The 137,155-nt window shown below is 38.7% G+C and overlaps 7 protein-coding genes across 10 annotated transcripts; 5 read left to right on the top strand and 2 right to left on the bottom strand.

Moving 5' to 3' along the window:
* The first annotated feature begins 5,182 nt into the window (after positions 1-5,182).
* Positions 5,183-12,423, top strand: spata5l1 (spermatogenesis associated 5-like 1). The gene is made up of 9 exons (XM_052152694.1): positions 5,183-5,282; positions 7,274-8,357; positions 9,703-9,885; positions 9,998-10,156; positions 10,675-10,884; positions 11,011-11,241; positions 11,512-11,646; positions 12,051-12,176; positions 12,263-12,423. The coding sequence occupies exons 2-9, from the start codon at positions 7,284-7,286 to the stop codon at positions 12,401-12,403; spliced, it is 2,259 nt and encodes a 752-aa protein (XP_052008654.1). The 5' UTR covers positions 5,183-5,282; positions 7,274-7,283; the 3' UTR covers positions 12,404-12,423.
* Positions 12,424-20,256: 7,833 nt separating this feature from the next.
* On the bottom strand, positions 20,257-27,248 carry LOC127661649 (zinc transporter 4-like). The gene is made up of 8 exons (XM_052152459.1): positions 27,132-27,248; positions 25,899-26,414; positions 25,066-25,212; positions 24,799-24,952; positions 23,531-23,735; positions 23,212-23,317; positions 22,216-22,350; positions 20,257-21,964 (listed from the first exon to the last, which is right to left on the bottom strand). The coding sequence occupies exons 2-8, from the start codon at positions 26,287-26,289 to the stop codon at positions 21,810-21,812; spliced, it is 1,293 nt and encodes a 430-aa protein (XP_052008419.1). The 5' UTR covers positions 26,290-26,414; positions 27,132-27,248; the 3' UTR covers positions 20,257-21,809.
* A 1,388-nt stretch (positions 27,249-28,636) lies between these two features.
* bloc1s6 (biogenesis of lysosomal organelles complex-1, subunit 6, pallidin) lies at positions 28,637-31,233 on the top strand. The gene is made up of 6 exons (XM_052152686.1): positions 28,637-28,724; positions 28,845-28,932; positions 30,190-30,331; positions 30,448-30,535; positions 30,615-30,701; positions 30,816-31,233. Exons 2-6 carry the CDS (start codon positions 28,875-28,877, stop codon positions 30,939-30,941), a joined length of 501 nt encoding a protein of 166 aa, XP_052008646.1. The 5' UTR covers positions 28,637-28,724; positions 28,845-28,874; the 3' UTR covers positions 30,942-31,233.
* Positions 31,234-64,366: 33,133 nt separating this feature from the next.
* LOC127661529 (nicotinamide riboside kinase 2-like) lies at positions 64,367-66,695 on the bottom strand. Its single transcript, XM_052152271.1, has 8 exons — positions 66,461-66,695; positions 65,965-66,055; positions 65,712-65,760; positions 65,358-65,544; positions 65,108-65,179; positions 64,915-65,021; positions 64,739-64,833; positions 64,367-64,651 (listed from the first exon to the last, which is right to left on the bottom strand). The coding sequence occupies exons 1-7, from the start codon at positions 66,484-66,486 to the stop codon at positions 64,745-64,747; spliced, it is 621 nt and encodes a 206-aa protein (XP_052008231.1). The 5' UTR covers positions 66,487-66,695; the 3' UTR covers positions 64,367-64,651; positions 64,739-64,744.
* Positions 66,696-68,457: 1,762 nt separating this feature from the next.
* LOC127661801 (CDC42 small effector protein 2-like) lies at positions 68,458-72,533 on the top strand. 3 transcript variants are annotated; one of them, XM_052152697.1, is made up of 5 exons: positions 68,458-68,521; positions 69,437-69,660; positions 69,867-69,968; positions 70,321-70,399; positions 71,984-72,533. In XM_052152697.1, the coding sequence occupies exons 2-4, from the start codon at positions 69,607-69,609 to the stop codon at positions 70,393-70,395; spliced, it is 231 nt and encodes a 76-aa protein (XP_052008657.1). In that variant the 5' UTR covers positions 68,458-68,521; positions 69,437-69,606; the 3' UTR covers positions 70,396-70,399; positions 71,984-72,533. The 3 variants fall into 3 exon arrangements, with proteins under 3 accessions (XP_052008657.1, XP_052008658.1, XP_052008659.1); XM_052152698.1 differs by having other exon boundaries at positions 68,490-68,555; XM_052152699.1 differs by lacking the exon at positions 68,458-68,521 and adding an exon at positions 68,527-68,627.
* Positions 72,534-73,179: 646 nt separating this feature from the next.
* Positions 73,180-84,981, top strand: LOC127661625 (signal peptide peptidase-like 2A). Of its 2 annotated transcripts, XM_052152417.1 has the most exons (17): positions 73,180-73,354; positions 73,457-73,567; positions 74,881-75,063; positions 75,157-75,246; positions 75,617-75,750; positions 77,173-77,324; positions 78,187-78,283; positions 78,633-78,734; positions 79,013-79,094; positions 79,176-79,250; positions 79,602-79,658; positions 79,792-79,842; positions 82,079-82,178; positions 83,063-83,143; positions 83,225-83,385; positions 83,615-83,648; positions 84,545-84,981. In XM_052152417.1, the coding sequence occupies exons 1-17, from the start codon at positions 73,307-73,309 to the stop codon at positions 84,580-84,582; spliced, it is 1,596 nt and encodes a 531-aa protein (XP_052008377.1). In that variant the 5' UTR covers positions 73,180-73,306; the 3' UTR covers positions 84,583-84,981. The 2 variants fall into 2 exon arrangements, with proteins under 2 accessions (XP_052008377.1, XP_052008378.1); XM_052152418.1 differs by lacking the exon at positions 79,792-79,842.
* A 1,810-nt stretch (positions 84,982-86,791) lies between these two features.
* LOC127661350 (transient receptor potential cation channel subfamily M member 7-like) lies at positions 86,792-134,244 on the top strand. The gene is made up of 40 exons (XM_052151996.1): positions 86,792-86,954; positions 99,720-99,799; positions 99,918-99,956; positions 100,040-100,238; positions 100,692-100,905; positions 101,364-101,488; positions 101,603-101,774; positions 102,046-102,220; positions 104,147-104,270; positions 104,409-104,481; positions 105,130-105,230; positions 105,655-105,789; positions 105,867-105,920; positions 106,013-106,153; positions 106,252-106,368; positions 106,456-106,733; positions 106,907-107,135; positions 108,188-108,337; positions 108,590-108,733; positions 109,723-109,851; positions 110,391-110,642; positions 111,487-111,661; positions 117,762-117,888; positions 117,964-118,148; positions 118,233-118,365; positions 120,752-121,449; positions 122,440-122,534; positions 122,660-122,741; positions 125,205-125,284; positions 125,369-125,394; positions 125,486-125,511; positions 125,607-125,660; positions 129,567-129,611; positions 129,855-129,920; positions 130,862-131,145; positions 131,536-131,618; positions 131,782-131,987; positions 132,943-132,994; positions 133,110-133,216; positions 133,338-134,244. The coding sequence occupies exons 1-40, from the start codon at positions 86,952-86,954 to the stop codon at positions 133,466-133,468; spliced, it is 5,589 nt and encodes a 1,862-aa protein (XP_052007956.1). The 5' UTR covers positions 86,792-86,951; the 3' UTR covers positions 133,469-134,244.
* Positions 134,245-137,155: the final 2,911 nt, after the last annotated feature.

The raw sequence follows: 137,155 nt of genomic DNA, 5'->3' as shown, positions 1-137,155 counted from the left end.
ATATATATATATATATATATATATATATATATATATATATATATATATACATATATATATATATATTCACTATAGACATTTCTATTACTTCTGCATGACCTCGGCCTGGCAATCATCGTTTTACAAGTTCCTGATATATCCAGGTTTGCCATGACCGTTGGAACCTGAAAAAAATCCCTGCCACCCATCCACACAATTTACAACAGACCATAACTTGAATCCTTTAGGTGACCCTAATCATGATCCTGATTTTCTCAAAATACCTGACCATAACCTGGATCACTAATTTAAACACAATCTTTACCTGGCTTTTAACCCCAGTATCAAATCTGACTTCCTGTTTTTTTTAGTTCAAAGTACATGGAAATATACTTTGTCATGTAGCTAGTCCAAAACTTATATTTGTGACATATTTCAAATATAAAACAACAAGCTTAGTGGTCAGCTCATATAGGTTTTTTGTTTTGTTTACAGGTAATGGCAATATTAATATCTAGAGCAGGGTGACTGATGGCAGCTAAAAGACAGTTATTAATTAAAACTTTATGGAAGCCAATTTCTGCCACATTGAAAAGTGCTAATTCTTAAAAGATATAAAGACAAAATGATGAGATTCAAAGTGATTCATGGCAAAAAAAAGTCATAATTTAGATGCTAAGTCATAATTATGAGATAATAAGTCATAATTATTAGATTCAAAGTGGTTTATGACAACAACAACAAAGTAATAATTGAGATAATAGTTCATAATGATGATATAAAAAGTAATAATTATAAGATTCAAAGTTATAATTTATGAGAATAAATAGTCATAATTATCACATTCAAAGTACTAATTTTGAAATAAAAATTCATATTTGAGATACTTGTCAGGCCCTCATCAGTCACTTCCCCTCCAACTCTCCAACTCAAGACTTCCAATGCGTCCTTGGTTACAAACCCCCTCTGTTTCCCTGGTCCGGAGAGCCCTTGGAGGTCCCTGCTGTAGATCATTGGTTCTAAAACAGCGAAAATCTCTGGAACGCCGCCCACATCCACCTTCAACATGCGGTCCGGAACCAAAAGATCCAGGCTGCCACTAGGCATTGTTCCACCTCTCAGTTTCATCCCAGGCAGAAGGTGTGGCTATCCATCAGGGATATCCATCTCAAACTCCCGTGATTTATTGGCCCCTTCACTATCAATACAAAAAATCATACTGTCACATACCATTTAACACTCCCTGCACATTATCGTATTTCTCCATCATTTCATGTGACCCATTTGTAGTTTGTTTGACTTCGCCTTTGTTTTTGCATTCAGTTCAGTTTTCTGTGTATATCGTGCTTTCCTTGTATTTGTTAATAAATCTGCATTTGGGTGCACCACTTCTGTCATTCTCATCCTCTGAGCGTAACATTACTCAGTCATTTATGAGAATAAAAAGTCATAATTATCACCTTCAAAGTTCTAATTTTGAAATAAAAAGTCTTGGACTTGGAGGATCTTGCTGTGATACGTTGATCAATCACTACCATGGAGACAAAATTCAATGATGTGGTTACAAGAGTGGGGGATGTCGAGAAACGGACCAATTATCTGGAGTCACTAGAGAGGAAATTATCTGCTAATCCACTAGCAGCCAAGGTGGAAATGATGGAGAAGATGGAGAACCGTAGCCAGCGGAAAAATGTCTGTATCATCGGAATTCCTTAGGATGAAGAACAACAGGATATGATGAAATTCTTAGATGGGCTCTTTCCAAATCTGCTCGATACAGCAGGCCATAAGCTGGAAACCTACTGAGCTCACAGGGTTCCAGTTTGGAGATTCGTGGAGGGAGGCAGACCCCAATTAATTCTGGCCAAATTTCTGAGATCATCCGATAAAGATCTTGTGTTACTCGAGGCAAGGAGTAAAGAAAAGCTTTCTTGGAAAAAACACAGCATTTTCTTGTTCCCAGACTTGGCAAACTCAACAAGAGAGAAACATGATCAATTCAAGGAATGCAAGAAACTTTTGCATCAATGGAATGTCACTTTGACCGAATAATAAAGAAAAGCAGCCAATAAGTTCCAGGCATAGATGGGAACTCCTTCAATACGGTTTAAAAAGCATCCTAGGGTGATACCTCAAAAAGTTGTTTGAGAAAATGCCAAGAGTACATTTCTGCAAATTATGGGGTTAAAATTTGATTCTGTGTATATATGTTTTTTTTTACTGTTTCATGCCCCCCTCACTAGACCCACTGGAGTTTGTGTATCATCCAAACCGGTCAACGGACGACGCCATTGCCACAACCCTCCATCTGGCCCTCACCCACCTAGACAAAAAGGACTCATACGTTCGAATGCTGTTCATAGACTTCAGCTCAGCATTCAACACAATAATTCCTCAGAACCTGATTGGAAAGCTGAACCTGCTGGGCCTGGACACCTCCCTCTGCAACTGGATCCTGGACTTCCTGACTGGGAGACCTCAGTCAGTCCGGATCGGGAACAGAATCTCCAACACCACCATATTGAGCACTGGGCCCCCCCCCCAGGGCTGTGTGCTCCGTCCATTGCTGTTCACTGTGCAGCAATGCACAGCTCGAATCACATCATCAAGTTCGCCGATGACACGACCGTGGTGGGTCTCATCAGCTAAACGACGAGTCAGCATACAGAGAGGAGGTGCAGCGGCTAATGGACATACGTAGAGCCAACAACCTGTCCCTGAATGTGGACAAAACAAAAGAGATGGTTGTTGCCTTTAGGAGAGCACAAGGTGAACACTCTCCGCTGAACATCGACGGCTCCTCTGTGGAGATCGTCAAGAGCACCAAATTCCTTGGTGTTCACCTGGCAGAGAACCTCACCTGTCCCTCAACACCAGCTCTATCACCAAGAAAGCCCAACAGCATCTCACTACATTCTATAGAGGGACTATTGAGAGCATCCTGAGCAGCTGCATCACAGCCTGGTTTGGGACTTGTCCCGTTTCGGACCGCAAAGCCCTGCAGAGGATAGTGAGGACAGCTGAGAAGATCATCGGGGTCTCTCTTCCCTCCATCAAAGACATTTACAAAAAACACTGTATCCGCAAAGCAACCAGCATTGTGGACAACCCCACACACCCCTCACACAAACTCTTCATGTACCGAAGCATTCGGGCCCTCACAGCCAGACTGTGTAACAGCTTCTTCCCCCAAGCCATCAGACTCCTCAATACTCAGAGACTGGTTTGACACACACACACGTCCTGAGTTGCACTTTAATTACTGTCACTTTATAACTGTCTGCTACCTCAATAACTGCTATGTGCATAGAACACTATCTCATAGTATGATATGTTTAAGTTTTTAGAAACTGTCATCTTTTGCACTACTGTGTACTGGTCGGCGCTGCACTCTCTCTCTCTCTCTCTCACTGTGCCTATTGTCCTGTTCATTGTTAGAAATTCATTGTACTGTCCCGTACTTTTTGCACATGTTTGCACGTGCACTTTATATAGGTATATAGGTATTTTATATAGGTATTTTATTTAGTTGTGTAGTCTCATGTGGTCCTGTGTTTATCCTATGTTGTTTTTATGTAGCACCATGGTCCTGGAGGAACGTTGTCTTGTTTCGCTGTGTACTGTACTAACTGTATGGTTATTAAAGACAATAAAAACCACTTGACTTGATGTGTCTGAATCAGTAAAAGTATTAATCAGAAAGAAATAAAAAGTCAGAATTATGAGGTACTGAGTCATTTATGAGAATATAATTCAGAATTATTACATTCAAGTATCTAATTGAGATACTAAGTCAGAATTATGGGAAAGTTATAATTATTAGATTTGCAGTGATTCATGACATTAAAAGTCATAATTAAGATATACTAAGCCATTTTTATATATATAAATTAAAAAGTCAGCTGTGTCTCGTTTGGAAGGATGCGTCCTCCTGAGGTCTCATTTGTCGGCCGCATACGTCATCAAGGCTGTCTCGTTTCAGAAAAGAGAGTAGGACACTCTGAATGCAGCCTTCGAATGTGACCTTCTTTCATGGGAATTCAGAGGATGCATGAGGTGTATCCTTCGTGGGCACCCACAATTCTTTGCTTAAACGGAAATGTAAAAAAAATATATATATAATTTTGTCACACCGCAGGACCATTTAAAATGGACTAGCAAAGATGAGTATGTATTAAAATGGTAACCAGTTAGAGCAGTTAACATATCCACTGCTTTGTATGAAGAGTATCAGTTCTAAGTTTGGACACACATACTCATGCTTTATAGTTATTACTTTTAACATTTTAGAATAAGAACAAAGTCCTTAAAATTCAAATAACACAACTAAAAGTATCGGAATAATGCAATGACCAAAATGTTAAACAAATCAAAACAATATTACTAATATTGTCTAAATCACATCTCTACACACTCTAATCTGTCATATAATGCAGATCTACAGATGAGGCACTCAACTGGAGTATCCAAATTGTCTTCAAACATCTCCATGAGCAAACAGCAGCACAGACCTGAGGAGAATCAGTGTTTTTACCTATAAGCACCTCACAGCAGCACAAACACACAGATGGGATTCACATTCATTCATTGTAGCCTACTGTTATGTCATCCACACTTGCTCAAACTATAAATAGCAAAGCATGTGATTCAAATGGCAAATGGTGGCGTTACAAGTGGAGATTTAATCCAAACAACTGTATACACTTAAAACTCAGTTTAAGTTTATAAAGTTCAGGACTAACTTGTAAAAGTATAAATAAACAGGTATTTAACACCCCTGGACTGACCAAATTATCAGACAGAACCTCATTCAGTGTCGTTTTGCAGCTCATCAATTTCATGTTTGAATCTCTAAAATGAACAGTAGTTATTCTGAACTTCACCTTCACTAACGCCGTCAGCATTAGCTTTACATCTCAATTTCTCTATGGACGACAACATTTGTTGAGTCGTTGTAGGCCTACGGTGAATAAACCTGGTTTAATCTGAATACACCGCACGTGACGTGACTAAACTTGTTCATTCTTTCTTTGTTGAATGTTTATTTTATAGTTTCCATTTGTTTTATTGTATGCTTGATGTTCGTGTTTTTTTTTATTACCATTTACTTTTTTCCTGTCAGTTGTCTCGTTGTTTTGCTGCTTTGTCAATATTATTCCATTCCAGCAGGTGTCGCTGTGTGTCTTTCATCTGCAGACGCGGCAGTGAAGAAGACTGACTGCCCATGTGTTGATAATGCTGGTACAGTAAATTTACTGCAGCGCGGAATACACATTTAATCCCATAAATGTACTCGAGTGGTGGTAAGAAAATCCAGTGTTGGTTACTATATGATCTTATGTAAATGTTGTTAGTTAGGCTGTTCAAGTCAATCACCTACTGCTACTAACTACGCATCTAGTGATGTAGATTGTAATGGATTTCAAGTCTAGCGGAACATAAACAAAATGCGCTGAGGATTTACTGACATGATTAAGAATATGAATTGCATTAATAGTTACAAAGCATTCATAAATGTAGTAATAGCATTAATACATATATAAAATTATTAATACTGTATATTTACATGCACATATTTAGCATTTATGTGTACATATAGCCTTCATAAACACAAACTTAGGCTGTTTGGTGAGCTATGTACAGAAATGTTTATATACATACACACACACACTGGTGGCCAAAAGTTTGAAATAATGTACGGATTTTGCTCTTATGGAAAGAAATTGGTACTTTCATTCACCAAAGTGGAATTCATCTGATCACAATGTATAGTCAGGACATTAATAACGTGGAAAAAGTACTATTACAATTTGAAGAAAATGTTCAGTACTTCTTAAACTACTTCATCAAAAAAATCCTCCACCTGCAGCAATGACAGCTTTGGTGCTATTTGAACTTTAATAAAGCTATAACGCATTAAAACTGCATTTAAGACGTAACACCGGGGTGTTTCCTATAAAGAGCTCAGACTTATTCCACAACGAGAGTGCTTCTGTATTTACTTATTTGGTATTTTTGTATAATTCCCACATACTTTGTGATCTACATAAGATGAAGCTGTTTGAAAGTTTGGAGTGCATCTGGACTGTGATCTGTGTAATTCTTCCTCTCATCAGTCAGGTGCGAGCTGCAGTGCTGCTCTCACGAATCATCATTACAGTTTAATGTGATCTCATGTTACGTTAAATGACATCAAACGACTATTCGACAATAAAACATTTTGTCAACAATTTTTTTATTGTTGACGATGTCGATAATGTCGACTAATCATTTCGGCTCTATTCCACACACACACACACAATGCGGCGAGAACTTTTGGATTGGGACCAAACAGCTGAAAGCCACTTGTTAGTGAGGCTAATCAGAAAAATGACTTCAGTTTGCTAGAGAGCATAGAGCGCATAAAGATTGGACTGTGGAGCAATGGAAAAAGGTCTGACGATTCCAGATTTATCATATACCAAATCGATGGGCACATCAGGGTAAGAAGGGAAGCTCATGATGCAAGCCACCCATCATGCTTAGTACCCACTGTACAAGCCTCTGGAGGCAGTGTTATGATCTGGGGTTGCTTCAATTGGTCAGGTCTAGGCTCAGCAATGTTATGCTGCAATAAAATGAAGTCAGTTGACTGCCTGAATATACTAAATGAGCAGGTTATCCCATTAATGGATTTGTTTCTTCCCTGACGGAACGGGCATATACCAGGATGACAATGCTAAAATTCATTGAGCTCAAATTGTGAAAGAGTAGTTCAGGGAGCATGAGGGATCATTTTCACACATGTATTGGCCACCACAGAGACCTGACCTTAATTCCATTGAAAGTATTTGGGATGTGCTGTGATGGAGAAGACTTTACGGAGGGGTTCGGCTCTCCCGTCATCAATACAAGATCTTGGCCAAAAATTTATGCAACTCTGGATGGAAGTAAATGTTGCCATTGAATAAGGTTGTCAAAACAATGCCACGACAAATGCATGACGTAATCAAAGCTAAAGGTGGTCCAATTAAATATTTGATTGTGTAACTTTTTTTGTCCAGACGGTGTGTATATATAGGCTATATACGTGTATACAGATAGATGTATAGATATATAGGTATGTGTGTGCAGTTCACACCTCTATTTGTTACTCATTTATGTCTGTTTTGCGCCCCTGTGTTGTGCACGTGAGTAGCTGAAGTGTGTGTTTGACAGCTTTCTTAAAGTGTTGCAAGTTGCCACAGTTATAGTTTATTATAAATCTAGACTGGGATTTATAAATGTGAAATTTCAACTGCTGTTCATCTTTCAGGGTTTGTGAGATGACGATAATGGAGGGTGTAAGAGTTCTACCGTTGGACACCATGGACCTGGACACACAGCACTGTCGCATGGGCCCGTCTCTGATGACCAGGTTAAAACTACGGTTGGGCTCTCCGGTTCTGATCAGGGTACATCAGGGGACATGTCTCTGCACCGCATGGCCACGTCAAGACCTCATAGAGGGTTACCTGCAGTTTAGCACTCAGTGTGCAACACCAGACCTCAGTAAAATAACATTTAATGGAGTCATGGTTGATTCATCACAAATAAAACCTTTAACCTGCCCCAAACTCACCTGCCTCTGTGTGAAAGTGTTCGTGCAAAGTCTAGAATATAAGAGAGATGTTTCCGAGCGGAGTGTTCAGGAGCTACTGAATGAACTGCTAAATGGTCTTTATGTTCACGAGGGTCATTTAGTGGAACTTTATCATGCTAAAACTGAGATCAGGTTTGTGCTGGTTGAAAAGGTGAACTCGGGCTCACATACCGCTGGTCTGGTTACAGGTAAAACTCGTGTGGACATCAGTGTGGTACAGACTGTTAAACAATACCAGAGTCAGCCACAGATGTCATTGCTCACTTTGGGTGGCATGGAGGATGTTTGCGCGTCACTAAAGGAAATAATCACATTCCCTCTGCGTTACCCGCAGGCGCTGGGGCAGCTGGGACTGTCGTGCCCACGGGGGGTGCTGTTGATCGGACCACCCGGCGTTGGTAAGACCTTGCTGGTGCGCTATTTGGCTAAAGACGTTGGGGCCACATTAGTGACCATAAATGGGCCTGAAGTGTTGGGTTCAAGACCCGGTGAGAGTGAGGAGAACCTGCGGCGAATATTTGGTCAGGCGCGGGATGCAGCGGAGGAGTGTCCGTGCGTTCTGCTCATTGATGAGATCGATTCTTTGTGTCCGAGGCGAACAGGGAGCAGCAGTGCACCAGAGAACCGGCTAGTCGCTCAGCTGCTAACACTGATGGATGCCATCGGTAGCGATGAAGGTTTTGTCATTATTGGAGCTACAAACCAACCGGACACTCTTGACCCGGCCCTCAGGAGACCTGGGCGCTTCGACAGAGAGGTAATTCTGGGTGTAAATGGTCAGACTGCATTTTGATTGTTATCACCAAAAGTTGGAGGTCACCAAATCACTCTCTTAAGTGTGTCATTTCTGCACCACTAACATCACACAGAATGGAATTGCAAGCATAAGGGCATCTACACACTAGGAAAAGCTCAACAGAGCGTTTGGCAAAAGGACATTGTGTAACAGAGGGAAGAGGCATTTCAGTTTGAAAACAATTGACCTAGATAAAATATTACTTTTCAACAATGTACCAATAAAAACATCTCCCTCTATAAAAACCTGTCTTTGTAGCCTGGCAGAGAAACATAACAATTGATAGGGAAAGAATGCACCGCATGTATGAGTTTTTTTTTCAATTTCTCCACCTTTGTGAGATTCTCATTGGTCAACGCATGCCTACATCAGAGTGTATTGCAGTAAAAGTTGAAATGATCTCAACTCTAGGTCACATGATGGAGAGTCACTATCACAAACCCTCATGTTTCCCTCCAGAAATCCAACGCACCAACCTTGTTGAAATCTATGAATTTGCAGCATAAACTCTTGTGTGAAGGTGCCCTTATGATTGTGTTCAAACTGGTTTCCCGAACACTCATCTTTCATTGGTCGAAAAACAGATAGTCCCACCCCAAACTCAAGCCATTGGTTGAGGCAGTGTTGGGCTGGTTGTGATGCTCAAACACAACAAGCAATATTTTAATACCACCACATTGGTTTTCATTACAGCAGCACAATTAATCAAATAAATAATCGAGATGTATAAAACTGCATTACAGTCATTCAGAAACTCCGTTCTTGACTTGTTTTGAATGTGTAGCTGACATGCAGCATGCAGTTGATCCACCAAAATGAAGTATCTTTATGTAAATTCTATATTTAAATTAACTGGAATATCAAGGGAGATAATCATTGTGGCATGGGGGGCGTGGTCATGTGTTGGTCTGCGGGAGAGAGAGAGAGAGAGAGCAGTAAGGCTTGTCACCTGGTCCTGTGTCTTGTTATAGTGATTCGGAGAGAGAAATTTAAGGAACGCTAAGTGTCGAGAGAGAGAGTGTCCAGAAAGCACAACAGCCCGAGTGTGCTACTTTTATGTTAATGTTTCATTCTAACGGCGGTTACCGTCGTATGTACCGAAAACCCCAAATTAAAGTACTGACCTCAAAACCTGCTTCGCTGTCTCCTTAGTCCTCCATTGTTCAAACCAACCAGTTGACAATCATCAATTATGATTTTTGTCATAAGTTTGCAGCTTTAGTCTGCATGAAAGGCTAAGATATGAGAAAGTATTTTAACATTGAAAAAAATGTTTCACAGGTGATCAATCTCACTTGTTCTACAGGTGATCATGGGTGTTCCTTCGTTGCTGCAGAGGCGCAGTATTTTGCAGTGTGTATGTCAAGAAATGCCGCTCTCCTCTGATGTAGATCTGAGCGCTGTTGCTGAAATGACTTGTGGTTATGTTGGGGCAGATCTTAGTGCACTCAGCAGGGAGGCAGCGCTGCAGGCCATGCAACATTCACAGGTAAGTGACTTGAGTTTATCTTGCATTTTTACAACATTAATAAATACTTACAGTATAAAAAATTAACAAAGATCCATTTCCATCCAAATGTTTGGGCTGTGTTGTCGTTTAGGAAGGAGCAGTTGAGTTTGTAGAGATGCAGCATTTCACCGGAGCGCTGCGGCAGGTGCAGCCGTCATGTCTAAGGAGCAGTATTGGAGCGACTGACTTCAAACCCGTCAACTGGGAGCAGATCGGTGGACTAGAGGATGTCAAACTCAAACTCAAACAGGTACAACAGCTAGCCATGTTTTAAACAATTACTTGAGCTAAAAAGTGAAAATGCTGTAATTTAATAACATTCATGTCGTCCCAAACACGTATGACATTCTTTTTCTGTGGAACACAAAAGGAGATGTTTTGCAGAATGTTCACTCTTCTCTTTTTCATACAGTGAAAGCAGACAGTGACCAGGCTCCAATATGGACAAAAAGGATCATTAAAGTATCTTAAGCTGAAGTGTGTAATTTGTCATTTCTGTGACACTAGTGCCACCGAATGGATCTCAAAACCAACACAGGAATATTTATAGCGCCAAAGAGGCACATTGTTTACAGTTTTCGAGAAAATTAACCTATGAATGGCTTACTTGCGGTTGCCTCTGCATATTAAGCTAGGATAGAAGAACGTTTTTAAAAAACAAAAGCACCATAAAAGTAGTCCATACAACAATATTCCAAATCTTCTGAAGTCATATGATAGCTTTGAGTGAGGGACAGACACTAACCACTGTCTGGTGTGTGTGTTTAGAGTATCGAGTGGCCCATGAAGTTTCCAGAAGCTTTCATGCGGTTGGGTATTTCTCGTCCCAAAGGAGTGCTCTTGTATGGACCGCCAGGTTGCGCAAAGACCAAGTTGGTGAAAGCAGCCGCCTCTTCGTCGCATTGCACCTTCCTCTCCCTCAGTGGGGCAGAACTCTTCTCTCCATACGTGGGAGACTCTGAGAAAACACTAGCACAGGTCTGAAACACTTAAAGCTGCACTGACAGTAACTGATTTCATGCTTCTGTTATAAACGGCAATAATCACAGGTTTTCTGTGGGCTTTCAACTGCTCAATTGTTCTGTCTCTTTCTTTCTGTGTCAGTTGTTTGTTCAGGCACGTGCATGCGCTCCTTCTATCGTGTTTCTGGATGAGATTGACAGTATGGTGGGTTCTCGAGCAGACAGCGGTTCTTCTCACAGTGTACAGTCGCAGGTTCTGTCTGTTCTGTTGACTGAGCTGGATGGGGTGGGGTTTCGAACCCTTGAGAGACGGAGTAACAGAAAGGTTGTTCAATTCGAGGGAGGAAAACAGGAGGAAACCAGACTGCTTCAGGTCACTGATACAGACACTTTCCCTCATTATTTATTAATTTACAGATGAGTTACAATTTATATATTAGGTTGAATCTCACAAAACCTGTCCATGTCACATTTAATCCCATAATTAAAAGAAAGAAATAAGAAATGATGGGATGGGGAAATGAAAAATGCTTCTTTTTTTTCAGATATACTGTATACTAATTTATATATATTAGTGTGTAGAGCTAAAACTGAACCATCATTTTTCAATTGATATTAATGCTGTGTATGTGGTTTGTTTCAGATGGAACTCCAGGAATTGCGTAACAAGGATGTTTTGATTGTGGCTGCCACTAACAGACCGGATGTTCTGGATAGTGCATTGCTCAGACCCGGTCGACTCGACCAAATTATATATGTACCACCTCCGGATCTTGAGGTGAGTTTCAAAGAGTCTAAACCCGTAGAACCTATCAAGATCTAATAATGTTTTCATAAACCACAAACATAAGCCACACCTATGCAACCTTAGCCTCAAAAGTCCCTTGCCCAATTCACACCCCTCAATTCTTAACCTTAAGCCACACCCACTAGTCTCCTGCCAGACCATGCCATCCTCTAACAAACACAAAACCTCCCCTCAAATATAAGCCACGCCCACAAGTCTCCTCCTAGACCATGCCCATACTCTCAGAATCACAAAACCTAACCCCTCCTCTCAAACTTAAGCCACACCCACCGGTCTCCTCCCACAGCACACTCCCCACTGGTTTAAATGGTGTCAAAAATGTTCACTACATCATACAGCAGATTTTCACATGTTTTGATTCTCTCTTATCTCAGGGGCGTCTGGCTGTGCTGCGTATCTGCACTGAGCATATTCCTCTTCATCAGGATGTGTGTTTACAGGATCTGGCTACTCGAACGGATCTCTTCTCTGGAGCTGATCTAGAAAATCTGTGCAAAGAGGTAAAACATGAGAACTGACCATACCGATTTCATTTCTCTGCCGTTTTATATCAGGCTGGTAATATTTCTCTGTGTGTCTCTGTCAGGCTGCTCTTTTAGCCTTGTGTGAAGATGGTTTCAGTGTTTCCTGTGTGGAGCAGAAGTACTTCCTGAGAGCTCTTCAGAGTTTGACTCCTTCATTGAGTCCTGAACAACTGAAGCAAAACATTCATTCAACTCTCTATTAAAAATTATATATTATTAAATATTTATGGAATAAAAACTTTGTGTTTATAATTTGTGTTGTGCTTTTCTGTTTTCATTCTTAATATTACAGCAGATTTATTCCTTTTTAAAGGGTGTATGACTTCAAGATGTGTATGACTTTCTTTCTTCTGCTGAACACAAATTAAGATTTTTAGAAGAATATTTCAGCTCTAAGCTAGAAAAATCTTATGAAGGTAGCATAAAAGGAATCCATACGTGTATAACACCAGTGGTTTAATCAATGTCCTCTGAAATAACTAGAATATGACAAAGATCCATTATCCATTAGTTTTGGGTGAGAACAGACCAAAATGTAACTGCTTTTTCAGTATAAATATTTCAAGCTCGATTACACTTCCTAGTTCGCCATCAAGTCATCTGCGCATGTCAAGATTCCCCTCTCCTCTCTCATTAAAGGTTCCTTCCAGGTTCAATATGAGGTCAGTTCAATCGATAACTTCTGTGGCATAATGTTGATTACCACTAAAAACTATTTTGACTTGCCCCTCCTTTTCTTAAAAAATAAATAAATAAATTAAAAGTAAAATATATTACAGTGAGGCGCTTATTCGTAAAGTTCAAATACTCACTAGTTCAGAAGTAGTTACATAATGTAAACAAAATGTGAGTTAACTTGATTGTAGTGTAATAAAATCGCTTATTAACCACATGTGTAAATCAGTTTTACAACTGTTGCCATGACGATGTAATGGACAAACCCTAAAACAACTGTAAAACTGACGATTTAAAACAACAACAAAAGTAAAAAGTATGCTTTATAAAACTATATGCTTCACATTTCTGTCTTTAAACCTTCCAAAAATAGTCCCCATTCACTTTCATTGTAATTGCCTTCACTGTAACCTTGAATATTATTATTTTGTTGTGGTAGTCAATATACCACAATTGCTGTCGATTGAGCTTAACTCGTTTTGAAGATGACATATTCTTTTAAGTCAGCAGGTGGCACAGACAGTTCAGTGCTGTAGACACAGTTTCAGTTTCCAGGTGAAGTGTAAGTGTAAATATGTGGCGAAGTGATGCGCCTCTGTACGTGCCTTTGAACGCGTTTTGGATGCGTTTAGCGCAGTCATGATGCTGCATCTTCAACTTCATCACAGGTCACTTCACACTCATCATGTTTCATTTGATTATTATCTTTTGATTCTCAATACAGGCACTATATTACAGCTGAATATTAACAAATCATTGCAGATCTTGTTTTCTATATAGGATAGCTCATAGCATGTGAAAGATGTCTGGATTTCTACAAATGCTCAATAAGAGGAAGGAGGTGAAGATCATTTCAACAACAGTCTGCAGTGGATTATTATTGTATGTTTCATGTCCTTGTTAATAATGTATTATTAATGTATAATAATGCTGTCAAGGGGTACAGTGAAAATGTGTTATATTTTGGTCCATATTCACCCAAAACTGACTGGATCACTTCAGAAGACATGGATTAAACCACTGGATTCATATGGATTGCTTTTATGCCACCTTTATGTGCTATTTGGAGCTTCAAAGATTTGGTCACCATTCACTTGCATTGTACTGTCCTACCATATTCTTCTAAAAATCTTAATTTGTGTTCTGTAGAAGAAAGAAAGTCAAGCACATAATGGCATGAGAGTAAGTAAATTATAAGAGAATCTTCATTTTTGGGTGAACTATATCTTTAAACAGAAACACAGTTGGTTGAATCTCTCATCAAACACAAATAAAGCAGTTTAATTCACATGAATACAGTCTCTGTTCACTGTGCTTGAGTTTAAATGTTCACCTCCTGAAGAACCCAGTTTAACTCACTTTATCACATTAAATGAAATCAAGCTGATGATTAAATGTGATGTAACTATCTATGTAATTATAACTATCTACTGATACTGTAGATACATTCACACCTCTGAAACTTCCTCCTTCCCTCACACACATCCTCCAAAACAAACTCCCTTCATCATAATGTACTTTCCCATCTGCTCACATTCTATAAGTACACATGTTTGTGTTAATTATTAGATACACAAGAATAAGATGAGTTCAGGTTTGAAACTGCTGCTCATCTCCTCAGAGTGTCTTTGTGTGCTGTGTACGTGACTCAGTACTACATGAAATGCCGGCAGTCATGTGATTGAATGTGTGGCTCATTACAGTTCCTCATGAGACGACAACCAAAACAACTGAACACCGGAGATGCAACGGACCAAAACCACTTTTTATAAAACCTGCATTTAGAAACTAGTTTTGGACATTGTAATCATGCAACAAACGTTTTGTTAACAGGTTTACATGTTGAAACTTAAAAAACGTTCTAAGAATTTACTCACACTCATGTCATCCCAGATGTGTATGACTTTCTTTATTCAGCTGAACAAAAATGAAGATTTTTAGAAGAATATCTCAGCTCTGTAGGTCCATACAGTGTAAGTGAATGGTGGCCAGAACTTTGAAGGTCCAAAAATCACATAATGCAGGATAAAGGTAATTCATTTGACTCCAGTGGTTTAATCCATGTCTTCAGAAGCGATATGATATGGTGTGGATGATAAACAGATCAATCTTCACATTCTTCATGCACAACACCACCTACTGGGCAGGGAGGAGAATTTATAGTAAAAAAGCACTTTATATTGATCTGTTTCTCACCCACACCTATCATAAGATATGGATTTAACCACTGGAGTCTAATGGGTTACTTTTATGCTCCCTTTATGTGCTTTTTGGAGCTTCAAAGTACAAAGATGGCATGAGGGTGAGTAAATAATGAGAGAATTTAAATTTTTGAGTGAAATTTCCCTTTAAATAATTAGCCTTATTGGTTCCTGTCTCAGTTCTTGTGTGACATCATCACTTCCTGTTGACAGAGATACTAAGTGGCTAAAATCCCTCTCCAGCATCATCACTGTCCTTGAAACAGGACTGAACTCACAAATCATTAACTGTAATATAGTATCAGATTACAAAAAAAATTAATCAAGTATGAAAAATTAATAGTATTAGTGATGCTTGACTTGAACACCACCAATGATTGCAGTCTAGGAGGAATTTCTGGAAAAAATTCATTTTGCCATAGTTCTTGATGCAATTACAAAAACTGCACTACTACTTTTAAGAAATACATTTTCAGTGGAAGTCAACATCAGTGATATTTGTAAACATTTTTATATTAAAATGTTGATGTTTTAAAACATAAGTGTAGCAATAAGGTAATAAGGAACACTCTTAGCTCTGTTTCATTTCTTGCAGCAAGATTTTATGGTCTTCTTTATTAGGCAGTATGTACATCTAGGGACGAAGCATGTAAAATACAGAATCAGTTTTGTCTCAACAAAGTTAAAGAAATATCATACAAAATAATGCATAAGATTAATCCAGCCAAACCTATCTTGGAAAGATTTAAACTGAACATTTCATATACAGTGCATTCAGAAAGTATTCAGACCCCTTCATTTTTTCACATTTTGTTGTGTTTCAGCCTTATGTTAAAAGCGCTTTAAATTATTATTTATTTTTTCACATCAATCTACACTCCATAACCCATAATGATTAAGCTAAAACCAGTGTAAAATAATCGGGTTCTTGGGTTGAGAAACGAGGAATCGGTAACGGTAAACTTCAACTTAAATTGTATGTTTATTTACTAATCAGAACAAAAACACTCTGTCAAAGCCACAGAGGCACAGAGGGTGTGTGCGGCATCTGGCTCGCTTTTAACTCCGTCTCCACTCTCACTGCAATGACAAACAGCTGTTAGAAACAATCACTGACAGGTGATGATCCTTACCGTTTTCATCTCGCTCTCCATTAACAAGCTCAACCACACCCCCACTATGCAAATGTATACAAAAATAAAAAAGTGAAATATCACATTGACATAAGTATTCAGACCCTTTGCTAGGACACATGACATTTATCTCAGGTGCATACAATTTCTCTGGATCATCTTGGAGATGTTTCTACACTTTGATTAGTGTCCACCTGTGGCAAATTCAATTTGTTGGACATGATTTGGAAAAGCACACACCTGTTTATATAAGGTCTCACAGCTGAAAATGCATATCAGAGCAAAACCCAAGCCATGAGGTCAAAGGAACTGCCTGCAGAGCTCAGGGACAGGATTGTGTCGAGGTACAGATCTGGGGAAGGGTACACATTTTGTTTTGCTGCATTGAAGGTTCCCAAGAGCACAGTGGCCTCTATAATTCTTAAATGGAAGAAGTTTGGAACAACCAGGACTCTTCCTAGAGCTGGCCACCTGGCCAAACTAAGCAATTGGGGAGAAGGGCCTTCATAAGAGACGTGAACAAAAACCCGATGGTCACTCTGGTTGAGTACTAGAGATCATGTGTGGAGATGGGAGAAACTTGCAGAAGGACAACCATCACTGCAACACTCCACCAATCTGGGCTTTATAGTGGCGAGACGAAAGCCACTCCTCAGTACAAGACAGTACAAGCACCTAAAGGACTCTCAGACTCTGAGAAACAAGATTCTCTGGTCTGATGAAATGAAGAATGAACTGTTTGGCCTCAATTCTAGGCATCATGTCTGGAGGAAACAGACACTGCTCAGCACATGCGCAATATTATCCCAACAGTGAAGCATAGTGGTGGTAGCATCATGCTGTGGGGTGTTTTTCAGCGGAAGAGACTGGGGGACTGGTCAGGGTTGAAGGAAAGCTGAACACAGAAAAATACAGAGATATCCTTAATGAAAACCTGGTTCACTGCGCACAAGACCTCAGACTGGGCTGAAGTTTTAACCTCCAACAGGACTATGATACTAAGCACACAGCCAAGATAACACAAGAGGGGCTTGGGACAGCTTTGCAAATGTCCTTGAGTGGCCCAGCCAGAGACCGGACTTGAACACAATTGAACATCTTTGGAAAGATCTGAAAATGGCTGTCCACCAAGGGTCCCCATTTAACCTGACAAAACTTGAGAGGATCTGCTGAGAAGAATGGCAGAAAATCCCCAAATCCAGGTGCACAAAGCTTGTTGCATCATACCCAAAAAGACTTGTGTCTGTAATCGCTGCCAAAGGTGCTTCAACTAAGTACAGAGTTAAGGGTCTGAATACTTATGTCAATGTGATATTTCAGTTTTTTCTTTTTGAGAAATTTGCAAAGTTATCAAAAAAAAATCACATAATGCAGGATAAAGGTAATTCATTTGACTCCAGTGGTTTAATCCATGTCTTCAGAAGCGATATGATATGGTGTGGATGATAAACAGATCAATCTTCACATTCTTCATGCACAACACCACCTACTGGGCAGGGAGGAGAATTTATAGTAAAAAAGCACTTTATATTGATCTGTTTCTCACCCACACCTATCATAAGATATGGATTTAACCACTGGAGTCTAATGGGTTACTTTTATGCTCCCTTTATGTGCTTTTGGAGCTTCAAAGTACAAAGATGGCATGAGGGTGAGTAAATAATGAGAGAATTTAAATTTTTGAGTGAAATTTCCCTTTAAATAATTAGCCTTATTGGTTCCTGTCTCAGTTCTTGTGTGACATCATCACTTCCTGTTGACAGAGATACTAAGTGGCTAAAATCCCTCTCCAGCATCATCACTGTCCTTGAAACAGGACTGAACTCACAAATCATTAACTGTAATATAGTATCAGATTACAAAAAAAATTAATCAAGTATGAAAAATTAATAGTATTAGTGATGCTTGACTTGAACACCACCAATGATTGCAGTCTAGGAGGAATTTCTGGAAAAAATTCATTTTGCCATAGTTCTTGATGCAATTACAAAAACTGCACTACTACTTTTAAGAAATACATTTTCAGTGGAAGTCAACATCAGTGATATTTGTAAACATTTTTATATTAAAATGTTGATGTTTTAAAACATAAGTGTAGCAATAAGGTAATAAGGAACACTCTTAGCTCTGTTTCATTTCTTGCAGCAAGATTTTATGGTCTTCTTTATTAGGCAGTATGTACATCTAGGGACGAAGCATGTAAAATACAGAATCAGTTTTGTCTCAACAAAGTTAAAGAAATATCATACAAAATAATGCATAAGATTAATCCAGCCAAACCTATCTTGGAAAGATTTAAACTGAACATTTCATATACAGTGCATTCAGAAAGTATTCAGACCCCTTCATTTTTTCACATTTTGTTGTGTTTCAGCCTTATGTTAAAACGCTTTAAATTATTATTTATTTTTTTCACATCAATCTACACTCCATAACCCATAATGATTAAGCTAAAACCAGTGTAAAATAATCGGGTTCTTGGGTTGAGAAACGAGGAATCGGTAACGGTAAACTTCAACTTAAATTGTATGTTTATTTACTAATCAGAACAAAAACACTCTGTCAAAGCCACAGAGGCACAGAGGGTGTGTGCGGCATCTGGCTCGCTTTTAACTCCGTCTCCACTCTCACTGCAATGACAAACAGCTGTTAGAAACAATCACTGACAGGTGATGATCCTTACCGTTTTCATCTCGCTCTCCATTAACAAGCTCAACCACACCCCCACTATGCAAATGTATACAAAAATAAAAAAGTGAAATATCACATTGACATAAGTATTCAGACCCTTTGCTAGGACACATGACATTTATCTCAGGTGCATACAATTTCTCTGGATCATCTTGGAGATGTTTCTACACTTTGATTAGTGTCCACCTGTGGCAAATTCAATTTGTTGGACATGATTTGGAAAAGCACACACCTGTTTATATAAGGTCTCACAGCTGAAAATGCATATCAGAGCAAAACCCAAGCCATGAGGTCAAAGGAACTGCCTGCAGAGCTCAGGGACAGGATTGTGTCGAGGTACAGATCTGGGGAAGGGTACACATTTTGTTTTGCTGCATTGAAGGTTCCCAAGAGCACAGTGGCCTCTATAATTCTTAAATGGAAGAAGTTTGGAACAACCAGGACTCTTCCTAGAGCTGGCCACCTGGCCAAACTAAGCAATTGGGGGAGAAGGGCCTTCATAAGAGACGTGAACAAAAACCCGATGGTCACTCTGGTTGAGTACTAGAGATCATGTGTGGAGATGGGAGAAACTTGCAGAAGGACAACCATCACTGCAACACTCCACCAATCTGGGCTTTATAGTGGCGAGACGAAAGCCACTCCTCAGTACAAGACAGTACAAGCACCTAAAGGACTCTCAGACTCTGAGAAACAAGATTCTCTGGTCTGATGAAATGAAGAATGAACTGTTTGGCCTCAATTCTAGGCATCATGTCTGGAGGAAACAGACACTGCTCAGCACATGCGCAATATTATCCCAACAGTGAAGCATAGTGGTGGTAGCATCATGCTGTGGGGTGTTTTTCAGCGGAAGAGACTGGGGACTGGTCAGGGTTGAAGGAAAGCTGAACACAGAAAAATACAGAGATATCCTTAATGAAAACCTGGTTCACTGCGCACAAGACCTCAGACTGGGCTGAAGTTTTAACCTCCAACAGGACTATGATACTAAGCACACAGCCAAGATAACACAAGAGGGGCTTGGGACAGCTTTGCAAATGTCCTTGAGTGGCCCAGCCAGAGACCGGACTTGAACACAATTGAACATCTTTGGAAAGATCTGAAAATGGCTGTCCACCAAGGGTCCCCATTTAACCTGACAAAACTTGAGAGGATCTGCTGAGAAGAATGGCAGAAAATCCCCAAATCCAGGTGCACAAAGCTTGTTGCATCATACCCAAAAAGACTTGTGTCTGTAATCGCTGCCAAAGGTGCTTCAACTAAGTACAGAGTTAAGGGTCTGAATACTTATGTCAATGTGATATTTCAGTTTTTTCTTTTTGAGAAATTTGCAAAGTTATCAAAAAAAAAAAAAAAAGTTCCTCATCACAGGAGTGTAGATTGATGTGAAAAAGTAAATAATTTAAAGCATATTAGCATAAGGCTGCAACATAACAAAATGTGAAAAAATGAAGGGGTCTGAATACTTTCTGAATGCACTGTACCTGCAAATTCTGATAATTTGAGAAAGAAACAATTCTTCATATGTTTTATTGTATTTATTTAAGATTATTTGGGAAGGATTTAGATACATGTATTAAAAGAAAATCGGGATGTGTGATCAAAATTTGTTTATTTGACGTGTTTTATTTTGAAGGTAATGTAAAAAACAAAATATAAAGTACAGTTGATTGTTTTGTTTTATTGGAATTATACCACATACACAAGGAAAAATGCTTCATTTTTCATTGCTAACCAAATTTCTTTCATTTTATAAATGACTGTTTACAGTATACACCTTTTGAAAAAAGAAATAACAAAAAGTTCTGAAAACATGTAAAGTTATGTAAAAAAATATTGTCTGGCAATGTAAATTATGTAATTACAGTGACTATATCTAATACCTCTTATTCATTAGGCATAAACGAGAGAAGAAGAAAAAAAGATCGCTGTCCCACCTTCACTTTCAAACAATAAATGCACCATCTTGTGGTGTGGGTGTGCAATGACAGCTGTACCACACATGAATACAGAATGCAGGTGTTTAAAATCTATCAAGCGCTTCAACAGTCAGTGTAAATTAATCATTGTAAAAAACAATAACCAAAAGTCTACAAAAATAATAAAACGGCCAAACACTGATGAAAGTCACTATTGATATTTAAATAATGTTATATTCAATCTGTAGCTTTTGTTGTTGGCACTCAAATATATGAAGAAAATTATTCTAAATGTGTTAAACTCACAAAAAACAATATTTATCCTGTTGAAATGAAAAAGTAATTCAACTGCAGGCAGTACCAGTCCAGATATGAGAGGACCGCGAACACATACTCATGCACACATACACTCACAGGGAACACACATGCACATAGAGGGTTTGGATTATGTTCCCTGTCAAGGACATACCAGATCATATTTCATCCCAAATAAAAAATAAATAAAGTGCACACATACATACATATATATATGTATATATAGTTATAGTAATGGGAAATTGGAGTGGGGAGGTGGTGCTAAATTGTAATGAAAGTTATTTCAAAAAGTAAAAACACAAATGTTTCTCTGTGCAAAATATAATTTCTCATGTTGTCCTTTTCATTCTGAGGTTAAATGTGACCTGGAAATGTTCTTCATTAGATTCACCCAAAAGACATAAAACACACACTCAAGCTGTTAGAGTTCCTCACTGAAAGATAAATTCATAATACTAAACAAAAGCAAACTGGGTCTGTTTCTGTGTTATGGAGATTTATATTAAAGACATATAAAAAATGAGGTCAATATTCATAATAGAAAAAAGCTGCTAGACAATCATTTAAAACCCTGCCGGGTCAACATGTCAGTTTACCCATCTATCTCTCTCTCTCTCATCTTGTGTGGATGTGTCTGTGTGAGAGAGAGAGAGACAGACAACATTACTGTTTTCAGGCACGCTGTGTGAGACAGTGTGTGCAGGACCGTGGTGCCCCCTGCCTCTGCGTCTGCAGCTGCACCGTGCAATGCGTAACCCCGTGTGACTTTATCAGCAGGCGCCGCGCATTCGACTGCACATCCTCCCAGTTACCCGCACTCCCCGGCGCTGAACACACAACAGTGACAGACGTACAAGCAATCAGGCCAACGTCACATTTGTTCTTTTCATGAATACCTTGTTTGGTTTGTCATGTGCTTTTTGTTGTTACGTTTCATGCTGTCAGATCTCAGTAAAATGTAAGGTTTCATATGAACTCATAATTCTGATACATATTTCAGTGTATATGTGAGCTTATGAAGTTGATAATATTTATAAATGACAAAAGAGTGACCAGGTTTGAAGGTTTGGTGTCTCACCAAGCTGCAGGTGAACAATTGCTGAGGTTTTATCAGCTGTAAGGGCCCAGAGCTTGAGTTCCTCCACACGCTCCACATACTGCAGCTTCAGCAAGTCAGCTCTGATACATGACACATCCACATGACGCGGCACGCCTGAACACGCATTAACAAACACTGTTAGCATATGACTCTGGACCCATTCAGCATAGAGACTCACAGACTAGAGTCATTAAAGTCTAACAGACATAGAGACGCAGACAGGCAGACAGACAGACAAAGAGAGACTGACAGGGAGGCAGGCAGGCAGACAGTAGGGCTACATGATACGGAGGAAAATTGCGATATGCAATATGTTGTAGGATAGTGCGATATGTGATACGATAATTCTATGTGCAAAACATAGGATCTGAAGTTTACTAGAATAAAAAAAAATGACCACAAACATAGTTGTCTTTTGTTCCAAATTGCAAACAGATGGAGTATAAATTATACAGCTTTACCATGAGCTATATAGAAGATATTACAATTCCTCTTTAAATATTCGTACATTTTTTTTGTTGTAAAAATCATATGAATATAAAGTTAATTTCACCATATTGTGGTATATCCTTAAATAGTATGTGTTGTGAAATATTTGATTTTTACACTAAGTTAAATGTGGGAATTTTGAAAGGTGTTGCCCTGAAGCGCTTGCCGTAGACATTTAGACTGAGAGGAATGATTTCACGGGACAATCCATTCATTAAAACGCATCCTTTGATGCATCTACACAGATCCACAGCAGACATTAAACAAGCTAAGTTTGAGTTTTCATACTGGCATCTGGTCTCATTATTATCTGCACACACAATGTGGAAACACAGGACAATGCCGGTTACAGCAACAATGCACAAATGTGATACGCTCCATCATAAGCACAGACGGACAGATAGACAGACACACAAACAGAGGGCGACCGGCAGAGAGACAGACTAACAGACAGACAGACAGACATACACACACTCTGTTGCTCACCCTCCAGTAGAATGATTCCAGTGTCTCTGATGATTTGGAACGTGCTGAACAGCACTAGCACCGAGAACAGGTACGTACACAATGGATCTGCCAGCTTATACTCCGGCTGACACACAAATACACAGTATCAGCAACTCCATAGCTGTGTTATGCATGTGAGTGTTTATTCTTATTTTATAAAGTCAGTTTGATATCTGGAGCTTTTATAACTGACAGTCCTACAGAAAATCAAAAATCAGCTCAGCTTCTTGTTAAAAAGTCACACAACCTAAAGTGTTAAAGTGCACATGATCATGTGATCAGCTCTCCGCAGTCGTACCTTAAACCTGACGATGTACGCAGCAATGAGAACACCAACACTCTGAACGAGATCACCCAGAGCGTGTATGAAGGCCGCTCGCACTGCCAGGCTCCCATGACCCTGCTGACCCTGATCCTGGCCTCGGCCCGGTGACCCATGTGAGTGGGTGTGGCCATGTGAGTGAGAGTGAAGATGTCCTGTTTGGTTAAGGAGAAGCCCCATCCTAAACAACCACAAAACACACACTCACAGATGTGAGACCCTACATGAAGTGTTTATTCAGACTGCAGCATATATGTGCCTGTTATGAGATACACACTTGCTGTGTGTTTGTGTGTATGTGTATGAGAGATAGAGAGAGGAAACATGCAGGACACAAAGAGGGACAGAATCAAACATGACACTTAAAGACTTTCAACCTGTTTACGACCCATAAAATCTCTGGCCAAGTCAAAGCCATAAAAGCTTTAAAGAAATCAAACAAGCATCAAACAAGATTTTAGAAAATTATTTTAAACAAACTGTGTTTCTATGAACTGATATTAGCATCACTGCAGTGAGTTAATATACAGTGACATCCCAAAAAAACAACAATAACAGATCACAGAGATCCACAAAGATGAGAAAAACACCAGCAACTGAAAACTTCCGTGGCGGAGAGGACATTTAGAATGCTCCGGAACAGTTTTAGAGGGTTCTAGAATGATTACCAGCAGTCCTACAATGTCCTAGAGCAATTAACAGTGCTTCTGTTGCGATTAACAGCGGTTCTAGATAGTTATAGAGTAGATGTCAAATTTTAGTTAAGGAGAGTAGGGGCATTCACACAGGATGTGTTCTTGCATTTTGTCTGTGCTTTTTTTTAACTCTTGGTTCATCATCACAATGAGTCTTTGGCCTTGCATCACATCTCACTGTTTTTTTAGCATCTTGTGACATGAGCTCTGTGTTTTATAAATAGCGGGTCAAGTTAAAAAGTTCTATTTTTAAACTTTTAGAGCCCTGTGTTCTGTTCCATTTTGTTGCGCTTAATTTAGCCGTTTTAGAATTCAAGAGCATGTGCAGTGTAAACCACTTAGAGTGGTGTACAGACATTTGTTTAGCTTGCCAGATGCTTTCTAACTAAAGTGAAAGCTCATTTGTGGCAACAAGAACACAGTTGATCTAACTATCAATAGAAAAGAGGAAATTTCCAACTTTAAATTTAGCATGTTGTTTTCTCAGTATTAAGTTTAGTAAGCGTGTATTTGTGTGCTTGTTTAAGTTGATGAACATTTCAGACTCACACCAGGTTGACGGCAACGCCAACAGCAGCTGTGATCAACATCACGTCTCCATCTATCATGAAATCCTGATGAATGGTTCTCTGTGCAGCTTCATTCACTAACACACCCGTCAGAATATAGATCAACAACACACTGATACCTGCAGACAACACCTCTGAACACACACACACATACAGGTATGACACACTTGTAATTATCCTGTAACATATACAGTGTATGCCATTTCACAAGAAGTCAAGATGGGACAAGACAAGACGAGTTGATTACCAAGCCGATGGAGGCCGAATGTGAATCTGTATGTTGGTGGTTTTGCGGACAGCCAGAGTGCCAGCAGTGAAATTATAATCCCAATGAGATCTGTCAACATGTGCAGTGCATCCGTCATGATGGCCAGACTGTTCGCCATATACCCACCTAAAAGACACACCATAGTTAAAAAATGTCAAACTACAGACAAGTCATAGTTAAACAAAAGTAAAACAACAGCCAAACAAAAGTCAAACTACAGACAAACAAGTCAATCCAGTCAAATTAGTCGAAGTACAGATAAAAAAAAAAAACACCAAATGAAAGTCAAACCACAGTTAAACAAGTCAAATGGAAGACAAACAAGTCGATCCACAGTCAAATAAAAGTCAAAGTACAGACAAACAACCATAAAACGAAGGTCAAACCACAGTTAAATAAAATGCAAATGACAGACAAACAAGTCAAACCACAGTCAAACTAAAGTCAAACTACAGACACACAACTGTCAAACGAAAGTCAAACCACAGTTAAACAAGTGAAATGACAGACAAACATGTCAAAACAGTCAAATGAATGTCAAACTAGACAATCAACCGTCAAACAAAAGTTAAACCACAGTTAAACTTAAGTCATATGACAGACAAACAAGTCAATCCAGTCAAATAAAAGTGAAAGTACAGACAAACAAGCATAAAACAAAGGTCAAACCACAGTTAAATAAAATGCAAATGACAGACAAACAAGTCAAACCACAGTCAATGAAAGTCAAACACAGTTAAACAAAAATCAAATGACAAACAAACAAAAGTCAAATGAATGTCACACATTGTCTCTGAGGGGCATCTGCTTACCAATCAGCTCACCGACCATGAACAGGAAGTACAACAGTGCAGCAAAGCCCAGTTTCCTCATGACTCTTCTGCGTTTGTTGTGTTCTCTTGACGTCCTGCAGCTCTCGCAGGGGTCTGTTGTCACAGGAGGGCTCCCGAGACTCGATGACGAGCCCAGAAGCGAGTCATCATCATCCACCACAAGCGTGTTGACCGCCGAGCCATTGTGTGCAGCCACAGGGAACTCATCCACGTCTCCGGACACAACTACCTTTAGACGGTTGAACTTTGGCATGTCATCGTCATCCAGTTCATCAGAGAAATCAAATGCGGCCGTGTCACTGAGATGCCAGCTGTCCGGCTGCCGGCGGAACGCTGACCTCACACGTCCAATAAGATTTGAGCCAGACATCTCTGCGTATACACTCACTGACAGTAAAATATAAATATTCAGAATAACTGACTGAAGATCAATCTATGTGTGCGGCTGCAGGATATTTGACAGCCAGTCTCTTGAGCATCATCACTGTAGGTTACCTGTAACACAACAAACACACTTTACACACACATAAACAAGGATTGGAAGTATTTACTCTCTTTCAATTCATGAGAGTGAATTTGGTTTGAAAAGGCCACATCGCACAGGTTAAATTGGAATATGTTTTGTGACAAAACATATATAATTAATTTTGACTAGTTCTGCTTATTTATAACCTTATATGTACAATACATAAGCAAACTTAATTCATTAGGCACATTTCTCTAACACTCAACACTGTCAAAACAATGAGCCATCAAAACTTGAATACAGCAGCACAAAAGGTCCATAAAATTATATCTATTGAGACTCAATCTGTTGATTCATACAGTAAAATGTAATGTATTATTAAAATATACTTACAATAGTTATTTGAATTCCATTTTAATACTTCCTTAAAATTCCATAGAATTACAATTCTGCATCTTGTTTGCTACAAATTCAAGAACTGAACTGAACTGAAATTGAAAAGGCCTTTGACATTCAATTCTGAATTGCGCACAATCCTGACACTTTATTATATTAAATGAGTGTCATGTGCTCATTAACTTAATAACATCACAGCGTTTTCTCTGATAGAAATGAACATATGTGACGTATATGTGTGATTCTGGACAGACATGTCACTCTTGTTAGCAGCTAACAGCTATTCTATTAACAATAAACACCAAACAACTAAATAAATCACTTCTGTGTGTCATTAAATGAGCACAAACCTTCCTAAAGTTTGACGTTTGCTGATTCCGTCCATTGCGGTGTTCAAGCAGATTTTGGAGTCACAGTCCGGCTGTGTGTTGTGAATGTGTTTCGAGTTAGCGTGTCCACTCTGCGCGCGTCCCAACACTGCTGCAGTACCGCCTGACGGCCAGCAGATGGCCATCCATAGTGCATGAAGCTACACTCGCCAATCTACAAACGCGAAATGGCTTTACCGAGTAAATAAACCGTGTTTAGGTATTACTACTTAATTGAGGGTCTATATCTTAAAGAAATATTCCGGATTCACTACAAGTTAAGCTCAATCAACAGCATTTGTTGTCATTTTGATTACCACAAATATTTATTTAGACTCCTCCCCCCTTGTTTACGAAACAAAACGACAAACAAACATTTGGGTTACACTGAGGCACTTACATTGGAAGTGAATGGGGCCAGTCCGTAAACATTACAAAAATACTCACTCTTTCAAAAGCATAGCGTGTTAACATAATTTTAGTGTAATAAAATTGCTTACTAACCTTTTCTGTGTAAATTTATAGCCAATTTTAGAACTTGAAAATGTAATGCCAACAAACCTCTAAAACCCCCAAATTACTGTACAAATTACGATTTAAACAACTTTACAGCTCAACAATACATGCATTTTAACAGAAGAATTAATTTAAGAGCTTTTATAAAATTATAAGCTTCACATTCCTGCCTTTAAACCCTCAAATCACTTCCATTTTAAGTGCTTCACAGTAACCTCTATTTTTAAAGAAAGGACGCACAAGCCGAAACAATTTTTATGTAGTAATCAACATTATGCCACACATGCTGTTGAATGATCTTTTCTTGAATTGAACACAGAATATTCCTATAATGTCAGAAGGATGGTCTGGCCCTCCTCACTAACTATTCAAAGTCATACCGAGTCTACTAAAGAAAAGTGACCAAAAGTGACCAATTTTACCAGCAAAAGTTTATAGGAAGATATTTTTTTTTCTTTTATTGTTGTAACTCCATGTCGAAAACGTAGCAACAAAATGGGAGAAAAAAAATCTATCAAAATCACGATGGGTCTCGATGTTTTGTTGACAGGCATCTACGTTTCTCGATTCTCGTACCATTGGCCAAAAGGTTCATTTGTGCCATGTTTATCCTTTATTAAAAGTAATTAGAAAATAAAAACATTAATAATAATAATAACATTAGTTAACATGAACTAGCAATGAACAATACTTTTGGAGCATTTATTAAACTTCATTTCAACATATTTTAAAACACAAATTGTATATGTTAACATGAGTTAATGCACTATGTACTAACATGAACTTACAATGATCAATTGTATTTTTATTAACAAACATTAACAAAGATTATAAATGCTGTGAAAATATATTGTTCGTAGTTAGTTCATGATTCCTAATGCATTAACTAACGTTAACATGGAAGTGCAGTCAGAGTGGCCGCATGTCGTGTTTTTAAAGCATCTTTGTCGTGTTTCCATCTGCAGTCACATGAGCGGCGGTCACATGATGTTTGTGTGCTGCAGCACTGACGCATGGAAACATTTTCATTTATTATCACTTACTGATTCACTGAAGACGGTTTGTGTTCAATAAATCAATAGTGATGTGATACGCACGTGTGTTAATGCTCACACAGATGAATTACTGTAGTTTATGCAGAGCATTCAGAGAGAAACTGATTGACTTTGTGTTTTATAGTTGCTGGTAAAACTTTAAATAGCTGAAGTGATGATGGACAGACATGAAGAGGAAGAGGAGGAAGATGAAGCCGCGTGTCCAGATAAAGGTGATCGTAAATAAGCTGTTAAACACATCGACTTCCTGTATTGATCAATTCATGGCTATGTTTGAAATAGCATACTACTCATACTATTACTGCAGTATGCCTAATGTATACTGTGCACAGTATGTACATAACCTACTACTATATTCTGCAGTTTACAACAGTGCACACTGAGTGATATACTGTATCTCAAAATGCAATGTGCTCGACTTGACCATCCATTTTTGTGTGACGAATGAACAGGAAGTAATTTCAACCATGATTTTTAAATGAACATTCCGGGTTCAATACAAAATATGCTCAATCAGATGCATTTGTGGCATAATGTTGATTACCACCAAACACATTTTCGACTCATACCTCCTTTTCTTAAAAAAAAAAAGAGCTAAATCTGGGTTGCAGGCACTTACTCTGGAAGTGAATGAGGCTAATCTGTAAACGTTAAAATACTCTCCGTTTTAAAAGTATAGCCATAAGATGTTAACAATATGCCTGTAAAAATGATTTTAGTATCATAAAATCACTTGCTAACATTTTCTGTGTAAAATTATAGCCAATTTTATTACAATTAACAACCATTTTAATGTCAACAAACCCTAAAACGACTGTAAAAATGACGATTTTAACAACTTTACAGCTCAAATAATACTTGAGTTTTAACAGAAGAATTATTGTTTTTATAAAATTATAAACTTCAAGTTTCTGCCTTTTAAACCCTACAGACAGACCAGGTTATCTTGTATTGAAATAAACATTTCTCCTCGACTCATTATTTGGTCAGACTGACAAAAGTGAAGACATGTTTACGTCTTTATTTCTGAGATGATAACTGGACGGCACCTGCCAAATTAAATATGCAATGAATGAGGTCATGTGTATGGATGCCGGTTTCCGTCACATTAAAAAATGCTTTAGTAAGTTATAATTATGGAATAAAAAGTAAAAATTGTCAGATACATATCTCATAATCGTGACTTTTTCTCTAGATTTGGACTTTTAATCATTCTGTCATTATGATTTAACTATCTCATGATAATTATGACTTTTTATGTCATAAACATGACCTTGAATCTAATGACTTCCCAAAACACTATTTTTATTTTTTATTCAGTGTGGTGGAAATGGTCTTGCATACATGTGACAACAATGCAGCATAATACTGTTAGATCTGTATATGTGAAACTGTATACTACAGAGTATGCAGTAAGTACAGTATTAGGCTTGTATTCCAATTTAAATATAGTCTTTATGTTATTGCAGAGTCTGGTGTGATAGAAGAAACTGTAGAGCTGCAGGATATTCTGCATGTGAATGAACAGACAGTACAGAGACTGACAGATGGATTCATACAGCACTATCTGCCAGAATTACACACCTCCAAACGAGCCCTACAGGAGCTTACGTATGATCAACTTTATCTCTGGACAAGTATTCCATTCTGAACATGCCACATACTGTGAACGTGTTTTATGTGTGGTGGATATGTTCCATCTATTTTTCATCTTCTCTTCTTCCTAGACAAAATCAAGTTATTTTGCTCGATACTATGGAGCAAGAAGTGAACAAATTCCGCGAGTGCAACGCTATGATTGATCTGAATGCTCTGGTGGGTTTTTAATCCTATGGTTTCAAGCAGCTTTCAAACATCGATTCTTTTCTTTTTTCTCACTACTGATGTGTTTCAGTTTACAGAGGCGAAAGTGTATCACAGCAAACTAGTGAATATTCGCAAAGAAATGATCATTCTGCACGACAAGACGACCAAACTGAAGGTTTGAGCATTTCAACTAAACTACAGAATAATGTATTCCTGGGTTAACTTGTTCCATGTTTCACACGGTTTACATTTGACCTTTGACCTTATGTGTTTGTGTATGTGTGTATAGAAGCGCGCGCTGAAGCTGCAGCAGCACAAACAGCGGGAGGATCTAGAGAGAGAGCAGCAGAGAGAGAGAGAGATTGAGCGAGAGAAACACCTCACTGCCAAACCCGCCAAACGCACCGACACCTGAAACGCACAGACTGAGCATGCTCAGATACAGAGCTCCACGCACTTCTTTGAGACTCCACAATCAATTTTTTGCTCTTTTCCTGGATATATTTATTAATTAATCAGAAACAGTGTGCTGCCTGTGAATGACAGACAGGTAAAGATGTTTCTTATTTGTAATGTCAGTTTCTAATGTTGAAATGATGTGTAGATCCTGCAGTGTCCCCCTTCATCATCATCTTCATCATTTGTTTTCTTTATGATGTAAAATGTCCAGACATTAAATACACAATCCAATAAACATTCTTTCTATTGTGGAAGTGTTGTTGGTCTTTGTATCTGAAACTCATCATTATCATCATATAAACTGCAACTTTTTTTCTTTTTGTTGTATGAAAGTCAAATTTAAACTGACTTGGAAAATGTTTAATCAGGCCTTGATCATTTAGTTTTGGTACTTTTCCAATGCCTTTTATGTATAGCTTTGTCCCAGACCTAGACTTTCAATAAAAATACAAATTATCGCATGCTTAAAATTATGATAATCTAAACAAAGAGTAAAATAAACAACCATATATATATATATATAAGTATATATATATTTCCCTTTTCCATAAGTTAGTGTACTTGACAGAAGTGTCGGTAAAGTGTGCTTGAGATGAGGAAGCAGGAAAAATCAAGGTAAATGTCACTTGTGAGCAGAATATTTTATTGGTCGTCATTTAACAATTAAGCTGTAATTTTGCCAAATTATACAAAAGTATGAAAATATTATTAAACCCTTAATTGCATGGGTGTTTCACCAAACAATACACAATTGGGTCTTTAGAGACCGTCACATATTTCTATCACAAACTGATCAACACAATCTCCAGTTAGGGTCACACATTCCAAGACAATTAGAAAATAATAGAATAGAAACTGTTCTGATATATTTTGATGTTTTATTTTTCATACATCAAAGAGATGATGTTACAAATCTATAACGGGATTCATTACTTCCACACTGAACTTTCATAAGACACAATTGGCTGTCAAACACATACTGAGCTACACATAACACATAATCTAACCATAAGCACAAGACACACAGACACTACAGTTAAGCTACAAATATTTATTTTCTCTGGTATCCTATTCATGTGTTACACTTGCTATAGTTTACTTCCATGTTGCTTCTTCATCAAATAGCAATGTCAAATATAAATCAAGTCAATCACTGACACATCAGCACAACCTTGAGTAAGAAATAGCATGTATATATGTATGTGTACTCACCAGCGTCTCACACAGAAAATCAACATCATATAATAGTCATTTATAGTACTAATTTATTTTGTAATAAACAAAAAAAAAAAAATTGATATCCTGTGAATGTACACTAATATAGATGTGAAATCTTCATACAAATATGATTTATTGAAGTCCCAAAAAATAAATGAATACACTTACATTTATTTATTTATTATTTAGGTTGAGGAATACATGTAGACATACATGTAAATGTTAGATATGAATACATAATGTTAGCTATTAAATTAGCTTTAGCAAGACAAAACGAAGTCTGCCATTTCTTTCTAAAACATAAAAAAAAAAAAAATAAATAATAAAAAAAAATAATAATTAAATCCATCACTGTCATCACTGACACTATACAGAATTTGAGATGTGGTGAAAATGATACTGTAATGTACATACACTGTTGGACATTGTTAGTAGGCTATAGACTTTACTTCCTAAAGATAGACGGTGCTAAAAGTGCCACAGTTGAAGAAACACCCATATATATTCACATATGAATGTGTATGAATTACCGATATTTTAAGCATTATTAAATGTTCGTGAATGATTTATTAATTGAAAATCTTGTTAAGGCATTATATCCACAGTGTGCAAGTTAGTAGAATCATGTAATGGCGGGAGTGTGAACTACAGTTTGAGTGTTGAGCTCCAGGTGGCAGCAACGCATCATGACAGTGGATCTAATTTTAATGTTTCTGCAGACATGCAGTAAGTAAATATGCAAGAATAGTATGGGAGAATACTTTCATCTTAGTGAAACAGACTGTCAATAGTGTTTCCTGAGGAATGGTGTTTGATAAAATTATTGAACAAATCTTAAACCCACGTTTTTAAACTTCAGTTTGTGCTACAGACTTGAATGATACCTCAAATCGTTTGGCTTGTTGGAAAAGTATTCAGAATTTTTTCCTTCAGAATTTATTGTACAGATGTACAATAAAATAGTTTTTATTAAAAAAAAATAAAAAATAAAAATCCCATAGACTTACATTAAAATAGGGGCCGGAGGAAATATCTTGAGTTTTAAGTATCATAGAGATTTGGGGTGGGCTCTGCAACACCTTAGCAACCACATAGCAACACCCTGGCAACCACCCAAAACACTCAAGCATTGTGTCAGTGAGATGTGCACAGGCAAACACCAGTCATATTCTTCATAATCTGTACATAATTAGCTTAATTTAGAAGGACATTAAAGACAATAGACAGTGTTGTGTTGAGTTCTGCACAGTCTGCAGGTTAATGAAGCGAAGCTGATATTCTTCACTGCTGCTGTAAACATAACTGCAGGTTTGAGTTGCAGCCACAATCCACAACTTTTTAACACCTCCACGCTGGTTTGTGTATGTGTGTTTTTCAGACAGTACTCCTCTGAGGCCGCTGGGACAGACAGACAGTCCTGGTTTCCTGGTGGTTTAGAGGGTGACGCACCCCTCCTTTACGCAGGGGCGTTTCAATTTGCCTCTGGATTTAGATGTTTCGGCCTGAATGAGCAAAAACAAACCCACAGCTGAACCACAGATGCTCCGACAGACATGCAGCACATGTGGAGGTGAAAACTCAATAAACACACCACCGCTCTGTTTCTGTCTGTCTCTTTCACTCACCTTCACTCATATCATGGTAATGTCATGGTGCATGTCCAAAAATATGTCCACTCCCAGCAAAACAACATGGTACAGATGGTATCAGATAAAGAACTTTCTATATATACGAATGAAACTGAATGATTACATATTCATGTATAATATATTTACATGTTACCTGTTCTTAAAAAAGAATGGAACATAACTGAAAAACCATGATTTTACCATGTTACACATGCAAAAATATATTATATATACATGGTACATGTAAATAAACAATCGCTAGCACCCCTCTTTATGTTTCTCTGCTCGAATCCACCCCCACAAACACTTGCTACAAGTGTCCACTCATAACAGAAAGTGCTTGTTCTGACCAGTGTGTTTGTTGTTGTCTGCTTATCATGACTGTAGTGTGTCTGGAAAAGCTCTGCAGTTTGTTGCTGTTGAGGTTGAGTGACTTTTAAAAGATGGTTATATAATGTTACGGGTGGAAAGTTGAGGTGAGGGGTAATTGGTATGGAATTGGGTGGAGCAGCAGAAGCTTTTGCGTATTAGAAACCAAAATCCAAATATAGAACTGAACATGTTTCTCCTCAACCAACTGTAACATCTGCTACGGCTTTAAATGAATATTACTGGTTAAGTTCAAGTTGAGCTCAGTCGAGAGAATTTGTGGCATAATGTTGATTACCACAAACATAATTTTGACTCATCCCTCCTTTTCTTTAAAAAAGCCTAAATTGAGGTTACAATAAGACCCTTACAATGTAAGTGAATGGGGCCAATTTTTGGAGGGTTTAAAGCAGGTGCGGTTCGTCTATATGGGCAGGTAGGGCAGACACCGCCTAAATATTCTTCCACTTGAAAACATAGCTCCAAACACTAAACAACCAATACTATAATTAGTTTGTCCATAAATGTGTTCAAGATGCTGACATATGTATTTAAAGCAGGTCTATAAGTTTTGATCCTATTTTTAAGTCATAAAGTAGCTAAAAGCTCAGTTACACAGAGTTTGATATAGATATACAAGCATGTGGGGCAGAGAATCTGTTAAAACTCTGATTTAATGTCATCTAAGTTAGGTTAGGGTTAACTTGGTGTGTCTTTCTCTCTATTCTTCATTCTTTATATATGAGAGTCAAAATTAAACTTTCACTATAAACCAAACAGATGCATCAATACTGCTGAAAAATGCAGCGGTTTCAGTGGTAAGCAGATGTATAAATTCAGATTTTGAAGTGGAAACAACAGAAACATTAAAGCAAGAGTTGATTAAACCAGAGAAAACCGACCCTGTTATTTCAGTCTACAGAAAAACAGTCTAAAGAGAGAGAGAGAGAGAGAGAGAGAGAGAGAGAGAGAGAGAGAGAGAGAGAGAGCGATCAGCATCTTGGAGCATACAAGGTTTTTGGGGTTATCTTCTTGGCATAAACCTTTCAAAACAAACAGCAGACGTAAAGAAATTGTCCTATACAAGGATTTATTGACTTGTTTATTCTGTGTGCACGTGTTTATGTGAGTTAACCACAGGAGCTGTACGTTAAAAAAAAAAAAAAAAACTGAATTACTGCCAGACCTTTAGTAGTAGACGTGTTGAGTACGTGTGTCATTTTTTTCTTTCTTTTTCATTCAGCAAACACGTTTCTTCCAGTGGGTCATTTTCAAGAAACTGTGACATTTGTGCTAGAATATTTCAGAGAAAAAAAGTTTAATACATTTTTATCATTATATTTGAAAAAGTTACTGTTGAACTTTCAAAAAAATCATAATTCCTTTTGGGGAATACAGCTTAACCAAGCAAAGAGAACCATTTGAAAAAAGACCTCGAGTCAAAGTTGCAATTAATTGAGTTGCAGTAATTACGTTTTTTTCCATTCTCTACGATTCCATAGGCAACAATCAGCATGACAGCTTAAACAGATGAGTTCAGGGAGCAAACAAACTTAAAATACAGAACTATAGCCACATATGCAAAATCAGTTTACATGACATATTTTCAACATTCTGATTGGTCAAAATAGATTCCAGATATTACTCCAAATATAGAATATATCTGATTATGTGACAGCTGTAATTATTTAGGCACAACATTATCACAACCATAAGTACTTCCAGCACCTCGGTTGAAATCATGAGTTGCAAGGCCTCTTTACTTGTAATATCCATAAAATATCCATTCTGTGGAAGTTAATTAGCTATATGGCACCCATTAAACAATTCGCTGTTTTCTGGAGATATTAAATACACACTTTGCTTGTGAAATTAATACATGATTAAGTATTAAATAAGTATTATAATACATATATAGCCTAAAACCCACTGAAAAAGGTTTATATATATATATATATTAAAAACCTGAAGTAAAGTTTACTTCGCAGTACTGTTCAATTGTGCTCTTTTTTTGTGTGTTATTTACTCAAACTAAGTCTCACTGAAGCCCATGTTTTAAAAACTGTTCTAGCAAATCGATTCTTTTTAATGTGTTCCACACGACACACGGAAGTCTTCCACAATAAAGCTAATGCATGCAATGTACTCTAATAGACAGCATTACCTTGGCAATAGAAACAAGCAAATACATATGACAAGGTTTTCTGCTTTAGGTTTGAAACATAAGGCACTGTAAAAATTACAATCATAATTATTTACTTAAGCTAGAGAATTCGGTTTTACATGTTTGAATAGCGTACTGTAATGTTGGTGTCTATGAGTGGAAGAGACGCAGGAGTGGAATCTTTAAATCCTTTAATTATAAACGCTGGAGTAGAACACACTAATAAACTAATCAATAGTAAATGCTGGAGTGAAACAACTGCAAAGCTCAAAATGCAAACTTAACCCTACGTAACACTTCAAGGACTGACAAATGTTGAAGAAATCTAGACAGTATGTATACGTGCTAATATGACAGGTGGAAGATATTAGGGGAGTGAACTATGGGAAACGTAGTGCAGGGGCAAACTTCAAAATAAGAGTCCTTTAAGAAAACGAGGGAGACAGACTGTGAGAAGTACAAATGTAGAATTTACTTAATATTTTCAAGTTCACACTTATTCAATGTAGAAAGTTCTTTATCTTTTCTGATATGTTTACTTCACCAAAAAAAAAAATTATTCAGTGCATAAAGACAATCATTAAAGGAAAATTCAAAAAGAAGAGAAAGTGGCCAATTTTTGGAGGGTTTAAAGGCAGAAATGTGAAGCTTGTAATTTTATAAAAGCATTTATAAAACTTGTGTATTATTTGAGGTGTAAAGTTTAAATAGTCCTTTTTGTGGGATTGCATGGTTTTTGGCAGTACATCGTCATGGCAACGAAAAGCATAATAAAATAATTGTTTTATTCTATGTAACCTGTTTCAATGTAATGATGATGAATGATTAACATACAGATTGGCTTACATACATTGTGATGAAACAAAATTAACGTTTTATTTGAAAATGTATTTTGCATTACACAATAAATGTAGGCAAATGTATCCAACATAGAAAACTTGTAATAATTTGTATGGGATTGTGAAACATAAGGTATTGTAATAAAAGATACAGCTTTTAGACAAACCGATCAAATGCCAGAATTTCAAATCAACATAATACATGCATAAAATTTTAGCTACTTTTCAATCCAATACTTTATTTTAAGAAGGGTAACTTCAGTAATCAAATTGTTTTACTCATTCCACATATTTATGCAATCCAAATGACTGATTTATGTCAGTATGTCAACACCCTGTAATGCGCTTCCCTCGTCTCATTCCAAACCTCTTCAGTGGCACAAAAAACCTGAACCAGCCTGGCCATTCTCTGTTGACCTCTCTCATCAACAAGGCATTTCTGGTCGTATGGCGCCATGCGAGTGTCGTACGTGTGAACGACGAGCTCTGTTCACTTTGCTAGTTTTTAAACTTTTTGTGTTGTGAACCGGTGAGATTCGATACACACTGTTCTATAACTGTTTTATGAAGACAATATGTCAAAGAATTCTAAATCCTCGGGCTCTGGAGACATTAAAAGACACGTAGATGCTCAAGCTGATACCCCTGACAGGGCCACAGACCGGGAACTCAGTTTGGATGGTGCGGTGGGAGAGATTCAGCAATCAACTGTTGAGCATGTCGGCAATGCTGGCGAAGGTCGTTGCTGACTTGGAGGATCTTGCTGTATTATGTAGATTGATCACTGTCATGGAGACTAAATTCTATGAGTTGGTTACAAGAGTGGGGGATGTTGAGAAACGGATCGATTATCTGGAGTCATCGGATCGGGACTTAGCTGCTAACCCACTAGCGGCCAAGATGGACTTGGAGTGCATTTGGGAAAAGTTGGAAGACCGTAACCGTCGAACCAACGTCTGAATTGTTGGAATTCCTGAGAATGAAGAAGGCTGAGATATGGTAAAATTCCTAGACGAGCTCTTCCTGAGTCTGCTTGACATAACAGGCCATAAGCTGGAAATCGAGAGAGCTCACAGAGTTCCGGCTCGGCCATCCGCTGAGGGAGACAGGGCCGATCAATTCTGTTTTGTGGAATAACATTTCTTCGGGACAGTTTGTGGATGTATCTGCACGTTCTTTGTGCTTATATCTCCTAATCGATGGAGCTTGTTTTGTGGAATATTTCTTGCAAATCATTAGAGTAATTAGGGCATGTGTTACACTCATGTAACAGCCGAATGGGCCGGCTCACTGAAAATTAGTTTGACTGCCCGAGGAAGCTGAACTGCCATTTTATTTTGTTGTTGTTGTGCTGGTTCCGCTTGCAGTTGGAGCTTGTTTTGTGGAGGAACACACCTTCGGGACAGTTTGTGGATGAATCTACATGGTCTTTGTGCTTATGCCTCATATGGGCTGGAGTTTGTTTTATAGATTATTTTCTGTTGTGTAATTCTGTCTCACAAAGTTTGTATAGAAGCACAAGTTTGACTTGAGGAATCCGATGGCAAAGTTGACGCGGGGGCTCTTGTGGGCGTACATGGACTGTTTGAGTTTAGAGGGATGGACGCCAGTTGGAGCTCTCCTGCGGGAGGTTAATGCACACATTTTCCTTTTTTCTGTTTTTTTTTTTTTTGTTCTGGGAATATTTTGGGGTTTGTTTGTTGCTCTAATGTTGGAATGTGGTTTTTATAATTTTGTTTTTGACACATAATGTATTTTTTCTAATATGTCAAAAGTTAATATGAGTGGATTGTCTCTCTCCACAGGGAATGGTAATGGGTTGGGGCAAGGTTATTGGGTGGGGTGAGGTTATTTTTTATTTATTTTCTTAAATCTAAGAAATATGATATTGTGTTTCTTCAAGAAATGCATCCCGCAGGAAACTGAACAATTTGGGAAGATATGGGGGTGGGCATTTTTTATTTAGTGCTGGCTCAAGTAAGAGCAGGGGAGTCATTATAATGATAAACATCTACAATTCAAAAGTCTCAAACAGATTAAAGATAAATTAGGAAGAGTCATTATTATTTTAACAGAAATTCAGGGGCAAAGGTTGATTTTGTCTAACATTTATGCACCTAACGATGACGATCAGGACTTTTTTATAGATCTTGAAGGGATGTTGCAAGCCGCTGGCACCCCTCATGATATAATATTGGGAGGAAACTTTAATCTATTGATGGACTCAGTCCTTGATCATAGTGAAGCAAATGTGTGTAAGCGCTCTAGGGCAACACTGACACTTCTCAAGATGTGTAAAAATATTGGTCTTACAGATATTTGGAAACTTTTGAGCCCATCTGGTGGGGACTATACATTTTTTCTGTTGTTGATTATTCAATTGGAAATATTTTGGTCTCAGATCACGCCCTGGTGTGTTTAGAGTTGTTGCCAAATATGGAGAAAATGAAATCATATAGTTGGTGCTTTAATGTATCCCTTTTGTAAAATCCTGAATTCCTGCAAATGCTTAAGGCTGAAATCAATGTCTATATGGAGACCAATTTGTCCTCAGTATCCTTTGTGGGTATTCCTCATTTACCCAAAAATCCAAAGCACGAGAACTCGTGGAGTTGGAAGAGAATATTAAACGTGCCGAGGCAGAACTGAAGCGCCAATTGTCATCTGGTGGTCTCAGAGAATTGACCCGATTGAAATACAAATATTAGAGATGCACCGATTGCAATTTTCTTGGCTGACCTGCCGATACCGATTTTTTCCGATTCCAATTTTCTTTCTAAGAATTATTATTGACCGCATATACAAACAAAATCTACCTTTCTTCAATGCAACATTTTATTTTCATAATAAAATAAATTATTAAACATTACAATTTCCCCCAAACTGCACTAAGTTACAGGATCTTCTCTCACTTAAACAACTCTCAAAATAAAGTGCTCTGTGTCTAGAAAGAGGTAGAAATAACAATTAACTGCAAATGAGTTGCTTTATATAACAGATGTAATTTTCCACTATTTTTATAAATGGACCTTTTTCTCTTTATTACTCGTCTAACAAAACAATTCCAAAGATCTGAAAAACTGAAGTGTCCAATACGCTCAACTTACGATAGATGTCCAAATATAAGTTGAGAAACTGAGCACTGCTTCGGGATCGGCTTGTACCTGTCAACACTCCCGTTTTTTCCGGGAGTCTCCCGTTTTGTTATTTCTCCCAAAAAAACTCCTGTAATTTGTATGGCCCAAACCACGTTATATGAATAATCACGTCAATATATTATTCCAAGGTGGTCCAGTTGCCAGATCTTGAATGAAACACATCCTACTCACACAATCGACACATCATACAAATTACAATCTGGCAACCTACAACCCATTTGCGCTGTTGATATCTGCGCAGGCAGAAGACGCGGGATGTTAAATCAAGCATCATCGTAGATGGGAGGAGAAGACTCAGCTGGTGCTCCGGTGGAAAAAACTAAATATACATGTACATTTAACAACAGCTGGATGGAAGAATTTAATTTCATATCCCGAAGCCATATCGACAATGCCCACGCCTTTTGCAATATGTGTCGCACTGATTTTAATATCGGACACGGTGTGAAAAATTCAGCGGCAGTTCTGTTGGGACAGAAATGCCTTGTTAATGAGAGAGGTCAACACAGAATGGCCAGACTGGTTTGAACTGACAAAGTCTACAGTAACTAAACCGCTCTAATTTGTGGTGAGAAGAATATAATCTCAGATTATATTAGCTTTGGTGGCACGAGGGGGATCTACACAATATTAAGCAGGTGGTTTTAATGTTGTGGCTGATTGGTGTATTTCTAAAGTTGTCAGGGGTATTTTAAGGGTGTGGAGTTTGCGGTTACACAACTGCTTATCTGTCAAACACACACACTCTCCTGCAGAGTGGCCCCATGCACACTACACACTGAGACTTCCTACTTCATGACCACACTCTTGTACATTCACGAGCAGATTAGAAATATGATGTAAAGGTTTTGAATTTAAGTGTGTACTGATCTACTGCACACATGAATGACACACTCATGCTAAAGGCCAATCAAAGGTACATTTTTTATGTAATCGCTTATAACTGGGCAAATAAAGAGAATCAGCATTTAAAGTGTCATGAAAACTCCCTAGTTCAGCACCAATTGTTCACACCTCAGACTGAAAAAAAGGCTCATGTAATGGGTGTGAAAAGATGTTGGTGGGAGGGTAAAGGAGTGAAAGGGGTAGGAAGTGGGATGGATGGGAGGGGGTCAAGAACTACACCTCACTCACTCCCAAAACATACTCACAACAGAGATGGCTGAACATCACATTATGAGAGTAAATGAAAAAACAAGAGTTTTGGGGCACTTTGCTGTATATCAATGGCCCCTTTTCTGTGAAGACAAATATGTTGCAAAACTCGAGAGCTAGTAGATTTTAATTTGAGGACTTGTAAAATAAGTATTTGTACCTGTAAGATGAAATTTACACTCATAGTACTGATGTGAAAACTTGTAAAATAAAAATCTGAAGTTGAATGCTGCAATCTGCACTCTCAGACAATAATTAAAAACCTGTGTTTTAAATTCAAAGTTGCAGACAATTAGTTTCAAATGTGTAAAATGACATTCATATAAATACAACGACAGACACAAACTTTTATTACATATCTACTTTGTACTTTAATTCACTTTCGCAGTACAACAACCAATCGGCACTTACAACCTCTGAAATCTGCCAATGCAACTTCAAATCTTCCCGCCTTGACTTTTGCAACTACATGCTATATACATTTCTGACATTTATTTATCTTCTGTATTATTTAAATTTGTTAAGTGTAAAACACACAAGAACTTCAGTAATATTCTTTCCAAAAATTATACTAATTTTCACATGAATGGATACTTATATTAATCACGCTTGCTGACTATCTATAGAAGATTAAAAATCATGCCTTTATTATTTAATTATAATTTAATTTATTAATTTCCCTTATATTTCTACTTCGATATTGTAACTGATATTGCATTGTGTAAACAAAATTAAATCAGACAAAATTGCTGGGAATAAAATGCCCAACTACTTTATGCCCTGTTTGGGCCACAGGAAGGCGCTCGGCTGAAAAGCTGTTACTGGGCAGTACACTGTAAGAGCCAAAGCTTCGGATGTAGACCAATTAACTTTGTATCCTGAGGACTTAGAAAAGGAATTAATAATTCTGTTGAGGCAAGGCATAGATCTAGGAGATGAATAATAAAATATAATCTGCATAAATCAAAAGTTTATTTGCTACACCTCCCACCACCACCCTTGGAAAATCATCCTCTCTTATCACGGCTACTAATGATTCCAGGGCAAGACAGAACAATAATGCGGACAGGGGGCAACCTTGCCTGTCACCCTTATCCAGAGGTAAATAATCTGAAATTAGTCCATTAACCCATATAGTTCCAAAATCTTTAAAAGATAATCTCATTCTACCATATCAAATGCTTTTTTGGCATCAAGTGAGATGGCAGCGACCAGAGTCTGATCATTTGCCACTGACCACATGATATTGATGAAAAGCCTAATGTTATCAGAAGAGCTGCAGCCCCGAATAAACCCAACCTGATCTATTTGTATAAGAGATGTCATAACTTAATCGGTTGAGCCAAACTTTTTGACAATATTTTTACATCTAGCAGGATCAGGGAAATTGGACGGTAACTCCTTGTTAAGAGTCAGACTGATCTGGGCTTGTGTCATGGTTGGCAGAAGCTTTCCATTCTTTAATGATTCCGTATAAACTTCTAACAAAAGTGGAGCCAGTTCTGTAGCATAAGATCTACAAATTTCAGCAGCAAAACAATCTGGCCCTGGAGCCTTGCCTGTAGGTAAGTCCTTAATTACCTCGCCAAGCTCCTCCAACGTTATGTCAGAATCAAGAGACTTTTTTTGCTCATTCATCAGTTTAGGGAGTTCTAATGGTTCCACAAAGTTTCTAATATCTTCATCAGTAGACGAAGATGTGGAACTATAGAGATCAAGATTCTTTAAAAGCATTATTAATATCAATGGCCGAGGTAAATATTACCTCGTAAAGTAACCACCAGCAGATTTCACTGATGGAATGGAAGAAAAAGACTCTCTCTGCTTTATATATATAGAAAAAAGCTTCCCTGCATTGTCCACCCACTCAAATTATGACTGTCTTGCCCTGAATAGCCAAAACTCCACCTTCCACGACAAACCAAACAAACAGAAAAAAGAAAAACATACGCATTGATCATGCGCACGAAAGCACCAACCGGCATCCATCCCTCTAAACTCAAACAGTCCATGTACGCCTACGAGTGCCCCCGCGACAACTTTGCTGTCGGGTTGCTCAAGTCCGGTATTTCTATAATAATTTTATGAGATAGAATTACACAACAAGAAATACTCCACACAACAAACTCCAACCAATAAGAGGCATAAGCACAAAGAACATGCAGATTCATCCACAACACTGTCCCAAAGGAGTGCTACTACACAAAACAAACTACAGCCACTTGGCGGAACCAGCAAAAAAGATACAAAAAGGCGCTCAGTTTCCTCGGGCGGTCAAGTGGATGTTCAGTAAGCCGGTCCACTTGGCTGCAATGTGAGTACCACAAAATAACTTACTCAGTCCATTGACTTTATGAAGGCCATGGCTTGCTTGGAAGGCCAGGAACATCAGTGCAAAAGCGACCTTACATTGATGCAAGAGTTTCTTGCATTGCTTGAATCGATCACGTTTCTCTCTTGTCAAATTTGCAGTGTCTGGGAACAAGAAAATGCTGTGGTTCTTCTAAGAAAGCCTTCCTTCACTCATCGCCTCGCGTAACACAAGATCTTTATTGGATGATCTCAGAAATTTGGCCAGAATTGATCGGGGCCTACTCAGTCCATTCAGCAGATCGCTGAGCCGGAACCTTGTGAGCTCGCTCAAGTTCCAGCTTATGGGCTGTTTTGTCGAGCAGACTCGGAAAGAGTCCTTCAAGGAATTTCACTATATCCCGACATTCTTTGTCCTCAAAAATTCCAACAATTCTCCCAGACGTGCTCCAAATCCACCTTTGTCGCTAGCGGATTAGCAGCTAATTCCCTCTTCAATGACTTCAGATAATCGATCCGTTTCTCAACATCCCCCACTCTTGTAACCAACTCATAGAATTTAGTCTCCATGGCAGTGATCAATCGACATAATACAGCAAGATCCTCCAAGTCAGCAACAACCTTCATCAACATTGGCGACATATTCAACAATTCTCACCAAATTTCCTTCACTTCTGCGGCCAAATCGCTCAGGGCCTCTGGAGGGGTGTCAGGTCCCATACGGAAATGTAATATATGACATATATGTCCCTATATCGCAAGTGACGCCGTCATATATGCTAAATATAGGACAATATATTGCTATCACATATATGCATATCTCTAGATATATGTTGATATAAGTTTATAACATATATAAATTTTCCATATTAAGTGAGTATATTGACATATATTAATACGATGTATATGATTATTGTTTATATAATATTGTATGTTATGACCATATATGTCACCGATATGTTTAATTTATATATGCCAATTTATTTAAACAACATACATTTTACATGCCTATGGTTTCCTTATTAATTCCTTGTTTTCCTTATTTGAACAGCTTGAACTTAACAAGTCTACACAATCCACATTTCATTTCAATTTCTATCCCATTTTAGAATTAGCACAATTTTTTAAAAATAAAATTGATTTCCTTTTATTTTACCTCATCTTAACTGGCTCATAAAAACAAAAGATACTACACAAATTCTATTTGCAAACTTAAATTTTATTTTTTGCATATCATCAATAACCATACATCATAGTCTCAAAAGCTGAAATCTTGTTCAGACATTGTAAAGACAAATGTTTTTCAAAGAATTTGAAATTGAAGGAGATGCAACAGTGGTACACATTTTACCTTGATTGGTAGCTTTTCTGGTGCCAAGTTTTTTTTTTATGAATTCTCTTATCTCCCCAGGTCTTTATGACATGTTTTTTTTTTGTCCCTCATCTGTAATGATGTAACTCTTGTCATTTGGTCTTTATATTAAATAGACTTTGTTTACTACATTACTTCATGTAGTTTGGTTCTTTATTATATTTGTTGTAGAAACCTTTAAGTTGTAAAATCTTAATTTTTAAGTTAAGAAAACTTAGAAAAAACAAGGCAATCAGTTGCCATAAAAACATTAAGTAACATTACTACCAACTTTTAAGTCACAAAAAATTTTATAGTGCAATTCTTACAACTTAAAAAAATTAAGTTAATTTAAAGCACATTCATGGTTTAAAAAGCTAATATTTTTCATGTTGTATAAATATATTAATTTTGTATGACTTTAAACTTTGAGTTGTGGTTAATTAAAATAATACAATTAGTAAATACTTATTTTAAGTTGAATATAATTTTTTTTTTAATTCAGAGTTAATCAGAAAAACAAGTTATGAAAACTTAAGACTTTTAAGTTTTCAAACTTACAAAAGAAGAGGCAATCAGTTGCCTCAACATTTTTGAGTTAGTAGAACTTATCCGGGTTTACAGTGTGGTAATACAACCCCATAATATCTGGAAGCCAAATGATGCAGTGGGCCTTTGTAATACAGTATTTTTCAAATGTCTACAATTGCTATCCATGTATCAGACACAACCCCAGACTGCTGATCAGCTTCTATACCGCTGCACAATAAATAAATAAAAAACATCATAACTTATTGCTGTGTGGTATTGGCTGCATTGCTGCAGACAAAATAGAGGGTTGTGAAGATGAAAGTATTGTCGGCACTCCTGTCAGATCTGTGTGACATCTATTCAGACGTCTTCTCACATGGGCCACACACATCCAGCACTCACATCCTGGAAACCCTTTTGCACCCTCTGCTCAGGTAGACCCCAGGAACACAGACTAATAGATTACGGAACAGCTTTTCCCTCAGAGCTGTGGACAGCTAGGCTGCAGAAGCCATAGCTACATCAATCCAGCTTCCCTCATACACATGTACACACATACATACACGTATGCCCAAACGGTCACTGTGATTTTGCCAAGTAAGACATGTTCCTGGATCAGCATCCCTGTCCCAAAATTTAGTCCTTACCCAATCCCTTCCCCTAAACCTAACCCCATAACTTTTCCCTAAAATCAGAGGGTAATGATATAAATAAAACTGATGTTTAAGTAGGCTACCTTACCCTGGTTCTAAGCGTAAAATTGACATAAACTGTAAACTTGTCCCTCAAATCTGATTGGTTGATTGGAAGTTGTTCCAGGATCAATGTTGATCCAGGAACATGTGGTATGGTGCAATCACATTCACCTTGCAGAAACACACACATAATATACATATATTACATGTATGATAATGCTGTAAACACAGGGTTTATGTAATAACAGAGTCTGTGCAATAATGATTTTTAATCTATGGTAATGTAATGCATTGTAACATATTTGTTATGTGCTTCACATTGGATTGCTTCCACAGAATTTCGTGGTGCAAACATATGCAATGAAAAAACACCTAACCTACCTTTACATAATTTTCTATCAAATTATTTATTGCATAACTTTGTAGGGTTCAAATATTTTTTTGTTTTAGTTTTGTTATTTTACATTACTGTGACCTAAACCAAGACTTACATAATGAACATAGTATTCTTAGCTAATTTTTGAAAAGTGAGATTTGACTAAAAAAAAAACAGAATAGTAGAAATACTTTCAGTCTGCATTTCAGGCCATGCATTTAGCATGCGTTTCACCCATAGACAGTTCACCCCGTCATGGTTTCACCCCAATACGTTACGTCATTGCCTAATGCCTATCTTTATGCGCGCCAAAATTCAAACGCAGTCAAAAGACCGCCAAATTGCGCGCATTCATTCAGGATAGACCATAGACTGGGATAGACGGTAGACCAACGGATGAAGAATGTTCGCCCTTGTTGAGTGGAAAGATGAGACTGAAAAGGAAAATTGGAGCATTGTTCCAACGTCACATATAAAAAATTTCAATTTTAATAATTTCTTAGACGGACTGGATGAAAGTTCTGTATATTTAATTGAGTGGAGAGGTGGACTGAAAAAAAAACCTAAAAGCGGATGGCCTTTGTACGAGGCAACGGTGCATAAAGTTGCAGGTAAGTTAATTTCTGACCTTTTATTATAATTCACACATTGTTATTGCACAGATAATACATAATTTAAATAATCGCAGAACTGCATGAGCTATTTACAGATCGAACTTCGAAGCTAGATATAATTGAGCAGATATTCACCGTGTTTAACTGTAGGTTTTTTTATTAGTAGTATTTAAGTATATATTTTTTACTATCATGTAACGTTACTATTAATACTGCTTTATTGCATTTTAATGTTTAAGAGCTAACTACGAGTTACGTTACGCCCAGAATATTACAGTGCATAATTTCAATATCTTTAAATGTTTGTTATGTGAGAATAATATCTTAAAAAAGTAAGATTTCAGCTGTCAGACACATTTAGTGGATTTTTTTTTTTTGTGTGCAATATTTGTCTTTAGAGTCTAGAACTAACACAATGATACTCTAGTAAAGTTACAAATATTTCACATGTATGCCAATATAAACTTGCAGGATATTAAATCCCTGTCAGAATGTGTGCTAATATTTTGAACACTGTCCCCCGATTATGACATCAATACTTATTGTGGGTGCATACATGTGGTCAGCCTATGTTGTTGTTATTGTCATAGCCCTAGTTGTATCTTTTGTTTTAGATTCTACAATTTGTATTCCCCTTTTTTTCCCCACAGAGAGACAGTCCACCCTAGAAAAAATACAACACCAGTCCAGTTCAAAACCTTTGAGCAAACGAAAATGCAAGCCAAACCCTAAGTTTGTCGAAGAGACCAGTAATGATGGACCATCTAGCCCCAAAAAGGTAACAAGATATATTTTTTTACTGAGACCCACAACTAGCATCTGCATTGCAAATGTAAAAAAAAAATGGCTGCCCACTATAAAGTTGCTTAAGGATAAAATAAAACAAAATCATTATTACTTATAACTTTGCAACTGAATTACTACATTTAGAAATTAAATACTTAAAATGAATCATCCAAAGTTAGGAGTACCTAATAATCGAAACTTTTCCCTATATCTTGACAGGAGTAGTCCTTTTTCACAGCCAAGTCTGTCAGAGTTGTTTATGTTGCTTTGCCTATATACGTATAGCTTATACTTATATCCCATAATTTAAAAAAAAGCCTTTGTCTTTTTACACCATTAATACAAAAAAGGTCCAGTGTATGTTCTGCCTCTCAAACGTTAGATTGTTGTCTATCATAATAGTAAAAGTTCCCCTTAATTCTAAAATACTTACAGTAAATAATTAGTTCCTGGTTGTTACCCCTTTATTCTAGGGATGGGCATTTAAAAAAAATATTATATTCGAATATTCTGCTTCATAAAAATCTAATATTTGTTTATGTTAATGTCATTTAATGAGAAGTAATTTTTTTTTTTCACCATTTCTGAACAAGCTTATATTAGGCAATACACAACAAGCTTACTATATATCTTAAGGTTTTCTTTTAGTTGAAAACATTTAACAATGTGTAAACAAAAAATATAAAGAACAAAAGCATTTAAGCTAAAGCAGCGCGAACGAAAAAACTCCCTAATAAAGTAGACTGCACAGTTATTGTACAGAATGTACATACAGTCGAGTCAGCATTATCGTCTTTATATTGTTTCACGTTCATGTTGAGAAAAATAATAATATCCACATGTTCGTGGTGATCGCTGCGCTGACAGACGTTGCAGAGACAGAATGTGCAAAGGGAAGTTACTAATAGCACTTTGCTTTTTCTGTTCTTAAACCTGTCTCCCTCAACCAAAATTAAAGGAAGCATATGTCTCAAAGTCATTTTGCTGTCTGATAAGTTATCATCTCGGATCACTCTGGGTTCATCTGCGCTTACCGTGCGCTTTGTGAATGCAGTGATGGACAGCTGCTTCCTCAGTCGACTGCTGTTTGGATTTTATGTGATTTCTCATTGTGGATGGTAATATATAGCTCAGTTTAATTAATAATTGATTAAAAGTAATTCCATTTTTTAATATCATTTTCATCTAAGTAATTCCAAACTTCGCAATGCAGACGACAACATTACGTGATCAAATACAATCCACTTGTTAAACACGCTCCACAGCACCACCCATTGCATTTAATTATAATTGTGGGTGAAAAAATGAAAGAGAAAAAAAAATTGTATTTTATATTTCGAATAATAATTACAGATCGAATATTCGTCCACATCCCTACTTTATTCGTAAAACTTTACATATTGTTTACCTATACTTACATGTGCATACTTTATAGAGGTACACTGTAATTACCGAAAGTTATACTGTAAATTCCTTTTAATTACTTTGTATTTTCCGGGCCGTAATCTAAAGTGTTACAGAAATCTCATCATTCAACAAATATGGCTGAAGCTGCTGGTCTTATTCCCTGTATGCTGTCTGGTTCAGTCTGTAATTGACCCTTCACTAAGCCCGCCCTCCATAGTTACTTCAAGCTTTGCGCCTGGCACGTCTATTACATTGGCCTGTGGTGGTTTTTGGGCGTTGCTTAGCAGGGTAAATTCCTCAAATAAAGGTGAATAATTATACAGCTTGAAATTCCCCGAACTGTAGTACGTACTCTGCCCCTGTTAATTTGGAAAAGAGGCCCGAGGAGTGATGTCACATGGTTCTTGTCTGTAGAGGCATCTTATTATGTAGAGGTTCTTATCCTTGTTCTTGGTTATGAAGAGCAGCTGATCTATCTTGGTAATGGAGGCAATTAAGAGAGAGTGTGATATCGTTATTTTATTTTTTCAGCTCTTTTTTTAATGTTTTGTACTGATATTTTTGTCATGTTTTATAGAGGCAAACTAGTGATGGAAATTTGGACAGGGAGATTTTAGAGAAAATCAAATTACACCATGGACCTCGATTCCCTTCTGCTACAACTTCAGTTGCTCCATCTTCACCAACCTCACCATCTTCTGCCTCTCCTTCATCTGCACCACCGGTTCCTACCTCTCCACCTGCACCACCCTCAGCTCCACCTTCACCTGCCTCATCATCGTCTGCTTCACCTTCACCTACCTCACCTTCTCTTGATCCTCCTTTGCCAGACATCATAAAACAATTAAAGGCAGAAAATGAAGCCCTCAAATTGGAATTAGAGGAACTAAAAACAAATGTTGTCAGTCGTAAGTGTTAATTAAGAAAAATCCAAATATTTTATAAACTAGTTGATGATAAATATTATCATTTATAAGTACAAGTACATCTCTTTTTTCTTTACTGTTTTGCTTCCTAGAAATGCCAAAACTCCTTTGTACGATGGGCAAGCTGGGGAAATGGCTTGACGCAAAAGAGCAGAGCCCACAGGAACAACTGGTATCACCTTCCAGCATACAGGAAACTGTAAGTATGCTGTTTTTCAAACCACTACTGTAGTAACAGCTATAACAGCAAGGTACGGCACTAAAGACTTAAAAACCAATTCAAATACCAATAAAACACAAAAAGAACCGCATACATGCACAAAATGGCGGCTAGCACAACACAAGATTCTGAAACCTTTGTTTTTATAATGGGTTGTCTAAAAATAATAATAGGAAAAAAAACAAGGGTGGCGTGTGTGGAGCACCTGGCTCTCCAACATGTTCCCTGTCTGGCTCTCCAACATGTTGGTCTGTTGTTGTCATCGTTGCTGTAATTGTGTCATCTAGTTCTGTGCTCCTATAAGCGTTAAGCTCCACACTGCAGGGCAGTGGCTCAAAATTTCGGACACTGCCAGAATTTTATTGAAGGACAAATTTTATCGTAATGATCATTAATTGGCTGTTGGCGAATCTGTCAAACTAGTGTTAAAGGATTAGTTCACTTCAGAATTAAAATTTCCTGATAATTTATTCATCCCCATGTCTTTCAAGATGTTCATGTCTTTCTTTCTTCAATCGAAAATAAATCACGTTTATTTCTCTCTATATAATGGACTTCAATTGCAACCAATGGGTTGAAGGTCCAAATCAATGCAGTTTCATAGGGCATCAAAGGGTCTACACGATCCCAACCGAGGAATAAGGGTCAAACCATCTAATTTTCTAAAATAAAGACATTTATATACTTTTTAACCACAAATGGTTTATTTTGGCGTTCTGTTTCTGCACAACGTATTACGTTATCACATTGGAAAAGTACCGACCCAGTGTTAAAACTAACGTGGAAAGACTAAATCAAATGCCGAGAATGCACGCTTTGACGATAATGCATAAACTGACGTTGCATGAAAATGTGAAAACAAAGATGTTAAGATGTATTATTAAATGTATAAATATATATTTTTTGCACGTTGCATCAATGCATTGTTACACCACCTATAGAATGTATGTGATGCAAAGCTACATTGTATCAGGCCCCCTAAAAACTTTTTGTTAAAGCAATGTATTATTTTGTAATATATCTCTAATATTAATGCATGTTTGTCCTCTCCCCACAGCTTGAAATTCACCCGGGCTAAGGAGTTTATGCTCCAAAAAATGTGTTGTGGTCAGCTAGCCATGCAAACAGCCCGACTACCATGGCACGGATGCTTCTCATTGGAGTTTTTGATATTGAGACACTACTAAAGAGCAATCTCAGAGGTACGTAATTGGTCATAGTGTGTGCAAGTGTCTGTATAATTATTATAATTTTTGGTAATTATGTAGATTGAACATCATATCTGAAGTCTTTGGGTAAGGGGTCAAAGTCAAAAAATAAAACTGCTCTATTATAGTAATTCTTGCATATTTACAGATATATGTACACTCATTCACATTTACATTGAAATATGATGCTTTATAAATAATTTGAGTTGGACTATTTACATTATCCCCATTTTATTGAAGCAGAATGAAAAATGTAATGTATGGTTGAGTAGTTAGATAGGAGTGGAGTGAATTCTGATTTTGTTCTAATCTCTATTATGTTGCTCTTTCTTAGGGGAAGTCCAAAAATGCAAGCCCTGGGGAAACAAAAGAGCCATTGGACAGAATAAAAATTGATGCGATAATGAGTATGTATATTACTTGGTTAATTGGGCTTGAATTGTGTAAAACCAAATGTGACAGTAAAACCCATCAGAATTGATCAGTTTCAGCTTGTTGTTTCCATGTGATGACACTTACACTGGGTTCTGAATAATGCTTAAATTTTGAGATGGTCCTCACTGCAGAACCCTAAATCCTAACCCTTACATATACCTAATCCTACCCATCTCCACCCCTGTTCCCTAAACCCACCCCTAATCCTACCCATCTCCACCCCTGATCCCTAAACCCACCCCTAATCCTACCCATCTCCACCCCTGATCCCTAAACCCACCCCTAATCCTACCAATCTCCACCCCTTAGATCTGGATCCAACTCCGCCCCCTGGATCTCGTGGTACTGCAATGAGGTGCTACTGTAAATTTCAGTAACATTAAGTTTGTTATCTACCAAACAATGTATGTACTGTGTTAATTTAGTGTTTTGGGTGATTAGAATTTGTCTGTCTTTAGATAAATGTTATAAAACTAAAATGCTTTTCTTTGTCTTTTATACAGATGCAGTGATCCAGAAATTTCCAGGAACTACCAGGGGCCAATTAGGGGTGGCAATTAATCAGAAGGTCACTGAGCTGCGGTCATCCAAAAAGGCGCAAAATTAAAAAAATGAACAGGCTGTATCGTACCTGTTGGTTGATTTTCCTGTTCTTGTCTTGTTTTATGTTTTGTTCTAATATTGTATTTGTATAATACAGTTGTGTGTTGAGTGTTCAGTAGTTTTCAAATTTTGAACAATGTTTCTTTTTAAATTAAAACTTTTAATAAAATTTTTATGTTTTAACTGTTTTACTGTATTACTTATTTTTTGCTAACTGCACTGTTTAACATTTAAGGCTTAGGCATGCCATGTTCACTGCATTGCAAGTGTGTAAGTACACATCCATACCATATATTTAAAAATATGTACGAAATTAATGAAAGCATGTTTTTTACATTTGTTTAGTTTACATCATACATTAATTTAAAATATTTTGCAATTAATATACATAATATAAGAACATAACATATATGTTTTATATATGCCATTTATATATTCCATATACATTTATCAAACATATTTTATATATATATATTTCATTTTAAATGTAAAATATATACTAAGACTATATAAAAACATATATAAGGGACATATATATGTCACATGTATGTAAGCAATATGCTATGCATATATGTGTAGTTGTATATTGAACATATATACAAAGAAATATATGTCATATATATTTATAATTATATATGTGACATATATAAAAAACCACTATTATACATACATAAAATATATGGGCTAGTTTTATATGTCAATATATGAAATTGTTCCATTTTCTAATAGGTTTTATATATGGGCAGATATATATGTACATATATGTTTTCACTTACTATGTGGATATATTTAATATATGTATATTTCATATGTTTACATATATTACATTTCCGTATGGGGTTGAGCATGTAAATGTGTTTTAATGTCTCCAGAGCCTGAGGATTTTGAATTCCTTGATATATTGTTTTCCTAGAACAGTTAAAGATCTAGTATCGAATCTCACTGGTTTATGACATTAAAAAGTATTAAAACTAGCTCGCCGTACACACATCCGAACCTTGCAAGGCGTCACGTGACTCCCCACAGTGTACATTCTTTTTGAAATGAGACTGTTGTATATATATATTTATATAATATATTTTTCCATTCGGAATAATCCTTAATTTTACATTTTAAATGTCTTTTACATGATAGTAATTCATTTCTTAGTTCTAGATAAAGGTCTGTTTAAACTGTTTTATCAACCTGTCCATGCTGATCAATCCTTAAAATCAAGCACTAAGAAAGTCTCCTTAAGAAGAATAAGATATTTAATTTAGAACTTATTCAGATATAGAATTGCCTGACTGCAATTACTTGCTTTAATCATGATAATTTGAGATTACCACAATCATGTGCACATTAATTTAAATCACATATTGACATCTACTGTAAATAAGGGAACTGAGCAAATACAAAAAATACCAGAAAATGCACATTTCTATATCTCTAATTCAGGTGCAGCAGGATTAGATTAGCAGAAATAGATTCATTATAACTTACACTGAATTCTATATAAAATAGATTGCCATCAAGTAAGTACTATGATCCGTTTTGATTGGTCTAGCATCAGTCGTTCCAGCTCTTATGATTGGTCACAACTTCATCGGCTCCTTCCCCGCCCCGCTCTGTTCTCTCACATATTGATTTTTGCTGTATAAGTGAGTTTTGCTACAGGTTTTTCACAAAAGTAGTTGCAAATGTCAAGGTGGAAAGATTTGAAGTTGAAGTGGCAGATTTCAGAGGTTCTAAGTGCCGATTTATTGTTGTACTGTGAAATTTAAATAAAGTCTTGTCAATTTGGGGACGCACCCGGCCCAAGTGGAACCCCAGATACTGTACCTCCACACGCCCAATCGCTCACTTCTTGGGGTTTGCCATGAGCCCCGCCCACGGCGGCGACCAGGAGGACAAGCACACTAAGACGTCCTTGATATACACACTAAGAGCACGTAAGACGTCCAGCACACTGCGTGGGCGCCGCCCATACAGCAGCTCAAATGGGGAGAAGCCAGTGGAGGCTTGCGGGACCTCTCGTACTGCGAATAACAGGGGGTCCCAGTCATCTATCCCAGTTTCTGGCATCCTCGTGCACGAATTTACGAATCATGTTTTTGAGGGTTTTATTAAATCGTTCCACTAGGCCATCTGTCTGCGGATGGTACACGCTAGTGCGAATCGACTTAATGCCCAACAGTTCATAAAGCTTGCGACGTGTACGTGACATAAAAGTCGTGCCCTGATTGGTGAGGATTTCTTTTGGAATCCCCACCCGGGAGATTATTTTGAAGAGTGCCCCTGCAACACTACGTGCTGAGATTTTGCTCAGAGGTACTGCTTCCGGATATCGTGTTGCATAATCCACTAGGACTAATACAAAGCGATGTCCGCGTAATGTCCGTTCTAATGGCCCGACGAGGTCCATCCTAATTCTTTCGAAGGGGACCTCGATCAGTGGAAGGGGGAGCAATGGCGCTTTTGGGGTGGCCGGTGGGTTTACCAGCTGACATTCGCTGCACGCCGCACATCACCTGTGGACGTCGCCGCCAATGCCCGGCCAATTAAAATGGGCTATTAGACGGAGTAGTGTCTTACTTTCTCCTAGGTGACCCGCCATGGGATTATAATGAGCCGCCTGGAATACCATTTCCCGGCGGCTCCGTGGAATCAACAGCTGCGTTACATTTTCCTTTGTTTGAGCGTCCTGTGTCACTTTATATAACCGATCTTTTATAATGACGAAATAAGGGTATGGAAGGGCTATGCCCGGCAGGAGTTGTTGACCATCGATTACTCTCACTTGGTCAAAGGCGTGCTTAAGGGTTTTGTCCCACGACTGCTCCAAAGGGAAATCCCCCTCAGGGAATTCCCTGAGAAGAGGAGGGGCGGTAGCCTCGCCCCTTCCCTCGTCATTCCGACTTAGAGCGGTCGAGGACGGCCCCGGCTCCACCTCCCCTGCAAAAGCATCCCACATCGCACATCTCCTCATTTTAGTGCATGACCTATCCGAGCAAATTCCCTTTAATACATTTCTAAAACCCGGCCAATCGGTCCCCAAAATCAGCGGATGGGTGAGGCAGGAACTAACCGCGGCCTCCATTCTATGTTTTTCCCCCCCCCGGAATTTGATCACAAAGGTCACCATAGGATACTTGTGAACATCCCCATGCACACACCTTTCCCTCACCAGTTTAGCTGTGCCCAAAGCCTCGGGTTGAACCAAGCATTGGTGGATGGTGGTCTGATTACAACCTGTATCCAGCAATGCTTGGTGAGTACCCCCCTTGATTCTTACCGGTATCCGGTACGCTTCGGCCCGATCGGGGACAGCCTGCGGGATATCGGAGACCCGTACCACCGTCTCCACCTCCACCAGTGGACACTGATACCGGAAGTGGCCCGGATCTCCGCATCTCTAGCATGCCGGCCCAGGCGCTACGCCCGTACCTGTGTCGGCGGGTGCCCCCACTGGAGGGGGAGGGCGGCTGAAGGTCGGGGAAGGGGAAGGTTTTGCTTCCCATGGCCGGGAAGCTGTTCTCGAGAAGCCTCCTCACCTATGCGGGGCAGGAACAGGCCCTGGAGAGAGGAAGGGGAGGGAAAAGGGGAAAATACAGGGGAAGGGGGAAGAGAGAGAGAGAGAGAGAGAGAGAGCTCCTCCGCCCTCGGGATCGCTGCCATGTGGTCCTCCGCGAGCCGGACGGCTTCCTCCAGCAACACCGGGCGGTGGCACTGGACCCACTCCGCCGTTCTTTCTGGGCAAGCGTGCACAAACTGCTCCAGCACCACCTGGTCGATCAGTCCCTCGACGTCACAGTCCCCCTCTAGCAGCCACCTCCGGCAGGCATCCCAGAGCCATTGGGCAAAGGCGAACGGGCGGTCGGACTTCTCAAACTTCATACCCCGGAAGAGCTGGCGGATCTCTTCCGGACTCCGACCAACCTGTTGCAAGATGGCTCTTCTCAAGTCTGCATAGTTGCCGGAAGTTGTTGAGCCTCTGCTGAGCTTCCCCGGACAAATGAGGGACAAGGCGAGCTGCCCACTGGTCGTGCAGCCAGCCCCAAATCTCGGCGGTGCGCTCGAAGAGGTCGAGAAAAGCTTCCGGATCGTCCGCCGCCCCATCTAACGCGGGCGGGGGCAAAGTGGCGCGGAGGGTCACGGCTGTGGCTGGAGCGGCCTCCTGGCTGAGGAGACTCCGGATCGCATGCCGGTCCTCTGCTTTAGCTTGCATGATCTCGAAGAACTGACAATCTTGGTCCTGCCGGAGCTCAAGCTGGGACTGTTGGTGGCTCTGATGTATCGCAGCGAGGGACTGGAGGACCTCCGCCAGCCGGGAGGACTCTACAGGGCGATTTCCTTCCATGACTTGGATAATTCGTCCCAGGTTTCGGCACCAGTGTAACACTCTTCTCCACGGAGGGAAGGAAGACACAGGAAACAGGGCTTTCAACTGCACCAGTAAGGCTTTTAATTTATGCACTCTTACCAGATACAACAGATACAATAATTTAGCTCAGGTGCAAGAGCCCTTACCGCTTTCCCTCCTGGACGGGCTCTTGAACACACCCCCGCTGACCCACACCACCATTGGGCCAATAGCTCACAGCATTGCCCTTAAACCCGCCCTTAATATATCACCCTGGTGCCAACGTCACACATCTCACCCATTTCACATTAACAAGGGAAGCTCAAGCTGAGGTATCATGTTAGCTTGATATCTAGAATATTTAATTTATAACAGATGTAAACATTAGCTAGCTAGCAAGATAATTAGCGTTGACAACTCACTGACTGTAACTGAATTGTTGTCCTGAGTGGTCTGTCCAATAACAGTGGTATGATGTCCTAGCACACTGTCTATAAAAGTTCACCGAACCATGGAAATTAATTTCTTTGGGTACCGCTTTGTCCATTGTATATTTTAACGTATTTGGACCGTGTCCACATTTATAAATTTTTTCACAAATCTTTACCGTTGTGTGCTGGATAAATATTCTGATAATTTCCCCAAAACTCCACCTTTGACATTGAAGCCGCCTCAATTCCCGCTTGTCCTTGTTAGGCCCAAGGGTAATCGGTGGGCCAAAAGCCATTGGCCCCAAGAAAGCCCCCAAGAAGACATGATGAATCCCCAGAAGTGACAATGGGAAAGCAACTGGCCCTGGCATGCATTAGCACACCCTCATTTGGCCCAATAATGGAAACGCAGTGTGAAGAGTGAAGACGATGGAAGTGTCTCCAAAGTGATTTTCATGTTTTGTTCAAACCTTTGAGAATGAAGTGAGAACAGCACTCTACTCTCAAAACCAGCACTGCTGTGAGACTTAATTCATTGGCTTAATTCAAAACAATAATTCATACATATTTATTTGTATGTATTTTACGTTTTATACCAATTAAATTCTATTGACATTGTTTTCTTAATGCCACATTAAGTTCAAAAATGAAAATTCTCTCATCATTTATTCACCCTCATGCCATTCCAGATGTGTATGACTTTCAATCATCTGTTGAACACAAAGGAAGATGTTTAGAAAAATATCTGAATGGTTGAAACTTTGAAGGTCCAAAATCACTCCAGTGATTTAATCAATGTCTTCTGAAGTGATCCAATAAGTTTTGGGTCACAACAGACCAAAATGTAACTCCTTTTTTCACTGTACATCTTGCCATTGCAGTCTCTAGACACGATCATAATTTCAAGCTTGATTAAACTTTTTAGTGCTAGCTGGTGCTAGGAAGTGTAATCAGGCTTGAAATCATGGAGACTGCCGAGGTCAATATTTAAAGTGAAAAAGGAGTTATATTTTGATCTGTTCTCTTCCAAAACCAAAAGTGAACATACAAGAATCCATCTATATTTATCTTAAGGCACAAACTTTGTACTAAAAGGTCTAATGGATATTGTTTATTGAACCATTGACACAACTTATTCAGCAGAGCTTGCATGTTTGAACATGTATGTGCTTCTTTAATACATCAATATGTCGTGTTTTGATTTTGCATGCTGTGTACTCTTGACACAAAGAAATTACTTTCAATTTGGCATTTCTGTCATAATATAGTCTTAAATCAAAGCTGGAGACCTGGAGTTTATACTTTCTAATGATAATGTAAATATTAAATAAGAATTTAAAATATGATAAAAGTATATACCTTCTTCTTGCTCTCTCGTTTCACGTTCTTGGCTTCTGATGGATATCTTCAAAGCCATAACCAAGTATCTACTTCGTTACGTATCATGGCACATGAAAAATTAAAGAATTAATTATAAAATTATAATTAGTAGTTATATAAAAATAATTACCATTATGGTTATATTTGCCTGAAAAGATATACCAGCAATCCGCTACTTATAATGTCTTTTGTTAGAGTTTGCATAATGGGAAGACCAGCACTGTCTACAGGATCAGAACATGTGTCTAGGAGATTGCTTGTACAGTGTACTATCAGTAGTGCCTCAGGGAAAGGTGAACACATTTGAATTGATGCAAAATTGTCTGATGGAGATTGCACTTGTCTGTAACTCAGCAAAATGGGGTTGAGTTCAGGGTACACGAAAATTCGGAAACAGCATGTCAGTTTACTGTGTGATCATGTTTAAGGGTGACAGGCAATAGAGTTTTAAGGAAATAGCAGAGCTTTGAGTGTCCTATTGCTATTATTAAAAAAAAAGTTACTTCATAATAAAAAATTTGATGAAAAACAATTTTACTTTAAAAATCTTTATTAAATATATTAACTTTAATTCTTCCACATTAAGTTCCCTGTCATGTGAATTAAAGTTTTTTTAGTTGGTCTCTCTGGGTGCTGTGTAGTGATATACACTGAAGCTGTACTTTATTTTGAACTTTAGCAAGACTGGAACACTAAATTGACAGCATCAGCATCCAGAAGCACAACTATTCATTTTATAATATTGTTAAGATGTCCATGGGTTCAATTGCTTGTAATTGTTTATTGTAATGGCCAAAATCATGTTATTATAAATGTTTTATTCTTTGACTAAACTGACCCATATTTAACCTCTGAATTCAAATAAAGTTTGAGGGAATATAAAACTGAGCCATGGGTTTTGCAGCAGGGCATTTCCGTCATGCTCGACATTGTGTTCTGCTCGGTTTACAGAATTAGGCAACTTGACTTTGTTTATGAAAGTATATGCTGTTCATAAACCTGAAATAGACTGAAAACACAAACTCAACTGAACCCAAACCCACTGACCACACTCAACCTACTGCCCACATTCACTAACACTTTATTTAGGAAATATAATGTAGTTCTTACAGTCCTTCTTGTCACTTGTGCCACACCTAATAATGTAATGACATTTAGAAATTTTAAAGTGTGATGCAATCTTCTAAATACTTTTTTTGGGACACTGTATGCTGTGCAGAATAAGTGAGATGGTTTTGGTTATATAACTCTTCCAAAGGAAACATCAGATTTCTTCATTCATTCTCATTCAATGGTTGGAAATGGTCTAGAGCGGCGCAGCTCGAAAACTCCCAGGAAAATTCCCAAACGGATGAAACAGTGATGTTCCTGAGTGCCACAGTTAATGAACTCCATACTGAAACTCTTACAGTCTCTGTAAAAGGCACACATGCTTTTCAAACTCTGTTTATCTCAGTTTAAAGCTGAAGTGTGTATCCAAGATTAATATTCAGAGACAACTGTAATTAAGCCATTTGTAGGTTGATTCCCCTGTGGCTCTATCAAAATATCACTCTGTTTGTATGAGTGTCCCAACCAGGCCAACATAGTAACACTAACTCAACCAATGGCGTGAGTCTATTATGGAAGAAGGGAAGAGTGTTCAGGAAACCTGTTTGAAAACATTATTTTTGCAATTCCGGTTGGTGACGCTAGTGGCAGAGAAATTACACACTTTACCTTTATTCTTTATTCCTCCTTCAATACTGTTTAAAAAGCAGTATTGAAGGAGGTGGTGACCAGGGTGATACCTCATGAAGTTGGTTAAGAAAATGTCAAGAGTAAATTTCTGCAAAATCTAGGCAAAGGGTGACTACTTTGAAGATGTTAAAATATAACAGATTTTTTAGTCACAACATAATTCCCAGTTCCATTTCTATTATTCCTTAGTTGCGATGACTTCACTATTCTATTATTCTAAAATGTGAAGAAATTCCATTCCATTAGATTACTCAATTCAGTAATGTACTCAAAATACTTTGGATTACTTCTTCAGCACTGGTAGATTTTTTCACTTGTTTTGACTATAAAAAGGTTGAGGCAAACTAAATAAAACTTACCAGGCTAGCCATTGAAACCAGCTTCATGGTACAGGCCACAGTGGTTAAATCAATATCATCAGAAGTGACATGATAGGTGTGGCCAGGGCTGGACTGGGAAAAATCTGGGAGAAATCTGCACGGGATTTTACATGGCAACTGGCCCACTCGGTTCTCCCGCTGGCCAGTCTGCCCATGATCGGCCACAAAGTGCATCGACCCACTGGGAAAATGCCAGATTGCCAGTCCAGCCCTGGGTGTGGATAAGAAACAGATACATTTTTAAGTCCTTTTTTACTAGAAATTCTCCTCCCTGTCCAGTAGGTGGCGATATGCACAAAGAATGTGAAACATCAAAAACAAAAGAAGAATGTGAACATAAAAGTGGAGATTTACAGTATAAAATAACCTAAATGTTTCTCAATCTGTTTCTCAACCAGAGTGATTGCATCTCTTAGGAAGACTTATTTTAAACCACTGGAGTCTTTAGGATTACTTTTATGCTGCCTTTGTGTGATTTTTGGATCTTCAAATGTCTGGTCACCATTCACTTTACAGAAAATGAAAATAGTTTCAGCTGAAATGTATTGTTTAAACTGATTATTACTATTATGAATAGTTACTGAACATTAGTGTCTATTATCATATTGCATTTGCCACCATTTAAAAAAAGCACTATATTCAGCTTCACATTTTGCCCTTAAACATGGTAAAATCAGTGTATTGTTAGCCTCTTATGGCCTGTTACTTAATTCTACTGTGATGCTCAAGGAGAACAGAGCTGCAGATGTGGAAATACTCAGAGTCAACTAGTGTGGCTTTATTAATTTGTAACAACTGTATACTTGATAGAATCAGGTGTAAAACTTTCCTTTAGACCTTCCACAAGCATTAACCGTTATATAACATCTAGGGTGTTTTGTGAGATTACTGCACCCTATCAGTCTGGCACTTGTGCAGGTGAAAAACAAGGCTGTAATTTAGTGGTGAGTTTTTGAGAGTGAGAATGCATTTAAGAAATATGGTGGAAACCATAATGACAGGTTTGATCTTACTGCCCAACATAAGCATACTATCACTCTCCCAAAACAGTCAACAATATACACTGATCAGCCACAACATTATAACTACCTGCTTAACCCCCCAAAACAGCTCTGACCCATCGAGGCATGGACTCCACAAGACCTCTGAAGGTGTCATGTGGTATCTGGCATGAAGACGTTAACAGCAGATCCTTTAAGTCATATAAGTTGCGATGTGGGGCCTCCATGGATCTGACTTGGTCAAGCATATTCCACAGATGCTCAATCGGATTGAGATCTGGGGAATATCGATGCCAAGTCAACACCTTGAACTCTTTGTCATGTTCCTCAAACCATTCCTGAACAATTTTTGCAGTGTGGCAGGGCACATTATCCTGCTGAGAGGCCACTGCCATCATGAATACCATTGCCATGAAGGGGTATACATGGTCTGCAACAATCTTTAGGTAGGTGGTATGTTTCAAAGTGATATCCACATGAATGTCAAGACCCAAGTTTTCCCAGCAGAATATTACCCAGAGCATCACACTGCCTCCGCCGGCCTGACTTCTTCCCATGGTGTATCCTGCAGCAATCTATTCCCCAGGTAAACTACCCACATGGCTGTCCACATGATCTAAAAGAAAATGTGATTTATCAGATCAGGCCACCTTCTTCCATTGCTCCATGGTTCAGTTCTGATGCTCATGTGCACATTGTAGGAGCTTTCAGCAGTGGACAGGGGTCAGCATAGACACTCTGACCGGTCTGCAGCTACACAGTCCCATATGCAGCAATCTGTGATGCACTGTGTGTTCTGACACCTTACTATCATGGTCAGCATTAAGTTTAACAGCAATTCGTGCTACAGTAGCTCTTCTGTGGGATCAGATCAGACAGGCTAGCCTTCAATCCCCACACGCATCAATTAGCCATGGATGCCCATGACCCTGTTACCGGTTGTCTTTCCACTTTTGGTTGGAATAACCACTGCATATCGGGGACACCCCACAAGACCTGCTGTTTTGGAGACTGCTCTGACCCAGTCATCTTGCAATCACAATTTGGCCCTTATCAAAGTTGCTCAGGTCCTTACGCTTGCCAATTTTTCATGCTTCCAACACATGAAATTCAAGAACTGATGGTTCAACATGCTGCCAAATATATCCCACCCCATGAAAAGTGACGAGATAAATATTTTTCACTTGACCCAGTCAGTAGATTTAATGTTGTGGCTGATCAGTGTATAAATACGACCCACATTTCCAATAGATGAAAATAACCATTGACTACTCCCCTGTTGTTACCTTAGTTACCTGGTTCTTTACATCTCAATTTGGATAGTTTTGCTAGAAATCCAACACTCAAAAATGAGCAGGACTATGCTCTAAACATTTTCATAAGGGGGTTAAAGCAAAAAAATAAAATTATAACCGCAGCCTAGATCCGTAAAGGAATATCTTGGGACATAATTAATTTTTTGCTCTGACACTCACGTCCTTCCAAAACCATGTGACTTACATTCATCTGTGGAACACAAAAGATGTGTAGCTGCCTTTCCCATTCAATACATGCATATAGGTTTGCAAAGTTCCAAGAAGAACAAAAAGCATCATTAAAGTGGTCCATACCACTGCATATGGAATTATATAAAGTTTTCTAAAAATCACACAATAGGTTTGAGCAAGGAACAGAAACACCAAAGTTCCACAAATGTTCTCAAATCTCAGTCACACTTCCACACCTGGCTTGACACAATTGGTCACGTGACAAGCAAAAATAAATTTAGTGTCATTAATTTCAAAACTAATCCTTAAGTACATGCACAAATGAGATTTAAGAGTTTCAGCAGAGATGAAGGGTTTCAGTGAATAAATTTGGGTCGGCTCCACACACAAATTGTATGACTTGGTATCATATGGACGACTATCATGATACTATTTGAAGCTTGATAGGCCTTAATCACTGAATGTTTTCATTTATATGGGGGGTAAAATGTGACGCTTCTGCAAAACATCTTTATTTCTTCTAGGGAATTTAGTCAGGATCAACAATTCTCATTTTTTGAGAACTATTCTTTTAACCAGCAGTCTTCATTTCATGCATCATGTTCAATAAAACAATCAACAAGATCGAAGGCTTTGCAGGAGCTTCATTTTATTGGCTTGTAGCAGGAGCTTCATTTTATTGGCTTGTAGCTGCAACATCCTCAGAAAATTCTCAATCCTGATGTTGATACAGACGAGTAGCAATATAAGTGCTTTAAAAACAATAAATACAGGAGGATATAAAAACAGATATAAAACCATAACAGCGATGCACACGCTGTCTAGGCTGGAGTACACACAACTGCTGCTGCATGCAGGAATCAAAGCAGCTTTCCTCCTGCAGTGCTACAACGTTCAAGCCGATCAACAGATCTACAGAGACAAACAAACATCAGTTAACGAACACCAAATGAAGAACAACAATACTCATTCCTGCACATTAGACCTCAGGCATCACACCTTTGTTCAAGGCAGATTGTTTTGGACGCCGTTGAGAATGTTCCCGTACACACAGTTGTACAGATGTTCCTTAGACATGGTTCCATCTAGCTGCACTGTAATAGACACACACACACAAACCGTCAATGTCTAAAGTTTCAATGCATCAGAAATAACACAACCGCACAAACACTTACCAACATCAACCCCTGAGTCCTGCATAATTTGTGTGTGCTTCACATACATGGGCCAGACATGGCCGTCAAACAGACCGGGTGGGTCTGGCACTGCATAGTTCCTTGAACTGAAATACATACACATAAACACAGAGATCAGGTGTTTCAAAGCACATTAGCTCTTTGACTTCAGTTTAAATGATCAGATACTCACCTCCTCCTCTTTTTGCATTCTTCGTATGGAATGGAAATAAAGTATCGTTGGTTGAACACATCGATCAAAGGTCTGTTGAAACACAATTGGGCCTATTCATTTACAACTTCACAATTAAGTGTTATTAAAATGGAAATCATCTCATGTGAGGTCACAGGTAAGCACGTGCCATTTCGAACAGATGATAACTGATAAGATTTTGCTCTTGCTATCCACTCTTGCCATGTAGAGTATAAATGTGGTGTCTCACCCGTAGGTGTACAGCAGGAAACCTTCCACAATCAGGATATGAACACCTTCCTCTTCATCCTGCTCGCGTGGAACGATTTCAGAGTCCAGGGTGTTGTTGACGCCGTGAGATCTTTCAAACTTGACGGGGTTCTGCTCCCAGGCATGGATGGTGTTCATCATCGCGTCCATGTCCAGGGCGGAGATGACTGTGGAATCAAACATGTAAATGCAACAAGTGAGCACTAGAGGCAGCTTGTCGCAGACCACCAGGTGTCTTTGTTAAATAAACATGCAAAATGTTATTTATTAAGGCACCTTGCTTTAATACACACACACACACACACAGCAACCCTTCGATAAGAGCCCAGCTTACCATCATACTGCTTAAAGCCATCTTCACCAACAGCAATCTCATCTTGGGGCTGAAACATACATCAATGAGATGCACTCCAGAATATTCTGACCAGCACAAGCCGATGGAGATCCCTCCAGACACTCATGACTAGAACTGTCCTTTACAACTAGACTAGAACCAGCTCATCCATCACAAGTGACTTAAATTATCAATCTATATCATTAATGTATAACCTACAGCTCAGATGTGTGCATTCTCTGCATCTACTGACCTTAAAGAAGTCATCCTGATGGACCACACAGCAGTTGGGCAGAGTCTTGATCAGTCTATCAGTCAGTGTTGTTTTACCTCCGTTTGTGACCCTGTGGGGCAAAAACATATTCAAATCACACACACTTCACAACAACAAAAGTAACAAGGAGCAAATAGTGCCATGCCAATGGTACCACCATGTCTTTGGGAATGCACATTGGTATTTCCCATGTACCATTTAAGTATCATGTAAACACCATGGCACGTCATGAATGCCGTTCATCACCGTGACAAAGTAGTAGCATGCAAGGGCATCACGTTTCCACATTTCCTCAGATTAACACATTATTTTCAACCCAACAAATTTTTTCAAATATAACCAGTTTAGTCCATGATACATTTGTTTCCATTTTGTCACTGTAGTTTTTAATTATTGTTAATGGCTATTTTTATATTGAATGAAAGTGGCACGCGCGCAACACGCGGCCTGGACTGAGCACGCGCTCTTTCCTCACCCGCCGATGCCGATGATGATCTTCATCTTCAAACTGGAAGAGACGCGTCAAATCTGGATAAAAGTGGCTAACACCGGTAACGGATCGATGACCGTACGAAGGAAAGCGTGAAAAGAGAAGGTGAAAGGAAATGTCAACTACTCGACTCCTCCATGGCGCTGAAATACAGTTAGGTGATGGCGCTGCCTCGCGATCTTCCACCAAGAGAAACTCGTTAGCTCACTGCCGCTCAGACACTACCGAGAGCTGCGCTCTGATTGGCTATATAAACACAGCAAGCCAGCGGAAACAATTGTCAGCCAATCAGAGAGCATGATCGTCACAGCCTATGCCGCGCCCAGTGTGGGTGGAAGATGGCCACATTTGGCATACTTTGGTAGTATATGATTCATGCTGAAATTTGAGAATATTATTCTGGCGTTTATAAGTTATGAAGAGTCATATAGTTTTATTTGATTAATCTTGTTCTACTTTTAGCTGAATAATGAATACACAAGTATACATTTTATTACAGCTAACCTTGTTTCAATTATGGGTGATCTATGCATGTATAGGCCTATTGAAAATCTGTGAAAGCTATTAATGTTTTTAATTTCTGTAATGTAAATAATATATTGTATATACTATTATATATATATTATAAGCACTTAAATGTTGCTATAATATATACATAATATATAATATAATGTAGTTTTGCAGTTTCTTGAATTCTCTTTAAAAAAAAGCTTTTCTTTACAATAGAAAATGTCTCAGATAAATCCTAGGCTATAAAGTGTGATAGAGTCACAGACCGGTTTGTGTTCAGTTCATGAGTGTTTGAGCAAAAATCATCCCAAAAGCGTCACTGGCCAGAGCTGAACAAAAAACATAAAACATACGTACCCCAGGGCTCTCTAAACAAAAGCACATATTAATTTACTGATACCTGATTTAATTAATTCGTTTCTTTATTTGTTACATTTGTGTTGTGGCAGTTGTTTGGGTTTTCACTGTGGTTATAATGTCACATGTGTTATTTGTGGTTAGATTTAGTTCCTCAGTCAAATTACAGGTTCCACATTTCAAACTCTCTAATTTGGGAGTCTGTGAGGAAGCTTTCGTTTTCCTTTTCTAATTATTGTTATATTTTTAGGATATTTTCCTCCGCACTTTTCCTTTGTCTTGTCTATCTTACACTTGACTCTAAGAGGGGCAGAAAGAGATGTTTTGTCAGATCGTGTGGGACGTGATGACTAAATGTTCTGGATGTCTTCACAGTATTCCTGTGATCCGTTTATTCCTTACATGGATTCAGTTACTGCAAATCCACAATCCACACATTTATTCCATGTCTGAGGAAACCAGCGGTTCTTTAACATGCACAGATAAACTATTAAAGCAATCGAAATATCCAGATACATTTCTAATTATATGCCATTGTATATTTATTAACATCTAAACTATTATATGTAATTTAGGCTTAATGTCATCTTTCCCTTCTGCAAAATGTAATTGTTTAATAAAGTTCGTAAATAAACAGCACATATTTTACATGTACAGATATGGCATTTGGGAATTTGCACATTCATATCAGACAGTTTCTGAAGGAATGTCAGACTGAATTTTGAAGTTCTAAAATAAAAATTATGAATATATGACTGACTGGCGACCTGTCCAGGGTGTCCCCCGCCTTTCGCCCAATGTTAGCTGGGATAGGCTCCAGCCCCCCGCGACCCTGTACACAGGATAAGCGGTTGACGATGGATGGATGGATGGATGGATGGATGGAATATATGACTGTCATGATACATTATATCGTCGCCCCCTGGTGGAGCAATCTTTCCTAAGACATTCAAAACATCTTCGCATGTTTATTTGTCTTTAATAATTCTCTTTTTATCTGTTTTGAAGTGAACATCACGGGAGTTTCACTCGTTACATAATCTTTGGGTGCGTGTCAGTTGTGGGAACTACATAAATGCATACTACATTTCCCAGGAGTAATTTCGCTGGAGTGCGGCGGAAGTGGGCGGAGCTTCCACCAGCTCTCTGACAGACAGACACTTTAAGGAAGTGCTCGAGGTAGGACATCGCATCTTCCCTTTTATTGTAAACTGTAAGGCAACAGAAGCTTTTTTTCTTATAAACCTAACCTGTTATGATCAAATAGTGTTTGTTTCAGCTCAAGGTTTGTTTTTATTTCTCAAACTGTTCTACATGAGAGCTTATTTGAGTGTTAGCATGCTAATGTGTGGCTGAGGTTTCCTGCTGCGCGTTTCTCTGTTTAGTATTTCATATTAAATGTAAATATATATTTACCATATTTCAACAGCTTTTGTCATGTGTAACAACTTTTAATGTTGAACTCCTCTAAACGGCTGGATTTACATTCTTCCACCAACTCTGATTAAATCATGTAAAGCTCGGATCATGATTTGATAATGATAAAATCAAATAATTGTCTGTACTTTTATGTTCCTTTTAGTGAAATTATGGTTGAGGCAGGAAGTATATTCTGTATTACTCCTGAGAGTAATGCAACTGCCTGTCTATACTGCACCTTTTTTTTTTTCTTTCAAGGGTACTCTTGAACTTTTAAGAGGACATATTTTTAACCATATAAAATATGTTTTGTCTCATTCTTTTATTGTGAAATACTCTGAATAAGTGCATTGAAATGCATTCTACATTATATAATTACATTTATTTGTACCCCCCATATTTAGATTTTTTATTTTTTTATTTGTTTTGTTTCAAGCCCTTCTTATTTTCTGACACTTATTTAGATTTATTTATTAACATGTTTTTTTGTTAATTATTAATTCAGTAGTACAAACATACACTGGTGTGGTGGAAAAGGTGTGTTTGTGCTACAGAGGAAATGGCACACAAAACCACAGTGCGTGTAATGTGTGTATTGTTATATAATCAGTGTGCAGATGTTCATTGTGTGGTGATGATGCTGATGTTGTTGCATTTCTGTGTTTGATCTTTCAGGAGGAGCCTGTGACCCTCATCAGCAACAGTGGACGCATGACCAGTGCGCGTTCAGTCGCTGAAATCAGTTTCCGGAAGACGCGTGTGGCCATTGTGCAGGAAGAGACAAGTGAAAGACATACAGGAAGAGAGAAAAGAGAGTGAGACGCAGGAAGTGCTGCAGGAGGAACATGACCGAGTTCTGGGTTTGTTTCAGCTGCTGTGTCGCCGAGCAGCCGCAACCTGTGAGTCACAAACACGTTAAACATGCAGTTTTGTCATTGCTATGTCAGCAATATGGGTCCCTTAAACTTTACAGGTAGTCTCAGTTGTGATTTTTGAGCAGTTAATGAATGAAACATTGCTTAGAGTCTGAATGTGCTGCATCTAAAACTGTTTCAATGTTCTGCACTCATTCTTTAGTGTATTATTTCTTGTGTGTGAATTGCAGAAGCGGAGGCGGAGAATAGATCGCACTATGATTGGAGAACCAACAAACTTTGTTCACATGACTCACGTGGGTTCTGGAGATATGGGTTCGGGGCTGGGTTCTGTGAGTGTCATTACTCCTCACATATACTTCATATCATAACAGCAGATATGATGTATTATGCAAATGAGAGACATGCATCATTTACATGATAATGACCTCAATGTTTGTGTGTAGAATCACCTGACCTCACATTCTATTTGCTTTTAGAAAAGGAAACATTTGACTAACAAATAAAGTAGTTTGTTGATAGGTCACACCTAACCAAACACTTCAAATTAGAATCATTGTGAAATTGTCAGCTTTTAACCAGCTTCAATCTCGTTTGTCTGTTGAAGGAAATGTATGATCTATTATTTAAAATTTTACTGAAATGATTTCCTCTTAACGTAGTGTTTATTTTGGTGTTTTGTAGGTGGACTCCGTTCAAACACAGATGAAATCTAAAGGTGGCTATGGGAATGGCACACCAGAGAGCGTTCAAGGATAAACAGGTGACACCTTTACACTGCATGATATTAGCATTAGCATTAGCATTACTGTCACTCACTTTGACACGGTTGAATGTCACTTACATCTGGGGATAAAATAAGGATTGGTGACATCAGATAAAAAGGAATGTTGTTTCAGAGGCGGAGCAAGTTATGCTTGATTAATGTTTATTGATGAAACGTTCACAATAAAACTAGGAACATGCATTAAAGTCAACATAAAATCCAGATAGCTATTTAGGAATTGTTTTAGGCTACTGTACTCTAAAATCTAGGCAATAGTTAATTTTAAATTTTAAAATTAAGTTTCCCAATTTGATTCCGATTCACAAGCTCTCGATTAGTTTCTGATTCGATATCGATTCATACGAGTGTATTTCAGTTATAATGTCCCTTTTGCTTACATTTGAAAGATATGATCTCCCAGCTAACGCTGTTAATTTGTCTTATTATATGTTATTAGTTTTTCATCATTTGGTCACATTTTGGCTTTTTAAAAATGAACAAATCCACGTATACAATCAACGAATATGATAATATATGTAATATTATTTTTGTGACATGTTTATTTGCATCATTTTTACTATTTACAAGTATTTACATTAATTTGTTGAACATGCACTAAAACCGGTACTGTCTCTTTAAGAAAAATTGCATTTCTTTAAAAAGCGCATATAAATGAGCGCATGTTAACGAGAGACTCAAATGGCATTGATTTATCTGTACCATATATGATTTGAGTTAAATGTTTATTTATTTTTTTTTATCAACAGCTGACTGTAGAGAACAGAAAGCGTAACAAATGAGACATTATTCAATGACAAATGGGTCGTGTGGAACTCACCTTTGGACACACATAATACAGAACAACTTTTACTCTCAACACACAGTGAAAGGATCTCGCTGTTGAGTACTCCACCCCTAAAAATTACTGTTGAGTGAAATCTAAACATTTAACAAATTTAAATTTTTTTGTCACATAGCGTGAGATTTGGTTGCAAATGCGAGTGATTTCCTCTTCATTTATTGCAGAGGGCTGCACATAGAGTAAAAGATCAATCCTGGCATTTAAGTATCGTTATCGAGATTATTCAAATGAAGATCGTGATGCTTTGGAAAATAGATATTTTTACCCACCCCTAAATTTAGTACTGTGTTTTTTTACTCTAATAAAGCAAATAATGATAGATTTGAAAAAGAAGCATTACCATTGAAATAGGTGGAGGTACACTGAAGGGTGAACTTGACCTTCAGCCTCCACGTCCCAGTCAAAAAGGTGTTGGTGGTGTTTCATGAGTGGAGTAGTCATTCACAATCCACTGCAAACTCACGTTCGGCTTTGACTCCATTCTTGTATGGAACACCCACTTTTAACTGTCCAATTAATTCCTGATTGAAAAAATGAAGTCCCGTCTTATATTTTTTCTAATGATATATCCCATTTCACTAGGAAATGCATCGCATTACAGAAGTAAAATGTTTTGCAAATGTTGACTATCGCTTGGGGACTGAACCTGTAATAAGTGTTTTGGACAATAGTGTCTGTTAATTGACTGCTCATTTGGTATGTTGTTTTGTGTCCTGCAGCTCATGCACACCCATCGGGACCACAAACAAATGCAGATCACATACACTGGAGCAAAGTGCTCGCAACACTGCCATCTGGACTGCTGTAGATATTTTTGTAATAAAAGCATCGCTATTCTTTTACTGTTTGTTAATTGTTCTGTACAAAAAGACATCTAATGGTAGAGATTGATCCAAATGTCAATACTTGTTTGTTAATGAGAAGGATCAATTGTGATCAGACTTTTTCAATGGATCTGTATTTATTTCATGGTTTAATGGTGGCTGGGCCACATGACATCACATTTATGCAAAAACTCTGCAAATGCTTCTGAGCTGTTATTAAATCTGTAATAACTGCTGTTTCTTATATTTTGTACCTTTCAAATATTCCCTGGTTCATGGAATATTCTTTGTTTTATGTTTTAAATGTGCTATTTTGCAGGAAACTTGAAATGTGCATCTCACTGTAACATTTGTGCAATGCTCGTATCGGGTGCATTGCCAGGAAAGTATTTTTGTACAAATTGTGTTCATTCTGATGCCTGAATAAAAGAACAGCCTTATAAGAGTTTGTGTTTAATCGCATGCATCTGTCAGCAGAACATATTTCTGCATGTTACTGCTGCTCATTTAGCCATTCATGTTTCATCTAATGAATCACACATGGATTGTGTGCAGTTACCTAATTATAGTTTCACTTTCTTCCGTGACTAAGATGATCTTAAAATAAACTTAGTTCTGGTTTTTCAGGTTGTGTTGGCACAGTTCTGGGGTTACCAAACCTTCATATTTAACGACAGTCTTGTGCGAGTTCATAAATATAGTTATTTATATATATATTATTTACCACTAATAATATCAGAACAAATTATATATATATATATATATATATATATATATATATATATATATATATAATTTTGTTCTGATATTATTAGTGGTAAATAATTTTATTATATTTAGCTGGGAACTGTTCAAGCATCAGTTAAAATATGTATATGTTTAACAAATGTATGACCCTCATAATAACTTATTATACAATAAAACTATAATAAATAAAATAAAAATATCAAGTAGAGCTAAACAACGGTATTTTTTGTTATTATGCATGAAGTATTACAAATGCAACAAAAACAAATGACGCATGTTTATGGATTTATTTTGTTCGTATGGAAGTTTTCGTAGGCAGAAACGCGTGACGCGTCTCTGTCACGTGATTGTGCGGCAGAACGCGGAAGTGGTATTTTCACAAAATAAACATGACAGAAGCGAAACTCAGACAGTAAATTTACGGTTCTTAAAAGTAAGACAAGAAGAGGACATCTGACCAGATGCTTAAAAATGGCAGTAAATGTGATATTCCTCGCGTTGATTATGTTTTGTTGTCAGGTAAGACATGAAACTAAATCAAATCAAACCTGAAGCTTTTTGAAGTAGGGACTCATATTTTAATGGCGATTAATTAAATTTATTTGGTGTGTTCCTTCACAGGTCGGTGGTCAGGAGGCGATTCTACATGTGTCTAATGGATCTACAGTTAGACAATATTGTCTGGTGTACAACTCCTCCTGGAGCAACATCTCACACTCACTTACTGGAGCTGTGAGTGAATTTAAACACAACATCGACACATTCAACTGAATAGATTTTAATTAACATTGAAACAATCAGAATCACATTAAAGTGAATGTATTCACCATTCAGAGTTTCTGACTCAAATTAAAAGCAAAGGCATTCATAAAATTAATTGTAAACTAAAGTAAATGTAATTATAATGCATAAAACCACATAAAACTACTGTGCGAGTATTAGTAACTTAAGGACTAATTGACTTCAAAAATGTTAATTATGTCATCAGTTCTATCACTCTCATGTTGTTCCGACCCATATGACTTTCGCTGTTCCATGGAATTCAAAAGGTGGTATTCGGCCGAATGACAGCCTCAGTCACAATTCGCTTTCATTGTATGGAAAAAAATGAAAATAATGTGATGAAAATAAATGGTAAGTATTCTGCTAAACATTTCATTTTGAGTTCGACAGAAGAAAGAAAGGCAGGTTTGGAACAATGTGAGGGTACGAAAATATGACAAAATGTCTATTTTTTAGTTGTAGGCAAACCTGGAAGTCTGGATTTTCCTATGGGGTTTATAATGGCAGTTTTGAATTTCGAAGTAAAATAAGGTTTGTGGTAAACATTACTTAACGATAGGTGGACATTTTGTTCTACAACATAAATTACACACTTTTATACCTCAAATGTGAATTCTGAAGCTGCTGGAATTGGAATGCCCAATTCCCAATGCGCACTAAGTCCTCGTGGTGGTGTTGTGACTTGCCTCAATCTGGGTGGCGGAGGACGAATCTCAGTGTCCTCCGCGTCTGAGACCATCGATCCGTGCATATTATCACGTGGCTTGTTGAGCGTGTTACCGTGGAGAGCTAGAGCATGTGGAGGCTTCATGCTATTCTCCGCGGCATCCACGCACAACTCTCATCGCACCCCACCGAGAGCGAGAACCACATTATTTTGACCCATGTGACTCTACCCTCCCTAGCAACCGGGCCAATTGGTTGCTTAGGAAGCCTAACTGGAGTGCTGTGTTTAAAAAAAAAAAAAGAAATGCAATTCAATACAGCTTCAAAATTCACTTTTGAAGAATAAAAGTGTGTAATTTATGTTGTAGAGCATGTGTCCATGTATCGTCAAGTAATGTTTACCACAGACCTTATTTTACACATATATCCAAAACTCCCATTATAAAAACCCATAGGAAGATCCAGAGGGAACCCATGGTGAATTCTCTTCCGGGCTTTTGGACTACAACCTAAACAGCTCTATTGAACCAGTTTTAGTTGTACTTAGTGTGTAATTGTTTGTTTGTTTGTGTTTGTGTGTGTGTGCGCATGTGAAGCAACCATACCCATTAGTGAACCTGACATCAAGTTTCCTGTGTGAGTTGGGTAATATGACCCCAGGCTCTCTTCAGGGCCAGGCTGTAGCGGTCATGCGAGGGGAGTGTGAATACAGCACAAAAGCACAAGTCGCTCATGAACTGGGTGCAGCTGCACTGCTGATCACCAGCACTAAGAGTATGGTAAGAGTTTGAATTTACCTTCATTCTGTTACTGCTTCTAAACACCACAAACATCAATGTGAGCTCCTCATTAAAACCTAATGTTTACACCAGTTGACTCCATCTGCGAACGACTCAGACCATTTTAAATTAAAGATTCCTCTGGCCCTCATGAGGTATCGGGAGTTCCTGGATGCAATGCAGGTAAAGAACCATGTGACTCTGATCTTCTGTGTGACTGTTGCTGCATTCAATTCACGATGCAATGATCAAATTAACGAGATGAGCACACATGAACGCCATAACAGTGTCGTAATTAACAGATTTTAGTTTGTGCTGTGCTCTAGCAACAGAGCTGCTGTACACACCTAGGCACATCCTTTGCTCTCTGGTTCTAAAAAGGTATCTGTCTTTGTCAGTTCCTGAAAAAGAGAGAACAAGATTCCCCAATGCATCCATCAAAATGAGTTGAATGCACAACATTAATTCCGAACTCAGAAATAGGAACTATTCATACCGATTTTAAGGCAGCATCCATTCTGTGTGCATGTTGGTCATGAATCTCTGCTCTCAGGTTTTTCCAGATGGAATGGAGGTGAGGTTATACGATCCACCTGCACCGCTGTTTGATACCAGCATCATCGTTATGTTATTGCTCGCTGTGTTTACGGTGGTCATGGGAGGCTTCTGGAGTGGAGCAGCGGAAAAGTGAGTGATTCTGTCATTATTTACTCACCCTCATGTTGTTCCAAACCAGTATGTCATCCTTTCTTCTGATTAACTCAAAATTAGATTTAGCAGACATATTCGTGCTGCTATTTTCCATATAATGGTGATGAAATGAATGGGAACGGACACTGTCGAATACTCTAACCCACAAAAAACGAGTACTCAATTATTCTTAAATTAAAATGCATGTTATAAATACCATGTATGACATCTACGCGAATCTTACGTTATGTTCTATTTACAAATGTTACCAAGAACAGTTTCAAAATAAGATAACTTCAAGAAACTGTGCTTTTCTTTTGGGAAAAATTTAAAGAAAAATATGCATTAATTACAATGGAAAACAAAAAATATTTAAAAATAACAGCCAAAATATTTTCTCTCACCCAGAGCTTACATAGAAACCAATTCTGAGAGCATGAGGGTAATGCACAAAACTAAACTCTGAGTCTACATAAAGTCCATCACATTTTTATCATTTCATGTTATTATTCAGTAAAACGTGGTGAAAATGTGCTTTTTATAAAATGCGCTCTGTGTTCAGAGATTTATCACACATACACACGTACTGGTCTGATAAACTTCAGAGTTTCTCGTACTGCTTCACAGTTTGCGTGCACACTTCTTTCCACCGTAAAAGCATATTCTCGTCTGTTGGTTTGCATAAGTCCAACAAGAACTGGAAATCAATAGAGAAGTATTGCCATACTTTCAAAAGCATGGACGCCATTTATCATCTTCTCTCATTCAACACCTACAGTGTAATTTTGCATTGCTCCTTGCAGGCAAATGCGTAAAGATAAAGGATATTGCGATATTTTCGAGTAGTTTTTTTTCTTTCCCTTTTTCTCCCCAATTAGGAATGCCCAATTCCTACTGCTCTCTAAGTCCTCGTGGTGGTGTAGTGACTTGCCTCAATCCGGGTGGCGGAGCCTCCATGTCTGAGACTGTCAACCCACGCACCTTATCATGCAGCTTGTTGAGAGCGTTAGCGCGGTGACATAGCGCATGTGGAGGCTTCACGCTATTCCCCGCGGCATCCATGCCCAACTGAGCATGCACCCCACCGAGATCGAACCACATTCTAGTGACCACGAGGAGGTTACCCCATGTGACTCTACCCTCCCTAGCAACCAGGCCAATTTGGTTGCTAGGAGACCTGGCTGGAGTCACTCAGCATGTCCTGGATTTGAACTCGCAACTCCAGGGGTGTTAGTCAGCATCTTTACTCGCTGAACTACCTTGGCCCCCATCCAGTAGTGTTTTTAATACTTAAGTAGCTAGTGAAGAACGAGTACTTAATTACTCTTGCACATCCCTACATAAAAGTAACACAAAAAAGACCATATGACTAGTGTGCTATATTGTCATGTGCTGATGGGACGGTGTGTGTGTTGGCAGGATGAAGCAGAATGTAGGCCCGTCAGTGGATATGAGCGATGGGAATTCCGACAGCAGCGAGCTGTCTCTCTACTCTCCTCTCAAAGTTATGCTGTTTGTGGGCATGATGTGTGTGATGCTGGTGCTCATGTATTTCTTCTACCACTATCTAGGTGAGTTTGTACAATGCTGACGTACAGTTAAGTCCAAAGCATATTTTGGTTTTGACATGAATGATTAGCGTCTGCATACAGTCGAACGCTAGCCTTTTTTTGACTGTGCATACACAGGTGCATGCACACTACAACTGCTATTAGACACTGGCCTATTTCCGGCAATGCATCCATAAAGATGTTTTTATATTCTTTCAGACCTGATGTAACAGGGTTCAGTGGAAAGGAGGAGGTGGGAACTGGAAGAAGCATCAAAGTAGTGTTTAATGAAAACGAAACACAAAGACACACAAACATAAATGCATACAGGGCAGCAGCCTTTAGCTCTCTCTTTCTCTCTTTCGAACTGCCGCATCTCGTTGCACTTATCCCTCTCCTTGGCTGATTAGCCTGATTGGGGGCCAGCGTGCGTATTCACGGCCCAGCCCCACCCTCCTCCTCATCACACTTGAGATATACAAATGCAGGTATCTCCTGACTTCCTCAAACACATGCTCTTGACTTGTACATCCAGGGTTGTTGTTTACACATTCATTTCCTGATATTTAGCGGTGATCACATCTTCTTCTAGCGCTTCTCTATGACAACAGTGGCTCAAATGTGAATGTTGCCACCTTGTGGACCCACTAATTAGTGCAAATATTTCCAGGAGCATGCGAATTCTGTGCGTTCAGAGTACTCGCAGCTAGAAAAATCAGGCTGCTCTCTGCTGATGACAAAACTTCTGTATGACACACGTCCTGTATGCAGATGCCTAGTGTTCTCTTCTGACTGAAGTATACTTTGGGCTAAAGACTGACAGTAACATCTTCAGGAATTTATTTGAGGAATGTAATCCGTGACTGGTTGTTATCTCCTGTAGTGTATGTGATTATCGTCATATTCTGTCTGGCATCAGCGACAGCGCTCCATAACTGTTTGGATTCACTGATGACAGCTGTGGGCTGTGGAACGCTAAGGTGAATTCACACACTTGAATTAATTTAATGATTATATCCATAGCCCCATCCATAACAAACACTTTTTGGTGCTTTTGCTCATTATTGGCTCATTCATGAACATTTTATACACATTCTCAAACACATACACATTAGCTTTGTTTTAAATGTAATACTTGAATTCTGCTTACAGCATCCTGCACAATGTGTACTGCCTAGTATTCCACGCATACCGAAAATTCACATTCTGCAATCCATACCTGTTGGAGTGTAGCTCCTGCTGTTGTCATGGATTCTGTTAAATTGTTGATGTCTGAAGTTTGGCTTTGACTATATTTAATCTGGTGTGTGTGTGTGTGTGTGTGCCCAGTGTCTCCTGCAGGGGGAAGACTCTCTCAGTGCGCTCGCTGCTGCTTGCAGCTGTCTGCATCACACTGGCTGTGATCTGGGGAGTTTACAGAAACGATGACAGGTAAACCCAAAAGTCTGGTCAAATAATGCAAAAAATGTCAAACTGCAAATTAGTGTCCGTCCAAAAGTAATAAGTTAAAACAAAGTGCCTTTGATGAAGTATCTTTGGTGCAACTAATGCAAGATTTGATGCAACTAATGTTGCAAATGTTGCCTGGTACCTTGTAAACACAACAGTTCACAGTGGACTAATATAATGTAAACCTGTGTACACTGACTCCTGGAAATTGCATAGAATCAGTCAGTCAGACAGTGTTCCTCTGGTTCTGTTCTGGTCAGGTGGATATGGATTCTGCAGGATTTGTTGGGTGTGGCGTTCTGTTTGAACTTCCTGAAGACCATTTCCCTCTCAAACTTTAAGGTATCACATGTTTTCACTCATGGCTGCCATGACATGCTGCTGTGGCTGCAGGTTTGACGTGTGCTTGCGTGTTCCTTGTAGATCTGTGTGATTCTGCTGAGTCTGCTGCTGCTCTACGACGTCTTTTTCGTCTTCATCACACCATTCCTGACGCCTGTGAGTGACACCTCATACACACTCACTGTTTAATAGACACTCACTCGTATGTCAAATAGTCTGGGTTTCTGTTATTGCTCTATTGTGTTAAAGGGACAGTTCCCTTGAAAATGTGAAGTTTGGTACTCATCCTCATTTCCTCCAAAACCCGTATGATCTCTTTCTTCTGTGGAGCAAAAAAGATGTTTGGCAGAATGTTGGCCTCAGTCACTATTTACTTTCATTGCATCTTTTGTCCATACAATAAAAGTGAACATGAGTGATGGGTTTGGAACATCATGAGGGTGAGTAAATAATAAGAGAAGTTTCATTTTTAGGAGAAATATCTCTTAAATGTGTGTGTTATTACAGAATGGAGAGAGCATCATGGTGCAGGTCGCTCTGGGCCCGGGTGCAGGTGGAGAAAAGGTGAGTGTGACAAGTCACGTTAAGTTATCTCTCTGTGTGTGTGTGTGTGTGTGTGTGTGTGTGTGTGTGTGTGTGTGTGTGTCTGTGTGTGTGTGGTACTAACAGCACTGGCTGGTTCTGCTTCTGGTTCTAGACTGATGGTTTGGTGGAGATTCCAGCAGACTTCTCGTCCTCTTATGAGAAAGTAAGCGCTTTTTTCTGAGTGTGTGTCCTGCATGTGTGTTTGCCTAGATCAGTGCTACTTAACACGTGGCCTTCGAGCCATCTTGTGTGGCCCGCGTTATGATTTTGAGTTAAGAGTGGGCTGAGTCAGACTTAAGACTGAGTGCATAACATCTGTTAAAATTGTAACTGTAAACTAAACACAGCCATTACATCAATATTCATCATTGAGTGCATTTACATGCATGTTCATAAACACCGATTATGCTTAATAAGCGGCATAAACAGCTTTAGAATAAACTGATGGACACGTTGATTTTTGCCCATACCCCAATATAAACTCCTTTACCGGCATTCTTTTCAGCTTATCCAATGTGCATAAGTGTAGTGCGCATGAGTCTTCGTGGTTTGTCATCAACAGTGAATAACTTGATTATATTAAGTGTCATGTAAATGCATTTTATATTGTATTGTCAGATGTTTCAAATAAGAGGATTTTTGGGAGTGATCAGCTTATTGGTGTGTATGTAAATGAGCTTAATATCTTATAATTATCATGCTGAACAAACTTCAAAGCGGTTTCAGAACAAAAGCATGTTCTATAAGTGTATGAAAACAACACTCAATGAACAATTCTATTTTTATAGGTAAATCCTCCAACACAATGTTGACATTTCAATAATTTGTTGCTTTCTTCTGCCACTCAAACATAGGCTAATGTGCAAGTAGCTTATTTAGAAAAGAGAACAGCTGCAGCTAACCCTAATCCTAGAGTAATTACAACCAGGGTTATTATAGTTTTGAATTTTAGATAAAATGTATTTTTATTTCTATTCCATTTCTATTGTGTCCTTTCAGTGTAGTTTAGTTTTATCTATAATGATCCCTATCTAAAAAATAGACTTTACTGAGATTTGTTTTTGTCTATATCTCCCGGGGTTTGGGAAACATAGTAGTAACACTCGCTAAGAAGTTGGCTTGCTCATGCCCATAATACCCTGTGTCTTGAAGCAGGTGCTGCCGAAAATAAAAATATTTGAGATTTTCTTGAGTGGCAGTGGCGGTCGCGTCGGTCTATAATCATTATGGGATCTTCAAAAATCAACCAAAGAACATTTCACTGATCTCTTGCTGAACTACAGAAAACATGGAGGATGAAAATATTGGGTCATAAATAGGGATAAGAATCATAAAGAATTTAAATGTTCCAGTTCCTCTTAACGTTTCTGGTTCCTTAATGGTTCCAGTAACAATCCTTTTAGTACTTTTAAGGATGAATTATTTGGAAATAAGAAATGCAATTGACCCTTTCATTTCAAATGCAAATGACCCTTTCATTGACCCCCCCCCCCCCCCCGGTTACCATTGTATGCTCTGACCAGCTTTGAGGAACTTCCCATATGAATGAATGGATGGGTGCCACAAACAATGCCATATTTTATTTAATTTTTTTTAGCTAAAAATAGGATTTGTCAGAAACCCTTTTAGGGCGGGGCTTGGCAAAGGGTCAATTAAGGGTCTCCCATTGAACTCATATCAGCCATATCACAGATTTTACTTCTTAAATTTCAACTAAATTTATTTGTACAATAATTTAATTAATCATCAATCATGTTAAAAGGAATAAATAAAAGTGTGGATGATAATAAACAAAAGAATTCATCAAATAGTTAAAACATTTTTAGATATTAGTCGAATGACAAAACATTCGAGTGACAATCATAAATGTAAACTTCAGTCTTGAGGTGACTTGGGGCTGCTAAGAAACTGTTGTATGACTCAACAGCTTGCATGCTCGTCATAACAGGAAGAAATAATAGTTTACCCTGCAATAATAGCATTGAGACAGCTTCACACAAATGCTTATAGGTGATCTGCATTTTTATTATCTATTATTCACCGCAAAACGCTAAAGAGGGAGAACATTTTTTTCCTCACTTGAGCAGTTTTTGAGTAACATTGGACACATCGCTCTTTGAACATTCATTATTAACTGACAGTGTCTTTGACAGAAAAACAGAGCTGATCATATCTGTTTTCTATATTGCAATGAATGTAAAACCGAAACATTTGAAAATTACACCCCTAATTTATAGCTTATATATTTTGTATAAAATAATTATACTATAAAATTAATCATTATTACTATAAAATTCTAGATGAGTGTTTTTTGTTGTTGTTAACATTCAGTTCTAGACACTAATTCCAACACAAGCTGTTTGTGTAGCAATTAGACAGTATTGTGTGTTTTTTTCCAGTTGCCTGTAGTGATGCGTATCCCACAGTTCTCTGCATTGGCTCAGAATCTATGTATGATGCAGTTCTCCATCCTTGGCTACGGTGACATCATTGTACCAGGTGAGAGAGTCTTCCACACAATCACAAACATAAAACATACCCTATGACCTGACCCAATATGACCAGAACTGTCAAGACCCAAACCTGACCAGAACCCGACCAGATAGTTCTGACTCAAAGATGGAGTTACGTGGGGGCCTGAGTAGCTCAGCGAATATTGACGCTGACTACCATCCCTGGAGTTGCAAGTTCAAATCCAGGGTGTGCTGAGTGACTCCAGCCAGGTCTCCTAAGCAACCAAATTGGCCCGGTTGCTAGGAAGGGTAGAGTCACATGGGGTAACCTCCTCATGGTCGCGATTAGTGGTTCTCCCTCTCAATGGGGTGCGTGGTAAGTTCTGTGTGGATCGCAGAGTGTAACATGAGCCTCCACATGCTGTGAGTCTCCACGGTGTCATGTACATTGAGCCATGTGATAAGATGTGTGGATTGACTGTCTCAGAAGCAGAGGCAACTGTGACTTGTCCTCCGCCACCTGAATTGAGGTAACCGAGCCACCACGAGGACTTACTAAGTAGTGGGAATTGGGCATTCCAAAATTTGGGAGAAACAAATTTATTAAAAAAAGATGGAGTTACGTTAAAATTAAACCATAATAATTTATTTATTTGTAATTAAAGGAATGTTCTGGGTTAAATACAAGTTATGGGCTATCAACTGCATTTTTAGCATAATGTTGAATACCCCAGAAATTATTTTCGGCTCATCCCTAGTTTATAAAATATATATATATATATATTTTTTTTGTGGTAATCAACATTCTGCCGCAAATGGTGTTGTAAGCTCAGTTATCATGTAAGTTATACCTGACTGTCATTTGGTCCTGTTGGACTAACACATTTTTTGTTTGTGTATGTTGTGTTGAATGCTGTTTTCTGCATGCAGGGCTGCTGGTTGCGTACTGTCACAGGTTTGATGTGTGTATGGGCAACTCCTGCAGAATTTACTTCATCTCCTGCGCTATCGGTACGAGTCTTGTACTGTTACTTCAATGTTACTACTAGTCGGAACAAAAACAATAACTTTTGTTTTGTTGTATGTGTTTAGCGTACTTTGTGGGTCTAGTGGTGACATTTGCAGTGATGTTGGCGACTAGGATGGGTCAGCCCGCTCTGCTGTATCTGGTTCCCTGTACTCTCCTCACCAGCTCCATTCTAGCGTCTGTCAGGAAGGAGTTCAGACAGTTCTGGAATGGTAACAATTACCAGGTTAGTCATTCTGATCGGATTTGTGTCAGTGCTTCTGACTGGATGGTAAAAGTAAATGGAAAGACATTTATTGTTGCAGAGAATCAGCAGTCGGAATGTGATTTTTCCATGATACCTCAAGAGTCTGTGTGTGAGTGAAAGGTGTTTATATGTACAGTAAATGCATGTGTGAATGTATGATATGTATATTTATGTATAAGACTTTGATTGTGACTTGGTTTTCCATCAGGTACTGGATGAGTCCAGGAAGCCATTGTTATCAGGTTTGTTTTAGTTCCTTATTCTAATCACACGTGCTCAGTGCTACCCATTGTCTTTCTGTTTGAACAGCTTCCTTCTCTATTGCCTCATTTCCTGCAGTACACCTGTACACCAAAAGACGTTGCTAGAGTACGCAAATTGTCCTGCTCTGTGTGCAGTAGATGTTTATGGCAGAGTAGTTAGCTGATGCTTCTCTGTCACTCAGCACGTGTTCATCAGTTGGCTGATATTTTCAGTTTGCAGTGAGACTCTAAGAAACACATCAATTTATTAACACAATCAATTAACAGGAATCAGTGATTTATTTACAGCTTATTTAAAAAAAAATATATATATGAATTTTATTTTTTACCTCTTTGAATATGGTGTTTTCAAATTATATAGTTTAAATATATGTTTTTATGATTTATTGAATTCTCTCTGAAAATGACTCACGGTATATAAGTGATTACGTTTTGGTTATTCATTTTGGCATATAACATTTATTTAAAATGTAAAATTTGATGCCAACTGATACATACTTCTCAAATCTAATCAATAGAAAAATAAAAACAGATACACGAGCTTCGCTCAAGACTTGGACCTTTTTGTTGAGATTTATCATTTTAAAGCATATGCTTAAGTTAGAATTTAGTTAGAAATTACTAATTTTAACAGTTGTTTTATAATTGATTAAAACTATCTATAGTTTTATATTCTAAATTTGCTTAGAACACCAAAATGCGCATGTCAGTAAGCCACACATTATTGGACACACATAAACTCTGAGCAGACTGATTTGTTCTGCCGTAACATCAAATAAACACCTGAAACTTTACTGAATGTGTGTAGATCTTTCTGCTGTATTGGTGTAAAATCATAAGTTAGTGTAATGTCTGTCTCTTGTCTCTTTGTTTAGATGGAAACTCTGGATATGCAGGAGAAAGAGAATGCTGACAGATCTCAGATTTATACATTTCCTCAAACACACAACAAGGAAATGCCAACTAATAAACTTTATATTGATGTGATGTGAATGTTGTGAGTGTTTCAGACTGATGAAACTCTTTACACTGAATCTGTCCATTACATCGCTGCAAACTGAGATACTTTTCGACACTTTCCACACATTTGACTATTAACACATTAAATTGACTAATGAAAATGAATCTATAAGGAGCCTTAAATCTTTGCATCAACCTGCTGTTTGCTTTAACTTTCACTTTTTTTACATGATCATTTTGTATCATATTGCTTGGAATTTTTCACAATATAGTAATGAATAGTTCATGTTTTTTTCCTCTGTGATGAATTAATAAAATACAATGACAACAAAACTGACTCTTTAAATGACTGAACACTGGCCTGTTACGGACCGTGACTGAGAACTCTGTCTGGTTGAGTACACGTGATTATGTAAAATACTGTGAGAATGTGTGTTTGATGTTCTTAAGTCTGGCAATAAGGTTTCATTCACCGCACCTTAAACTCCCTTAAACATTTACCAGTATCCACCAAAACACCATAGCTACTACAGTCACTATTTCTGCTATGAAACTGTGGTAACATTGTATTAGTCACCATTGTTATCTAAAAATAAATTGACAAAAAGCTTCTAACACTGTTTGAAGGAGATCCCACATTCATTTACTAAGATTTTAATATAAACTTTGGCAGAAACTAGTTACTATGTTACAGTTTTGTGAATGATTTGTCTCTTGTGCTGGAATAGTGTAATGAATACTTTTTAATACCTTAAGGATATAGTTCACACAAAAATTAAAAATTCTCTCATCATTTACTCACACTCATGCCATCCCAGATGTGTGTGACTTTATTTCTTCTGCAGAACACAAACGTAGATTTTTAGAAGAATATTTCAGCTCTGTAGGTCCATACAATGCAAGTGAATGATGATCTGTGCCCGGTTGCATAAAATGGCGATCAAATCGATATTCTCAAAGCAGTTTTTCATCGCTAAGATGGTCCAAAGGGTTCTCCCTATCCCTAAAAATTCTTCTTGGCACATAATGATCTTCAGCTGGTTCCATAAATTCAGCCATGCCGTCTTATTTTTGTCTGCGTTACTCTTAAGGTAAAGTTTTCCCAACGTTAAACTGTGCTTAGGAAAATGACAGTTAAGGGGCTTTATGCAACACTTAACGGGTTTTAAGGGATTACTTAAGTAAAAGATAGACACCTAAGGGTAATTCTAAGGGTGTATGATGTTTCAGTAAAATAAAACTTAAGTAACACTTAAGGTTTTTTTTTTCTGCAATACCCTTAGGTTTAAGGGAAACATAAGGGCGAACTTAAGGGAAAATTACACTTAAGATGCTTTATGCAACCGGGCACAGAACTTTAAAGCTCCAAAAAGCACATAAAGTCAGCATAAAAGCAATCTATAAGACTCCAGTGTTTTAATCCATGTTTTCTTAAGTGATATAAGTGTGGGTGAGAAACAGATCAATATTTAAGTCCTTTTTAAAACTATAAATCTCCACTTTCACTTTCCCATTCTGAAAGTAGAGATTTAAAGTAAAACATAATTTAAATATTGGTTCTAAAAATCTTTTTTGTGTTCAGCAGAAGAAAGATTGGGATTCATGAGGGTGAATAAATGATGAGAGAATTTTTACTTTTGGGTGAACTATCCCTTTAGTTCTAAAACTATTTTCCAGGATGTAAGATATCAGATGTTTTGACTGTGTTGGAAACTTGTCTGAGTGCAGTAAAAAAATAAAAATAAAGGCTCAACTGACGGCATAAAACCCTTTACAAAAAACATAAAGTGTTTGTACTGTAGTGCATAATGATGGTATCGGGTGGCAATACCATGGGACTGAATGATTACCATATTCATGTAACATGGTATTTACATAGTAGGCCTACTTCTATGAATGACATGGTACTACCGAGACACAACTTAATATAATAACTATTTAATGTTTTACGTAATTTCTATTTGTAGCATTTATGCTGCATTTCTTTGGCAATGCAAGTATATGTTTTTTTGTCATGCGAATACAAAGCACATTGAATTGGAACCGGACTCCCCGCGGCTAACGCCGCTGCTCCGCCCCGCTCATGTGACGCGCTGCGGGCTGACTCAGCGGGTGGGACGGGCTCAAACCGACTCCGTCACGCCGCGTCAGTCCGGATTCGCACAAGTATGAAAATTCCACCTTCCGCTGGCGCTGCAGCGGACGCACACGATACCCACCGCCGACACCGGGCTTTCCTTCCGAGGCTTACCAAACAGCACAGCGCCGATAGATGGCTAGACGCCCTGGATCCGCTCTTCGTGAGTCTGAACGGTGAAGAGAATGGTAGGCATTGATAGCGTCCTGTTGTTGTGGTTGTTTTCTTGTGTTTGCCAGAGGCTGCGTGGCAAATCTGGCGTAAACTGACACTGAGTGCGCCTTTCAGTGACAAGTCTCTGCTTGCCGAGGCTGCTTAAGGTGGAATGAACGCTGTGGCCGTTGTTTATATGGCCGTCCTCGCGTTGACATTTCAGTCACGGAGCTCCACCGACTGCTGTTAGCGCGGCTCGAGCATCGCGTAAAACGCTGTGCGGCGCAGCGCGAGGGTCTTTCGGCTCGTGCCTCGCGCGCTGCTAGCTTTTTAGCCCCTCTGACGCGCGCGAGCCTGTACCGGCAAACCAGCGGTCAAACGGGTTGAAAACCGCTGGCGTCGCGAACAAACAGATGTTTGCGCTGCTGTTGTACTCTATAATGATCAAATGTGTTCACGGAATTGAAGCCTTCGGCTATGAGAAAACTCTTCAATTAGCTTAGCTGCTCACTCTGTATTTGAGCGCTGCTGTCGCTTGATGTAACAGTTGAGATTAAATATGTCATTAACTAAAGCAACAATGTATCCACTGCAATGGTAATAATAATAATTCTAACAAAATATTGATTCTGAGGTGAGATGATTCTTTAAAACCGCATTCTTAGGCAAACGCTGTAATAATTGCTGCATTGTGACGATTGTTATGCTTTAATCAATATCAATGAATACGTTTTAAAGTGTATCCCGACACTGCTGTGTGGTGTCTGTTAGGATGTGTGACGGGAGTGCTTGAAATGTCACTTGAGACCATTATTGACCCATCAACCGCGAGCGAATAATCGAATAAATGCCGTGAAATTTCAAAAATTTACAGTAAATATTAGGACTAAATGTGTTAAACGCAGTTATATTCGCTAATTTATCGTAGGTGATTCCTCTTTAAAATGTCTATTAAAGTGAGGATCATTGTAGAAATCAATTACTGTATAATATGCATATTTACACTGAAGAAGCGGCACAGAAACTGCATCTGAAGTGGCATTTGTGTGTATTTACACAGCCTGTTTTATGCTTAAATGTATTTACACTGCAATCACAATTTATTTAATATTTGTATGAGTTTTTTTTTTTTATATAAAATGATGAAAATAGAAATATTATATTATGATTGTATACCTTTAAATATTAAATATATGCTCTATTATGACAGCAATTAAGTTTAAGGCTGTTCTGATGCTGCATTTCATTTGAACAGAACCAAAGCAGCATCAGAACATCTTTTGAAACTATAGGGCTGAAGCGGGTCAGAGGCTTTACAGGCTTTTATCCTATGCACCATTGCGTCTTTACACTTAATTTTGAGCATGTACAGAGCAGCCTGTGTAAAGATGCCTTAGATGTGTCAAACTAATTTATTGTTGGTGATTCCTCTCTAACATGACTTTTAAGCTAGTGAGGATTATTATAAACATAAATTATTGTAAAGAAAAGCCAGCGGTATTGAGTGACATTTGAGTGATGATTCATGTTTGCAGCAGCGAAAAGTAGTCTACTAATGCAGGAATATTTTGTTAGATTTGACTTTAATGACACCAGTGTTGGGCAAGCTACTCAAAAAATTTAGCTAGCTAAGATGCCAATTACTCAACAGTAAATTAGATAAGCTAAGCTAAAAGCTACATTCAGAAAAAGTAGCAAGTTACACTACAAGCTACATGCCAAAAGTAGCTTGCCACATTTAAACTACTTAATTTTTTTTCAACTGCAGATGCACAGAGCATAGAATGTGTGTGTCTGTGTGTGTGTGTGTGTGAGCACATCTGGGCAATAACAGTGTGGTTTCTGATGGTAACAGATGGTAATATCATGGTACATTGATATACAATTGCCATTTTTATATAACATTCTGTATGTGAATGGTGCTTCAAAGTACTTCAAAGAATACCATGTTTCTACCATGGTAAACTGATATATGATTTCCATATTCATATACTATTGTGTTTACATGGTGCTTTAAGATAATTAAAAAATATCACGGTACTTCGCTATATTACCACATTCATATAATATACCATTGTATTAACATGGTGCTTCCAGGTAATGGTACAAGTCCAAAAAACTGGTAAAAAATGGTAATGTCATGGTACTTTTTAAAAGTATATTCATGTAGGCTAATATGTCTTTTGGTTGGAAAACGTATTTACCCAGAGAAGTCGTTTACAAGCTGCAAACGTGTTGAATTTTATAAAGACCCTTTTTGAATTTTAAAAAGGTTTTGTTTCCATTTATTGCATAGATACACTGCAACCAGTGTTATCTTTATTGTATGTGTTATAAAACACTCCGTGAGCTTATTGACAACTGAGAGCATGCAAAAATGATTCAGCAGTGCGCACAAGCTTTCTGAGGTATTCAGATTGAATCGTGAACTAATTCAGACTGCTTTGCTCTCACGCGTGACCAATTCATGTTAAAGAACTGACTCAGGTGAGCGATTCATTTGTGATATGACATCTATAGTTTTGATTCAAAACTGGCATTAGTAAACACCGTGTACAAGGCATGATATAGCAGTGTAGATGTTCTCAACGCTACGCTGCTACCTAGTCACTAGCTGAAAAGCTACTTGATTTAAAAACTAGCTAAGCTACCAACTCGCTACTCAGAAATGTAGTTAAGCTAATAGCTTTGCTGTTTGTTCTCTCATAATTTACTCACCCTCATGCCATCCCAGATGTCTAATGACTTTATTTCTTCTGCTAAACTCAAAGATTTTTAAAAGAATATTTCAGCTCTGTAGGTCCAAACATTGCAAGTGAATGGTGACCAAAACTTTGAAGCACCAAAAAGGTGATAAAATCATCATAAATGTAATCCATAAGACTCCAGTGGTTTATTCCATGTCTTCTGAAGTGATAAAATCGGGTTTGGGTAAAAACTGACCAAAAATATAACTTTTTTTTTTTTTTTTTTGTTTTTTTTTTACTATAATCTTGAAATCAGCAGTCTGTTTGGCGATCGTGATTTCAAGCTCGATAACACTTCCTACCGCCATCTAGTGCTCTGCGCATGCATATTTTTCTAGGAAGTGTAATTGAGCTTGCAATCATGATTGTGCCTAGAAACTGCAAAGACAAAATGGACAGTGAAAAAGGAGTTATATTTTTGTCTGTTCTCACCCAAAATCGATTGGATCGCTTCAGAAGACAATGATTTAACCACTGTCTTATGGATTACTATTATGCTGCCTTTATGTGCTTTTTGGAGCTTCAAAGTTTTGGTTACCATTCACTTCATTTGGGATGACATCTGGGATGTCATGAGGGTGAGTCAAGGATGAGAGAGTGTTCATGTTTGGGTGAACTATCTCTTTAAATGAGCGAACTTATTTGCCACTAGGTAACTGATGTTATCATACAGCTACCTAGTTAGAAATTTCAATTTCATTACCTCTGTTAAGATGCAAATATGGTATCTGTGGTGCTGAAACCTGTGGACGATTCATCGTTTCTGAATGCTTTAATGTTTCACATCAGTGACTGCTTTTCTACACTACTTTGGGGTTTGGACTCATTTGTAAATGTTCACACATTAGAATTGTGTTCGTTCTGCTTCTCATTATTTAGATGCTAATTTTTAAGTTTGTTAAACTAGTTTTCTGGAGTCATTTGTCCACTGGACATTTTTGGGACACACAATTTAAAACTTTTCAGCTTGGTTCATTTATATCATTAATATTAATAACATTTGATGTGCATTCATTCAGTCCACCATTTAGCAGGTTTCTGCTTGAGCTTAAGTGTTTTATGCATTTATTAAAAATTAAACTCATAAAATATATTGCTTATTTCCCATAAAGGTTGGGTGGGATGTACTTTCTAAAAAGTGAGGGGACATGTTACAATGGTTGCTATATCTTTGGATTTGTGTCTTGAGTAGAAATTGTTGAAGATTTTTTTTCTTCACACAGCAACTTAAAGAGTCACATGTCTAGGATTACTGTAATACCAGTTTTGAACAAAATACAGACAGCGAGAAAAAGAGAGAGAGACAGACTGAAGAAAGACCATGTGAAGGGTTTGTAATTCACTCTTGAGCAGCAGAAGTGTGTGTGTTGTGTGTGTGAAATACAGAGAGAGACCAGGGTGTTTCTAAAGGCTGGTGTTTTGACTAATTCGATACTCTTTATTGTGATATCTCATTCTTTAGTGGCTTTGCGCCAGAGAAGCTTGACGCTGGTACGCACAGGACAGCTGGAAACTTCACATAATCTAAACACACAAGAGCTCCAGTTCAGAGTTCAGACTGATTGAATTTAGTTTTGAAGGTGAGGATCAGGGCGATCCACATGTGTGCCAGTTTGATCCAGTTTCAGAAAAATGTGATCCTGATTTCCTGCAAATAAGTGTCCAGTATAGGTCCCTATTACAACAAAATTTCAGAAAATTCCTTAATTTGTTAATACTTTTTCCGAGGAAAGATAAACAAAGGATGACGAAAGCTAAAATGTTAAAATTGTATGGATCAGTATTTACGGAGTAATCAATTATTTTTGTAAACTGAAAAGTTTCACTTATAATTTTGGAGCAAAACTACAGGTAAAAAAACGAACAACCTTAGAAAGGTGGCAGGATCGTTGTATTTTTACACAAAGATGTGGAGGTCTAGTACAAAAATAATTTGAATTCAGCAAACCTTGTTGCATTATATGCCAATGGTTTGACTCCAAAAATGAGAATAAACTCCTTTGTGTTGTTTTCCAAAGTTGGAATGCCTTTAACCTCCTGAAATTTGAGCTTGACTGCTTTGTGTATTTTCCAATCTCCTTTTTTATTTGTGACTAGTAGGCCCTAAGAAAAGTGCAAACACTTTTTCAAATGAAGTTTTCCTCAAAATGCATGTCCACATATGTGGACAGTGGGACTAATTTGTGATATTTTAAATTATAGAAAATTTAAAGACATTTTTTATTACTTTTGGTATGTTTCCAGGATTGTTGGTTATTAATGTTTTTGAGATGTAACAGACATTACATCAGAAAATAGCATAATTCATTGGCCAGCATCATCCAAACCTTGTCAAAACATGTCAAGCACATTATAAATTCTGAATCTATGTACTGATTGTGAGTGTCCCATGTCTGCCAAACATGGAGAGTGGTTCAAACTGGAGCCTGAAACTGAACAAGGAAGTTTGAATAGTCTGATAGGAAGTTTGGATTGAATGCAAATTGATCTTTAGGATGCTTCCTATTTAGTGAATGACTTAATGTCCAGTGTGCTGTCTGTCTGCACTGGTCTCAGAATAGTTTGAAATGGACCTTATTTTCATCCTAACTCCATATAAAGCCTCTGAAAGCAAAATTTTCCAGCTTTTGTATTCATCCATTAATTAATGAATGAATGAATCAATGAATATAGGATTTTAAATGAAAATGAGCATACAGTCCACGTACGTGGTCATTGTGTGCCGTTTTGCATTAAATCACTAACATTTTAAAAATGGCATATCGAATGAAACTAGAGACTTTAATCTTTTTGCTCAAACAGATGTCAATGTATAAACTTAAGGTTTCTTCCCAGATATAGTTTTGTTGGCATTTCTCCCAAAGACAATCTCAGCTGTGATCAACGCCATGTTGATTGGTCACATGACTCCGTACGTCAAAATTTTAGCCCTTTACTGACAGCCCAGATTCTCCTGAACTGAGATCAGTCCGTTTAAATGATATGAAATGATGCGTTGCATATAGCGAAGCCAAAATACAATGTCCACGCATGTGGACGTGGGGTCGCATGAGGTTAATCAGATGTATTAAAGTAGGGCCCTATGAAATCAGTTTATTTTTTTTCCAAATTATGTTTAATTTGTTACCAAATTCCATGTTTTCCCTTTTATTTTGTATGAATTCCAGGTTTTAAAGTTGAATTACATTTGTAATTTAAAAGAAAGGTTTAATCAAATGAGACCATGTTTCCCACAGGATTTTGTGAGACTGGTGGGTGGCCCTCGGACCCTCTATGGGGTCAGGAGGCATGCTCATTGCTCCCTGTAAGAAAACTTTGTACATTTCAAAGTTAAATGCATTAATCTGTTGCACTTTTGGAGCATCTTAAGAGGCTCTATGAAGAACTTTGTGACCTAGTAGTAATTTAATCATAAATGGTGATGATGTGGCAAAAAAAGCACACCCACAAAGCATGGTATACGAGATAATGTTTAATGCAGTTCACAAAAAGTAAAAACACAAAATTGACTAGATCATACATTTAAAAGAATTTAAGCAAAAGTGCTTATCTGTGTTGAACTTGCTCCTCAGATGCTGAAAATAGTTAGTCAGAGCCGCTGGTAATAACGTTAACATTAGACTAGGAGTGAGAGATGCCTTGCCGAAGCAATGGCGCAAAACACAACATTAGTGATCTTTTATGTTATATATGTACAAATATTTTTGGTTCATTAGGAAATTGTGTTGGGCCGCCACAGTCTAGGTAATTCATGGGAAACACTAAATGAGTCAACATACCATTTGCATTATTCTTATTATCAAATTAAGAGCTTCTATTCTGATCCTCACAGCACAATCCAAAACCCCAAATTAGATTTTGATTAATATTATTATCATTATTTGGTCAAATACAGGGCTGCATATTAATGAAAGCAGTGATGAAACTCTTGCTTGTGAGACATTGCTTAAATATAATGTAATTATTATTGATTTATTATTATTATCATTATTACTACTACTACACTGAATATTACATTTTGCAGAATATTACATATACAGAAGAAATATATTTCGGTCGCCTTTTTTCCATTTCACGCGTCTAGGTAAAATGGGCTTTTATTTTGACATTTTACCGCAAAACAGGATGTTTTCGTCGAGTTCTTACCTCCGTAAAAGCCGTTCGCTATATTGGCTAATGTGCTTGTTAATCATTTATACACCCACATATTGTACATGATGTATGTGATTGGTGTTTAAGCAGTGTTTTGACACACATACTGTATATTTGTTTAATTCAATCTTAGCCTTTTATGTTTTAATCATCACGCTAGGACTTTCATTTGATCCCAAATATGTCCAATTTCGTGACATTCCGTTTTTATGACTGGTTCCTCTGTTCCGTCCATGTTTTCCGCAACGCGGATATCTTTACTGATTCTGGCTTAAACACTTATTCATTTTTGTATCTTTATTTTAATGCCCTATATGCTTAAATTCTAGAGATATGGGACTCTCAATGTGGCTCCATCCGTAAATTGTTAAACTGTACCAATTTTCCATGGTCAAAAAACAAATGTGGGTGAAATGTTATGAAGCTAGTTTTCTTGTCCAACAAAACAAAGTCTGAAGTACAAATAAAGTTGAAACTAGAAATGTACCTTTATTTGTTTACATAAAAACAATAATGTCACAATTTAGTCCAAAAACACTTTTATTAAGAATAAGTGGCACGTGGCTCTTCAGTGAGTGCAATAACAATTTCAGGATTTCAGAAATGTACATCTGCAAAGCTCTGGCATGCATCGTCATATATGCACTATATATAGTGTGTGTGTGTGTGTGTGTGTGTGTGTGTGTGTGTGTGTGTGTGTGTGTGTGTGTGTGTGTGTGTGATATAGCTGGCGTTGCCAAGTAAGGCACTGAAAAGGACTTTTTTTCTTTTTTTTTTTTTTTTTATATGGTCAGGAGGCCATATGTTACTTAATTATTCACTCCACTACAGTTATCAGATTAGACAGTGATTTGTGTTTTATGTGAAGTGCTGGAGTCTTTAGTGACACTTACGTAACTTACCATCTTTGGGATTCTGAGATCAGATCGAATGTGTCAGGTGGTCATGAGCACAGCATTACTCTCACTGACCTCCAGTGGTTCTGTGTTGACCCCTGTGGTGACCCCTCATGCCCTCTGGTCACAACATTAGACTAACATGTGGGATCATTGCATTGTATTTGACTACAGGAGTAGAGTATGGATTTAATGTATTGTATGAAAACTCAGGAAGTTGGTTTTGTGAAGACTCTCTGTATGTCCTTAGGACAAACTCTATGCTTTGATTTCAGGGCCCGTGTATCTATTATCTGCTGATGATCTGATAAAGTTAGGGGATGCTGTTGACATATTATCTTTTCTTTATGACTGTGTTTGAGTGTGTTGAGCTTCATAGAGTTATCTGGAAAATTCATCTGATCTTTGAGATCTGAGATTGTAGATATGCGGATACATGAAGTTTCTCTTTCATCGTATGTAGCAGGGACAGTTTAAGTGTGAAGTGTCATTCCCAGTGCAAGTACATCTATAGTGTTATGGAGTCACCATACCTATAGTGTGATTAAGTCATGTACAGTGTCCGACAACCTAGTAGTTTAGCTGTTTTTGCATGCTTATTGCTTTATTGTTCATGCTCCATGCTTTTGAGTTTGTAGTAATTAAGTATGCCAGTACTGGGACATAAAGTTTTGTCTTGATTCCAGAGACCTATCACTGTTCGCATTTGAATGTAATGAGGCTAAATTACCTTACAATTCATTATTATTTAACGGAACAGTGTGTAATTTTTTCACCACTAGTGGCACCAGATGGAATCGAACGCATCAGTGCCCGCCCAATATTTCAGCTGTATTGGTTCCGTATTGTATTGGCTCAATGGCATATTTTTGTTCTTAGTTCTGTTGCTAATGTTTTGTAGACTTTGTTATTAAAAGAGTGCTGTTTAGTAACCTGTTTTTGTGTTTTACTTTGGTACTGAATATGGTATCGAGTACCGTGAAATTTCAGTAGTATTGGTACCTATTGGTACTACTGAAATGTTGGTACCGTGACAACACTAGATTGGTGAATATTATTGCTTTAGTGATTTTGCATTGAAAATTATATTTATTTATTTTTTTAAATTGAAAAACTTAAACCAAATCGCACTTCAAACGAAATTAAAAACAAAAAGAAAAAAACAAACATCTATAACCACCTTTCCAATATCTGTCTATGACAACAGGTGGACAATTACTAATATAAATGAATATCTAAAAACAATTATAAATGTAAAACATAATAATTATAATAATGAAAATAATCACTGAAATATAAATCGTGGTTCGAGGTGAATGTGTTTTTGTAGTATTTTATGATTTATTCACAGATGTATAGGCTATATATAAAATTACCATGCAGAGTTGCGTTCACTATGAACTGCTCTGTGGAATGAAACTGAAATGAACTCCAAGCACCTCCTGAGCTGAGATGTCTGAGGTAATTTGCAGCACTCTTATAGACCAGTGCTTCTCAAACTTATTAAGCCAAGCACCACCTTCGATCAAATCAGAGCATTCAAGTTCCACCAAGTCACCACCAATGTTCACTCAAACATTTTTCAGCATTCGGCAGATATAAATTTTTAACGTAGTCTTAAGGATTGTGAGCAATTTACACAATGCCATATTTGATTAATATCAATATTTCTGTAGTTTACACATTCAGCAAGAGTGTTTCTAAAATCAAACATACAATATTAACATTTAGAAGTTTTGCAATCCAGTTCAAACAAACTACTATATATATTTAGAAATTTGGAGCACTGCTAGACCCTGTTTTTCATCTCATCCACTGCAATTATGCAGCAGGCATCACCCTTAAAAATAAAGATATGTGTATGTGATCTATGAAAACAGCGGCTGCAGTAAGCTATCTGAGGTTCATTTGAATCATGCCATTACCAGTTGTTAACTTGAAAACTGGTCAAACTAAGTATTTTCCTTCCCTTTAATCATGGGTGACATAGCAGCAATGCTCATCACATAACAGCCCTGCACACAGCTGTCAGACGTGCATCCATTTCCCTGTCCCTCATCCGAGCAATCTTCCTTGACATCAAAAACAAAATACAGCCAAATACAACTCTGTGTATTTGAGTCAAAAGCACTTGAAAGCATTTAAAATCATAGACTTTAAGGAAGTCTGAGTAATGTGTAAATTAAATGGAACGATAACTTACCTCATTCGCTTTAGTATTTGTTGCTCTGTTTTCGGCATGAGAATAATATTGTGCTGTGCGCACAGAGAACGAGAACGTTACCTATTCACATCCTGCACTGCCGATGGGGGGGTGGGTAAAAAAAGAAAAAGGGTAACTCAGCAAGTATTGACGCTGACTACCACTCCTGGAGTCGCGAGTTCGAATCCAGGGTGTGCTGAGTGACTCCAGTCAGGTCTCTTAAGCAACCAAATTTGCCCGGTTGCTAGGGAGGGTAGAGTCATGGGGGTAACCTCCTTGTGGTCGCGATTTAGTGGTTCTCGCCCTCAATGGGGCGTGTGTGCATGTGTGCGTGTGTGTGTGTGTGGATCGCAGAGAGTAGTATGAGTCTCCACATTCTGTGAGTCTCTGCGGTGACATGCACCACGTGATTAGATGCGTGAATTGACATTCTCTGAGACTTGTCCTCCACCACCCTGATTGAGGTGAGTAACCGCACCACCTCAAGGACCTACTAAGTGGTGGTTATTGGGCATTCCATATTGGGGAGAAATGGGATAAAATAAATAATTATATATATATATACTTATTACAATTGTAATCATAAATTAGAAATAAAACATGGAACAGTCACAAACTGTTCATCGAAAAACCTTTACCATATTACACAATCTCACATACTGTTTCCGGAGGATAGTGCGTGAACTGGAAAGCAGCATGTGTTTTAATACAATAATATGTGCGGCGTTCTTGGAGTCGCATGACCTTACATCAGCCAATCAGTAGAGAGATTCTGTATGTGCCAGACTGCCTGGTTACTGCCTTGTATATATGAGCACCCCCTCCGTCTCGCTTTGTAATATTCTCGTTCACCCTCAAAAACATTCATCACCCCCCCCCCCCCTCCACACACATACATGGTCCCTTGCTGATTAACTGTGCTGAGAAAATACAGTTAAATACTAGTTTAAACTAGTCTCTCACAGTGGCGTCTGGTGATGTTTCTGTACTCATTGCTGCGACAAAAGGATGAAGATGAGGAGTATGAGGTAGACTAACTAAATCTGAATCTAAATTGATCAAACTTTCAGTGTATCTATATGTCTAATCTTCTCTGGTGAGTTGGAGATTGTTCGGGCTGTGCAGCTATTGAGTGTTTGACTGCAGAACGGTTGCTGTGAGTGGGCTGAAAACAAAAGAGAACTCTGGGAAATTTGATAAAAAAAATTCCTTGCCTTTAAATCCGCGAACGGTCTCTTGCTGGAGATATTTGAGCTTGATTTAATTTGAAAACCTGATGAAGTTGAACGGAGCAGTGACACTCAAAGAACTGCGACAATGTCTTTTAATGTTGTTAATTAAGTTGATCCTGTGAGGTGGTTGAATCGTCATAGGTAAGAGGGTTTGACAGGTTGGGCAGCCATAATCCTGGTATATAGTCTGAACTTGTAATATACAATATACATCTCAAACTATGATGATGGAGACTGGGTAACCAAGTGTCACAGGAACAAACGTTGTCTTAGATATGATTCAGGTCTTGGATGGCACACCCACAGATTCCTCACTGACCTTCTTGTGTATATTTCACACACAACTGGCAGGAACTTCCTCAAAATCTCTAGCACTGTTCTGATTGGATGACTTCATGTTGTTTTTAGGCTCATTCCTAGATGGTAACCCTGGTTTGGTTGCACCTTTCAAGTGTGTTTATTTGGAGTTCAAGTGTGTTTATTTGGAGTTCTGCAGCTAACCAACCTAAGCAGCAAATGTGAATCTTTCAAAAGTCTTTTAGAATGAGGATTACCATCTCTACACAACCAATGCTGGTGTGAACCGTAGAATTATAAATTCCCAGACAGCTACAATGAGCACTAGCAAAGTAACTTTGAAGGCAAGTCAGTCCACTCCACACTGTGGCCATCAGCTATTTTCTATATATACAAGTGGCATAAAAATACAGCTCATATCTACTTGTATGGGGAAAGATTGAAATCTCCAAAACTGTTGGTCAAGATTACAATCATATATTTCAAATCAGCAGTAAAATCTGACAACAGTGTGATCATAAATTCTGCTGCCTTATAACAGATCACCCTAAAATATGTTGTTTTTAAGGCTGGCCCAGCTAATGTGCATGCATATTCTCAAATTGACTGACAGCCGATTAGCTGTTTTGCCTGTAAGGCGGGAAATCCTTTTCTACATCCGCCATTTTGGGCGTTTCCAATTTCTCCCATTAATTTTGATACAATTGCTCAGTCTCGGGGCCAAGTAGTCTCTGGCACTAGTCACTGGATTTGACAAAGTTTGTGAGATTCCTGACAAAGTTTTAAAAGCTGTTAGTTTTGATTGAGGCATTTACTAACAAGTAAGCTAAAATATCCAAGAGCATTGGTTTAATTCTTTCTGCACTGACATCACCTCTGATCTGATCTGCTCTTTCAATTCACTGAAGAACTCAAGTTTTTATGCTTTTAGATTTTTAGCAGGTTTTGTGTGTGATAATTTGTTCAGTCATCACTTTCTCACAGGAATGTTGAGCACTTTGGCTTATTTTAACCCATGAGGACCCTCAACTGTGTGCAGCCAACTGCTGTTCACTCACTTAAACATTCAGCGAATCTAGTTTGACTCTTCAGTGGTCTTAACAATAGACTGTTGTAGGTGAAAATAAATGCATGCATGTTCTGAGTGCACCATTTAATAATAATTTAAGTGGTTCATTTGTTTACTTTTTTCTGAATGTTTTCCTGATATTGCTTAACTAACAAAAATGTCAAGCACTTCTGACGGTGTTTCCCTGTTGTTTTCCCGCTGCAGTCCCAGAAGTCCTGGATAGAGAACACTTTCACCAGGAGGGAATGTGTCTATATACTGCCCGTGTCAAAGGACCCCCACAGGTACCAAACTCAAATCCCTTTCTTTCATTTGGGGTGAAATGTGACCTGTACATTCACTCTTTGTTTGATTCAGCTGTGTACTGAGTCCTGCACTCTTAAATAACTTGTTATTTTGCAGATGCCTCCCAGGATGCCAAATCTGCCAGCAGCTCGTGCGGTGAGTGTCACATACAATAAACATGGACAGCGGCGTTCAGTTAAGAGTTGTTGTGATGAGAACTCTTTTGTGTGTTTGTGTAGATGCTGCTGCGGCCGTTTGGTTCGGCAGCACGTCGGCTTCACGGCCACACTGGCAATGAAATACTCAGACGTGCGATTAGCAGAGGGGGAGCTTTCAGAACTGGAGCAGTGGTCTGTGGAGAAACATACAGAGGAAAGTCCCACTGATGCGTATGGAGTAATCAACTTCCAGGGTGGATCCCATTCATACAGAGCCAAGGTTCAAACACACACAGACACAATAAAATGGAGCAGTATTGTACATTTATACTGCACAGTTATCATTGCCTATTTTCATTTTTTTAAGTACAGTAGTATATGGGACAGTTTTTGATACTGTACATCACCAAGCCTTGCCTTGGGGCTTTTAGAATTTCACAGATCTATAGTCTGTATTGGATTGGGTAAAAATATAGATTTTCCAATTCATCGCAATCTTCATTTGAAAGATCTCTATATTGTTTTCTCTATGTGTAACTCTCTACAATGCAAGTAAATCACTTTTCAACCAATTTTAAAAATTATAATTTTATGATTAATGTTTTTTAATAATTAGTTTTAATAATTATTCATTCAAAATTGAGTCTTGAAGCACTGGAATCTATCAAAACTGATCACCCATCAGATTTTGATCTAATGTACTGTATATAATGCCATGGTCTCGTCCCTGCAGTATGTACGCCTGTCGTATGACTCTCGTCCAGAAGCGATTCTTCGACTCATGTTGAAGGAATGGCAGATGGAGCTGCCAAAGATCGTCATCAGCGTTCATGGAGGAATTCAAAACTTTGACCTTCATCCACGAATCAAACATGTAATGGGCAAAGGACTCATCAAAGCTGCTGTTACCACAGGGGCCTGGATACTGACCGGAGGAGTGAATACAGGTCACACACGCATAAACAAACAAATACGCGCACACACAGACATGTCCTCATTTAGATAAGTAACATGTAGATTTCTATTGTTTTATATAAAGCTAATCATAAATTCAATGGAGTAACTCAAACACACATTTTACTAGGACATCATGGCCACAGATGGTGACATACAGACATGTTACCTACTGCACAGACGGCACACTCAGCTAAACTCTGTGTGAGTGAGTGTGTGTGTGTGTGTGTGTGTGTGTGTGTGTTTAGAGCTGCAGTTACAGGATTAACTCGAGCACTATAATGACAGTCATTTGAGTGTAAAGATCAGGCCAATGCACTTTATTAGTGTTTACACATAAACCCACACACATGCCGCTATACACACGTTACTGTCGTGAGGTTGTGACCCACTCGAGCACATCACAGGCGTCCATAAACTGCTGACTGTGGGTGTTTTCCACCGGTTTCAGGTGTGGCCAAACATGTAGGAGACGCACTGAAAGAGCACCTGTCACGATCGGCGCGGAAAATCTGCACACTGGGAATCGCACCCTGGGGAGTGATCGAAAACAGGAATGACCTAATCGGAAGAGACGTGAGATTTATTCATGCCACATTGTCAAACAGACATTTGACCCATTTATGAACACTTTTTCTTTATACAAGTGAATACCCCTCACATGCTGTCTTCCTGTGTGCGTGTGTGTAGGTTGTAGCGCCGTATCAGACTCTGTTAAATCCCCTTAGTAAACTAAATGTGCTAAATAACTTCCACTCACATTTTATACTGGTGGATGATGGAACGGTTGGGAAATATGGAGCAGAAGTCAAACTCCGAAGAGAGCTGGAGAAACACATTAACATGCAGAGAATTCACGCACGTAAGTACACACACACACACTTTTCAATCCCAAACAGTTTGACTTAAACGACAGTTATTATCTTGCAATCACTGTTATTATGCACCAGTGAAAAGTTTGGGCACACCTACTCTATTATGATTATTTTCCAAATTTTTGAACAATAGTTGTTTTCTTTTCTTTAAAATGATTGTCTTGTAAAGTAATTCCTATGTAGGCACAATTTATATTTGTCTACAAAATAAACAAAGTGTTTGTGTGTTTGTGTGTGTGTGTGCGCATGCGTGCGCAGGTATTGGTCAGGGTGTTCCTGTGGTGGCGCTGATTTTTGAAGGTGGTCCAAATGTGATCCTGACAGTATTGGAGTATCTGCAGGAGAGACCGCCTGTGCCCGTGGTGGTGTGTGAGGGGACTGGTCGTGCTGCAGACATACTGGCTTACGTCCACAAACAGACAGAGCCAGACGGGTATGAAACAAATGCATATAAAACACAACATAAATGTGTGTTTGAGTCTGTGTGTGGTTCATTCTACTTTGCAAGAATCTTGTATGCAACCGTTGTACCGTTGCATTTGCCACCTGTATGTAAATAATGGATGTCAACTTACTTTCTGAACACATGAACTAAAATCCACTGAATTCTTTTCAAATGTCTTTTGTGACATGAACAACATGATTTTGACTTTACCACATCACCCTGTTTCCTGTTTTACCTTGCAAATATGCAAATTTTGACTAATAACAAATATAAGGGAAAGCTTTAGTGGTTATATTCTTTATATACACCGATGAGCCAAAACATTATGACCACTCAGAGCTGAAGCGAATAACGTTGATCATCTCCTAACAAGGCCATATGTCAAATGTTTTGCTGGGAAACTCTGGGTCCAACCATTTATGTGGACGCATTTATGTAGACGTCAGTTTGACACACGCCACCTTCCTAAACATAGTTGTAGACCAGGTACACCCCTTCATGGCAATGCTATTCCCTGATGCCACACTGCACACATTGTTCGGGAATGGTTTGAGGAACATGATGAAGAGTTCAAAGTGTTGCCATGGCCTCCAAATTCCCTGTGTGTGTGTGTGTGTGTGTGTGTGTGTGTGTGTGTGTGTGTGTGTGTGTGTGTGTGTGTGTGTGTGTGTGTGTGTGTGTGTGTGTGTGTGTGTGTGTGTGTATATATATATATATGTATGAATAGAGTACTGTGCAAAGGTTTTAGGCACAAAAATGTTGCATAGTGAGGATGTCTTCAAAAATAATGCCATAAATAATTTTCATATATCAGTTAACGTCATACAAAGTCCAGTAAACAGAAAAAAGCTAAATCAATATTTGACGTGAACACCTTTGCCTTCAAAACGGCACCAATTCTCCTATGTACACCTGGATACAGTTTTTCTTGGTTGTTGGCAGATAGGATGTTCCAAGCTTCTTGGAGAATTTCCCACAGTTCTTCTATCTATTTCGGCTGTCTCAATTGCTTTTGTCTCTTCTTGTAATCTCAGACTGACTCAATATTCAGTGGGAGCCTTTCTGGGGGCCATGCCATCTGTTGCAGGGCTCCCTGTTCTTCTATTCTATTAGCATATTCTATATGTTTGGGAGTATAAAATGTATATTTCCTATTGACACACTAAAGTAGCAGATATAAATAACCATCTTAAGACAAATGCTTTTGTGAAGCATCTTATGTGCCTTTTGCACAGTAGTGTCCGTCCGTCCATCCATCCTTCCATCCTCTGAGTGACGATTTGCACTAGGTATAGAAAGCATCTGCCACACTATTTGCACTCCAATAGTCTGATGGGTTTTATTCCCCCTTTTGGTCCCACGTTTTCCCAACTTTTTTTCCCTGTTTCCACTCTTAGTATTCCCTGTAATACAATTTATAATAAAATAAATAAAAATGAATATAAATATTGATTTCCCTCAGTGATTTGGTCACGGTGAAGGTCGGGGAGTTTGAGAAAGCTTTGATCCGGGTAAAATTGACCATGGTTTTACTATAGTAATACTGCAGTAATGTTTTTTTGTGGAAGACATAGTTTTAATGGAATTAACAATGGTGTTACTACAGTAATGTGGTGTTAATATTGTAACCATGTGTCATTTTGCGTTATGTTGATTTTACCAAAAAATACCACGGTAATACTGTGGTTTATGTAGTAAAACCATGGTTAATTTTTGTACGTTAATGTTTGGGGGTAGGAGTTGATGTAGGATGACTGTGGTACTCAAGAAATATAAATAAAATGCTTCTATACCTACAGAAAGTTAGAAATCAGTTAGAAATCTTACATAAATGGAGTAAATAAAAAAAAATCACAGTTTCAAAATGGAAAAGCATCTGTTTTATAGAATAAGTGTTCATTTGTGTGTGTGCAGTGCATTGCCTGATGGTGTTGAGGCCGACATCATCGCTACAATTAAGAAAACCTTTAACTTCAGTCAAAGCGATGCGCTGCATCTCTTTCAAACACTGATGGAGTGCATGAAGAGCAAAGAACTGGTAAATGAACAGATGAAAGCATCAATCAACACACACTAATTAATAATGTCTCATTGACACATGGCAGGTCTTTAGATCACATCAGTGTTTTAGATGTGAAAGGCATGAACTAATCACCTATTGGTGTGTGTGTGACAGATAACTGTGTTTCCTGTGGGCTCCGAGGATCATCAGGACATCGATGTGGCAATTCTAAAAGCTCTTCTCAAAGGTCAGTGTGTAATTGTGTGTGTGAGTAATTGTGTGGTTTTTTTTTTTTAAACCTATATTGGAGGTTTTCTCGTCTGTTTAGCACACACGTTTACTTAACAATCTAAATAAAGACATACCAGACTTGTATTGTTCATATAAAGCTAATTATAATGACTACAGACTAAACCAAATCCTAACCCTACCTCTAAAAGAAAACATTAACACATTGTTTACTGTATTTTTACCTGTGAGGACATTCCTGATTGTCTCCTAAAGGAGTTTTTTTTTTCAGATTTGGCTCACTTTTGAGCACAAATTTGTCCCCAAACTACAGTAAAACAACACATACACTTAAACAGGTTGAATCCTGCTGTGGGTCTGTCAGTAGATTAAACACGTTTGGATGCTCAAACATTTACCTTTTCCATGTCAGTATGACTATGTCTAAAGTCTAAACTCAAAGTCTAAATAAACCATGTTGATCTTATTCTTGTGATGGCAAAACTGTTATTTATTCTCATTGTCATGTTGTCATGTTCTGAAGTGCTGCAGTGAATATATAATGAGCTGTTGTTTTGAGACCGTCTCTTCCCTCGGGACAAACATGCATCAATAAACGCACCCTCCTGTGATATAAGCATCTCTGTGTGTGTGTGTGGGTTCACAGGCACTAACGCATCAGCTTTTGATCAACTGGTCCTGACGCTGGCGTGGGACAGAGTGGACATCGCTAAAGATCACGTGTTTGTTTATGGACAGCAGTTGCTGGTTCGTGACCGTGTGTGTTTGTGTGCAAGTAAACATTGTCAGAAACTTTGTCACCTCTGTCGAACAATGAGAGAAATAATTTAGTGTTTGTAGTAAAAAAAAAAATGAACAAGCACATCTATGACTAATGACCTGTCAAAATAATTTCGGGATACTGTCAAAATGTATCCTGGTACATAAATATGGTGATCATTCAGTATCAATGTATTTATCAAAGTACCATGGTGTTACCATTGTATATAGGGCTTTACATGCATTCATTTGCACATGAAAGACATTGCTTGCTAGTTTGTAGTTTTGGCACACTTGGTTCAACATGAGAGCTATTATTTCTTTGTCTTTTTGTTCTTTTAGTATTGACATATTAGCAGCAGCCATACTGTTGCAGTATTTGTTAAATTAATCTCAATATGAACGTGTGTAGGTTGGTTCTCTCGAGCAGGCGATGTTGGATGCGTTGGTGATGGACCGCGTGGAGTTTGTTAAACTGCTTATAGAGAACGGCGTCAGTATGCATCGATTCCTCACAATTACAAGACTGGAGGAGCTTTACAACACGGTACACACACACACACACTTGAACTGACTATAATTGAATAGTAAAGTCTGAATGTCTAAACTCTTATCCTCTTACAGAAACAAACGCCAACAAATCCAACTCTTTATCACCTGGTGAGAGATGTAAAACAGGTAATCCTGCTCAGACTGACAAATGTTAAATGTATTATAATTTTTCAAAATGTTTTTTTTTTTTGCTTTAATTTTCTGCTTATTATTTATAGGGTAACCTCCCACCCAACTATAAAATCACACTAATTGATGTTGGGTTGGTTATTGAGTATCTCATGGGTGGAACATACAGGTGCAACTACACACGAAAACGCTTCCGGATAATCTACAACAATCTCCACGGAAACAGTCGGGTAATGAAAGTTTCTAAGAAATGCTTTTTGGTTCCCTTTTTTAATTAACGCATGTGTTCTGAGCCAGAATTAAAGATCTAATGGTGTCTGTCTGATAGCGGTCAGGGCGACACACGGCCAGTAGCTCTCACGAGTCCTTCAGCATTCAAGCTGACAAGAAAGAGAAAACGAGACACAATCACTTCATTAAGACTGCACAGCCATACAAACCTAAGGTAAAACATCATCACTGTGTTTGAACATCTCTAACATTTCTGTTTACCTGCTCCTTTAATCTTCCAGTTCTCGCTCCTCTTCTTCAGTTGGATTCGGCTGCTGAGCTGCAGAAGAAGAAAAGTAAAGAGGAAGTAGTTGACATCGATGACCCAGAGACACGTCGTTTCCCATATCCTTTTAACGAGCTGCTGGTGTGGGCCGTGCTGATGAAGCGGCAGAAGATGTCTTTGTTCTTCTGGCAGCATGGAGAGGAGTCCATGGCCAAAGCACTGGTGGCCTGCAAGCTTCTGCGCTCGATGTGCTACGAGTCCAAGAAGAGCGACGTGGTGGACGATACCTCAGAGGAGCTGAAAGAGTATTCCAAGTAGGTCTGAATCAAAGACTCCTAGCGAGCCCTGAAGCCGAGACTCCGAGCTTGGAGCCCTAAATCATATATACAATTTTTGAGATGGGGGTAGAACAGTGTCTTTACAGTGATTGTGAAGAAGTCAGTTTGATGAATTGGTATTAAAAATATGCTTGTATGTTTTGTGTTAGTGAGTTCGGCACATTGGCTGTGGATTTGTTGGAACAGTCGTTCAGGCAGGATGAAACGATGGCCATGAAGCTGCTGACATACGAACTGAAGAACTGGAGCAACTCCACCTGTCTGAAACTGGCTGTGTCATCGCGGCTTCGCCCCTTCGTGGCTCACACCTGTACGCAGATGCTCTTGTTCGACATGTGGATGGGACGACTAAACATGCGGAAAAACTCCTGGTATAAGGTACAGCCAATGCATTAGTTGTGGAGTTCTGCCTAATTTTAGATTCTAAATAGTGATAGATCAATCTTGGCCTATTAATGATAAAGGTGCTATATGAAATATTTTTACTGTACTAAATCATAAAAAGACCATATGTCATTAGAGAATTAAGAAACATGCTAAGTTGAAATACTAGGCTCTCCAATAACAATGCGACAGCCTGTATATTCTACTTTGAAGTTTCCATTCCGGGCCGGACTTTCTGTTTATGTTTTGACCTTTGTGATCCCGCCCACTCGACAATAGTTTTTCAACTCTGCCAAGTTGCCAGATTTTAACAAGTTTGCAGGCAAACAACACTGCGTGCTGCAGCCATGGAAGCCAGCAAATGAACTGGATCAGAGATATCTGATTCCACCCGACCTATAAAGCCTCACCATCCGTCTAAATCCACCTTGACCAGAGGCGTAGTAAAACAAGGATAAAAATTAGAGATGCCTTTGGAAGATGGAGACCGCTTAAAGCCCAAAAATCCTTTAAAACAGATGCGGAGTAGGCTAATTTGCGTGTCAACATTCTGGCAACTCATATGAGCTTCGAATCTGGGGCGGGGCAACCAACTCTACCATATTTGGACTGTAGGACCCATTTCAAATACTTGTCAATCTTACATATAGCACCTTTTAACTATCCTTTGTTTCAGTTTCCAAAATCTACTCACAGAAAAATGCAATGGAAAATTTACATTTTCTGTTTTTAAATATTTGTGTAAAATTGTATTTAATTTTCTCAATTTTGTGGATTCGTAATTTGCTATCATTAAATGATATCATCTATATATTGGCTAGTTTATTTCTCTCCCTAACTGTGCTGTGATTCAGAGAACTACTGTAAATTATCCTGAAAGTGGACACCTCATAATTCATACACGTTTAGGCTATTAATAAATATATTTTTTATGATGTAATCATAACGCGGGCTGCATGTTGAGAAGCGCTGCTCTAGATATTGGTATTGATATAAGCTATTGTAAATGCATTTATTTGTTTTTGTGTACATGTGTGTTTTACAAGGTGATTTTGAGTATCCTTGTTCCCCCGGCAATCCTTCTGTTGGAGTACAAGACCAAAGCGGAGATGTCCCATATTCCCCAGTCACAAGATGCCCATCAGAGCATGGAGGACAGTGAACACAATCTCCAGAGCCCTGATGACATACAGATGGTGAACACAAAAAACAAATGACACCGATATAATATTTAACATGGTTTAAATGCTCTAACGTGCCTTTATTGACCTGAGCCAGTACTCTGGGATCAATTATTTAGTAACTAGCATTTGTTACTTAGAAAACAGTAAATCTTTAAAAACATTTCTGTTGTTCAGCCAGCATGAAGTGTCCTTTCACAATAGAATTTCTACATATTTACAGAAATACACTGAATTTACCATCATGTGTGTTTGTGTGTGTGTTAGGATGTGTTTAAGGAAGTCCGTATGAATGAGAACATAGAAATAAAAAGTGAATCAGAGGTCCATGTACGGTCTCGTCGATTACCCATCACTCGCAAGTTCTACGCTTTTTACCATGCACCCATCGTCAAGTTCTGGTTTAACACGGTATGTATTGCTTCTTTCTCACGCTGTGTGTGTGTGTGTGTGTGTGTGTGTGTGTGTGTGTGTGTGTGTGTGTGTGTGTGTGTGTGGCCTTAGGTTGATTTCCAAACCCTTTAAGTGTTCTGCATTGGTGGTCCCATGGTGATAATATCAGAGACACTTCTCTGCATAAACTCACTGCGTTACACCTGTGAGAGTCACATCACACACACACGTGGATAAACATCACAGAACTCTACAGAAAGTTCACTAGTGACATTTCAACCAGACCTGACTCAACCCTATGTGTGTGTCTGTGTGTTAATGTGATGTGTATGTGTGAGTGTGTAGCACGAGTTGATTACTCATCTATTGCTTCTCAAGTAAGTTTAGATATGTTTAGGCGAATGTGTTGATAAATTATTAAAGAGTTTTGAAAAAGCAAAAGTACGACATGGGCAATAAACATCATGTATGTTCTATATTTGAGTGTGTGCGTTTAACATAATTGATTGTTGGACCCCTGATTATTACACATTTCTTTGTAATACTTGATTGTGATTTGGTCAGTGGCATTATTCTTTGGTAAAAATATTTGTATAATATATAATAATGACATTTAAACTGTATAATTCACCATTATCTCAGGCAAGTTAATTCATACAGAGCTGTTCAACTTTCATGTATTCTCATATTATAAAATCATTTACATTTAAATCAATATTTATGTCTATTTATTTATTTGCCCAGTAGCCATGTAATAAGCAGGATAATGTACCATCAGCAGGTCATTATTATAATGAAATAAACCCATTCAGCATGATACAAGACCCCTTAGCTTAGCTGGGGTTTAATTTGCAATAATGACCAACTTACTGTACATTATTCATTATATAACTACTGTGTCACCTTAGTTATGAGCCATTATGAGAAGTGTGGATACTATAAATATGCTTAAGAATTGTCATTTTGTGAGATGTTTAAGTGCGTATGTTTGTTTGTGTGTGTTGTAGCTGTTTTATATAGTGTTCCTGATGCTGTATTCATTTGTGGTGTTGGTGAGAATGGAGATGCTACCATCTCCTCAGGAATGGATAGTCATTCTCTACATCTTTACACTAGCAGTGGAGAAGATACGAGAGGTACGTGTGTGTGCGTGCGTGTGTGTGCGTGTGTGTGCGTGTGTGCGTGTGTGTGCGTGTGTGCGTGTGTGTGCGTGTGTGCGTGTGTGTGTGCGTGTGTGTGCGCGTGTGTGCGTGTGTGCGTGCGTGCGTGCGTGTGTATGTGTGTTTGTTTGCACATGTTCAGAAGTTCTTTTTTAGAAATATCAGAAATGTTTAATTATTTGACAGTCCAATGAGTGACATTTGTTACAATCCAACAAATATTAGTGAAATGTTAAAACCTTGCCCGTGATGATTGACTTGCAGTTAAAGTCAGAGTTCTGAAATCATTACAAACCCACATTTAGAGAACAAACGTGACATTTACTGTGGTCCAAAGTCTTTTTGAGAACTTGTTTTTTTTGTAACTACGTATGTATTATATATTACACACCCATAAAAAGAACATGCAGATTATTATATCCAGTGTGAATGGTACATTAATTCACGCACATTGTTTATGGTAAATAAAATGTTTCATGTTAGTTCAATCTGATATTTGCATGTTTCCTCTGTAGATGTTCATGTCTGAAGGTGGTAAGATCAGTCAGAAGGTTAAAGTCTGGTTCAGTGATTATTTCAACATCTCTGACTTCCTGGCCATCATCATGTTCTTCGTGGGCTTCGGTCTGCGCTTCGGCACGGAGAACGTGTTTGACACGGGTCGGATTGTGTACTGCTTGAACATCATCTTCTGGTACGTGCGGCTGCTGGATATTCTGGCCGTCAATCAGCAGGCGGGACCGTATGTCATGATGATCGGAAAAATGGTGAGTTTGATAATCATTAAAATACAGCCCATTAGGGGGGCCTGGGTAGCTCAGCAAGTAAAGACACTGACTACCACACCTGGAGTCGTGAGTTCGAATCCTGGTCGTGCTGAGTGACATTTCTCCTAAGCAACCAAATTGGCCTGTTTGCTAGGGAGGGTAGAGTCACATGGGGTAGCCTCCTCGTGGTTACCATAATGTGGTTCTCGCTCTTGGTGGGGCACGTGGTGAGTTGTGCGTGGATGCTGCAGAGAATATTGTGAAGCCTCCGCACACGCTATGTCTCCATGGTAACATGCTCAACAAGCCACGTGATAAGATGAATGGATTGATGGTCTCAGACAGGCAACTGAGATTCGTCCTCCGCCACCCGGATTGAGGCCAGTACTAGGCCACCATGAAGATTTAAGAGCACATTGGGAATTGGGCTCCAATAATTATTTTTAAAAATGGTTTCATTATAATAAAAAAACAAGTATAGAGCAGATTCATTGATAATAAAGGGAGCAATGTAGTTTTGTTGTGTTGCGATGCGCCGCTTGCTTGCACCTCTGACAGATCTCATGTGACCCACAGTCACAGAAACTACGAGAATGATGAAGGCGACGGTATTTATATCCCTGCGTTGCCATTCGTAAAATGCTTTTTTTAGAAATAAATAGAGGTGTCTTATGTGTGTGTGTGTGTGTGTGTGTATACGTGAGAGTGCAATATTCCATAGACTGTGTCTTGAACCGAGTGAATCAACTGAATGAGAACAGTAGTTATATGCATAACTTCACGATTTCTATTAGTTCCAATGTGAATGCAATGTTAACTTTTTGTGTGTTTTCTCTTTCCGTAGGTGGCTAACATGTTTTATATTGTGGTAATTATGGCAGTGGTGTTGCTGAGTTTTGGAGTTCCTCGTAAAGCCATTTTGTACCCTGACGAGGATCCCTCATGGACTTTGGCCAAAGATGTGGTGTTCCAGCCATACTGGATGATGTATGGTGAAGTCTACGCATATGAGATTGACGGTACCAGCACATATCTCACTGTTCACCTAATCGTTCTTACTGTTATTTTGGCTTGTGAAATTTGGCACACTAATTGTTCTGGGATTGGTCTCCCAAACCCTCTAGCGCCACCAACAGTTCAAAGTTTGATTTAAATTTCTGCTTATAACTTGAACCATGTGGCCTAGAAATTTTATTATTCTTATTTTCTTAACATATTACAATTTTATTCCAGTTCTTCAGATCCCTTGGGTTATGCTGAGATCAGTACATCCAAGATTTTTCACCATTTTAAAATTTGTTAAAAACTTGAACTTCTCCAAACTAGTTTTAAATCTTTCTTAAAGGAATAGGTCACCTAAAAATGTTTTATTCAATCATCATTTACTCACCCTCATGCCGTCCCAGATGTGTATGACTTTCTTCTGCTGAATACAAATTAAGATTTTTAGAAGAATATTTCAGCTCTGTAGGTCCATACAATGCAAGTTAATGGTGTTCAAAGTTTAACTCTCCAGAAAGTACATAAAGGCAGCATAAAAGTAATCCATATGTCTCCAGTGGTTTAATATAAGTCTTCTGAAGAGTTCTGATAAATGTGGGTGAGAAAAATATCAATATTTAAGAATATAAATTCTCATTCCTGCCCAGTAGGTGGCGATATGCACAAAGAATGTGAATTGCCAAACAAGAAAGAAATATAGCTGCAAGCACAATTAATAGGGCTCAAGATATTAAGGTCCTTAAGGATTAATTAAACAGTATATTAGCACCTAAAATAATGCTAAAGTGCCTTCATTTTTCAGAACCATCATGTTAGGTAGCACAGACATATGGTATTTTTTACTTTCATGACTTGTTATAGTGCCACCTAGAGGCAGAGGTGTGAATTTGTTTTCCTATGTCCTCAGATTGATCCTACATAAATGTCAAAATGTTGTATCTCATTCTGTTAAAGAGTTATAACCATTTAAATAAATCTGGCCAAGGCCACTTGGAACGTTTTGGCGTACCATTGTGACGATGAATCGAAAGTTCTAACTTATTTTTTTATAATTTCACCCCACACTTCCTGTAACACTTGTAACGTCTTGTCGGGCACTTCTCACACACCTTACAGTCTAGATGATTCACAAAAGCTCAATGGGGTTAAGATCCATAACACTCTTTTCCAATTATCAGTTCTCCAATGTCTGTTTCTTTGCCCACTTTAACCTTTTCTTTTTGTTTTTCTGTTTCAAAAGTGGCTTTTTCTTTGCAATTCTTCCCATAAGGTCTGAACCACTGAGTCTTCTCTTTACTGTTCTCTTTACTCAAGGATAATGTGTTGGAGTGATGGCTGCTGGAAATGGGGCCTGTCTAGATTTGATCAAAAATTACTTTTTTCAAATAGTGATGGTGCTGTTTTTTACATCAGTAATGTCCTGACTATACTTTGTGATCAGCTGAATGCCACTTTGGTGAATTAAAGTACCAATGTCCTTTATTTATTTTTCACACACACACACACACACACACACACACACACACACACACACACAGCCTATCTTCTGTGTTGCATTCGAGTATATGCAATGACCCCATGCACAATTTACATAAATACAAATTAGTCTTAATAAGACAGTGATGGTAATTACAATGAGCCCATAAATACAGTGGTCTTGTATAGGACTCTATAGTGTTTCTCCTAATGGAACACATTTACAACCAAGTCGAGGACTGCTGGATTTTAAATGAACAAAATATGTTGGTTGGGTGACTAAACTACATAAGGTGTTATCGTGTGCAATGGGTGGTTGGAGTCTGCAGAGATGACGTGTAGTGTTTTTACAAGAGTAGGTCACTGAAAGCTTTAGTTTACATTATTGACAAGCTATTAGCAAGTTAGACAGACAAACCATGACATTTTCCCCCATTTCGAAGTCCCCACATCATGCATTGAGCTAAAAGCTATCTTGCCTTGCATTTGCTATAAAGTAGTGGGTTGTTTTCACGAAGATGACTCAAGATATTTGAAGTGTTGCCCACATTCTCAACCATCTTCGATTAAGTTCGATTTATGGCGAGATGACCAAAATAATCACATTTGACAGAAAAGATACTGTGGATGCTGTGGACCGTTATTTTGGTGTGACATTTCACCTGCTTTGAACACTTTCAATAACTTTGGCAGAAGGGTTTCTAGATGATGTATACCAAATTTGATGCTGATCAGACTAACGGTCTAGGAGTTAGAAAAACTAGGTTTAAAAAAAAAAGAAAATGGTGGAAAAAAAATATAGATGGAAATGAAATCAGAATATTCATTTAATTGTGATTGAATCAAGGAATCAGAGGAAAAATTAGAGTAGTGAGTGAGATTTTGGACTATCCTGCCAAGTTTGGTGTCTCTACGAGTTGCGGTCTCTGACGCCCAGACACTTTTAGGGCAGGCTTCGCTGCTTGGCCCCCTAATAACCCTTACAAATACAATAGGGTTTCAGCCCTTCGGGTTTGAACCCAAATGTGAAAGTGGAGATTTATAGTTACAAAGGACTTAAGTATTGATCTGTTTTTCACCCACACCCCTCAAATCGCTTCTGAAGATACAGATTTAACCACTGGAGTCAAATTAATTACATTTATGTTGCCTTGATGTGCTTTTGAGTTTTTGAACACCGTTCATTTGCATTAAAAGGACCTACAGAGCTGAAGTATTCTTCTAAAAATCTTCATTTGTTTTCAGCAGAAGAAAGTCATACACATCTGGGATGGCATGAGGGTAAGTAAATGATGAGATAATTGGGTGGACTATCCCTTTCAGATCTTCCCTAAATTTGGGTCTGATGAGTTGAGACTGGTGATCAAAAGTTAAGAAATGCTTTTTGATATTTCGGACCATTCCCATGTAACACATCAATGACTTTGATTCAAACTGATTCAAAACGAGAACTCGTGAGCTGGAGAATCACTGTTTTAAAAGTACTCATAAGAGTCATTTATAGAAAGACGCACAGTTTTGCTGTTATTTCACAGTGCACGCTTTTTTTATGCCACCACATTGAATTCAGACCGCAATCTCATAACTTGGGTAAAATATAATTTCTTGAGTGATGCTGGTAGTTCAGTGGTGGAGCAAAGGAAAATTGGAGCAGGAAAATGGAAAGATGCTCTTTTCGTAGCTAACACTGGTAAAATGATAAAAAAAAGATATTGCCCACCTGCCACAGTAGCTGTGAATGCCCAATTCACCGATAATTATTATTAAATTTTTTAACCAGCTCCTTTTGGTTATTTGTAAAGATATATAAAACACTACTTCTGAAGCAGTAGTGATTTACAATGACACGAATGACCATTTATTAATGTCGCTGCATGTCATTTGCTAAGGTTTTGAGCTTTAGCCTCAATAAACTAAAACCAAACATAAACGGGAAGAAACTGAAACCTGCTTAAAATGAATAATGGTTCAATGGGGTGCCTGGGTTGCTCAGCACGTAAAGATGATGATTATCACATCTGGAGTCGTGAGTACAAATCCAATGCATGCTGAGTGACTCCAGACAGGCTTCCAAAGCAACCAATTGACCCGGTTGCTAGGGAGGGTAGAGTCACATGGGTTAACCTCCTCATGGTCACTATAATGTGGTTTTTGCTCTCGGTGGGGTGTGTGGTGAGTTGTGCGTGGATGCCACGGAGAATAGCGTGAAGCATCCACACGTGCTACGTCTCTGCGGTAACGCGCTCAACAAGCCACGTGATAAGATATGTGGATTGCTTAGGCAACTGAGATACTTCCTCCACCACCCGGATTGAGGCAAGTCACTTCGCCACCACGAGGACTTGGAGCACATTGGGAATTGGGCATTCCAAATTGGGGAGAGAAAAAAAGTAATAATTGTTCAATGGGATGGAAACAATGCAACAGTTATTACATCTAATATTGATCCTTGGACCTGTCCATGTTGTCATTATTTCTGTGAGAGAAACTTCACAGTGGGAATGTGTGGACATGGAACTAGACATGTGGGGTGTTCACTGAATCGCATGACTGTGAGCAATGAAAGTCCCGCAAAATTAAAAGAAATTCCACTGATCATGCAAGCTATAACATAGCTACATGCAACACCACAAATTTAAATGTTTATCTGTTCTGCTTTTGCTAATAAAATAATAGTATGAAAACATCTTACCCAAGTTACAGGCTAATTCAATGTGAATGTTTTCAAACATTACTTATTTTTTCCACAAATCATCCCGTGAGCTGGAGATGAATCCTTGGCCCGCAGGTCTTATGTTTGACACCCCTGTATTATACAGTCTTTGTTTGTATGTGTCCCGTGCGCCACTCCGCATATTTCTCTCTTGCTGTGATGTCGCACACGGAGTAGGCTACTGCACATCTCCACTGGGGTAGATTGTCACCAAAGAAATTATACCTGCGTCTTCTGCTCCCATCAACATGCCGGAGTGCCGTTCCAATGACAACTGGCAAGAAGGGGAGAAATAAAATATCTCTATGCGGAGAGATATCTCTATCAACAAAAAGGAATTCAAATATCTAATGTGCCAAAAAAAAAAAAAGATGACTAGACGTTGCACTTATCTGCACTAAGCCAAATATTTTGTTAAAACTTGAATTTACTTTGGGATCATTTATCAATATGTAATATCGCACAAATACTTAAAAGTAGGGCAGAACGTCATTGTATATTAAATGGTAAATGGTTTGCACTTATATAGTGTTTTTTTTTTTTTTTTTTTTAACCATATCAAAGTGCTTTAAACTGCATCTCATTCACCCATTCACACACACATTCACACACAAATGACGGCGGAGCTGCCATGCAAGGCGCTAGCCTACAATTGGGAGCAACTTGGGGTTCAGTGTCTTGCCCAAGAACACTTCGGCATGTGGAGTCATGTGGGTCGGGAATCAAACCACCCTGCGATTAGTGGCCAACCCGCTCTACCACCTGAGCCACAGTTAATAAAAACCCCCACAAGACTGCAATTTAATTAAATAGATGTACTTATTCTGTGTTTTCAACTGTCTCGGTGGCTTGCGAATGGCCCAAACAAACTCCATCTCTCTTAGTAGTGTTGTGAGTTTGTTGTGCGTGGTGAATTATTATTATTATTATTTATTTATTTTATTTTTTTTCCCAAATAATTCAAAGCATTCTTGTTATAACGTGACACTGGGGCACAGAATAGGATGTGGTATTGTAGCCTAAATGAGGAACATGTTTAAAAAAAAAATACAAAAGAAATACAAATGTTTTCAGTTTACCGTAAAAAAAAAAATGGCTTTGGGTTTAATAGGACAAATGCTGTGTGAATGCAATGAAATGACAACAGAAATATTATTGTTGCATTACAGTGAATTTAACATTAAATAATAATCATTTTATATTACATTACAGTAATATAATAGTACAGTTTGCATTTGAAATGGACTTCTATCTATGATGCTTTACGTTAAATCGTTTTGTATATTTTGTAGGTAAATATTGTTGTTTATTCATCAGCTGTGTATTGATATGTTGGTACATTTTACCAATTTTAATATGATTAACACGGAAGAATAATATTCATCATAAATATTAATCTATGAACTCATCAAGTGGAAAACATGACTTAAATATTTCAAACTTGCAGAAACCCTGTTTGATAAGCAGTGTTACAAGGCCTTGATGAATGTGTGCTCCAGCCTGGCTGTACAATTATCTCTTAAGTATTTTAGCTGTCAGAACATACTATTTTTCAAATCAGTCTGATATCTGCAGTCACATCTTTCACCAGTGTGGGATAAAACAATCCCATCACACTCGATTTATTTCTGCTGCAGATGTGCATGTTTAGAGGGCAGATTTGGAGACTACTATACTGATGCTTATGGAACATTGTAATGCAACACTTTTCGTTCTACTGTCTCCTTAAGATGAATTGCTTCTGATGTATAATTTCTATGTATTATTACGTCACTTTGGATAAAAGTGTCTGCCAAATAAATAAATGCAAATGTAGATTCCACATGCATCTCATTACTTGTCACTGTATAGCAGTCATCTGAATTTCACTCTTTAAAAACTCTACAAACCCTGTTACTAATGCGTTATGTAATTGTGTTCTCCGGCAGTGTGTGCAAACAACAGCGAAGTAAAGTCTCTGTGTAAGACGGGCGTATGGTTGACACCACTGTTGCAGGCCGTGTACCTGTTTGTTCAGTACATACTCATGGTCAACCTGCTTATCGCCTTTTTCAAGTGAGTGACCCTGCCGCCCACTGTGTTGTCTTTGAAAAGGTTGTCATGTTAACTAAACATGATGTTTTTCTGCAGTAACGTGTACCTGCAGGTTAAGTCCATGTCAAACCTGGTGTGGAAATACCAGCGTTACCATTTCATCATGGCATATCACGACAAGCCCGTCCTCCCACCCCCACTGATTCTGCTTAGTCACGTGGGTTCTCTCCTGTCGTCCATCTGCAAGAAGAGGAAGAAGGACAGCAGCACCTATGGACCAAGTAATTCACATCCACTGTTGGTGCAGTCACTCACCTTTTTATTTACTCTCCATCAGTGCTTTATTCTTTTTGATGTTTCTGCAGAGCTCTTCCTGACAGAGGAGGATCAGAAGAAGCTGCATGATTTTGAGGAGCAGTGTGTGGAGACATACTTCCATGAGAAAGATGATCAGTTTCACTCTGGGAGTGAAGAAAGGATCAGACTCACGTCGGACAGGTCTGAATTCTCCACATGTAACACGATGTACACATGTATGAGAAACAGCTAAACGCAGTCCTGACAGGAATGTATGATCTGACTGACATATCTCAAATAAATAATACTTCAAAAATATACCAGTGAGCATGTTCGAAATGAGCGGAACAATTTTGCAGACTGTGAGATCAGAATTTATGGTCGTTTACAAAGTAATAATTTATGATAATTTCACAGATTATTTCAAAAGACAAATATATAGTTATTTCAAAAGGCAGTATATAGTTCTTCTCTCATTTACTTGCCACTAAGCATCAATTTTGGCCGACTTTGTCTGCAATATGCATCAGACGATTAGCGAACAGTTGAAGCTAAAACTAATTTCTGTTTAATGTGATTATTTGCAACTTGGGTTAAGAACCATTTTTGGACACATTTATATTAGATGTATTTAGCTACTATGTACTTAAGCATTTGATACAATGTACTTATAATTATATAGGTGTTGTTGCATTGTACTTCCATTTAAAGTACTTGCATTTAATTACAGCTGTAGTTACACTGTAAACCTTAACCCTAAACCCCTAACCCTACCTCAACCCTTACATATAACCTAACCTTAATCTAAACTTTAACCCTACCATTAACCTAACCTTAATCTAAACTTTAACCCTACCCTTACCCTTAACCTAACCTTAATCTAAACCTTAACCCTACCCTTAACCTAACCTTAATCTAAACTTTAACCCAACCCTTAACCTAACCTTAATCTAAACTTTAACCTAACCCTTAACCTAACCTTAATCTAAACTTTAACCCTTAACCTAACCTTAATCTAAACTTTAACCCTTAACCTAACCTTAATCTAAACTTTAACCCTACCCTTACCCTTAACCTAACATTAATCTAAACTTTAACCCTACCCTTACCCTTAACCTAACCTTAATCTAAACTTTAACCCTACCCTTACCCTTAACCTAACCTTAATCTAAACTTTAACCCTACCCTTACCCTTAACCTAACCTTAATCTAAACTTTAACCCTACCCTTACCCTTAACCTAACCTTAATCTAAACTTTAACCCTACCCTTACCCTTAACCTAACCTTAATCTAAACTTTAACCCTACCCTTACCCTTAATCTAAACTTTAACCCAACCCTTAACCTAACCTTAATCTAAACTTTAATCCTACCCTTACCCTTAATCTAAACTTTAACCCAACCCTTAACCTAACCTTAATCTAAACCTTAACCCTACCCTTAACCCAACCTTAATCTAAACTTTAACCCAACCCTTAACCTAACCTTAATCTAAACCTTAACCCTACCCTTAACCCAACCTTAATCTAAACTTTAACCCTACCCTTAACCCAACCTTAATCTAAACTTTAACCCAACCCTTAACCTAACCTTAATCTAAACTTTAACCCTTACCCTTAACCTAACCTTAATCTAAACTTTAACCCTTACCCTAAACCTAACCTTAATCTAAACTTTAACCCTTACCCTTAACCTAACCTTAATCTAAACCTTAACCCTACCCTTACCCTTAATCTAAACTTTAACCTAACCTTAATCTAAACTTTAACCCTTACCCTTAACCTAACCTTAATCTAAACCTTAACCCTACCCTTACCCTTAACCTAACCTTAATCTAAACTTTAACCCTACCCTTACCCTTAACCTAACCTTAATCTAAACTTTAACCCTACCCTTACCCTTAATCTAAACTTTAACCCTACTCCAACCCTTACCCAAAACGTACCCGTACCTCAACCTCAGTCTTGTGAGAATTTTGCAGAACAACATGTAGTTACACAATAAATACATTGTATGTATTTTAATGTTAGTAAAAAAAAAATTAAACACCGTAACCAAAGGATTTTTAATAACATTCTGTTCCGTTAACGGTTCTCAAATGTGCATTCCTTCTGGCTTGCGTCACTACAACACTGCTATTTAGCAGCGTGAAACATACAGCTTGACAAGTGTTGTCTGATTCCTGAATGAATGACTCTTATTAGCTGGTTCTTTTGTATATACACCACAAAACAAAGTGCTTCCTACCGAAAGAATGACTTCTATTAGCCCGTTCTTTTTAATGATAAAAAAACATATTGAACTGCAAGTCGGTTATTTTGTTATGTCCGACTTGAAATGAACCAATAAATCTGAGTAATTACTGGATGGTTGTTCATATGACAATCAGCACATTATAAATTTTGTTGGAACTGGAAGGAACTGGAATAATTTTGAGGAAATTAAATCGAAACTTGAATTGTTTAATTTCTTACTATACACAACACTATTTGTAACCTATATCAAATCAGGTCATTCATTACAGAACTGTAAATGTCATTTAATAGATAATATACCATAAATATTGTAATTTTAACTGTGGTTTTAGGGTGGAAACGATGTGTGTTCAGCTGAAAGAGGTCGGAAGCAAGGTAAACTTCATCAAGCGATCTTTGCACACTCTGGATTCTCAGATTGGGCACCTGCAGGATCTCTCCGCGCTAACTGTGGACACACTGAAGGCCTTGACGGCCCAGCGAGCATCAGAGGCCAGCAAAGTCCACAACCAGATCACCCGCGAGCTCAGCGTCTCCAAGAACCTGGTGCCTGGCCCGTCCGAAATGGCGGGACATTCTAAATCAAGCGCTCTGGTGCGATGCAGCGTGGGCTTCCTGCCACCTGCGGCCAGCATAGCAGACTCACTATTCGGGGGCGGGGGTGAAGACCGAATGCTGCTGCGTCAAGGGGAAGAGCTTATTTTGAGGCCACATGCACGCCCTCTGTTCATGCCTGAGGCTGGATCCTCAGGTTACTCCTTACCGCACACACACACTAGTACACAGTCCCCGCAGCTGCGCCTGCGCGGACATTCTCTGCGCGAAGGGAAAGCCAGCCGACCCGAAGATGTGAGTCCCTGCAGCCTTGTCAGCGCACCAGCCGCCACAGCCAAGTTCTTCGTCAGCACACCAACGCAGCTTGCAGACTCTCAGCCAAGCATACATGCACATGGCACACAAACGCACACACCCCCTCACACCATACAGACAGAGATGCAACACGCCGCTGTGGAGTTTGGGGCATTTGTGGGTGAGTATGAGGAAGATGATGAGGGTGTTTATAGGGAGAGTGATGAAGGCTGCCCAGTGGTGGTCGTAAGTGAGCCGGAGTGTGAGGGATACATCAATCCCGCATTTATTGATGATGATGAGGATGATGAATCTGAGATTAGGGTAGAGGAACCCGTGGCCGCTGACCAGCCCGACAGAAACACGCACCTCCCAGCTCTTCCTCAGTCCTCTGATAATTGGCGCCAGCGTAGTGGCGGACAGTTCCAGAAAGGTACGCGCTGCAGACGCATGCTGCTGAGACTCAGACAGGGAACCTAAGGTTTGGTTTCGGTCCTGTTCAGCCTGCTGGGGAGCAGGGTTATAACCTCATCCTAACTGTGAACCTTGACCCTCTTGCCGTCTGCATGCCCTTGTGTGTGTTAGAGAAGGTGAGACGGGTGATGCGCCTATCTGTCGGTGGATTTTGAGAGGGAATATAAACAGGCCTAAGTTACTAAATTGCCCCTCGGGAGTAAATAAAGTGGTATTGTGTCATATCGTGTGTTATTTTGGTAGAGACTAACCCTGGGCTGGTGCTGGTGTGTCAAAAGTTTCCATAAAAAATCCCCCCAATCGAGCTTTTAATTAAACTCACCATTATGTGAGGGAAGTTTTTAACATGGTAACTTTGTTTTTGATATGCTGTATAATTTACTTATTTCTATGGATTTGTTCACACAGGCAGCAAAAAATATCTATTTATATTTTGATTTTTTGGTAAATAGAATTGGATTCGTTTTTTCAAAATGTGCTTCAATTCCCACTGAAGTCATTTTTTTGCCTCATTTACATGTCATTACTATAGCAACTGATGTAAATATAAAGGATAATAATGACAACACAAAAGAATGGAATTTGATGCTGTATGAGCAAAGCCTATTTATATTAATGAATGAGACTTATCTGTCTATCTGTAGTTTTGTGTGTGTATGTATAGTCTTTGGACTGATTTTGCCATTTTTCTCTAAAGGTCACAAAGATGACCCAGAGGGTCAGAAGTCATTCCCCAAGGAGGTTTCAGCCACCAGGCGGCAACTCAGTCCACTCAGGAAGGGACAGGATATGGTCAGTGTAGATATGATATTGTAGAATTGTCATAAACCAGTTTGAAGATTCAATTCTGTTGTTGATTTGCTGAATGTTCAGGATGATTTCTCATACCTAAACTGATGTTATGTGTTTGGCTGTAGGGGGTGTCACAGGGTCACATGCGGACTGTGAATTCATATGCTGGTTTCACCGAGTTTGACCGAAATCCTTCATTCCTGTCCAGTGAGTCGAAACAACAACAACATTATACAACATCAGTGAATGCTTGAAACATTAACCCTCACACATGCAAGGGTCATTATATGCATGATGAAAGGCCTCGTTCACACTGCAGTTGAATCCAAGTGTCCTCTCCATTCCTGTGGTCTAGCAGTGAACCATACATTGTGCTCCAAATAGGGAAGGCTGTTTAAAAGGGCCAGGTAGACAAAACACTGCGCCTCTTTTGGCAACGGTTTACCAACAATTGCAAGACTATCATACACCTCTGGTCTCGAACTTTTGTTTGGTCAAAAATAGCTTGTGTCTTGTATACAGCCATGAGATGCCGAACAGTTACTATGGTTATCACCAGGGTCCAAAAACTCGACAAGTGCCAAATAGGGCTGGGCAATTTGCAAGAAATATGCTCATAATATTTTTAAGAAAAAATATTGTGATATCTGATTACATCATCTAAACCAGGGGTTCTCAACCTTTTGCAAGCTGGGCCCCCCCAAAGCTGGTTCATTGCAGTTGGGGTCCTCAATTCTTGGCTCAATGTTTGATAAACATAGCCTCAAATCATCCTCGATTTGTGCACGATTGCGGTATTTCGTTTTGAGTGCAGTCATTTTTGAGAATCCTGCCTCACACAAATATGTCGACGCGAAAGGAAGGAGAATCTTCAAGGCGACGTCACAGAGTTCAGGGTATTCCTGCATCAATGCTGCCCAGAATGACGAAAGAGAGCAGGAGCTAAAGAGTTCCTTCAGTCTACTGTCACTCTTCAGCTCAATAAGCTGTTCCTGTATATCAATTGATAGCTTGTTTGCTGTACACACAAACGGATCTCGAACCCACGCAAAAGAGCGATTTAATATGAGTTTCGCGGCCTTGCAAAGACAGGTTGAAATCAAACAAATGAGCACTGTTTTCTAAAGTCTATGAGCGCAGCACACACAAATAAACTAAATTGACATACTGCAGTTAAATTTCAAAATGTGGTGTTTTTATATTTATAACATTTGAATACAGTTCAGCAACATACATCACACGACCTGACGACCAAGAGAGCTGACAATTGACCATCACTTAATTTACCATCACCTCACGATTGAAAATGTGACACTGATTTCATATGACAGTTCAACAAACAAGTTAATAATATTAAGTCACTTACATTTTAGACGAAATAATGACTGTTTTGGTCTATTTTAGCAGCGAAAATAGATCCGATGAATCCAAACAAAGATCACAGCATAGCCATAGCGCATCTCGCAGCAATACTCAATCGTGTTTTGAATGATTCAGTGTTGTGAACGAATCGGTTGAGTCAAAGATTCAATGACCCATTCAAAAACATCTGTCTCATTCTTGATGAATCGGCCGTTTGAACGAATAGTTTGAATGAACGACTCAGTGACTCACTTAATGAAACCGCTTATGCTTATCACCTGCATTTGCGCTCACTATCGACAAACCAATCAAATTTGTTCAAAACTTTTTTTTTTTTAAATCAGTCCAAACACATTTTAATTTTTATTCAGGAGTTATGTATATACAAAACTATAACTTTTTATGACAGTAGTTTAGTGATTTAAAAAAAAATGTGCCCCAAAAAATTTTTTTCCAGTTTTTTCCCCTTCTATCGTAGCCTGCTCGCGCCCCCCCGGGAGAGTGTCCGCGCCCCACCGGTTGAGAACCACTGATCTAAACCCTTACCCTACCCCAACCCGGTTTTCTTTTATCTGTTCTTCAAAATATAATAAAGTGTGTTTCTGTAAGCGTGTGTCTTTGTGTCTAACAGCATTAAGTGTCATGAGATGTCTTGCAGTTCGTCTGCCACAGTGGCGGGTAAATGTGCCAAATTACCCGCTATGCGCATGATATAAGCTACCCGCATTTGGCGGGTGCTAATTCCAAACCCTGTGCTGCTATTTAATATATCTGACGACTTCCCAGCTCTATGGTGTTGTAATTTCCTGATGCTGTGATCATCGTCTGTCAATTTGTGTCGCAATCGGCATCGGGATATTTGTCAGATATCGTCAATATCCAATTACATCGTCCTATCAACCAGCCCTAATGCCAAATGCAGGCAAAACAAATGCTTTGAGGTGTAAATTAAAACAGAATTACTGGTCATTTGGCCAATAACTTAAGAATTGCAATATAATACATGGTTTAAATTGCAAGAAAGATAGTCTGACCTTCGCTGTTTTCTTATCTGATGCAAGTGATGTGAGCGATTCTAATCAAAGAGTCGCATCTTGTAACAACTTTTATTTAAAGTTGCATCAGAATTCACTTCCAAAACTTTGCAGTGTGCATGTGGAAAGCATGTTTAACACAACCTCTTAAACTGTTTTGTGTGTGTGTGTGTGTGTGTGTGTGTGTGTGTGTGTGTGTGTGTGTGTGTGTGTGTGTGTGTGTGTGTGTGTGTGTGTGTGTGTGTGTGTGTGTGTGTGTGTGTGTGTGTTGCAGCACAAAGTAAACAGGAAAGGAATCGCGTGTCATTGGAGGATATCTCACGACATGAGGATCTGTCAGCTGCGGTGCTATTGGTCAGTCAAACTCTCAACACACCAACGCATGTGTGTTTAAGACTGTTACTGTTGTAACAGTTTTTTTTCTTCTTTGGTTTTCAGGGTAAATCAGTGCAATCCAGCAAACTGTGAGTAACTGGAGAGAGTGAGAGAGTGTGTGTGTGTGTGTGTGTGTGTGTGTGTACAGTGTTTCAACTGATTTTCCTTTGTTTTCTTCAGGAGTGTAGCAGATGACGTCTCAAATGGTGAGTATGGTTCCATTTATATCTAATGCACTCTACTGATCCAGAAACACTATTATTGCTGAACCTAACCACATTCTCTGTGTTCTGTTTTTCAGCTGCAGAAGGTCTGTATACTTCTCGACACATACAACTGGGTGCACGCAAGGACTGTAAGTCTGACACTTTCTGGTCCGATTTAGACCTGCGCTTTATATGATTTGCTGTGTTTACATGTACAGTAAATACAAAATAATACTAGTGGTTCCATAGTGGTACAGGGATGATATCATCATTGTGAATCTCTGGGTCATATTTCACTCTAAAACCAAAATAAAGAAATTAGAATTTATAACAATAAAAATTATGTTTTGCTGAAAAGAAAATCTGTAGAAGTGTCTGTCCGCCTCTCCGGGAACCAGCACCTTATCGTGGTGGAGAGGTTTGTGTGCCCTTATGATCCTGAGGGCTGTGTTGTCTGGAGCCATGTGCTCCTGGTAGGGTCTCCCAAGGCAAAGTGGTCTCAGATGAGGGGCCAGACTAAGAATGGAAAAAACGGAAAGAGGAGGAGTTACCCTGCCCGGAGGAAGCCCGGGGCCCCTATCTGGAGCCAGGCCCAGATGGAGGGCTCGTCCATGAGCGCCTGGTTGCCAGGCTTATCACGGAGCCCGGCCGGGCACAGCCTGAAGAAGCGAAGTGAAACCCCCCTCTACATCCCTTGGGGCCACCACCCATTGGAGAAACCGCAGGAGTCAGGTGCGCTGCCATATGGGTGGCAGTGAAGACCGTGGGCCTCGACGGACCAGACCCGGGCAGCAAAGGCTAGCTCTGGGGACGTGGAATGGGGGGGGAAGGAGCCGGAACTGGTGAGGGAGGTGGAGCGTTACCAGTTTGATCTGGTGGGGCTTACTTCGACACACAGTTTTGGCTCTGAATCCGTACTCCTGGATAGGGGATGGACTCTATTCTTCTCTGGAGTTTCCCAGGGTGTGAGGCGACGGGTGGGTGTGGGGATACTCACGAGCCCCCGGCTGAGCGCCGCTACGTTGGAGTTTACCCCGGTGGACAAGAGGGTCGCCTCCCTATGCCTACGGGTTGTGGGGGGGAAAACTCTGACTGTTGTCTGTGCATATGCACCAAACAGCAGTTCAGAGTATTCGGCCTTCTTGGAGACCCTGAACTGAGTCCTGAATAGGGCCCCAGTAGGGGACTCCATAGTGATGCTGGGTGACTTCAACGCACACGTGGGAAATGACAGGGACACCTGGAAAGGTGTGATTGGGAGGAACGGCCTCCCCGATCTGAACTCAAGTGGATGTTTGTTATTAGATTTCTGTGCTAGTCATGGATTATCTATAACAAACACCATGTTCGAACATAAGGATGCTCATAAGTGTACGTGGTACCAAAGCGCCGAAGGTCGATGATCGATTTTGTAATCATGTCGTCGGATCTGAGGCCATATGTTTTGGACACTCGGGTGAAGAGAGGGACAGAGCTGTCAACCGATCACCATCTGGTGGTGAGTTGGGTCAGGGGGTGGGTAAAGACAGACCTGGGAAGCCCAAGTGAGTAGTGCGGGTGAACTGGGAACATTTGGAGGAGGTCTCTGTCCGCGAGATCTTCAACTCACACCTCCGGCGGAGCTTTTCAGGCATCCCTGCGGAGGTTGGGGATATTGAACCGAAGTGGGCAATGTTCAAAGCTTCCATTGCCGAAGCCGTGGTGGAGAGCAGCGGCCTCAAGGTTTTAGGTGCCGCAAGGGGTGGTAACCCTCGAACACCGTGGTGGACACTGGTGGTCAGGGAAGTCGTCCGACTGAAGAAAGAGGCCTTCCGGGATTTGTTGTCCCGGAGGTCTCCGGAGGCAGTTGCAAGGTACCGACAGGCCCGAAGGGCTGCAGCCTCGGCCGTGAGGGAAGCAAAGCAGTGAGTGTGGGAAAAGTTCGGAGAAGCCATTGAAAGCACCAAAGTGCTTCTGTAAAACCAACCGCCACCTTAGGAGGGGGAAACGGGGAACCATCCAAGCTGTATACAGCAAAGATGGGACGCTGTATGACCTCAACCGAGGAGGTTATTGGGTGGTGGAAGGGACACTTTGAAGAACTCCTAAATCCCAACACGCCCTCTATGCTAGAGGCAGAGCCGGAGGCTGATGGGGGATCAGATTTTATTTCCCTGGGGGAGGTCACTGAGGTAGTCAAACAACTGCAGTGGCAAAGCCCCGGGGATTGATGAGATCCGACCAGAAATGCTGGAAGCTTTGGATGTGGAGTGGGTGTCATGGATGACACGCCTCTTCAACATTGCGTGGAAATCTGGGACAGTGCCTAAGGAGTGGCAGAATGGGGTGGTGGTTCCCCTCTTCAAAAAGGGGGATCAGAGAGTGTGTGCCAACTACAGGGGTATCACACTTCTCAGCCTCCCTGGTAAAGTTGACTCCAAGGTGCTGGAGAGGAGGGTTCGGCTGATTGTTGAACCTCGGATTGAAGAGGAACAATGTGGTTTTCCTCCTGGCCGTGGAACGACGGACCAGATCTTTGCTCTCGCAAGGATCCTGGAGGGGGCCTGGGAGTATGCCCATCCGGTCTACATGTGTTTTGTGGATCTGGAGAAGGCGTATGACCGGGTCCCCTGGGAGAGACTGTGGGAGGTGCTGCGGGAATACGGGGTGGGGGGGTCCCTTCTTAGGGCGATCCAATCCCTGTACGTCCAAAGCGAGAGCTGTGTCCGGGTCCTCGGCACGAAGTCAAGTTCATTCCATGTGGGGGTTGGTCTCCGCCAAGGCTGCGCTTTGTCACCAATCCTGTTTGTGATATTCATGGACAGGATATCGAGGCGTAGTCGGGGTGGGGAAGGTGTGCGGTTTGGTTGGCTGGGGATCTCATCGCTGCTTTTTGCAGATGATGTTGTCTTCATGTCATCATCGGTCCGTGACCTTCAGCTCTCACTGGATCGCTTGGCAGTCGAGTGTGAAGCGGCTGGGATGAGGATTAGCACCTCTAAATCTGAGGCCATGGTTCTCAGCAGGAAACCGATGGAGTGCGTACTCCAGGTAGGGAAGGAGGTATTGCCCTAGGTGAAGGAGTTCAAGTACCTCGGAGTCTTGTTCACGAGTGAGTGGACAATGGAGCGGGAGGTTGGCCGGAGAATCAAGGCAGTGGGGGCAGTATTGCACTCGCTCTATCGCACCGTTGTCACGAAAAGAGAGCTGAGCCGGAAGGCAAAGCTCTCGATCTACCGGTCAATTTTTGTTCCTACCCTCACCTATGGTCATGAAGGCTGGGTCATGACCGAAAGAACAAGGTCGCGAGTACAAGCGGCCGAAATGGGCTTCCTCAGAAGGGTGGCGGGCTTCTCCCTTAGAGATAGGGTGAGGAGCTCAGTCATCCGTGAGGAGCTCTGAGTAGAGCCGCTGCTCCTTTGCATCGAAAGGAGTCAGTTGAGGTGGTTTGGGCAACTGGTAAGGATGCCCCCTGGCCGCATGTCCAGCTGGGAGGAGGCCTCGGGGAAGACCCAGGATTAGGTGGAGAGATTACATCTCCACACTGGCCTGGGAACACCTCGGGGTCCCCCAGTCAGAGCTGGTTAATGTGGCTCGGGATAGGGAAGTTTGGGGCCCCCTGCTGGAGCAGCTGCCCCCGCGACCCAACTTCGGATAAGCGGTTGAAGATAGATGGATGGATGGCTGGATGGATGAAAAGAAAATGTAGCCTATATTTAGCCTCAAATTCGAATTACCTAGTGCAAAAAAATATATAATTCTTTACTGTAATGCAAAATATGAATATATTATTTCAATTGTAAAGTATACATAATTATAGTATTTGCTGTCTAAATTCGTTTTTTCTTTGTCATTACTTAATGGTTCTATTTACATTACCTTAATTCTTAATCGTCTTAAAAACATATATATATATAAAAAAAAAAAAATCTTTTGATTTTTGGGTGAAATATGACCTGAACATTTCTTGGTGATATTCCATGGTACTTGGTGATAACCATGTTCATACACCATGATATTCACATGGTACTAGCATTGTTTTTACTTGGTTCTGTGTGTGTCTCTGTGTTGAGCAGCGATTGGTTCTCCGTTTAAGCCCATGGAGAGTTATCAGTATTCAGGTCAGTGTTTCTGTCTTTCACTCAAACTATAAACACGTCCTGAAAGCATAAACACATTCTGGTCCAAACCTGAACCATAATTCCTCACTACATTAAACACAGACTGTAATGATGCAATTTAAACCTCTCATTTAACTGGACGAGACATCAGGGTTTGGGTTTGTAGTAGACATGTGGTGGCAACTCCTTGTGACGTGTACTGACATCAGCCCTGTGTGTGTCGTTTGTGTACATGTGTATTAGCGGTGGAGCGTAATAACCTGATGCGGTTGTCTCAGAGTATTCCATTTACCCCAGTGCCCCCTAGAGGTAAGACATGTTACTGCCCTCCTGTTCCTCTATCTCTCTCTCTCCTCCATCACACTTTGCTCTCTGTGGGCAGTATGAAGCTGAATATGGTGCAACGGTAGAAATGTGTCAAGCTGAAGAGATTTTGCTTATGGGTTTATATCACTGTAGATATATTTGCACGGTTATTAGTGACCCAGACTTCTTAACTTAATTTACACATGAGAGCGAAGAAGAAACATAGAATAAATTGAAAATATAGAATGGGATGAGTCCCAAACAAATCACGATGAGGAAAAACATATTGTGCATATGGTGTGTAACATATCATTGTTTGTTTTGTTTAGGCACGCCCCAACAACGTTACTTAACCAATGGTGTGAGTTGGGGGGCGGGACTATCTGACTGAACAACTGCAGACCAGTGCATATTCAGAATTGTTTTTGAAAACATTATTTTTATTTTTGCAATTCCATTCGGTCGGGCTAGTGTCACAGAAATTACAACTGCTTTAAACATGGCTCATCCAATAAGAATTTAGAATAGGAACTATCCATTTTCTAATATTAGTTTTACAGTTTCCAGTCTCAAGTGTAACATAATGTGAAGCCATTTTTTCCACTCAATCATTTAATATATTTTATACTTTTTTTTTTTTTTTGCATCAAATTCCAAATAAAAAGAACAAATAATAAAATGAAATTTAGTACCTTTAATTCACCAAAATATAAAATAAATTGGCATTATCACATGGTCATTTAATACAAAAGCCATATTTAATTACATTTCCTTTAAAAAAAATAAAAATAAATCGCAATATATACCGTTACCATGATATAACTTTTTGTTCATACCGCCCACTCCTAATTTGATGTTTTGTATTTATGTATTGTGTAAATGTTTTGTAATTCATCAGACATGTTTCATACATGAAGTTCTCTCTGTTTGTGTGTGTTCTGCAGGTGAGCCTGTGACTGTGTACCGTCTGGAGGAAAGTTCTCCTAACAGCATCAATAACAGCATGTCGTCGTGGGCACAGCGCGGGCTCTGTGCAAAGATTGAGTTTCTCAGTAAGGAGGAAATGGGTGGCGGCCTTCGGCGGGCTTTAAAGGTTCTTTGCACCTGGTCAGAATATGACATCTTGAAACCTGGACACTTGTACATCGTCAAATCCTTCCTACCTGAGGTGGTCAACACCTGGCAAACCATTTACAAAGAGGACACAGTCTTGCACCTCTGTCTCAGGGTACACACACACACACACACACACACTCTCCAAATAACAGAACAACATAGTGATCAAATAATTTTCAGTAAAAATCTTTAGTTATCTACAGTACATCTGTTTTTTGTCACACTGCAGGTAAATGCAGTCATTCCTCTTCTGAGAGCTTCTGAGCTTGATTATTTATGTAATATGAATCTAAAATCAAATTCATACAAAAAAAAATTATTAATACACAAACAAAATCGAGTGTAGTATTTCCCATCAGCCCTGCTGTCTCAGTTTACCCATATATTACAGTCCAGGAAGAAGCTGTTTGAAGCACCCGCTTAAGGAGCATAAACATAACACCCGCCTCCGTCAATGGCAGTATACTATTAATTTCTCTTTGTGTGTTTTTGTTCTTAACAGGAAATTCAGCAGCAGAGAGCTGCTCAAAAACTCACGTTTGCCTTCAATCAGATCAGACCCAAGACAATCCCATTCTCACCCAGGTAACACATTATTGACTTTATTATTAATAGTTTTTACCTTCAGCATCACCAATGGGAGGATTGTTACATTGAACTCGCTTACTGAGTCAATTTTGTCCCTAAAAAGGCAAAGTAAGACCACCCACAGGTTTTCGTTTAACGATACCAGTGTTTTTTTTTGTAGGTTTTTGGAGGTTTTCTTGCTGTACTGTCACTCTGCAGGCCAGTGGTTTGCGATTGAGGAATGCATCACCGGAGACTTCCGGAAGTTTAATAACAACAACGGAGATGAAATCGTTCCAACCAACCTGTTAGAAGAAACCATGCTGGCGTTTAGTCACTGGACGTATGAATACACGCGAGGAGAACTACTTGTGCTCGACCTGCAGGGTCTGTAGATCTTTTGCATTAATCTCTCCAGCCTTGAAAACATTGAATATGTGCAGTAGATGCAGCTATGGTACTCTCAGTCTGCTTTTAAATGATTCATGACATGAGGAAAAACATTTTCCTTGGTCTTTTGACATCAAAGAGGTCATTTGTTCTATAAAAATATAAGTTTCAGAACTCAAAACTTCCTCCTCACTGCAAAAAGAGCATTTGTTGAAACCAATCTGCCAAATGACTCTTTTTCTACTTCCTCCTCATTGTGATGTCACACTGTGGTGGACATTTCCATCTGACCACCTCCACAACACATCAACACCCACTTTACCTTTAACCACTTCCGTAGCCTGTCCAGTTGCAGTGAGCAGTGAGATGGCAAGTAGAGAGAGCAGGTCAGTCAAGAGCAGAGAGCCAATCAGAAAATTGGGCGTTTACTGGCAAGTCTTAAAGGAGAAAAAGCACCAAAACTAAGCATGTATGACAGATGGTCAGAATGAGGGTGGAAAGTGATCGTGTTTTACAAATACATGACTGTATTTTGTGTAATAAACTTTACAAACTTTATAAGTGAACCTCAAGGAACATCAAAATAAAAAAAGGCCTTTGTGGCCAAATGTCATGACCTCTTTAAAGGAACATTCCAGGTTCAATTCAACTTAAGCTCTATGATCAGCATCTGTGGCATGATGTAATTTACCACAGACAGTAATTAATTTCCAAAAACCAACAGGAAACGTGTTAACCATAATGCACGTACAATTGAAGTGTTGCAGGCATGTGTGCCAATGTATGCTTGTTACTGTGCTGGGATCACTAGTGGCACACAAATTACACACATCACATTTAAATTTAATTTTACCCAGAAAAACACTTCAAGAGCTTTAATGAGTGCATGCACTGTTTTTTTGCTTTTTTAATGTGTTGCTACCTGATTATGATATGACCTTCATCTCTACAGGTGTCGGTGAGATTTTGACAGATCCGTCGGTCATTAAGAGTGGGGAGAAAGGGTAAGTTTTAAAATATGTTATGTACTGCAGCTCAAGACCTTGTGAAACCAGGAAGAAAAAAAACATTAATTGTAGATTAATATTTTGTCATTTGAATATTTGGTGACTGTGACAGGTCTTACGATATGATCTTCGGGCCTGCGAACCTGGGAGATGACGCTATTCGAAATTTCCGCGCCAAACATCACTGCAATTCTTGCTGCCGAAAACTCAAACTTCCAGGTGAGTGAGTTTTATAATGAATATGAGCTTAATGAAGTTGGAGTTTTATTTTTTTCTGACATTTTTCAGCCTGCATCTCTCAAAGTTTGAAAGGATCTTTTTTGTGCACCTGTGTTTTCAGACCTGGAACGAAATGACTACACTCCAGATAAACTAACACTGCAGCACGACCCGCCCGAGGGCCCGTCCAACTCGCCGCCTACAGAGGGCACCAGTAAAGAACAGCGACCCTCGATGCGCTTAATGCTGTGAGCCACTCACAAGACTTGCATTACTGGAAACACAGTAATGTTATTACTTTCCTGACTAGTTGTGGGTGTGTGTGGAGGACCTCTGTGTTGTTTATAGGACGTTACACTGGTGAAGCGTCACCTTTGAACAAATGAACTGATGCAATTCAGAAGCGTTTTAAAATGTCACATTTTATCTTGTACAATTATAATGGGAATTATTACCTTTTAAAGAGTATTTTTTAAATTGTTTTATGTCCATATGGAAATATAAAATGGTTAATAACTGGTACAATATCACTGTATAGAGTAAAGTATTTATTCTGAACTACAATATTGCCTCGTATAAAATAAAAGCAATTTTAAGTGCGATGTCTGTCACTTTTTGAAGAGAACACTTGCTCTTATGAAATTATCCTATTTTGTATAGAGCTGAATGCCAACAAAATGTTTTTATGTACAAAAAAAATGCATTTATGGTTCAAAGTTCATACATGTTTGAATCTCATGTAGATGATGGGCAGATTGCAATGCAAATGACAGCACAGTATGTGTGATTTCATTGTGCCGAACACTGAAAACAAATGCTTACAATCATAACTCAACTTTATAATGTTACAGCGGTACTCTTGTCTTTTATTGTCATTGGAGTATTGTGTAAGAAATTTAATCCAGTGTATCTTATAGATACATTTATCTGGCACTATTATAACAAATGAAACGGGACAATATTTGATGCTGGGTATATGAATGGATCTGTAAAAACTTTTTACTGAACATTTAAACTAATAAAATGCTGAGAAAATCATCTGATGTGCTTTCTTGTCACTGCGGTAGTCCTCTTTTACTGTTGGCGTCTTTAACCCTTATATTGTGATCGTCAAAACTGACCGATGAATTGTATTTTAATTTTTTTTTCATGAAAACTAGTTTATTTCATCTACTTGGAAGTTTATTGGTTTATTTCACATTGTTACACCTGTGGTGTTCCCGGTCTAAAGTGACCAGCGATTAGACTACAAAATACAGAATTATTAAGTGTTCAGGAGCATCACAAACCTTAAGATGAGCACATATGTGGATGTGTGTTTGTGCACACACACAAATGTACACTTTGAGGAATATCTCAAGATCTACTTGTGTTGTGTTTGGGCTCTTTTGAATCAGGATAGTCAGCTGTAAGTTACGATATGTCATTGTCTATGTTATATGAATGTTTCGGGAAGTAATGAGGAAAAATGTGACAAAAAGACACTTCTGTTTATTATACACTGATCAGCCATCACATTAAAACCACCTGCTCAGAATAGCATTATGAGATTACATTTTTCTCACTACAATTATACAGTTGCCGTAGACTTTAAGTTCAAACCAGTCTGGCCATTCTCTGTGGAGGATTTCTGTCCACAGAATTGTCGCTCACTGGATGTTTTTTGTTTTTGGCACCATTGGAATTCTAGAGACTGTGTGTAAAATTCCCCGAAGATCAGCAGTTACACAAATACTCAAACCAGCCCATCTGGCACCAACAATCATGCCATGTGGTTATCTAATCAGCCAATCGTGTGGCAGCAGTGCATAAAATCATGCAGATATGAGTCAGGAGCTTCAGTTAAAGTTTACAATGTGATTTCAGTGATTTCGACTGTGGCATGATTGTTGGTGCCAGATGGGCTGGTTTGAGTATTTGTGTAACTGCTGATCTTTGGGGATTTTCACACACAACAGTCTCTAGAATTTACTCTAAATGGTGCCAAAAACAAAAAGCATCCAGTGAGCGGCAGTGGTTAATCAATTACATAATTATAGTGTATTCTATTCCGCAGGAAGTGCCCCCACTAGTCCGGTATGAGCTCAGTTCAATAAATTCTTCCATCAATAAAAAAAAAAAAATTATCAAAAAATAAGTATAAAACCTGTCATATTTACTAAATGAGAAGTTGACAAAAAGATTTAATACAATACCTTTGGGAAATTTTGCAATATAAGAGATTTATTAACAATCTTAGTGGGCCGGTCATTTTTGAGCAGGAACACAAAAGGTGATGAACACGAGGGTTAATCTGTTCTGATATATGGAGGTGATCCGTGTTTAGATTGTTGTCATCATCATACTGAATGTACTGGCATAGGCCCTACATGATAAACCCATCAATTTAAATAGCTGCTTATTGTAAAATTATGATATTTGAAATGATAGCATCTGTCAAAGAAATTGTCAATGATTAATTGGTTAATCAAATAGGTCAAAGCAACCATTACATCCTAGTTCAAACACCACTGACCCATGAACTGTCACCATTATGCTGTTATTTAAGGCACTTAACCTCAAGTTACTCCAGGTACACAGAACCTTGAATAATGCAGACGTTATTGAGATACACATATAAACACTGGCCCAAATCCCTCCTCAACATGAATGATCATGAACAATCATTCAATCAATGAACAATCATTCATCAGATATTAAACTCATGAGAGAGCTTTTGGCTGTAGGTGATTACAAGTATTATGTTTTATTTTAATTAAGTTTGATTATGCTCTTTATACTATGTCCACTGAAATCACAGGTAGTCTCCCATCTAAGTAGCTACCAACCCAGTCTTGCCCTGCTTGACTTCTGGCGGTAGGTGACTTAGCCTTTTTATCTCTGTTATTTTTAATGTGACCACAAATGTGAACATAAATATTCCCATCAAAGTACTAGTCAAGTCCAGCCTTGCTATCTTGTTGTTGAAAGCAAAAAAAAAATTGTTTAATTGCTGTCTGCAAAGAATTGTTACAATTTATGGCCATGTTTTTATTTAAGAAGTGAAGGCATCTCCAGGATTGCATACCTTGCCTTGAATCTAAACATTAAAGACCAGTGCGGCCATTGACTCTATATTGTTGATTTTTTGAAGAAAACAATTAAACTGAAATGTGTTAAAAGAAAAACCTTGATAAGGCTGAGGCTATTTACAGGGAGTAAACAAAATCCCCATCAAACTTGCAAACTTCCCTAGATAAGCTTTAAAAGCCTGTAAAATTGCTTTTATACAAAACCTATTCCCCAACAAGTGTATAATATAGGAATAAGACCATGTTGAAAAAAAGATTGGTATGATAAAGGCAGAATTTTATTTTATATTTGCAAATTTAGTGATGACAAAGCAGCTTTAATTCAGAGTAATATTAGTAGAGAGAGAGCGAGCAAGAGCTCTGTGTCACAGTTTGAGTAGATAATCAAAAACACCCTTATTAAGTGTTCTAACTTACTAATACTAATTCTAATTGAATCAACTCTGACATTAGTCGGAAATTAATTCAGTATAATGAATGATATTATTTCCTATAAAGTTGTCCAATGAGAGTTAGGCCTAATGTTGTTGTCATTAGTCTGTAAAGCACACCTCAACTTCCTGGGTGAATCTCACAAAAGCTGTCAACATCTCCTATTTCACCCCATAATAAAAAAAAAAAGAGAAATTATGTTTTGAGTAAATTATATATTTTCATTATAGAAAAAAGCCAGTTTTTAGGACCATTAAGATTTTTTGCATTGTAACATTATTTTCATGACAAATAAGCACACTGTCTCCCAAAAATCTCATTATCATAATTGAAAAGAATGACATTCTTATTAACATTATGCAAAAAATACATTGATTTCATTTGTTAAGTATTTATAAAACTTGTTGCGCTGCCTTTACTGCTCATTTAAATCATA

The sequence above is a fragment of the Xyrauchen texanus genome, chromosome 21, assembly GCF_025860055.1.
Source record: "Xyrauchen texanus isolate HMW12.3.18 chromosome 21, RBS_HiC_50CHRs, whole genome shotgun sequence".
NCBI lineage: Eukaryota > Metazoa > Chordata > Actinopteri > Cypriniformes > Catostomidae > Xyrauchen > Xyrauchen texanus.
The sequence above is the reverse complement of the archived record's forward strand: the minus strand, read 5'-3'. Positions and strand labels throughout refer to the sequence as shown.

Coding starts and splice junctions, on each gene's coding strand:
- LOC127661801 (XM_052152697.1), top strand. CDS start 69,607: ATGACCGAGTTCTGGGTTTGTTTCAGCTGCTGTGTCGCCGAGCAGCCG. Junction 69,661..69,866: donor TCGCCGAGCAGCCGCAACCT/GTGAGTCACAAA, acceptor TGTGAATTGCAG/AAGCGGAGGCGGAGAATAGA. Junction 69,969..70,320: donor TGGGTTCGGGGCTGGGTTCT/GTGAGTGTCATT, acceptor GGTGTTTTGTAG/GTGGACTCCGTTCAAACACA.
- LOC127661350 (XM_052151996.1), top strand. Junction 106,369..106,455: donor CACAGCCATACAAACCTAAG/GTAAAACATCAT, acceptor CCTCTTCTTCAG/TTGGATTCGGCTGCTGAGCT. Junction 108,734..109,722: donor TCAAGTTCTGGTTTAACACG/GTATGTATTGCT, acceptor TGTGTGTTGTAG/CTGTTTTATATAGTGTTCCT.
- LOC127661649 (XM_052152459.1), bottom strand. CDS start 26,289: ATGTCTGGCTCAAATCTTATTGGACGTGTGAGGTCAGCGTTCCGCCGG. Junction 23,736..24,798: donor GGCGTTGCCGTCAACCTGGT/GTGAGTCTGAAA, acceptor GTGGTTGTTTAG/GATGGGGCTTCTCCTTAACC. Junction 23,318..23,530: donor CGTACATCGTCAGGTTTAAG/GTACGACTGCGG, acceptor TTTGTGTGTCAG/CCGGAGTATAAGCTGGCAGA.
- bloc1s6 (XM_052152686.1), top strand. CDS start 28,875: ATGATGGACAGACATGAAGAGGAAGAGGAGGAAGATGAAGCCGCGTGT. Junction 28,933..30,189: donor AGCCGCGTGTCCAGATAAAG/GTGATCGTAAAT, acceptor ATGTTATTGCAG/AGTCTGGTGTGATAGAAGAA. Junction 30,332..30,447: donor CGAGCCCTACAGGAGCTTAC/GTATGATCAACT, acceptor TCTTCTTCCTAG/ACAAAATCAAGTTATTTTGC.
- LOC127661625 (XM_052152417.1), top strand. CDS start 73,307: ATGGCAGTAAATGTGATATTCCTCGCGTTGATTATGTTTTGTTGTCAG. Junction 75,064..75,156: donor TCACCAGCACTAAGAGTATG/GTAAGAGTTTGA, acceptor TGTTTACACCAG/TTGACTCCATCTGCGAACGA. Junction 79,659..79,791: donor CGGGTGCAGGTGGAGAAAAG/GTGAGTGTGACA, acceptor TTCTGGTTCTAG/ACTGATGGTTTGGTGGAGAT.
- spata5l1 (XM_052152694.1), top strand. CDS start 7,284: ATGACGATAATGGAGGGTGTAAGAGTTCTACCGTTGGACACCATGGAC. Junction 10,885..11,010: donor CTGAGAAAACACTAGCACAG/GTCTGAAACACT, acceptor TTTCTGTGTCAG/TTGTTTGTTCAGGCACGTGC. Junction 12,177..12,262: donor TAGAAAATCTGTGCAAAGAG/GTAAAACATGAG, acceptor TGTCTCTGTCAG/GCTGCTCTTTTAGCCTTGTG.
- LOC127661529 (XM_052152271.1), bottom strand. CDS start 66,486: ATGAAGATCATCATCGGCATCGGCGG. Junction 66,056..66,460: donor ATCATCATCGGCATCGGCGG/GTGAGGAAAGAG, acceptor TTTGCCCCACAG/GGTCACAAACGGAGGTAAAA. Junction 65,022..65,107: donor GAATGCAAAAAGAGGAGGAG/GTGAGTATCTGA, acceptor TATGTATTTCAG/TTCAAGGAACTATGCAGTGC.